The 123,236-nt window shown below is 43.3% G+C and overlaps 3 protein-coding genes across 5 annotated transcripts; 1 reads left to right on the forward strand and 2 right to left on the reverse strand.

The window, feature by feature from the left end:
- The first annotated feature begins 28,104 nt into the window (after nt 1–28,104).
- On the forward strand, nt 28,105–50,063 carry tbc1d22b (TBC1 domain family, member 22B). Of its 2 annotated transcripts, XM_061735101.1 has the most exons (13): nt 28,105–28,342; nt 32,138–32,194; nt 32,715–33,031; nt 33,102–33,254; nt 36,001–36,071; nt 36,153–36,281; nt 36,838–36,903; nt 39,212–39,326; nt 39,735–39,841; nt 40,029–40,104; nt 40,189–40,316; nt 43,469–43,564; nt 49,916–50,063. In XM_061735101.1, the coding sequence occupies exons 1-13, from the start codon at nt 28,287–28,289 to the stop codon at nt 50,042–50,044; spliced, it is 1,500 nt and encodes a 499-aa protein (XP_061591085.1). In that variant the 5' UTR covers nt 28,105–28,286; the 3' UTR covers nt 50,045–50,063. The 2 variants fall into 2 exon arrangements, with proteins under 2 accessions (XP_061591085.1, XP_061591086.1); XM_061735102.1 differs by lacking the exon at nt 32,138–32,194.
- A 21,462-nt stretch (nt 50,064–71,525) lies between these two features.
- dedd (death effector domain containing) lies at nt 71,526–81,070 on the reverse strand. Its single transcript, XM_061735103.1, has 5 exons — nt 80,788–81,070; nt 73,665–74,229; nt 72,740–72,844; nt 72,401–72,547; nt 71,526–72,040 (listed from the first exon to the last, which is right to left on the reverse strand). Exons 2-5 carry the CDS (start codon nt 73,903–73,905, stop codon nt 71,640–71,642), a joined length of 894 nt encoding a protein of 297 aa, XP_061591087.1. The 5' UTR covers nt 73,906–74,229; nt 80,788–81,070; the 3' UTR covers nt 71,526–71,639.
- Nucleotides 81,071–82,323: 1,253 nt separating this feature from the next.
- LOC133456609 (voltage-gated potassium channel subunit beta-2-like) lies at nt 82,324–109,874 on the reverse strand. Of its 2 annotated transcripts, XM_061735106.1 has the most exons (15): nt 109,773–109,874; nt 97,965–98,302; nt 94,450–94,493; nt 92,680–92,717; nt 92,434–92,513; nt 90,862–90,906; nt 90,567–90,611; nt 90,258–90,301; nt 90,102–90,188; nt 89,252–89,337; nt 86,078–86,198; nt 85,848–85,942; nt 85,311–85,431; nt 85,082–85,170; nt 82,324–82,662 (listed from the first exon to the last, which is right to left on the reverse strand). In XM_061735106.1, exons 1-15 carry the CDS (start codon nt 109,821–109,823, stop codon nt 82,573–82,575), a joined length of 1,374 nt encoding a protein of 457 aa, XP_061591090.1. In that variant the 5' UTR covers nt 109,824–109,874; the 3' UTR covers nt 82,324–82,572. The 2 variants fall into 2 exon arrangements, with proteins under 2 accessions (XP_061591090.1, XP_061591089.1); XM_061735105.1 differs by having other exon boundaries at nt 90,102–90,301.
- Nucleotides 109,875–123,236: the final 13,362 nt, after the last annotated feature.

Raw genomic sequence — 123,236 nt, forward strand, 5'->3', positions numbered from 1 at the left:
AAATAAAGTATTCCTTCCCAACAAAGTTCATGATCAATCAGAGCTTCATCCCTCAGCTGTTGGAAACCATGAAGAAGCTGCCACGAGTGAAAGATGTCCAGGATAAAAGACGCCAACTGCCATGTGTGATGAGTCTCAAGGACGAGCTCCTGAACGATATAGTAGAAGGGGTTTCCCGTGCGTTTGTGGAGACTTGTTCAGGACTCCTGGTCTCCCTCACGGCCAAAGCCTGCACTAGACAGATCATCGATGGGGCTGGAACGGCTGTCAGCAACGTTCTGGGCCGGGCCGACACCCAGGGCTTCTTTGACAACCAGGTCTACAAACACCAGATGAGGGAGAGCGTCCAACATCAGCATGTGTTACTGTCAGAGGCCGACGACAGGAACCTGGAGTCTTACAGATAGATAGATAGATAGATAGATAGATAGATAGATAGATAGATAGATAGATAGATAGATAGATAGATAGATAGATAGATAGATAGATAGATAGATAGATAGATAGATAGATAGATAGATAGATAGATAGATAGATAGATAGATAGATAGATAGATAGATTTATTAAAGTACCCTTGGGTACTTTAATAAGATAAGATAAGAATCAAAATAAGTTAAAACATCAGTCGATAAAAACACTAAAGTATTAAAACCAAGCAAAAGGATAAAAAAATGTGCCTTTTCATAAAAACAAGATAAAGGAAACAATACAAAACATAAATACAAAGTTATGTTGCACTTCCCTCACTTATTTATGACACTGATGGCTGCTGGTACAAAGCTATTTTTGTAACGTTTAGTTTTACAAGCAGGTACCCTGAACCTCCGACCTGATGGGAGCAGCTGAAACTCACATTTAAGAGGGTGGGAGTTGTCTTTTAAAATAGAGCCAGCTATCCTCTGTAACTGTAAAACAGGGATTCTGGCTGAAGCTGAGACTCACCAATCAGCTTGCTTGACCATACATCAATGAAATCTACGATGAGAAGCACCCGGCGATGGAGTTGGACCTCCACGTCGTCACACATAGCGATGCTCTCGACGGCCGAGGCATCAGGGTGGTCACGGTGGACCAACAAGGGAAGACCTTCGCCGAGGACTACTATCCAGGCCAGGACGGCTCCACCGGGGACATCGTCCTCCGGCTGAAGAAAGAGCCGGAAGAGTCACAACAGTAAGTAACTCTACAAACTGCACACAAAGATGGTTCCAACATTTACATGAACAACTCATTTCATTTAAAATGTACACTTTAGGAGGAACTATGAGCTTTGTCCACAGCAGGACCACTGATCAGGGGCCTCATCTATAAAGCTTGCTAGCGCAGAAAAAGCGCCTGAAAGTTGCGGAAGTCGCCATCTACGCAAAGCCTCGGATCTAAAAAGAAAAAACTAACTGAAAAATCTGCGGATCCCTACGGCAACCCTGACCCTCCCGTAAGAATCTACTTAAGACACGGGGAACATACTCCCAGTGACTGCGTCCACATGCACTCAACAACCACTTTAAAACGCGAAGATTGGCAATAACACGAATGTGGACTGCATGTAAACATAGTCAATGTCATCACATATCAGACTTACAGATCCATTTACACCCAAGCCGGCACCATCATAGTTCCATGTGTTCCACGAGTAAGCCATTACGCAGGCATTTGCAGGACGTACATATATCATACTCCCATCCTCAAATGAGTGGCTAATAGCAGCGGTCTAATCATCTAATGATCAATCAGTCTAATTGCTGTGTAAGAATATAAAATGCACGGTGACAGCCGAAAGAAAGTATTCTGATTAAAATAAGGTTGGACTATATAACAATTGCGTTCATAAGGATAAAGTTTTAAACAAAATAAAAATTAAAGAAATAGTCTCTTCTCCCTGTGTGTATCTGCCTGTCATGCCGGGTGCGCGCATGTTGTGTTTACTTTTACGCCTGAAATATGGTTCTGGGTTACACCAACGCAGAGCCTACACCGTAGGGTACGGCGTATGGTGCGCGTCGCCGCATACCCTACGCCGTAGGCTCTGCGTTGGTGTGACGCGGAACCATAAATAAGCCCTGAGCAGCTCTGAGGGGAGGGGGGGAGCGGGGCTCCGCTCCCGTCTTCGCATCGCTTTCGCACAGACAATCTTGAGGATTTGCAATCACAGGCTGAGCCTACCGTTAGTTTTTAAACTGTAAAGTGGGGGGGACAAATACATGATTTTGAAAAGTGGGGGGGGGGGGGGGGGGGGGCATGTCCCCCCTGTCCCCAGTGGTAATTGCGTCGTACTAACGGGCAGCAACGGCGTGCTGCCACTCACTCGCTTTACTTTATTGTATACTATTTATATACTTATTCTAACTTTTACTGTGACCACCAAATAATGTGGTTTTCCTGTCCTCCACATCATCTACAACATCTAGATCTAAGTCTCCGTGAAAGTCAGTGTCACGGTGGCTGGATACTTCTCATTCATCCTGACGCCAAACAGGCTGCAGGAAGCCACTGCGCATGCTCAGTAGGCTCATCCATATACATTTATGGTAAAAAGTGGGCGTGTAGAGGGCGGGATATGAGGCGGATTCGGCTGAGCAACCTTCCAGCTGGACTGTGATTTATAAAGCGAACATTGCGTGCAGATGTGCGTGCACATGGTTTTATTGATCCAGATTTTTTTTTGCGCCCGGCATTTTCGGCTTTTGGGTGTACATGCACTTTTAGTATGAATCCTACGCAGTCCATTTTAAATGAGGCCCCAGTTCTTTTAATTCAACTACTGCTGGAGTTTTAAGGGTCTATCCGCCTTCAGCAACACATCCATTCATGTTACGATCTAATTAAATATTTGAAGTTTTTCTAATCGTGGTGCAGCTGACGGAGGGGTTTCTGGTGATGACTGAGGGGGTTCTGGGGATGACGGAGGGGGTTCTGGGTATGATGGAGGGGGTTCTGCAGCATCTGCTGCAAGTCTGAAATAAGAGAAACACACAACGGGCACACAAGCCTTTGGAATCTGCAAGAGAGAAAACAAACAAACAGAAACTGGAACAAGAAGAGACACAAACAGCAACCAGTCCAGGGTCCTCATGTTCGAAATGTGGATTTCAACGTGAATCCGTGCGTGGAATTTTTGCGTATGCAAAAAAAAATTCAGATGTACAAAACTGTGCGTACGCCCAAATCCACGCAGGTACCATTGAACATCACAACCAGCGTGGATTTGAGCGCACATGCAGGAGCACAACACTCCTCCCTGTCTCCTCCCTCAAATACATATGTTTGAATATGATAATGAAGATAATTATCCATTAAAAACTGCTCATCCTAACAAGGAACTTGTAAAAACAAGTAAAACGAATTAAAAAGAACATCGGCTGTGAGCTGGAGACAGTCTTCTCAAAAGTTGAAAAATAATTTAATTGGTCGCATTTCTCCCGATTTCAGCTGCATTGCATCATGGGGAATGTTGTTCTTTGCTTTGTGTTGCGTTCCGTGAAGAGTTGTGGTTTGTGTGTGTGTGTGTGTGTTTGTGTGCGTGCGTGCGTGTGTGTGTGTGTGTGTGTGTGTGTATGTGTATGTGTGTGTGTGTGTGTGTGTGTGTGTGTGTGTGTGTGTGTGTTTGTGTGCGTGCGTGCGTGCGTGTGTGTGTGTGTATGTGTATGTGTGTGTGTGTGTGTGTGTGTGTGTGTGTGTGTGTGTGTGCACGCGCGCGTGTGTGTGTGTGCATGTCTTTGTGGCTATACGTGTGTGTGTATGTATAAGTTTGTGTGGCTGTGTATGTGTGTGTATGTGTATGTATACGTATGTCACTGAGTGGCTATATGTGTGTGTGTGTGTGTGTGTGTGTGTGTGTGTGTGTGTGTGTGTGAGTGTGTGTGTGTGTGTGTATGAGCATGTATATGTATGTGTGGCTAAATGTAACCGTGTGTGTGTATGCATAAGTGTGGCTATGTGTGTGTATGTGTGTGCATGAATGTATGAATATGTATATGTGTAGGTTAGTGTGTATTATGTCTATGTGGCTATGTGTATGTGTGTGTGTGTGTATGTGTGTGTGTATGTGTGTGTGTTGGTGTGTGTGTGTGTGTGTGTGTGTGTGTATGTGTGTGTGTGTGTGTGTGTGTGTGTGTGTGTGTGTGTGTGTGTGTGTGTGTGTGTATGTGTGTGTGTGTGTGTGTGTGTGTGTGTGTGTGTGTGTGTGTGTGTGTGTGTGTGTGTGTGTGTGTGTGTGTGTGTGTGTAATAATCCTATCAAAGCTCCACCTGAAGTGTATCTATAGTGGGGGAGGGGGGGGAGCAACCCCGCCAACCGCGAGACCAGAGGCCGACAGGGGAGAGCCCGGAACCCAGGCCACCAGCAACACCACAGAGGGGAGAAGAGGGCGGGAGGAAACACACCACCCGCGCCCCCCCCCCCCCTAATTTATGTGTCCACTAGAGGGGAAATAAATGCATTTAAATGCAGTAATTAATGTGTCCACTAGAGGGCAAATAAATGCATTTAAATGCAGTAATTTATGTGTCCACTAAAGGACAAATAAGTAATTTTAATGCAGTAACTTTTATGTCCACTAGAGGGCAAAAAAGCAATTTTAATACAGTCATTTATATTTAAACTAGAAGGCAAATAAATGCATTTAAATGCAGTAATTTGTGTGTCCGCTAGAGGGAAAATATATGCATTTAAATGCAGTAATTTATGTGTCCAATAGAGGACAAGTAAATGCATTTTAAAGCAGTAACTTATATGTCCACTAGAGGGCAAACAAATTCATTTAAATGCAGTAATTTATGTGTCTAATAAAGGGCAAATAAGTAGTTTTAATGCAATAACTTTTATATCGACTAGAGGGCAAATAAATGCATTTAAATGCAGTAATTCATGTGTCCACTACAGGGCAAATAAATGCATTTAAATGCAGTAATTTATGTGTCCACTAGAGGGCAAATAAATGCAATTAAATGCAGTAATTTATGTGTCCACTAGAGGACAAGTAAATGCATTTAAATGCAGTAATTTATGTGTCCACTAAAGGACAAATAAATGCATTTAAATGCAGTAATTTATGTGTCCACTAAAGGACAAATAAGTAATTTTAATGCAGTAACTTTTATGTCCACTAGAGGGCAAAAAAGCAATTTTAATGCAGTCATTTATATTTAAACTAGAAGGCAAATAAACACATTTAAATGCAGTAATTTGTGTGCCCGCTAGAGGGCAAATGAATGCAATTAAATGCAGTAATTTATGTGTCCACTAGAGGGCAAATAAATGCAATTAAATGCAGTAATTTATGTGTCCAATAGAGGACAAGTAAATGCATTTTAATGCAGTAACTTATATGTCCACTAAAGGGCAAATAAATGCATTTAAATGCAGTAATTTATGTGTCCACTAGAGGGCAAATAAGTATTTTTAACGCAGTAACTTTTAATGTCCACTAGAGGGCAAATAAAGGCACTTAAATGCAGTAATTTATGTGTCCACTAGAGGGCATGTAAATGCATTTTAATGCAGTAACTTATATGTCCACTAGAGGACAAATAAATGCATTTAAATGCAGTAATTTATGTGTCCACTAGAGGGCAAATAAATGCAATTAAATGCAGTAATTTATGTGTCCAATAGAGGACAAGTAAATGCATTTAAATGCAGTAATTTATGTGTCCACTAAAGGACAAATAAGTAATTTTAACGCAGTAACTTTTATGTCCACTAGAGGGCAAAAAAGCAATTTTAATACAGTCATTTATATTTAAACTAGAAGGCAAATAAACGCATTTAAATGCAGTAATTTGTGTGTCCGCTAGAGGGCAAATATATGCATTTAAATGCAGTAATTTATGTGTCCAATAGAGGACAAGTAAATGCATTTTAAAGCAGTAACTTATATGTCCACTAGAGGGCAAAACAAATTCATTTAAATGCAGTAATTTATGTGTCTAATAAAGGGCAAATAAGTAGTTTTAATGCAATAACTTTTATATCGACTAGAGGGCAAATAAATGCATTTAAATGCAGTAATTCATGTGTCCACTAAAGGGCAAATAAATGCATTTAAATGCAGTAATTTATGTGTCCACTAGAGGGCAAATAAAGGCACTTAAATGCAGTAATTTATGTGTCCACTAGAGGGCATGTAAATGCATTTTAATGCAGTAACTTATATGTCCACTAGAGGACAAATAAATGCATTTAAATGCAGTAATTTATGTGTCCACTAAAGGACAAATAAGTAATTTTAATGCAGTAACTTTTATGTCCACTAGAGGGCAAAAAAGCAATTTTAATGCAGTCATTTATGTTTAAACTAGAAGGCAAATAAACGCATTTAAATGCAGTAATTTGTGTGCCCGCTAGAGGGCAAATGAATGCAATTATATGCAGTAATTTATGTGTCCGCTAGAGGGCAAATAAATGCAATTAAATGCAGTAATTTATGTGTCCACTAGAGGACAAGTAAATGCATTTAAATGCAGTAATTTATGTGTCCACTAAAGGACAAATAAATGCATTTAAATGCAGTAATTTATGTGTCCACTAAAGGACAAATAAGTAATTTTAATGCAGTAACTTTTATGTCCACTAGAGGGCAAAAAAGCAATTTTAATGCAGTCATTTATATTTAAACTAGAAGGCAAATAAACGCATTTAAATGCAGTAATTTGTGTGCCCGCTAGAGGGCAAATGAATGCAATTAAATGCAGTAATTTATGTGTCCACTAGAGGGCAAATAAATGCAATTAAATGCAGTAATTTATGTGTCCAATAGAGGACAAGTAAATGCATTTTAATGCAGTAACTTATATGTCCACTAAAGGGCAAATAAATGCATTTAAATGCAGTAATTTATGTGTCCACTAAAGGGCAAATAAGTAATTTTAATGCAGTAAGTTTTATGTTGAGTAGAGGGCAAATAAATGCATTTAAATGCAGTAATTCATGTGTCCACTAGAGGGCAAATAAATGCATTTAAATGCAGTAATTTATGTGTCCACTAGAGGGCAAATAAGTATTTTTAAAGGTATTGTGACATCATTTTTAACATGCTTTTAACACTATCAACATCCCTCAAATGTGTCTAAAAGAGTGTAACAAGAAAAACTTCACTCTAGTACTCTATTCCTGGCTTTTTATTACAGTGTTTTTTGCCCCGTGAAAAATGCTTCCTTTCCCCCGTTTCCTGTCAATCATTGCGCCGCTCCTCCTCCAAACCTCCTCCTCCTCCAGCCATACGCTCACAGCGGCGTCGGAGAGTTAAGCCGGGAGCGACAGGCGAAGCATGCACGGAAAAGCAGGAGGGAGAACCACAGCAAACAATCATAAAAATAAAGGCATGCAAGCAGCACTGTCCCCTTGTCTTAAGTCCAGTCAGTGGCCGCGGGTCTTCTTAGCAGTTTTCCTCCGGTGATTAGAACAAAAGAGGCTCTAAACAGCCGAGCGCGTCGCCGCGTAACCCTACGCCGTAGGCTCTGCGTCGGTGTAACGCGGAACCATAAATCAGCCTTTATGGTGCACTGGAGAGGAGAGGAGGCAGGGAGCTGGGTGGAGGGGGCGGTGATTTAGCGGGACCTGACGTCACGGCCCGCCACCAAACCAGGTGCGCCGTTTTTGCACAGTTATGCGGAAAATCCCAGAAAGCACACAATACACTGAATGTTAAAAGTTTGTTGTTTTTTGGGTGTAATTGATGTCAAGACACCCAACAAAACACAAAAAATCAAGAAAAATTTGTTTTTCATGTCACAATACCTTTAACGCAGTAACTTTTAATGTCAACTACAGGGCAAATAAAGGCACTTAAATGCAGTAATTTATGTGTCCACTAAAGGACAAATAAGTAATTTTAATGCAGTAACTTTTATGTCCACTAGAGGGCAAAAAAAAATCAATTTTAATGCAGTCATTTATACTTAAACTAGAAGGCAAATAAACGCTTTTAAATGCAGTAATTTGTGTGTCCGCTAGAGGGCAAATAAATGCATTTAAATGCAGTAATTTATGTGTCCAATAGAGGAGAAGTAAATGCATTTTAATGCAGTAACTTATATGTCCACTAGAGGGCAAATAAATGCAATTAAATGCAGTAATTTATGTGTCCGCTAAAGGGCAAATAAGTAATTTTAATGCAGTAAGTTTTATGTTGAGTAGAGGGCAAATAAATGCATTTAAATGCAGTAATTTATGTGTCCAATAGAGGAGAAGTAAATGCATTTTAATGCAGTAACTTATATGTCCACTAGAGGGCAAATAAATGCATTTAAATGCCGTAATTTATGTGTCCACTAAAGGGCAAATAAGTAATTTTAATGCAGTACGTTTTATGTTGAGTAGAGGGCAAATAAATGCATTTAAATGCAGTAATTCATGTGTCCACTAGAGGGCAAATAAATGCATTTTAATGCAGTAATTTATGTGTCCACTAGAGGGCAAATAAGTATTTTTAACGCAGTAACTTTTAATGTCCACTAGAGGAGATGTAAATGCATTTAAATGGAGCCCCCCCCCCCGGGAAAACCAGACACGTCCTAGCCCCCCCCTCCCCCCGTCATGAGGTAACCCCCCCCATAGACCCCCAAGGCCCCCACCGGCTAGGGACAGGGCCCCAGGCCCCACCCACCGCCCCCCAGGGGCCACCAGAGACCCGCACCCCCGACCCCCCTGGCCGACCCCCATCCCCAAGGTAACCCCCAACTCCAAGTGCTACGAGATCAAACTGGACTTTTGTTTCCAATTCACTAGAATGGTTTTTTTTGTGATCCATAAGGCGGTGAGAACCTGGTGTGTCCAGTTAGAATCCATTTGAATGTCTCCCAAGTGACCTAATATACATATCGTGGGGCACACTGGGATTCTGTAGTTGATCCATGTGGATAAATCCTCACAAATCGCCGTCCAGAACCACCATGTGTGCAAAACCATAGAGCATGCATATAATTATCAGGAGTGTTCTCTGTGCACTGTGAACAGATATTAGAGGTGACAAAGCCCATCTGGAACATCCTTTGTCCTGTATAGTGTATTCTATGAATATCTTTGTACTGTATAAGTTGTAAGTTTGGGTTCTTAGTCATAGTAAAAGTATTTAAGCATATTTGTGACGAAGAAAACTGGTCGGTGTTAAGGGAGAGATCCGCCTCCCACTTGGAGATCGGGAGAGAGACTGAATTAGCCAATTTAGACACTAACCTGTAGAGTTTTGATAACAACTTTAAAGTGCTTAGATTCAATAAATCAATTATCCTGGCGGGAAGTTGTAAGTCTAATTGGCTAATTTTATATGTTTTATTTATTATGGCCTTAAGTTGTTGGTAAAAATGTATTACTGCTAACTCCATATTGCGCAATAAGGGCCCGATTTACTAAGATCCTAAATAAAGAGTAATAAATTGCGTGTGCACTGAAAAAGTTTGCGCGTGCTGTTGTTGTGTGTTTTGCGGGTGATCAACTAAGATTGCGTGCGCAATTGATAACAGGTGCAAACTGCAGTATTTAAATGAGGTGTTGCGCGTCTTACGGTTTGCGAGCGCAAACTTTGCGCCATGGAGAGTGGATGGAAAGCACAGTCACAAGTCACAAGCGCAAAATAAAATTTGACAAGTTGGAGTTAGAGATATTAGGGGAAGAGGCAAATAAACACATTCATGAACTACAGCAAAGAAATTTAAACATTACCAAAAGAAACGCAATATCGGAGAAAATCTGATAGAATAAATAGAATAAATGCAGTAATAACACAAAAAGAACGGCAGATGAGGTTAAAACAGAGTCGGCGGCAGAACAGATCTAATTGGGGGGCACATAATAACCATGCAGCGATGTAAATGCTTAATATGAGTTTGCCATCAACGATCACAGCAAACCAGTTTCAATTACACAACATACTGCAAAATGTCTTTTTAATACACACACACACAAGTGTATTGTGCACCCAAACTGCAAAAAAACAAAAAACAACGACGTACAGACCACGTCTCTCCCTCCCTCCCTCGCCCTCTCCATCTCTCTCTCATACAACGCATACACATAAAAATGTGAACGGTGAATCTCCAAATTTAATTTGACGAAATTAGACAGACCCAAACATTCCACATTTGCGTAATAATAAACGCCAAGGCTGGCGCCATGAAGTCAATTAAATACATGTGTCACCTTTAGAAGAGTTGCACATCTTAATTTTCCTATTTCACCATAGATCACACTTTGGGAAGCCTTCTTTATATTTTAGCGTTATTTCCGCGTAGATAAGAGTGAGTTTGATGCTCCTTAACAAGTTTTATCCACGGATCAATATCAACCCAGCTCCCCCAACCCCGTGCTGCCTGATTGGCTGATTTATGATTCCGCGTCACACCAACGCAGAACCGACGGCGTAGGCTACGCGGCAACGCACACCGCACCGCGACCCTACGCGTCGGCTATGCCGTCGATTTAACGCGGAACCATAATTCAGGCGAAGCTGCAGTCTGTCTGCGCTGATACTGACACAGCGGGTCGGAGCAGATTTGGTCATGATGTTTAACCTGTGTTTTGTGATTAATAAGCACGGGTTTTAATTAAATGTAATTTACGAAGGATGATTTCACGTTCAATAAGATAAGTAATCAATAAAATACAAAGTTTGGCACAAAGGCTTGGCCTGCTTGTGGGCGAGTGGAGGGGGGCACATTAAAAGCAGGTGGCAAGATATAAGGCGAAGAACTAAAGAAAAAGTGGCCTTTAATAAAACTTGTGCAACCATTTTTAAAATAGCATGCAGCAGAATAAAGACTCTCTCTCTGCGTATTCTTTGATTTTGGATGTCGCCTCCTTGCCACAATAACAGCAGCAGCAGATTAGCACCTTCCTTTCGAACGTATTAAATACAGACGCAATCACAATATGCGAAATTACTTTCAGGCTTGGTAAATCTCATTGCGCGTGGTAAATGGACCAATTTGCATCTTCCCCTCCCAGTATTTAGGATTTCTGCCGGGTACGCCCCATATTGATTATTCATCAGGGCAAAAGTACTAACTGAATTGCGTGTGCTATTTTGCGCATTTGAGAGGCGCAGTCCTCTTTGCACGCTGTTAGTAGATCAGCTTGCACTTTGGTTTGCGGGTGCTGTCAAGTTTGCACACGTTTTTACACACGCAAACCTTTAGTAAATCAGGCCCTAAGTGTATTGAAAGGTATAAACTGTTCTCCTACAATTACGTGCTGTAAATACCGTATTCCTTGATCCCGCCATTGAGCAAAGTTTACCATCTTTTTATCATTTTTCAGGATGTCTGGGTTGTTCCATATGGGTGTACGGTCACATGGAAAAAGTTAAATCTTTGCTACTTTAAGAAATTCCCACCAGGCTGTCTGGGTTGTGCTAATATTAATGCTTTTGAAACATTGATGATGTTTGATGCTTGACTAATAAATGGTAACTCTGAGATTTCTAGCTCATAGCAAAACACACAATATGTCCCATTCTTTCTTAAAAAAATTAATAAAGTCAGGGTTTTTATGCAAAGATGTGTTAAATCTCCAGTTTTTAAAGGATGGTACGCTCTCCCTCTTCTCCAGAGTGAAAGTAACTGGTGCGTGATCGTTAATATTGATTGGGTGGATTTAGGAATCTGAGATATCTCTCATCAGAGAGCTACTGACTAAAAAATAATCTAACCTAGAATATGAGTGATGAACAGCTGAGAAAAAAGTGTAGTCCCTTAGAGTTGGGTGGAGAGAACGCCATGTATCGCAAAGACCCAGATCATTCATATATTGCTTAGCAATACTTGCTGATTGACAACTCCTGTGTCCGCCTGTATTACTGAGCCTGTCCACTCCAGGGTCCAGAACCATGTTGAGGTCTCCTCCGATGACGACTGTGTTGTCTAGGTGAGCAGAAAGTGAGGTGAAAAAAGAGTGAAAAAACAAGGAGTCATCAACATTAGGACCATATACATTAGAAATGCATAAATTCAGGCTTTGAATTTGCAAGACTAATATTAAATATCTACCCTCTGAGTCAATGTGTGTCCTTTACAGTGAAATTTACTCTCTTATTAATGAGAATTGCTACTCCTCTTTGTCTGGAGTTGTAACAGGCTGAGAAAACATGCGGAAATTGTGACGTGGCCAATGTATCTACTGAAGCTTTAACTAAGTGCGTTTCTTGTAGTAGGACAATGTCTGCCTGCAGGGTTTTTATCTGATTAAGATGTTTCAGTCTCTTCGCCCTGTTCCCGGCCTCATTTACATTCCAAGTCAGAATCTTTAATTTATCCATAATCCAATCATTGAAAGTAACATTATATGTAAATGGTAATGTTGCATGAGAAACTGTTGTACATGTGTTTACCATGTTATTCTAAATGTGTGATATGTGTATTTGTACCAGTTTACCAAACAGAAACAGAAAGTGCAGCAGGGTGGGACATAGAGGGGAAAAATAATGGGGAAAGGGAGTGAGATGGGGGGAGGGAAATAATTCTAATCATAAAAAATAGAGAAAAGAAAAAAAAAGAAAGAAAGGAACAATCACCAGTGTGAGCCTATGACTTACCGAGACTATACGAGAAAGAATTATTGATACATTAATATGTACCGAAAATGTTTTATGTAGCTATATCTAATCTAATCACCAAGTGTTTATGTAGCTATATCTAATCTAATCACCATTTAGTGAGAAAGAAAGAGAGAAGAAGAAAGTAAATTTGTATTCATCCTTTTTAGCAGAGCCAGGGGGTGATGCCCGGGTCGCGGTACAGTTGTCCTTTCACGTAGAGCTTGTCGACGGTGATGACAGCACGAGCTAACTCCGTCATGAGCTTCCTCCGGATCGGGAAGAGGACTCGGCGATGGTCCAGGATCTCCCGGGGGAACTGGTTGTTAACGGAGAACGGCAATCCGCGTAGCTGTGGTCCTCCGCTCCTCACCTGCTCCTTCTGTTTGTAGTGTTCAAATTTAGCAACAATGGGTCTAGGTCTCTGGGCTTCCGATCTTCTTCCTCCTAGGCGATGGACGCGGTGAAACATGATGGAGTTCGCCATGTCTTCCGGAAGTTTTAGGTGGTCCCGGATGAAATCCTTGACGGTTTGTTCAGGATCTTCATCAGGTTTTTCCGGGATCCCTGAGAACACTAGGTTGTCCCTCATGGACCGAGCTTGAAGATCTAAAACGGCCTCCTTTAAAGATTTATTCTCATTCTGGAGCAGGCTGAATCCCTCCGACATGGATTTCAACGACTCCTTCAGACTGGTGTTTTCAGCCATCATTTTCTCCACCTGCTGGTGACTATATTCCACAGCTTCTCTTAATGACTGGAATTCTCTGTGCAGGACTTCCACCAGGGATAAACGGGCGTCATGGGAGGCCAAACGGCTGTCGATAGACCTCAGAATGTCCTCGGTGGTATTACCTGGGGGCGAGATTTCTCCAGGACACTCTTCCGACACTCCACACTCCTCAGCCCGAGATCGCTTAGGAGTGGAGGCTCCGTGTGATTTCCTCCCCATGACCACTCGTTTATAAATGGGATTCGCTTCTCTCCAGGTTGCTTTCTAAACTGTATAAACTAATTATAAACGACACTTTCGTTATATTAATCTGAGTTTCTATTCGTTTTTTGAAGCTTATTACTGAAAGAAAAACAAACTACCTTGTCATGTTGGATTCTGCTGTCTCGTAGCTCTCGCGATACTTCCACATCTCATGGTGCGTTCACTTACCCCCCGGTGCGTTCACTCCAAAAATTACATATTTTATGGGCGATGGGCATGGGTCGACAAGAATGGGCTCGATAGCGCAACCTATTTCATGATTTTCAACAAGCCCCATAATATGCTTATACCTACAGCAATGACCTTTATGTGTCTATTGGATCAGACAAAGCCCTACACAAAAGTCTCTTGGACCCATGCTCTAAGTTACACAGGAAGTCCGGCATTTTGAACAGAAAATGTCCTTTTTTATTTCCAGGGCTCATATTGGAACGAACTCTTCCTAGAAATTTTATCGGATTGGCTCGCAACTTGGTTTGTACAATCTAGAGACATGGCCGACGCTAAATTGTGAAGCTTTTAAGTTTGTACCAGAGGGCTTGACTGTAAGGATCTGGCAAAGTTTGAGGTCATTTTTAAGGCTCGCCATGAAACACCAATTGGCTGTAACTCAGCAATACATTCTTTGATCTGGTCGACAACTGATATGGATGATTGCAGACTGAGCCTGAAGACATCTATGCTGGAATGTTCAGGATTGGTTGTAGCGCCACCTGTTGTAATGTGGGGGGACTTGACGGGGGCAGAGGCGGTGCTTGCAGCTTTAATGAATTGATTATTTTGTCAGTTTATTAGCGTTCATGCAGTTTGCACATTATCTCCTGGTGGAGATTTATTAACACACATAAGTCATCGTCATTACAGCATCCACTCGTTATCAACAATAAACTTGCTCTTTGATCCATCTCTTCAGGTCCTTCCCCCAATGAGCTCAACCACAACCTTCTCTACGGACCGCTGACTTATGTTCTCTCTTAGGTCCAAGATCACGGATGTTTTTCTCAGTGGGGATCCCGTTAAACTGATAAAGATGTCAGAGATTGCCTCCAATCCAGTGATGTCAGAAGAGCTCAGAAAAGATGCAGGTTGGTTTTATTAAACAAGTATTTTCAAGTTGTAGACGCTCTTTTAAGCCCAAACCAGGAGTTGAGTGTCCTGCAGGGTTCAGTTCTAGGGTTCTCATCTGTGAAAAGTGATTGTGCACTTTATGTGTCTGTTCTTTGCCGTCTATTCTCTATTTTGTATTTTTTATTACTGCTTTATTGATCATTCTAGTATGTTAGTGATTTTATTGTTTCTACACTTTGTACTGTGTTTCTTTTGGTATTGTTTTATTTTGTTGTATGCTGTACAGCACTTTGGTCGACCTCGGCCGTTTTTAAATGTGCTATATAAATAAAATTGACATTGACATTGACATTGACATATGGTGTCCTGCAGGGTTCAGTTCTAGGACCAATCTTGTTCGGTTTCTACATGTAGCCGTTGGGAAGTTTAATCCAGAATCAGCATCAGTGTTCATTGCTATGCTGATGATACGCAGCTGTATTTGTCTATGAAGATGAAACAGAACCATTAGCTAAACTTCAGGCATGTCTTAGGGACATCAAGGACTGGAGGTTCACTAACCTTTTACTTCTAAATCCTGATAAAACAGAGGTTATTATCACCTCAGGAAGGGACTAGATGGTGCTGTGACAGCATCCAGTACAACTGGGAGAAACCTTGGAGGTATTTTGATCAGGATTTGTGGTTTAAACAGCAGATTAATCAGGTTTGAAAAACAGCATTTTTCCATCTCCGTAATATCAGAGATCAGGAACATCGTCTCCCAGAAGTGATGCTGAAACACTAATTCAGGTGTTTGTATCTTCTAGACTAGATTACAGTAAATTTAGATTACTGTACTGTAATCTAAAGACGAACTTCTGTTGTAATAGACACTATATAAATACAATTGAATTGGCTGTTTAACTTTTGTGGCAAAGGCAGATCAACTTGCTGAAGTTTAAAGACCAGTTCTTAGTGTCTGAGTCAAGATTCAAGGTCATCCTGTGAGCTCATCGACCTTTCTCTGTTAGTTGTTTTTTCTGAGATACGTTTGTTTTTTATTTGTTTTTTACTAATTTTTTTTCCGTCATATTTATATTTGTCTTCCTTCTTTTTTTCCATGTGTGTTTACTTTGCTGTTTTTTTTTTTGTAGTACTATGAAGTAAACAAAGTTGAAAAGGGTAGGCACAATAAGCTTAGGCTTCAGCTACACCTTTTGGTCGGTTTATTCCTTACTTTCTTTTTTATTATTTCCTTCTTACAAAAGGAAATGAAATGCTAAGTATTTATCAATGGAAACTGATCGACCAAATAAACTACTTCATCATCATCATCATCATCATCATTCACAGAAAGTCAAAAACGATATGGCGTTTCAAAACTTATGTGGGATGATTGTTTATCTCTCTGTCCTTGGACCTGACATTAATGTTTTGCTTTCTGTGTCTTTTTCGATAAAGCTTGGTGATGTAAAAGGACAATTTGAAGAACTTCTGTCAATGTATGAAATCACAGAGAATGAAAACTCAACAAGCAAGCTGGAAGACCGGATGAAGACTCTCCAGAATGAGCTGACATTGACATACCTAGGAGATCACAAAGACCCTGTTGGGTCACTGTGGGCTTTGGATCAAGCGACGGGATATGTGGATCTGTCCCTGACTGAGAGGTTCAGTGTTCTGGAGGCAGTGGTGAAGCTCAATGTGGAGCGTGACGCTGATCTTGAGGATCCCACAACTGGACAAGACAAGAAGATTGAATTCCTCTTCAATTTGCAAGATCAGCTTCATCTGAGCAGCCCGACACTGGCCAGACGGGTTTTAGTTAAAGCCTTTGAAATGACTTCACAGCTGGCTGGAGACTGTAGGGAGATGTTGAGTCTAATACTCTTCAACAACATCTGGACGCCAACAGAAATCAGGCATTTCATTGGGAGGATCTCAAGCAGAAGCGTTGTCCAGATCTCCAAATCTAAATATCACCGCAGACCTGATTAATAGTGGAAAGAGAAAAGAGCCTCTGTGGAGTCCCTTGTAGCTGCGGGCTATGAGACCTCCTGGTGTGGACGGCTCCCCGATACCGTTTCCTCACCTGGATCCTCAGTGCTCAGCCATTTCTATGTAGCCCTGTGGATATTTTATTGTTAAAAGGCAATTAATTAGAGTATTTTCAAAATAAATAACCTTTGAGATTGGAAAGAAAGAAAAAAAGGTTAATGGTTATGTTATGTCAAATGTTTATTTGTGTTTTAAAAAAGTGCATTTATTATGTTTTTTATTTCATGATTGTGAATGTTATTGGGGCATTTGGCTGATGTTGAAGGTACAGGAGTAAATGCATGTATGTATTTTATTTTGAAAAGCCGGGTACGGATGTTGGTCGGGGCGAGACAAGAGACAGGGGAAGAGAAGACGCAGGAGAGACGCGAATGGGAGGAGACGACAAGAGAGCGGAGGAATGACGGTTGGCAGGAAAGCATACAAAACGTGGACAACTTTGGCTAAAAGTCTGTCGAGTTTTCTGTCTGTTTCACCAGAGTCGAGCAGGAGTTCGACCAGGACTCTGAAAAGACGTGTGGTAATGGTCGTGTGCGGTCCAGTGGCAAACTGAACCCGAGAACGACCATGCAGCAAAGCTAGAGGCTAGTCCAGCCGCACATGGTTTCCCGGGACTTTGTCGAGTGAGCAGCCAGCTACCTGGACGGCAAGGACCGGGAGAAAAGCGGGCGTGGAGCCGAGCAACGCGGGATTGGCAGTGCCAGTTCCTCAGGATGGGTCCTCTTCGCAGAACCTCATCTCTCCTCCGGCCATCAGTCTGTGTGTGTGTGTGTGTGGATACGACACTCGGGGGGTAAGGTACCTTTTTTCTTTTGTCGCCATTTCATGGTGAAGCAGCCATTTCGTTTTAGGCTTCAACGCACACAAGCTTCATTCAGGCCTGCAACGTTGGGACTGTTAATTGAGAGTGCTCAATTTAAGTGGCACGTGCTTTAATTTTGTGTTAATGGAGACCCTTTAAAGTGGGCTATATTGTATTTTTTCATTTTGTGGAGGTCTGTGAAAGAACTGTTTTTGAATACAAGTTTTGAGTAAACAAGTTATTTTTATTTAAACTGGTTTGGTTATTGGATTTAACCTTCAGAGTATTAAGTTTCCACAAGCCTTTTTGGTGGGGTTTTTTTAAGTTTATTACAAAAACCCAATCTTTTTGTTTTGAGGGAAAAAGAAAGAAGAGAGGCGCTACATCTATACCGTGTGTCTGCGTGTGTGTCTGAGTGTGCAACTTGGGTGAATTGTGGTATGGTTGTGTTTGTCTGTGTGTGTGCGGGGAGGGTTTAGGGGGCAGGGCATTAATACGTTTTATGTTTGTATTTGTTTTATGTAAAGCACTTTGTGCTGCATTCTATGTATGAAAGGTGCTTGAAAAATAAAGTTTGATTTGATTTGATTTGATTTGACATATGATGTCCCTTGATTTGTCCCAGCCCAGTGCACACAGCTCTCTGAAGGAGATCCTGCTTGTGTTGTCACTAGCTGTTAAGAAATGCACCACATTCGTTACCACGAGTGGTGAAGAGGTCCAAGGTTACTTCCCCAGACTGACTCAGCTCGCATCCTTACTTTTACTGCTGCTGCCTCAAGTTCAGGACGAACGAGGATGTCTCCTGGAAATTGGAACTGGAGAAGGAAAGACCTGCATTTTAGCCATGTTTGCTACGATCCAGGTAGTACGGAGTTCGGCGGTGGACATCGTGACCAGCTCTCCTTTGCTCGCCATTCGTGATCAAGAAGTGTGGCAAACTTAATAACTTCACTTAATTACACTCCATCAAAAGAAATCCAGGATACATATCAACTTAATTGGGACCTAAAGAAAATAAAATATCTGGGGGTCAGCATCCCTAAAGGATTGTCAAAATTATATGAGGAAAATTATGACAAAATAGGCCAGGAGATACAAAAAGATATTGGAAGATGGGCCACTTTACCAGTGGATTTTAACTCGAGGATTGAAATAATCAGAATGAACGTGCGGCCTAGACTCCTCTATTTATTCCATTCTCTACCTATAGAGGTCCCTCAAACTCAGTTTGTGACCTGGAGCAGAACAATATCAAGGTTTATTTGGGTAGGTAAAAAACCTAGAATTAGGTTTGAAACTCTCCAGCTGCCAAAAGAAAGAGGGGGAATGGGTCTACCAAGGCTGAAGGAATACTACTTTGCAGCCCAGCTAAGATATTTACTATGTTGGTGTAAACCAGAATACACAGCAAAGTGGAAAGAAATGGAAAAAGAATTCGGAGGATACCCAATTCAGAATGTGATAGGAGATAAGGAAACATATCATAAAATAAAAAATAAAATTGACTCAATTACACTTTTCACTCTGGAATTATGGTACAGAATAATTAAACGCTATGGCATAAACAAGGATATTCATCTGTTAAAGTGGGTTGTATCTGACAGTAATTTCAAGCCTGCCAGGTATGACAAGGGATTCAAACAGTGGGAAATTAAGGGAATTACAGCTTGGTGCACTCTAGAGAAAGATGGGGAGCTGGAGAGTTTCCAGAACATGAGAAACAAATATGATCTAGATGTACACGAATTCTACAGATACTTACAGCTAAAACATTATTACAGGAAGGAAATCAAGATGGATCCCTCTATGGAAGAGAATGCTGTGATACAAGCAGTGATTAATATTTACAAGGACATCAAATTTAGAATAATATGAACACTGTAGGCCTACCAAAAACTGACAATGAACAAGAATATGACGGACTATGTAAAAGAAAAGTGGGAGTCAGAGCTTAATATAAAAATTTCCGACCAAGATTGGTTAAATATGTGGAAAATACATCAAACATCCACCAATTCGCGGATATGGTAAGCATCATGACCTTCTCAATGACCTGCTGGTTCCACTCCCTCAGTGTCCAGAACAGGAACAGACTGCAGAGCATCACTGTGCTCCAAAATCATCGGCCTGCCGGTCAGAACTCTGTCTGTGGTTTTCAACCAGCAGGCCCTCAGTCAGGCAGCTAAAATCATGAAGGACCCCTCCCACATACTCCATCCCGCATTCCAGTGGCTCCCCTCCAGGAGGCGCCTGCACTGTGTCGCTGTATATTTTATTTATACCACAGTCACTCTAATGTCATTTTTTTTTCTGACATTCTTATATTTATATATTTTTGGTACATTTTTTTTGCACATTTCTTGTACATATGAGACACGAACCACTTATCTGTTTATTTTATTTGATTTTATTATCCTATTTTATACTTCAACGTCTTGCTGCTCAGTTGCTTTGAAATTGCCCCTCGGGGATAAATAAAGTTGAAAAAAGTTGAAAAGTTGAAAAATCTGAATCTGAATCTGAAATGGAGGGAGTTTTCTTGGAAAAGCTTGATCAGATTCTTCATAACACCCAAGGTCAAGGGTAAATATTTGAATGTGAATCTTCCCTGCTGGAGAGAATGTGGAGCAGTAAGCTCAGATCTTGCTCATGTAGTTTGGAAATGTGATAAGGTACAACTGTTTTGGAAGATGGTACATAAAACTCTGCAAGAGGTGTTAAGGTATGAGATCCCTATGTGCAGTAAGGAACTCTATTTGTGTCATTTTACAGACGAAAGTGTGCATGCAGGGGATAGATACCTAGTAAAAATATTGTTAATAGCGGGTAAAAAAGCTATCACAAGAAAATGGGGTAGAGTGGACTCGCCGAATCTGGAACAATGGATGGAGATAATAGAGGAAATCTATATAATGGAAAAACTAACACATCATTTAAGACTGCAAGAAATGTAGCTGGAAGACAAATGGCCGAAGTGGACATCTTTCAAGACCTGGTACAGCGACAAAGACTGTTGACGGATCATTAGATACAGAGGACGAAACAGGGAACTAACAAATGACCAAGTAGGAATGCAACTCCCAACAGGACTTTATTTTGTGCATGTTTTTTTTTTTTGTTTTCTTGTGTGGCTGTCTGGTTTTTGTATTGTGAAGTGATGTTTGCAAAATGTGAAAAATCAATAAAAAACTAAGTTAAAAAAAGAAGTCTGGCAAAATTTATACTCCATGTTTGGTGTGACATCATCCACCGGGCCTCCGCCACATCAGAAAAGCAGCTCTTCTGTGAATCGTGACAAGGAGCTTGAAGATGCGTACAGGAAGCAAGTTGTTTACGGCACTGTTAGCACCTTTGCTGCAGACATACGGAGTACGGAGAAGCAAGCTCCTAGCCTCTCAGGCTCGCTCATTCACCTCATCTTGCTTGATTCCTCAAATTAAATCTCCCACAGGCACTATGTTAATCAACCATAAAGACATAAATGACTGTTTTTATACATTCTACACAACCTTATACTCTTTAGAATTTCTGAATAATTCATCCCTAGTTGAATACTTTTTCGACGGCATACACTTACCATCTGTTGATGAAGAACTAAATTCTAAGCTTGATAATCCCCTGACATTACCGGAAATTACCGGAGCTATCATGGCTATGCAAAGCAGTAAATCCCCAGGCCTGGACGGATTCTGTGTCGAATTTTTTTTAACGTTTTCGACGTTACTATCTCCATTACTTCTTGCTATGTTCACTGAGTCTTTTGACTTTGGCCATCTTCCAACAACTTTAACCCAGGCTTCTATTTCCTTACTGGCCAAAGAAGATAAGGATCCAACTCTCTGTGAATCTTATAGGGCCATTTTTCTCCTTAACGTAGATTTCAAGATCCTTGCCAAAGCTCTTGCTTGCCAGTTGGAGACGTTGCTGCCCTCCGTAATTTCCACCGATCTATCCGGCTTCATTCAGAAGTGCAACTCCTCTCATAATGTGCAACGACTTTTCAAAGTTATGCATACACCTCCCCGGTCTGGCGCTCAAGAAACAATTGTTTCCTTAGATGCTGACAAAGCTTTCGACCGGGTCGAGTGAGCGTATCTCTTCACTTCAATGCAGAAATTCGGTTTTTCCTCTAACTTGTGTCCTGGGTGAGGCTGCTGTACTCATCTCCGACAGTGTTTTGGGAGACAATCACCTGAGGCTCGAGAGTGGTAGGCTGCGCAAAAATGAATCACACACACACACTCGCTTTTGCTGAAATCATATATGAATACATTTATTAGCAAGCAGTGCACACAAAAAGACTCACACACAATTGCTCTTTTCTAGGATAACTCTGTGTCAAGTTATCCCCCGCAAATGGCAAAGCAACAGACAATTACAGAGGGGCTAGGCCTTGACTCTTACCTCGACACAGAAGGACTGGAGAGCCGGACAGTCCTGGCAGAGTAGCCAAAAACCTGCTGGGCGTCGTGCACTAGACCCGCAGCTGACTCTGACCCGAACCTCCGGCTGTCTCGTCTTTATACCTTTTACGCAACAGATTTGACAAGGTGGTCCGCTTTCCCCCTGTCCCTGGTAGGCAGGATTAATTTAATTAAGATGATTATCCTCCCTCGTTTTCTTTATTTATTCCTGAACGTTCCAATATTTATTAAGAAATCCTTTTTCATTAATCTGGACAAAATAATTCTAGGCTTTGTATGGTGCAATAAGGGTCATCGTATTAGGAAAGCTTTTTTACAGAGACCAAATAAACTAGGAGGATTGGCCCTCCCAAACTTCCTCTTCTATTACTAGGCTAGCAACATACAGAAGATACTCTTCTGGACTGACCGTTCTGAAGCTGATGGAGCTCCTGTTTGGGTGCAGGGAGAGGAATCTTGTAGCAAGTTCTCTCTCAGCTCTATCGTTTGCTCATCCCTCCCCATCTGTGTGAAGGTCATGACCTCCAATCCCATTGTCTCTCATACAATGAAAATCTGGTCCCAATTTAGGAAGCATTTCGGTCTACAGGAAGCATCCATCTTATGTCTTATAGCCTCTAATGTTGCCTTCATTCCTTCCAATACTGACACAGCATTTCAACTATGGAATAGAAGTGGAATCAGATGCTTAAAAAACTTATTTTCTAATAACATAATAATACATACCTCCTCCCCCTGTGCTAGACACGGGCTTATTCAGTTTAAAGTCCTGCACCGACTCCACATTACCAATTCCAGGTTGGCCAGGATTTTCCTAAATGTTGATCCAGCTTGTAATAGATGCAAATGTAGTGGGTCTGGAATAGCCACTAGTTATAGTTATCACATTAACAGACACCCCCTCTTTTTCATTTTAACTTGTATTTTTTTATTTATTAACTTTTATTTGAATCCGAATGAACAAAAAACATTACCATTTCGCGCCAGTAGGTGGTGCTTTAACACCAGTGGATCCAGGAAAGTAGTTTCTGCTCTGTACTGCGCATGTGCAGAGAATAAACCTGCTGAGCAGCAGTAGTATGAGCTAATAAAGGTCGTGTTTGTGTTTGGATCCACAGTTGCCGTTGTTAGCCACCCTGTAGCCCAGCCGCTCAGTGCCCGCCGCCTGAGTAGCTCATACTGCCGGACCAGAGACCCCTAGCTCTGGCGCCGGTAATACAAACACTATTGACCCAAACCCACTCATGGCTACAGTATATTCGGAGACCAGAGGGGGCCGCTTTTAGTAATAGTATGCATGATTTTATTGCATTTACGACTTTACTTGCGAGGCGGCTAATTCTTCTTAAATGGAAGCACCAGCCCCCCCCCCCCCCCCCCCCCACACATAGCAGATGGATTAAGGATGTTCTCTTATACATAAAATTAGAAAATATCAAATTCACACTTAAGGCTGAATTAAGGTTCTGCGTCACACCAACGCAGACCACACGCCGCAGCCGTGACGCCGTATTGAACCCTTCGGACTTCTCCGTCTCTCCATTTCGTTGCGGTGCAGTTCCCCCCGCGACCGCTAGTTAGTGATCTTTTCCTGAATGGTTTATCCGACTTTTTCCAGTCACAGTGAATCAAAGAGATAAGGAAAACTATTGTGCAAAAAAAACAAAATAAAGAAAAATCACACACACATGAAGAAAAGAGCCCTGAAAGTTTGCGACTGCTTCAAACCGGAAACCGAGAAAATGCGTTGCTACCAAGTGAACCAATCACAGCCCTCTCCGTCTGCGTGTGGTCTGCGTCGCTCGACGCGTAGTTACAATTTTCGGGAGGTGACGTCAGTGACGGCGCAGGTGGTCTGTGTGGACCCAAACCACACGCCGTAGGCACAGCGCTGTTTTGACGCAGAACCATATTTCCACCTTTAGAGGGTCCAAGGTGAAGTTTAGCAAAATATGGCTCCCCTTCTTAGCTTATTATGAATGGCTAAAGTATTGAATTGGGATGAGCAATAATCTGAATTGGGTTTAGGACCCCCCCCCCCCTCCTTTACTCTCTTTCCCCCTTCCCACTCTGTCTCTTTATGTTCCCCTTTTAATTTGCAATTATTGTCACAATTTTTTATTTTTTATTTTTTTGTAGTGCTATTGTTGTTTTGTTTGAGTTTATTTGGCCTGGATATTTGCCGTTGCCTTGATCCGGATGGACAGGACTGTGATGGAAACTGAAAGCTGATCTGAAACCTTATCAGTGTTCTGGGATTTCTGCACATCCAGCGCCCGCCTATCTCGGCTCTATGGGGCCTCGCTCCCCCATCTCAGCATCTCTTGGACTGAATCTGTTTTACTGTATTACTGTACTGTGGGGTTTTTTTTTTTTTTTTCTGCACATATTATTTTGTACAGCCATGCAATTGTGGGTGGGTTGGGGTTTAAAAGATGGCATATTGGATAGGGTTGATTAGATTTTGGTTTTGTACCATTTTTTTTATTGCCAAAAAATACCAATAAAAAGATTTATATAAAAAAAAGAGTAAGGTTGTGATTGTAATTTGATGAAAGTGCAAAAATGCAGCCTGAAAAGGTGTGAGTTGAAGGTCTGAGTTTCTGATGGTGGACGGTGTTTCTGAGTGATGTTATTGGGGGCTTTGTATGTGATGAGGATACACAGATCACAACTGGTGTATTATATTTCTCATTGCTTGCTTAGGCCTATGATCACAACTTGTTAAACAAGGACAGCAGCCACTGCTGGATATTTGGCAAACATTTACAATAGGCAAGGCAAGTTTATTTATATAGCACGATTCAACACACTTTATAAATGTAATGAAGGATTTGGATACAGGAAGAAGAAGCGGAAATGACGGTAATTGCGTCATCACGTTCTCCGTGCGTCACTGGTTTGATCCAGATATCCCAAATGATTAATCACCATGTAAACGGAATATTCCGAATGTTTCAGTAACCAAAATATTAGCAATAACCCGAGTTTTGACTGCATGTAAACTCGTAGAGAAGGAGGTTAGAAACGGTAAAGATAAAGACATGGGCCAGAGGCGGAATTTTTTATTTATGTAGAAAAAACTGTTTAAAATATACATTAAATGCCATAATAGGTCACCTTTAAATTAAATACTTTTTGACAACCGCACAAAGTTATGGATAAGCCCTGAATGCAGGCATTGTGACGTAGAATTGTCAAATTGGTTTGATTCACCGCACAAATCGGCACAGATTACTTTTGTAATCCTGTATTTGACCTGGTCTTTGTACGTTTTGACCGTGTAGAAATGTAATTCTTGCCATTTTAAGAATGAGACGAACCTGCTGGATCTACTGCCCTTACTGACTAACAACTTGTGCTTTCTATTATTTTACCTCTTTTCTTATCATTGTATTTCATTTTATTTGTTATTTATGTTTTAAATGTGTCTTGCTGCTTTTAATGTTGATGCAAAGCACTTTGAATTACCTTGTGTTTAATTGTGCTATACAGATAAACTTGCCTTGCATCAGAAGCATGGACGGGACATCGCCCTCTGGTGGCCGCAGGCTGGAACTGCAGCTCGAGGAAAAGCAGAAGCATGGATGTGGCGTAACGCAGAGGAAGGACTGAGATGCAGATGCTTGTGGTCTGAACAGATTTTGAAGAAGTTAATCAAGGTGTTTCCTTATCGACACAATAAACACTAGTTTCCACGTCCTTTAGCTCTGACTCCTGCATCATGTTGATCAATAAGATCCACTCATTAACCTTGACTTCAGACTCTAAAACTTGGTCTGGATACTTTCCAGACAAGACATTCAAGAACATTACATTCAAGAAAACATAAATAATCCCTCTTTAAGGTATAAGGTATATGTATATATGTTGTATATGTACAGTATATGTGTATGCGTAGGTGTATGTATGCATGTGTATATGTGTGCATATTATCTACATGTGTATGTATGTGCGTACTTTGGTATATACATATATATATATATATATATATATATATATATATATATATATATATATATATATATATATGTGTGTGTGTGTGTGTGTGTGTGTATCTGATGTTATTGTGTATACAACACATATATGCACAGAAGGATGAGTGATATTACAATGATAATGTAGAATATGTTTATTTACATAATAATTAATACTGGAAGTACAGAAATAGTATAATATTTACATTAAAGCTAAAATACAATTTTTTCTATTTTCGTTAAAGTTATTCCACATTGGGATAAGATTTTGTAAAAGTCAAGTGCTGACGATGATAATCTAAATAAGGTTATTATTACATAAATCTACGACTTCCTCCTAATCCTGTTGAACATGTTTTGGTTCCTGTGAGGCTGTTGATTTGTTTTTTATTCATAAATATTGCACTGTTTTCATTTGTTTTTACTTGTCTACATATATATATATATATATATATATATATATATATATATATATATATATATATATATATATATATATATATATATATATATTAACCATGTTCAAATAAAGGATTCATTCATTCATCAGAATCAGAATCAGAAAAAGCTTTATTGCAAAGTTTGTTAAGAAAACACACACAAGGAATTTCCTGTGGTGATTGGTGCAATACAATACAAGAGCAAATATATAATGAAAAGAGTGAAAATGTACAACATGAGGTTTTTTTAAAGTGCCGGGTATGAGTCTGTGCAAAAGTGACCTAGGATGCAGTGGCGGCTGGTGATAAAAACTGTTTGGGGGTGTGCACTGGCGAGTGGGGATGACAACACAACTATAAACTCTACTTGAACATACATTTTGTTCTCCTCTCCTTCAGGCCAGCACATTTTTCAATAACTTTCTGATTGAAATGTGTCATTTCACAAACAAGTCTCTTTTCCACGGAGAGCACCCTATTGACAAGCCGGCACGGCTAGGATGTGCGTTAATGTAACGCATAAGGTCAGGATTGGAATCTTTATGTTAATGTAACGTAGAGTGGGATGAGGGGGGGGGCAGTCCGTGGTAGACGGGGGAGAGGGGGGTCCATTCATACGCTCTGGTCCTGGTCCTGGTCCTGGTTTAGGGGGGTCCATTCATATGCTCTGGTCCTGGTCCCTGTCTGGGTACTCTCTGGTCTTGGTCTTGATACTCTCTAGTCCTGGTCCTGGTCTTGGTCTTGGTCCTCTCTGGTCAAGGTCCTGGTCCTGGTTTAGGGGGTCCTCCTGACTCCTAGTCTTGGTCCTGGTCCTACTCCTGGTCCTCTCTGGTCCTGGTCTTGGTCCTGGTCTTGGTCTTAATACTCTCTGGTCCTGGTCCTAATCCTGGTCCTGGTCCTGGTCCTGGTCCTGGTTTAGGGGGTCCTCCTGACTCCTAGTCTTCAATTCAATTCAATTCAATTTTATTTATATAGCGTCTAAAACAACAAAAGTTGTCTCTAGACGCTTTCCAGAGACAAGAACATGAACATAAACATAAACCCCCGAGCAATTATTACATAAACAATGGCAGGTAAAAACTCCCCTAGTGGGAGAAAAACCTTAAGCCAAACAGTGGCAAGAAAAACTCCCCTTTAGGAGGAAGAAACCTGGACCAGGACCTGGATCATAAGGGGGGACCCTCCTGCCGAGGGCCAGACAGGGGGGTCAGGGACGGCAACAGCACAGCAGGCAGGTGGAAGCAGCAGCGGAATGACCGGGGGTGGGGACTGCAGGCCAGCAGCAGCTCCTGAAGCTCCGGCCCAATCAGCAAGTCCCAGGTTGGGGTGCAGGGTCAGGGAAAGGTTGAGAAGGTGCAGGGCCACGGAGAGGAGTCTTGAGGGACGAACCTTCTCTCCGCCCAAAAGGGGCCGTTACCCTGCCCCCCTTCACTCCCACACTGCAGGTTCCGGTGTCCGGCAAAGGATGCTGCAACATGGACAAAAGAGAGAAGTCTTGATACTCTCTAGTCTTGGTCTTTGTCTTCTCTGGTCCTGGTCCTGGTCCTGGTCCTGGTCCTGGTTTAGGGGGTCCTCCTGACTCCTAGTCTTGGTCTTGGTATCTGGTCTTGGTCTTAATACTCTCTGGTCCTGGTCCTGACTCCTAGTCCTGGTCCTGGTCCAGGTCCAGGTCCAGGTCCTGGTTTAGGGGGTCCTCCTGCCTACTAGTCTTCCACCCATCAAACCAACTCAACAGCCGTTAACCGTCCTTCCACCGGTGGTCGGTGACGTCACCGCCCCCTCCCGCGGGTCACGTGACTGCACCTGCTCTTCCGGGTTTTTCCAACATGGCGTCTCTCTGCTCCTCTCCGCCGTCACGCTGCTGCCGCCGCCTGACCCAGACCTCCTAGACCCGCCCAGACCCGCCCACCCCCGCCGAACCGGGCCTCTACCCGGGCCGGGCCGGGCCATGGTCCCGGTTCTGCCGGACCCGGAGCCGAACTGAAGCGGAACCGAACTAAACACCGCGATGGCCACGGACAACAGGAGCAGTTTCTGGAGGAGAAGCCCGAAGGTTCCGGGCAGGTGGGTCTCCTCCCTCTCTCTCTATAACTGATAAACCCTCCAGAGATAAGAGGTTCTGATCAGGGATCCCGGTCTGATCCGGTCCGGTTCTGGTTCGGTTCTCCAGCCTGAAGCTGGTTTCGGGTTGGTCACATTGTTCAGGACCAGCGATGTTTTTAGGCTTTTAAAGTCCTCGAACCAAGTGACCCAGTGGGTCGAACCCCGCGCCGAATTGTTCTCCAGTGTGAGGAAACCCAGTTTCACATGTTCACACGGGTATTTGAGGCTTCTTTTATGTTTTATTAATAGTTTTATGAAAATTGCACGAATCCTAAACGGAGTCTGGTGCAGCAGGATCCCGTGACGTCACACCCAACACACAAAACAAACACTAAACTTTTAACTGCATTTGATCTGTTTTGACATCTTAAGAATTGTTGTGTCATGCTTTAAATTCTGACTCAGATTTTTATTTATTTAGGTCTTCTAGAGACTTTTGCTCTTATCAGATTTCCTACGGGTGAAATCCTGGAAAGTGCTTGAATTTCAATGTTGTGTTTTCAAGGCCTGAAAAGTGCTTGAATTTTAGTTTAAGTGCTTGAAAGTGCTACAAATTATAACTCTGTGTCTTTCACCAAACTGGGATCAGACTGTATAGTTTAGTTATTACAAGGAGAAATAAAATCAGTAAGATGAAACATAACTAGATGTTTACAGCACGATACAATGTACATAATTGTGATAAAAAAGCGGAAAAAATAATTGAGTTTATATATTCCTATAGATATTTTACCCCGGCAATAAGGTGCTTGAAGATTTTGAAAATGACCCTTGAAAGTGCTTGAATTTGACCTGGAAAAATGTGTGAACCCTGCAACACAAAACAAACACTAAACTTTTAACTGCATTTGATCTGTTTCAATGGAAAGTTTCACACCTTAAGAATTTTTATGTCATGGTTTCAATTCTGACTCTTTATTTATTTACGTAGGTCTCCTAGAGAGTTTAGCTCTTAACCTTTTATACGTTACAGTCAATGAAATAGTTTACATTTTAAAATGTCAACTTTAGAGGACCGTTGGAGAATATTAAAGGAGTTTTTTTTATTTTGTAATAATCATGTAGGTCTACTGGTGTTGCCAAATAATGCTCAGTTTGCATGTAAAGGGAATTATTGTATGAAGAACTGCACCAAACTCCATTTAAAAATGAGAGATTTCAAAATTGAAGTTTTAAAATAGACGAAAAGAAGCTCTGATATCCAGTAACAGCCAGCGTGTATTATTTGTCTCTTGTGATGGAACAATTCGGGTGTAATTTTCAGTCTCAGGGTCACGGTGTTTGAGTTTTATTGACAACAATGCTGCGGGAGCGTCGATGCTGAAACAAACTTCAGCTCAGGCCGACCCTGTAGCAGCAGATAAACGGATAAACGTCTGTACGACTGTAATCAGACCTCCTGCTGGCAGAAAGAGCTGCAGCCCCGTTTCTGGGTCAGACCGGGTCATCGCCAGCACGGACCTGCACAGAGCTTTATCTGATGTTTATCTGATGTTTATCTGGTGTTTATCTGGTGTTTATCTGGTGTTTATCTGATGTTTCTGGTAGAAGTACAGTTACTTCTATTAACAGCTGTCAGTCAAGGTGATGCAGGAATGTGTGGTTGAATATAGTTTAACTTTATGAACTTTATTAATAATGGTCCTGAATGTTTTCCACGTGTGAAGAATCCTGAACTACCATCAGTCTGGAAGTGTTTGTTTGTGTAAACTTGAACTGGAGTACAACAGCTGCTGCTGCTTCTCTAAAACCAGTGCTGATGTCTTCCCCTCCTGGTGGGACGTTGTTTTACTTCCTGCTGCTGCTGAACCTGTTTAACCAGTTCCAGCGTCTAACGGTGGGAAAGGAGAGACTCTGGCTGAAGCTCGGCGTGTCCCGACCTGCAGGTCTCAGGTCTCAGGTCTCAGGTCCCAGTAGGACCTGCAGACTGACACCTGCAGGTCTCAGTCTGCAGGTCCTACTGGGTTGTCTTGGTGCTGGGAACCAACCACCGTTGTGTGTTTGAACAGCAGCTGGTCGTCCTTGAGCTGATAAGACGGTGACGCTGGTCTGGTACCAGCAGGTCCAGTTCTCACCTCAGGACCCCGTCAGCTTCTGCTCCAGGTGCTGGATTATTAATAAAAGACGTTGAGACTCTGGAACCAAGAGAGTCTGGGACCAAGAGAGTCTGGGACCAAGAGAGTCTGGGACCAAGAGACTCTGGAACCAAGAGACTCTGGGACCAAGAGACTCTGGGACCAAGAGACTCTGGGACCAAGAGACTCTGGGACCAAGAGACTCTGGGACCAAGAGAGTCTGGAACCAAGAGAGTCTGGGACCAAGAGATATTAGAACCAAGAGACTCTGGAACCAAGAGAGTCTGGAACCAAGAGAGTCTGGAACCAAGAGACATTAGAACCAAGAGACTCTGGAACCAAGAGAGTCTGGAACCAAGAGACATTAGAACCAAGAGACATTGGAACCAAGAGAGTCTGGAACCAAGAGACTCTGGGACCAAGAGACTCTGGAACCAAGAGACTCTGGAACCAAGAGAGTCTGGGACCAAGAGATATTAGAACCAAGAGACTCTGGAACCAAGAGACTCTGGAACCAGGAGACTCTGGAACCAAGAGACATTAGAACCAAGAGACTCTGGAACCAAGAGACTGGAACCAAGAGAGTCTGGAACCAAGGGAGTCTGGAACCAAGAGATATTAGAACCAAGAGACTCTGGAACCAAGAGAGTCTGGGACCAAGAGACTCTGGAACCAAGAGAGTCTGGGACCAAGAGACTCTGGGACCAAGAGACTCTGGGACCAAGAGATATTAGAACCAAGAGACTCTGGAACCAAGAGATATTAGAACCAAGAGACTCTGGAACCAAGAGACTGGAACCAAGAGAGTCTGGAACCAAGAGAGTCTGGAACCAAGAGAGTCTGGGACCAAGAGATATTAGAACCAAGAGACTCTGGAACCAAGAGACTCTGGAACCAAGAGACTCTGGAACCAGGAGACTCTGGAACCAAGAGATATTAGAACCAAGAGACTCTGGAACCAAGAGACTCTGGAACCAAGAGACTCTGGAACCAGGAGACTCTGGAACCAAGAGATATTAGAACCAAGAGACTCTGGAACCAAGAGACTCTGGAACCAAGAGACTCTGGAACCAAGAGACTCTGGAACCGAGAGACTCTGGAACCAAGAGACATTACAACCAAGAGACTCTGGAACCAAGATGTATTAGAACCAAGAGACTCTGGAACAAAGAGAGTCTGGAACCAAGAGACATTACAACCAAGAGACTCTGGAACCAAGAGATACCACAAGCGTTAGACCCTGGAACCACGACACACTGGAACGGTGAGAAACTGGAAACTGGAGACGCCGGAATCACAAGGCTCTGGAACCGCGACACACCGGAACCATCCCTGGTCTCCGTCACTAGTAAACACTCACCTGACCTGTAAAACCAGGAGGACAGTCAATAAAACCAGCACTGCAAGAAAAACAACACATCCAACCTTGTATTTGCACAGCTGCGCTGCCTCCTCCTAGCTAAACCACTGAAACGTAGCGGCACCGCCTCTTCCTAGCTAAACCACTGAAACGTAGCGGCACCGCCTCTTCCTAGCTAAACCACTGAAACCTAGCGGCGCCGCCTCTTCCTAGCTAAACCACTGAAACGTAGCGGCACCGCCTCTTCCTAGCTAAACCACTGAAACGTAGCTACGCTAGATAGCTGCCTTGCTCATGACTGATGTTGCGCTGTTTCCACAGCGTCAGGCCCGTTTATGGAGCGCAGCATCCGCCGCTCGACCCGCGGCTACGGCGCACGTGAGTTCCAGATGTTTGGTCCCAGCTGTGCTGCATGGAACTAAGATCAGAGTCTGATCCAGATGTTTGGTCTCAGCTGTGTTGCATGTACGAGTCTCTGATCCAGATGTTTGGTCCAAGCTGTGCTGCATGTACGAGTCTCTGATCCAGATGTTTGGTCCCAGCTGTGTTGCATGTACGAGTCTCTGATCCAGATGTTTGGTCCCAGCTGTGCTGCATGGATGCAGAATCAGAGTCTGTTCCAGATGTTTATTCCCAGCTGTGCTGCATGGATGCAGGATCAGAGTCTCTGATCCAGATGTTTGGTCCCAGCTGTGCTGCATGTACGAGTCTCTGATCCAGATGTTTGGTCCCAGCTGTGCTGCATGTACGAGTCTCTGTTCCAGATGTTTGGTCCCAGTTGTGCTGCATGGATGCAAGATCAGAGTATGATCCAGATGTTGACCCCCCCCCCCCCCCCCCCCTGTCTGATCAGAGTCAGTTCCAGATGTTGACCCCCCTCCCCCCCCTCTGTCTGCAGACACTCCAAGGAGACCCGGTCCAGGTTCCAGACCCGGACCTCCAGGGCGTCCCGGGCCTCCAGCTTCCATGAATTCGCCCGCAGCACCAACGACGCCTGGGACCTGGAGGACGAGGAGGACCCGGTACCGGGTCAGAACCGGTACCGGGACCCCCAGGAGGACCCGGTACCGGGTCAGAACCTCCGGGAGGACCGGACCCAGCAGGACCAGACCCGGGAGGACCGGATCCCCCAGGAGGACCGGATCCAGGAGCCTCAGGTCAATGGAAAGGTGACCAAGTCCAGCAGTGAGGAGCTGCACCTGAACACATCCTCGGGTACGTACCTGGTCCTGGTCCTGGTTCTGGTCCTGGTTCTGGGTTCTAACCTGGTCCCATCTCTCCCCAGCGGTCCGGTCCTCCCTGCCGGTCCGGCCCCTCATCCCCCTGGTGGCCCGGATCTCGGACCAGAATGCCTCCGGAGCTCCGCCCTCCACGGTCCGGGACAAGAGCCGGCTGGACAAGTTCAGGCAGCTGCTGGGGGGAACCAGCCCCGACCTGGGTGAGGGGGGTGTTTTGGGAGAAATCTAAATTAGGTTCTAGATGGGTCGGCCGTGCAAAAATGAATCAGACACACACTCGCTTTCGCTATAATGAATACATTTATTAGCAAGCAGTGCACACAAAAGACTCACACACAACTGCCCTTTGCTAGGATAACTCTGTGTTTTCCCCTGCAAATGACAGAGCAACATACAATTACACAAGGGGCTAGGCCTGAACTCTTACCTTAACACAGAAGGACTGGAAGAGCCGGACAGTCCAGGGCAGAGCAGCCTAAACCCGCTGGGCGTCCGTGCACTAGACCCACAGCAGACTCTCCCTGGACTTCCGGCTGCCCCCCGTCCTTATACCTTTCTCGCGGAGGGGGTTGCCCCTTCAATCCCCGCCTGCCAGTTCTCATGCTATGGCTTGGTTCACACGGGAGAACCCGTGTGAACAAGCACTTCTCTCACAGTTTACAATAATACTAAACAGCAGCTGATATGACTGTTTTGAGAATGAAGGACATCTCAGGACACAAAACTTATTTTGTCTTCGTTCGGGGGGGGCAATACGGACCTGGGGGGGTCCAGCCCCGACCTGGGTAGGGGGGGGGCCGACCTGGGGGGGGGGGGGTCACCGACCTGGGGGGGAGGGGGCACCGACCTGGGTAGTTGAACCATACGCGCGCTAGCGCTCATGTTGAAAAAATGGCAGGGAAAAATTGCAAGTCATCCTAACAGGCCGTGGTATACGCTCATTATATCACAGCTGAGCGGCTGTGATATAATGAGCGTATACCACGGCCTGAAGTGATGTATTACTTTTATAAAACGGTTACCAATAATGTAAATATTAAAGAGGAATACACAATATATTTTATGTAGTTTTTAATTAATCAGAAATACATATTATCCAGTAAAAATATCCCCACTGTGGATAAAAGAGTCCCATCTCTCCTGACGTTAGTTCTGCATGTCGTCTTTTCCTCGTCTTTTATTTCGGAGACAAGAACTCCTCAATCCATCCATCCATCATTAGCTCCTCCCCGGAGATCAAAGTTTACCGTCAACATGCCTAATTAATTGTTAACCAAAAGGAAAAAAACAACAACTTTAACATCAGCTACTTTTTAGTTTTTCGCGCTCGTGTTGAAAAAATCAAAAAAATGCAATACATCATGTCAGGCCGTGGTAGACACTCATTCTATCACAGCTGAGGATCATTATATCACAGCTGAGCGGCGTCTCCGGCCCCACGCGGAGTGATGTATTGCAGTAACACAGTAACCAATTGTGGCTCTGACTGGTTAGACACCCCTGGCTTAGGCGAAGGTAGTGTAACACCTCAGCACTAGACCAGAAACCTGTCCACTCCAAACCTCACCCGTCCACGTGACACCTCACCCGTTCACACCTAACCTCATCCGTTCACACCTAACCTCACCTGTTCACACCTAACCTCACCCGTCCACTCCAAACCTCACCCGTCCACTCCAAACCTCACCCGTCCACTCCAAACCTCACCCGTCCACTCCTAACCTCACCCATTCACACCTAACCTCACCCATTCACACCTAACCTCACCCGTCCACACCTAACCTCACCCGTTCACCTGTCCACAACCTCACCCGTCCACACCTAACCTCACCCGTCCACACCTAACCTCACCCGTTCACACCTAACCTCACCCGTCCACTCCAAACCTCACCCGTCCACTCCTAACCTCACCCGTCCACACCTAACCTCACCCGTCCACACCTAACCTCACCCGTCCACACCTAACCTCACCCGTCCACTCCAAACCTCACCCGTCCACTCCTAACCTCACCCGTCCACACCTAACCTCACCCGTCCACACCTAACCTCACCCGTCCACTCCTAACCTCACCCGTCCACACCTAACCTCACCCGTCCACACCTAACCTCACCCGTCCACTCCAAACCTCACCCGTCCACACCTAACCTCACCCGTCCACACCTAACCTCACCCGTCCACTCCAAACCTCACCCGTCCACACCTAACCTCACCCATTCACACCTAACCTCACCCGTTCACACCTAACCTCACCCGTCCACTCCAAACCTCACCCGTCCACTCCAAACCTCACCCGTTCACCCATCCACAACCTCACCCGTCCACTCCAAACCTCACCCGTCCACTCCAAACCTCACCTGTTCACACCTAACCTCACCCGTCCACTCCACAACCTCACCCGTCCACTCGAAACCTCACCCGTCCACTCCAAACCTCACCCGTACACTCCAAACCTCACCCGTCCACTCCAAACCTCACCCATCCACTCCAAACCTCACCCGTCCAATCCAAACCTCACCCGTCCACATGACACCTCACCCGTCCACTCCAAACCTCACCCGTCCACTCCAAACCTCACCCGTCCACATGACACCTCACCCGTCCACACCTAACCTCACCCGTTCACCCATCCACAACCTCACCCGTCCACTCCAAACCTCACCCGTCCACATGACACCTCACCCGTCCACACCTAACCTCACCCGTTCACACCTAACCTCACCCGTCCACTCCAAACCTCACCCGTCCACTCCAAACCTCGACCCGTCCACTCCAAACCTCGACCCGTCCACTCCAAACCTCGACCCGTCCACTCCAAACCTCACCCGTCCACTCCAAACCTCACCCGTCCACTCCAAACCTCACCCGTCCACTCCAAACCTCACCCGTCCACATGACACCTCACCCGTCCACCCTGTCCCTGGTGTAACTGTGTCTCCCCCTCCCAGAGGAACTGCGGCAGCTCAGCTGGTCTGGGATTCCCAGGGAGGTTCGGCCCGTCACCTGGAGACTCCTCTCTGTAAGTCCATGTTCTAGGTCCATGTTCCAGAACCGCCGGCCCGTCTCTGACCCATGTCCCCCCACCCCCCTCTGGTTCCAGGGCTACCTGCCGGCCAACAGCGAGCGGCGGCAGCTGGTCCTGCAGAGGAAGAGGGAGGAATACTTCAGATTCATCGAGCAGTACTACCAGTCCAGGACCGAGGAGGGACACCGGGACACCTACAGACAGGTAGGACCCCCCCATGCTGAGCTCCTACCGCTAGCTCCTACCGCTAGCTCCTACCGCTAGCTCCTACCGCTAGCTCCTACCGCTAACTCCTACCGCTAGCTTCTACCGCTAGCTTCTCCTTTCATCAAGGAAGAGCATCAGGCCAGAATAGATGAATGTCACCAGCAGTGACTAAGTTTGTGGTGTTGAACATGTTACTGGACATTCTTGTGTAATTGCCACAGAATAATTTGTTGTATTTAGTTAATTTCTACAGAAGAATATTTATTTTATATTAAATAAATATTTTATATAACAAATAATTTCCCGGGGCCCTCCGGCACCATGGAGGAGCCCAAGACTGGGGGCGTCTTTACACCTCACTGGTATTTTTTTGTTCAAAGATATAAAACCAAGTTGATGCTAATGGACCTGTTTGTTCTCCTTTTTTCCAAATGAGAATCGATAAGAGAATTGATAAAGAATCGAAAATGGAATCAGAATTGGAAAGATCTTATCAGTTCCCGTCCCTCCTGAGACCCGTCCTTGCTGAGACTCTGCTTGTGTGTCCCGTCAGATCCACATCGACATTCCCAGAACCAACCCGTTGATCCCGCTGTTCCAGCAGCCGGCGGTGCAGGAGGTAAGAGAGCATCACCTCCTGTAAGAGAGCATCACTTCCTGTAAGAGAGCATCACCTCCTGTAAGAGAGCATCACTTCCTGTAAGAGAGCATCACTTCCTGTAAGAGAGCATCACTTCCTGTAAGAGAGCATCACTTCCTGTAAGAGAGCATCACTTCCTGTAAGAGAGCATCACTTCCTGCTCAGCTACAGCTGTGCAGGAACTAGGGCTGGGCGATATGGACCAAAACTCATATCTCGATATTTTCTAGCTGAATGTTGATACTCTATACATATCGATAATTTTTCTGTGACATAATTGGGGTTTCCCCCAAAGCATTATAGCATAGCATCTCTGTTAGCATCTCTGTTAGCATCTCTGTTAGCTTCATTTTTTCTGATCAAACCCTTAAAAAAACAGTCAGTTTTAATACAAAGCCTCGTGCCAAATGTCACACAGGTTCCTTTATTAACAGAGGTCTGCACAATATCAACATGTATAAAACAAATGAAATAAAAATAAACTGCCTGCATATATAGAATAAAAATGCTTCTTGAATAAATTAAAAAAATATCCCTTTCCTGCATAACAATTAAATTAAAATACACTGTAATTAATACAATGTAGACAGTAACAGTCAGACTTTTCCACTGAGGTTGACAGTTGTGCAAATAACAAAACTTTTGTGCAAATCTCAAATAAAACATTCAAGTCAATTTGTCACAAAATAAGCTATATCAAAATCATTATTATTTTATTTTTTTTTAAATCGATATAAACGATATTGTCTCGTACCATATCGCGTTTGAAAATATATCGATATATATTAAAATCTCGATATATCGCCCAGCCCTAGCAGGAGGTAAGAGAGCATCACTTCCTGCTCCGGTGCAGCTGTGCTCTCCACCGCTACACTCCCACACCAGGGAACATTCTCCAGTTGTGCAAGTTCCTACTTCTCATGAACTAGTTCAAAGTTCGCATAGTTTAAAAATGAACAGTTCACATTCATAGTTCACCATTTTCACTTTGAACTAGCTCGGCCGTCGTTGCCATGGAGATGGTACCCTGTGTTATGATAGTGTGCACTGCATTGTGGGTAATGTAGTGTGAAGTCGTCGTCTCGTCCAGTATTTTAAATGTGGTGAAATGTATTCCGTAATAATTTGACCTAAACAGTGAACTGAAACTCATAATCTGAACATTTCAGATTCCAGTTCCTGATCTGCAGAATGAACAAGTTCACGTTCTTTATTTGCAAATATTTTCCGTTTAGTTCAACGTTCTCACAGAAATGAATGCGTTCATTTGAACTTGTTCAACACTGCATTTCTTTAGTTAAGGTCAGAATAATCAGGGAGAACTTTTCTAAACTTCAAAATAAAAGCTCAGAGTCCCCCCCCTCAGATGTTGTGACTTTTAGACTTTTATTCCAGATGTTTCAAATGTATTTTTTAGGTGATGCAGTCTTACGTCCTCCCATGTTGGACCGATTACGCCTGTATCGTTCTAAATGTCGTTCACCCGCCTGACGAACCTTTTATGTTTAAACTCTATAAATAAAAAAAACAGAAGTTGTGAATGAAGTAGTGATAACATAATAAAAGAGGTTTTATCTCACTAATGGGAGAGAAAATGCTGCATCATGGGTCGTTGAGGAACTGAATCTTCCCCTAACGAGGAACTGAATCCTCGGCTAAGGAGGAACTGAATCCTCGGCTAAGGAGGAAGCAAAAAGCAGAAGTGTCTGAGGTTTGTTCCTCAAAATGATTCTGATTTTACTTTGTGAGAAATTTTCGTTCAAACGGGTTTCTGAGGCGGAGCAGAGCCGGGACTATTTTTTCCCACAGTGGGGCTATTTTTACTGGATAATATGTATTTCTGACTAATTAAAAACTACATAAAATAGATTGTGTATTCCTCTTTCATATTTAAATTATTGGTAACCGTTTTATAAAAGTATAAATACATCCCTTGGCGTGGGGCCGGAGACGCCGCTCAGCTGTGATATAATGATCCTCAGCTGTGATATAATGATCCTCAGCTGTGATATAATGAGTCTCAGCTGTGATATAATGAGTCTCAGCTGTGATATAATGAGTCTCAGCTGTGATATAAAGAGTCTCAGCTGTGATATAATGATCCTCAGCTGTGATATAATGAGCGTATACCACGGCCCGTCGGGAGGACTGCCATTTAGAGAGTGGATTTTTTCAACACGAGTTCGCCCGTATGGTTCAACGGGTTGAGCAGGCGACTTATGTAAACCTTCCCCTGAACAGCGACGCAGGTTTGATTCCCCCAGAATCACGTTCTTCTGCTCCGCAGGTCTTTGAGCGGATCCTCTTCATCTGGGCGATCCGCCACCCGGCCAGCGGCTACGTCCAGGGAATCAACGACCTGGTCACGCCCTTCTTCGTCGTCTTCCTGTCTGAGTTCGTCAGTAAGTGGACCAGAACCGCCGTGTGGACCAGAACCAGACTTCCCTGCTGGACTTCCCGCTGGACTTCCTGTAGGACTTCCTGCAGGAACTTCCTACTAAAAATCCACCGGGAAGTCCTGCAGGAACTTCCTGCAAGAAGTTCCTGAAAGAACTTCCTGCAGGAACTTCCTACTAAAAATCCACCGGGAAGTCCTACAGGAACTTCCTGCAAGAAGTTCCTGAAAGAACTTCCTGCAGGAACTTCCTACTAAAAATCCACCGGGAAGTCCTGCAGGAACTTCCTGCAAGAAGTTCCTGAAAGAACTTCTTGCAGGAACTTCCTACTAAAAATCCAGCAGGAAGTCCTGCAGGAAGTCCTGCAGGACATCCAGCGGGACGTCCAGCCTCACCAGGCGTCTTGTCTTCCAGCGGAGGACGTGGAGAACTTTGACGTGGCGGCGCTGCCTCTGGACACGCAGAGGAACATCGAGGCCGACAGTTTCTGGTGCATGAGCAAGCTGCTGGACGGAATCCAGGTAAACTAAACCCAACACCAGGCAGCCAGGAAAACCTGCGCGGTTGCTAACGCAAAACCTCTCTCCATCTGCTAGCTGCATCAATGTCTCTGTTGTTGATCCGTCTGGTTGCTGCATCCGCTGCTGTTAGCCTTTAGCTGTAGCTGTTAGCTCCCAGAGCCGTCCACTAACTTCTCTTTTCTCCCAGGACAACTACACGTTTGCTCAGCCCGGCATCCAGAACAAGGTGAAGGCGCTGGAGGAGCTGGTGAGCAGGATAGACGGTAAGTGCTAGCTAGCTACCCGCCGGCGGCAGCAACGGGGGGATCTGAAGCTAATGCTAACGCTAGCTCCGTTTCCGTCTCCAGAGGACGTCCACCAGCACTTCCGCAGGTACGAGGTGGAGTACCTGCAGTTCGCCTTCCGCTGGATGAACAACCTGCTGATGAGGGAGCTGCCGCTGCGCTGCACCATCCGCCTCTGGGACACCTACCAGGTAGGACACGCCCCTACCAGGTAGGCCCCGCCCACCTACCAAACAAGCCACGCCCACCTACCAGGTAGGCCCCGCCCACCTGTCAAACAAGCCACGCCCACCTACCAGGTAGGCCCCGCCCTCTGCCCGCTAGGCCCCGCCCCCTACTGTTAGGCCCCGGTAGACCCCGGTTGAACATGTAAAAAAAAAAACAAGAAAACAAATCCAGGTGGGCATTCCACCACATAAAGAAAAAAACAACATCAAAACACATATTTCGAGTTACATGTTCGAAAAGGAGTGGGAGCAAGTATAAACTTATGTAATCCCACCTAGGGCTGCAGCTATCGAATATTTTAGTAATCGAGTATTCTACTGAAAATTCCATCGATTAATCGGATAAAACATATTTTTGTTTAGTTAAAGTTATAAATATACATGATGTTAGATGTTAATAGACATTACTAAGACTAAATTATATAATACAGTAGGTTCATGGCTGTTCATTTAAAAACCCTGAACTTACACCAGTCGACCAAATTCACTGATTCACTCAAAAAACTAAGGATCTTACCAAGAAATATTCTTATTTCTAACCTAAAAATGCCATTACACCTGATAACACACATCACTTAAAAGGTTAGGTGTTTTTCCCACGTGTTAAAATTTAACTTTCATTTGTGTCAGGCACATTTTAAGTTCTAGTTAAGTTTCAAGTTAAAGTATAAGATTTTGAGTTTTGGCAGTGTTCAAAATAAACTTCTGATCCTGCTGTATTGGAGCAGATTAGGCTCCAGTGCTGCTTGTTTTATCCATGAACGACTACAGAGATAAAACTGAAAACTACCCAGTTAGCTTTATTACGTTTTTATTTTTTTCTGCCTTTTCTTTTAGTTAAAACTGTAGTGGGAACAGATGTTTAGAGGAACCTATGTGTGTACCGGGTTAGAGGGGGAACATATAGGAGAACGGACCAGAAGAATATAGCGTGGATTAAAAATAAAAGTTAAGCACTGAGCTGCATGTGTCTCCCGTCTGGGCCGTTGCAGACTGCCTGAGCACACATATATATATATATATATATATATATATATATATATATATATATATATATATATATATATATATATATATATATATATATATATGCCTTGAGCATGGCATGTTACACAAACCAAACACTTCCTCCTCTTTCTCCTTCCTTTACGTGCGCGGCGTCAGCGCGTTGTGCCGCATTAATTGTAGTCCGGGTAAACACCTGCTTTGATCTGCAAAATTAAATGATTCCTCGAGGCAGAGAAAATTCCTCCATCATTTTTTGTAATCGAATTACTCGAATTATTCGAGGAATCGTTTCAGCCCTAATCCCACCCCCTTTCCACAACTAAACATAAATTATATGTCTGTATTTATTAGCGCCACGGGGCACTCCTCCTCCATAGCTATGCCATAGCAATGAAGAGGAGTGCCTTGGGGCGAAGCATCATATATCAAAACGTGCGGCTCGATCAGGAATAGTGTGCTATGACTTTTGGTGTTAAAATTCCCATTTTTCCCAAAGTTATTCCCAAAAAAACGGCCAAAAAACCCCATTCAAAACGGATGGGAGGACGTAAAAAAAAAACGGAAAATTCACCTTTTTTCTGAGTCACCTAGCTTTCTCATACCTGCACGTAGAAATGTCATTCAAACTTCAAAACGGAGGAAAACTTCTTTTCTCTCCAAAACACCAAACACAAACAGAGTGTGAGAAACAGTAAAAAAATAACCCAAATTTTTATTTTTAACTCGAGCTCACGGCCAAACCGTAAAAAGGAAACAAATAATATGTTGTCAGAATGTAGACATAAGTGTTGTGATTCATAAAATGTGACTTTGACAGGCGGGGTATGCACAAAAACGTTTTTTTCAAAAGAATCTCACTCTGTCTTCGCACTGAGCTTACTCAATCATTTTAAGGAATATCTGAATAAAATTAAGATTGTCAGAATCTTCCGGCTTCCGTGTCTCTCACAATGTTTTCGCTTTTCTGCTACGAGCTACGGTTTTATCACAAATCCAGAGTTATTTCAGAGCTTGTCAGAAGCCAAAATCTGTGTTTTTCTCACAGCCAAACCGGAAGGTTCTGAACAGAGGTTCTTGTTGCTGGGGCAACCAGCAGTCAGCTGCTGACTCATTCCTTCAGCCAGAACTGGTCACATGACTCAGTCACTAAAGTCTTCATATACTTTAACCAAAGATCTTCTATACACAAGATAGCGCATTGCCGTTACTGGCAATGGTTTGAAATGGTATACACTGTCCCCTAAGTGGGTGTGGCCGCCCCTCTCCCTACATCGTTTTGGAACATACAACACTAGATACAGTACAACTTTCTTCCAAAAAAGGCTTAAATAATGAAAATAACAGTATTATTAACCAAAGAAGCAAGTTTTATATTAGTTTTAAACTTCATTTTATCCGATGGAAAAACTATGAGAGCCAAATCTGGCGAGAGTGTGTTTCTCAGACAGAGACAGGTCTCAAACAAAGTTCATTTTCTCCTAATCTGTCAGTCTGAAAATGTCCATTTTGGTGTCAGATTGTTCAGAAGGTTTGTGGCTTTTGAAAAATGGGTCCCATATTTACTTAGGTTACTATGGGGCGAAGGAATTGGTAATAATCTGTGCTCACGTTCACTTTTCCCATAGGACTCAATAGACTCAGGACCTACTTCCTGTCTCCTAAAGGGGCGTGGCAGTCACGTGACACAGATACAGGAAACACAACCGTAGTGGGCTGTCTCGGTTTATAGAACGTCTCTGCTTTAACCTGTAAAATGGAGACGCCTCAAAGAATTCTGGGAAATCTGACCCCTGGCCTTTGACCTTAGCCGACCCCCAGTCCTGCAGCCTCACGGCCGGGAAGCTGGAACACACACACACACACACACACACACACACACACACACACACACACACACACACACACACACACACACACACAGTAAATTACCCCCAGTAAAGTGGCACTCTCGAAATTTCTGCGAGGAAATCTTTCTAGTTTTTTGTACTACACACTAATTTGTATAAATATATGTAATTTTTACTAAAATAACCTGTTTAATACAAGATGTAAGCTCTATCATAAATATAACTATGATATAAATATAATACAGCAGCGTTTCTCCACAGGCCGAGGCCGACGGCTTCTCCCACTTCCACCTCTACGTCTGCGCTGCTTTCCTCCTGGAGTGGCGCAAGGAGATCCTGTCCATGGTCGACTTCCAGGTACCGGCGCCTTTCTCCCCCCAGAGTCACCTGGAAACAATAACGGAGGTTCCTCCAGGACCAGAGAGGACCTCTGGTCCTGGAGGAACCACTAACGGTGGTTCCACTAACGGTGGTTCCTCCAGGACCAGAGAGGACCTCTGGTCCTGGAGGAACCTCTAACGGTGGTTCCTCCAGGACCAGAGAGGTCCTGTCTGGTCCTGGAGGAACCAGTAACGGTGGTTCCACTAACGGTGGTTCCTCTGGTCCTGTCTGGTTCTGGAGGAACCACTAACGGTGGTTCCACTAACGGTGGTTCCTCTGGTCCTGGAGGAACCACTAACGGTGGTTCCACTAACGGTGGTTCCTCTGGTCCTGGAGGAACCACTAACGGTGGTTCCTCCAGAACCAGAGGTCCTTTGGTCCTGGAGGAACCACTAACGGTGGTAGAACCGACGGAGGTCCCACCAAACTGAATAGTTTCTCTCATGTATGATTTGACTTTTTTTTTCCAGAAATTTAACAACTAAAATTAAATACAAGTAAATAAATAAACTATGAAAAGTCCCAAACTCCGAATGCAACATGACTGTTATTGATCTTCTGTCAGAGCTCAGAGCTTCACCTGCTCCAGCCTGACAGATGGACATGTCCTTCAGGAATATTAGCATATCCACATTTTCTGGCAGCAGTTGGATCTTTGGGCAGTAACTTTGTCCCCTGCTGTTGAAAACACACTCACTTGGAACTGAGGTAACAGAGAGAGGTTTGTACTGAGGTAACAGGATGGAGAGTGTAGAGCCTGTACCAATAGGCTATACTCAGGGCAACAGGGTTGGTTTTGTTTGGACGCGTGCTTCAATTAATTCAAACGCTCAGACTCTGCGCCGTCACCTCTCCCGACAGCTGCCACGGCTTTGCTGTGAGCTGCTTTCTTCAGCTCCTCGTTCTTCTGCCACATCTTTTCTTGCCACTTCTCAAATGAAGATTTTACTTCAGGCTTGTCTGTGGTTGGTGCTTTTCCTCCAAAAATGTCCATGTCATCATCATCCTCTTCACCATCATGATCACCGGCTTCATCATCAGTTTCTTCTTCCTGGCTCACATCCGTGCCATGATCTTCTCCATCTGACTGCTCATCTGCTTTAACTGGTCCGCTGTCCACTGGATCAAAGAAGTCATGGTATGCGAGATCTTTAGAGCTCTTTACCGTGTTTTTCTTTGTGGAAGACATTTGATCAAAGTCAAGATCATCATCATCATCAGTGTAACGACCCCCTATGTAGTCTTTATTCTTCTTCTTTCCCACTTCTTCTTCAGAGCGTAAATCCACATAGACGTAATCTGTTCTATTCCCACTTTCATTTTTGCCAATCCTGACTGCTACAGGCTTCAGCGGGGTCATGAATTCTCTGATTTGTTGCTCTTTAACACTGAACGGGACTCCTCTGAGCTTCACTGTTAAACCTGTTGTCGGCTCCGTCTCCTGTTTTGCAGTTTTCTTCACTTTGCTCTGCTTCTTATCAGCGGCAGGTTTAGTCTTTGAGATGGTTTCTCTGTCACTGCTCTCATAGGCACTATCCGGTTGCTGAACAGGATCGCCATCCTCTTCTTCATCATCACCGTCATTCATCTCATCTGCCTCCTCTTTGGTGTCCTCTGATGACTTATTATTAAAGTCATGGTTGTACTGATTCTGTAGCAACTCCTTCAGGTGTGTTATGGAGGTCCTGTTGACACTAACACTTTCATGTTGCTCACTGTAGCTGGAAAGGGGACCATTAACGACCCACCCCAATAGGGTCTTAATGGCGTATGGCCCACTGCCACGACTGTTCACAACTTCCCACGGTTCAAGTAGTTTAGAGGCATTGGTACCAATCAATAGCTCAACGTCAGCTTGAATGCATGGGAGAACAACCCCATTCAAATATGGCCACTTAGCCAGCTCCCCTTCATTAATTATGTTTCTGATTGTCACAGGCATTTTATTTTGGGTGTAAACCTTGGGCAGGCCGTAGAACTGTTCTCCAGTGAGGCTTGAGATTTCCAAGTCCGTCAGGATGTAGCTGGAGACAGATGCCTTTGGGCCCATGGTGAGAAGGCTGATTTTTGCTTTCCTCCCACTCAAATTCAATTTTTTCATTAGCGTTTCAGAACAAAATGTGTCTGTGCTGCCGGGATCAAGGAATGCATAAGTTTTAATTATTTTGTCCCCCTTGCTGGATTTCACTTGTACAGGTAGGATGGACAGAATGCCATTGCTGTCACCGGCCCCTGTTTGTCCACAAGAGACTTGTGTGTTGCTCACTGATGGTTTCTTTGGCTGGTTTGTGTTGCTTGCTCTCTCTTTAAAGTCGATATGAAGAAGACTGGGATGTGTTTTATTGCACACTTTGCTAGTCAAACGTTTGTCACAATGTTTGCTCATGTGTCCACCACAAAGGCAGCCAAAACAGATTCCTTTTTGCTTTATAAAGGACACTTTGTCCCTGTGGGATTTCTTCTCCATCTGTGGACATTTATCCAGAGTGTGATTTTTTGAGCAGCATACACAAGCGGTGGTGGTGTGAGCAGATGTATTACTTTGCTTGGGACTTTGTGGAGATCCAGTTTGGTCTTTAACTTCAGGTTGAGGGGTTTCAATGGTAATGGCAAAACTGTCTCCCTTGTACTTGGGCTTGCCTTGTGACTTCATTCCTTTGAACGGCCTTACTGTGCTTTGTGAGGTATTTTGGATGTCACCAAAGACTGGATCCGACTGGATTTTGGCCTGGCGCTCAATGAAACTCACAATATCTGTGAATTGGGGTCGGCGGTGGAATCTTTCCATTATGCCACATGCAGACACTCTCCAGATATCTCTGAGCTTATATGGAAGCTTTGAAATGACCGTTTTCATGTTGGCGGGCATGTCAAGTTCTCTCATATATTGTATTGTTTCCATGGCATTACAACACTGACGAAGGAAAAGTGAGTAAGCTTGAAGGGATTTGGGATCTTCAGATTTCAACACTGGCCACTGGAGCACCTTCTCCAGGTATGCTGCTGTGATCTTATAAGCATCTCCAAAGTGTTGCTCAAGGAGAAGTCTGGCCATGTCATAGCCTCTGTCTGGTGGCATGAGTTGACAGCTGCGTACAAGCTCATTGGGCTGGCCCTTGGTGTACCTTTCCAAGTAGTACAGACAATCACCTTTGTTGGTTGTGTTTCTTTCCACGCAGTGTATGAAGGCCCTGACAAAGGTTTTGAACTGTAATGGATCCCCATCAAAACATGGAATCTCCCTTGGTGGCAGTAAATGAGAGGTTTGCTGTTCCATTAGCATGGCTGTGATTTCATTTTGCTTTTGCAAAAGGTCACATACAGTTGAGGTTTCATTGGGTTGGGAAGAAATTTGAGGCTTTGTCACATCATGGTTCAGGTAAGTAGCGGGTTTATTGGCCGCTGCTGCAGTCCATGGTAAGTATTGTTGGTCAGATGGATTATTGGATGGTGGTGGTTGTTCTTGTCGAGGTGGTTGTTGCGTTTGTATGCATGCTTGCTGCTGCAGTGGTTCTATTTGAGTTGGAGTAGGTGTTTGGATAGATGGTTGTACGGATGGCACATACTCTCTGGCTAGGGGGTTGAATGAGACTGAAGGTTCTTTTGGTCTGGCTCCTTTCCTATAATATGAGTCCATTCCATCAGAGTGTGTCCGTGAAGGGGTTGGACTAGGAGATTGTAGAACTGCTATTTTGGCATTTGCAGCTGCCAGTTGTGCATCCATCTCCATTTTCTCCTTTTTCTTTCTTAACATCTCTCTTTCCCTGTGCAGCCTTTCCTCCTCTTCTTCAATGGCATGCTTTTCTTGTAGTGCTGCAGCACGTACGGCTAGGGCAGCTCTCTCTGCCTCCGCCTGCCTGCGAGCTCTTGAGGTGCTGGACCTGCTGGACCTGCTTGTTGCAGACCTGGTGTGACTTTGATGAGTGGATTTTGTGCTTTCAACATTTGAAATGCTGTCATTGGGACAGATTTCATCCTCATCACTTGCTGCAGAGTTTCGCTGCTTTTGGTCCATTCATTCACCTCCTCAATGAATTCATTGACGTTGATCATTTTGGCTTGGAACCATATATCATGTTTGCTCTGTTCCTCAGGAGGGATTAGTGGCAACAGAGCATTCTGTGCATCTCTTGCATCCTTGCACAGGTTGAGATATTTTCTGAATTCCTCTTGAACTTCTTGTTTGCATCCTCTTCCTCTTTGCATTAACTCTCCAATTGTTTTCTGCAAGTGGGATGCTTTTGTGAACTTAGATTTTCTCTCCTTTTGAAGTGAGTCAATTTTCTCCATTAAGGTCTTGGGTGTTAATTTTATCTTGCGTTTTGTGATAACCTGTGATCCAATCTGTGATTCATGTTCACTGTGAGCACTGCGACCTGCTGTGGTCACATCGGACTGTTTTTCAGCCTCTGAAGGTTCAACCATTATTTGCATTGCATCATCATTAGAGCGCGTAACGTGCGCGTCAGCCACGGAGGGCTCTCCATACACGTTTGGCTCAGTTTGAACCAGAACACCATTATCTGACTCATTTGGACCCAGAACACCATTATCTGAGTACATCTTTGCAATACCAAAAAACCAACCAACAGTGTAAAATGTAAAACAGTACCTTTGCTCTTCAAAACCCACAGTTGTTCATCACAGTTAAAACCAGCTTATTAAATCCAAGTCCTTGAAACCATAAAACCACCAATGCATTGGATTTTTACCAGAGCGCTCGTTTTGGAACCTTTTTTTTTTCTCTCAAAAGTACCCTTTGTGTGCACACAGTGTTTTACTATATGGCCATATAACCAGCTGGTAGCGCGCTACATACCTTGATGTGTATGCATTTCTTCAGACCGGTCCACTTTGAGCTGGTAGAGGCTGCCAATGCCACGATCAAGCACCAGGATGCTGAGGTGATCCTCCAACTCCTCCGAACAGCGTGTAATCCCCCCGCTTGCCGCCACGTAGAGGAGGTGATCCAGCCAGGCTCTGCTCCAGGCTCTGCTCCAGGCTCTGCTCCAGGCTCTGCTCCAGGCTCTGCTCCGAGCAGCGCGTAATCCAACCGCGATGCTGCCGGTAGAGGCGGTGATCCAAGCTCCGCTCCGAGCAGCGCGTAATCCAACCGCGATGGCGCTGGTAGAGGCGGTATCCAGGCCAGGCTCTGCTCCAGGCTCTGCTCCGCGCAGCGTGTAGACCCTCCGCGGTGCCGCCGGCAGCCCGGGTGGTGCGCTGCGCTGCGCTGTGGTCCTCCGAACGCTGCGTCTCAGCAGCGGCTGTGGCGTTGTCCTGCACACTTAGAACCCCTTCCAATGCAGGTTTTGCTTTCAACTATAGTCCGTTCAAAACGAAGACTAAAGTTTCTTTGACAATAGTCCGTTCCAAACGAAGAATATAGTTTTTGACAATATTCCGTTCCCAACGAAGATTAAAAGTTTTTGACAATAGTCCGTTCCAAACGAAGATTAAAAGTTTTTGACAATAGTCCGTTCCAAACGAAGATTAAAAGTTTTTGACAATGTAGAGCCTGTACCAATAGGCTATACTCAGGGCAACAGGGTTGGTTTTGTTTGGACGCGTGCTTCAATTAATTCAAACGCTCAGACTTAGAATCCAGGTCGGATATGCCAATCCATTTATTTCTTCATCAGCAGTAGTCAAAGCAAAAGTAATTCCAATATTTAAAATAAACATAAACTTATGACAGAACGCCACTCTCTGTCTTGCACGGTTGCACGGTTGCACGGTCAAAAACTGTTTGTCTTCCCCCTGTCGCACCTGCGTGCAATCACCACCCAGGTGGCTTATAATGGTTACCAGGACAACCACCCACCTGGCTGAATGACAGGCTAATCATGACGTAACAAAAAGGGGGTATGACAACTCATATTCAGCTAAATAAATAAAATAATAAATCAAAGTATTTTGGCTCCAACAGAGAGGTTTGCTTTAGCGCCCTCTTGTGTTAAAACAAAATCACTACATTGAAAAAGAAATCAGCGTCTGCTCGTATTGCCTGGATGAATTTGACCCAATATCAGCTACAGTTTGTCACCTCCACCACACGTATCTCAACGTTTTTGTATCGCAAAATTACGTGGCACGATATATTGTTATACCTTTAATATGTACACCTATGTCAGGATGGACATCTGACCTGAAAACTAAAACCAAATCACTGTAGAACATGAAGTTCTGCTGTGCCTTCGCCTGAAGTGAAATAAATACAAACATTAACAATGATAATAAGTGTTAATGAAATAGATAACACATTTTAATTATTATTTGTGACCTGAAACGCTCTTTCAGACTTGACTCTCGTCTCTCTCGTGTCTCCAGGGACTCCTCATGCTCCTGCAGAACCTTCCCACAATCCACTGGGGCAACGAGGAGGTTGGTCTGCTGCTGGCGGAAGCTTACAGACTCAAGTACATGTTCGCCGACGCCCCCAGTCACTACCGGAGGTAGTGGATCTGGTCTGGAACTAGTCTGAGACGGAGTTTCTGCTGCTCCACCGGACGGTTCTGGATCTGGTTCTCGTTCTGGTTCTGGATCTGGATAGACTCTGGATCTGGATCAGGATCTGGTTCTGGTTCTGGATCTGGATCTGGTTCTCGTTCTGGTTCTGGTTCTGGATCGGTCTTTTCCCCCCGGAACAAACCGCCGTTGTTCAAAAGGACGACCAGTGTTTGGAAGGTCGTCCTTCCAACGAGAGACGACGTCTGCAGATTTCATCATTCCTTTATTTTTGCAATGAAAAACACTTCTTTTAAAGTTTATTTATCAAGACACTGAATTGTTTCCTCTATTGGATTAATGTAATTAAATCAGCTGTGTGCAATCAGCTTCTAAAACCATCCAGTTTAACTGTTTTTCTGAACTGGTTTTAAGGTTTTTATCAGACACGGGAGCTCAGAGACAAATATGGAGATTCTGTGTTACATTTAGATCAGATTACCTTAGATACAACTAATCTAATTTATTGTAATTTATTCCAATTTAACTAAAATAATTTGAGTGCCAATATATAAATACAATTATACCATTTAAATAACCACGAGCTGCCACTGAGATCTGGCCTGGATGGAAACGAGCGATGGAACAGCCAAACATACACAGAAGCAGCTTCTTAAAGACCTCAAGGATATTTGGAACAAAGTTACAAAGAAAACCGTTCCTAAAGGCTGAGTTATGGTTCTGCGTCAAAACCACGCCGTGCCTACGCCGTAGGGTCCGCGTCGACGCAGACCACACCCCGTCAGTGACCTGCACCTCCCAAAAATTGTAACTACGCGTGGAGGCGACGCAGACCACACGCAGACGAGAGGGCTGTGATTGGTTCGCTTGGTAGCAACGCAATTCCGGTTTGAAGCAGTCGTGAACTTTCAGCACTCTTTTCTTCGTGTATGTGTGATTTTTTTTTTTTGTTTTGTTTTTTTGCACAGTAGTTGTCCTTATTTCTTTGATTCACTGTGACCGGAAAAAGTCGGATAAACCATTCAGAAAAAGATCGCAACCTAGCGGTCACGGGGGGAACTGCACCGCGGAGAAATGGAGTGACGGAAAAGTCCGAAGGTTCACGACGCCGTCGATTTGACGCAGAACCATAACTCAGGCTTTAGCCATTGATAATATTAGCATTTTTGGTAGCACCAGTGGAACACCATTAAATCACAGGTTAACAATTGTTGAACCGATGGTAAAACACTGTTAGATCATTGGTAAACCACTAAAAACAAATCATTGGTTAACCACTGGCAATCACGGGTAAATAATTGGATCAACAGCAGTAAACGACAGGTACATCGTTGGTAAACCACCGGTAGAAATCACATCTAAATCATTGGTAAACCATTGGTACATCATTGGTAAATCATTAGTAAACTCCTGGTAAATCATTAGTAAACAACTTGTAAAACACATGTAGGTAAGTTATTAGTATATATTGTAAATCAGCGGTAAGTTATTAGTATATTACTGGTACGTCCTTGATAAATTACTGGTGAAGTCCTTGTAAACCACCGGTTCATCATTGGTAAACCACTTGTAAATGACTAATAAATCATTGATTTAAACCATGAATAAATCATTGGTAAATCAATGATAAATTGTGGATAAAATGCTGGTGAATCACTTGTAAGTCATTGGTCAACCACTGGTAAACAACTTGGTAAACACCTGTAGATCATTGGTGAATCAGTGGTGAGTTATTAGTAAACCGCTAGTACGCCTTTGGTAAATCCTTAATATACTGTTGGATAACCAATGGGTCATCATGGGTAAATAAATGGTACATCACTCGTAAATTATTGGTAAACCACTGGTGAACAATTTGTGAACCTCTGGTAAATCAGTAATATGACGTTGGCTCACCATGGGTTCATCATTTGAAAACCAGTTGTGAGTCATTGCTAAAACACCAGTAAATAATTGTTAAACCATAGGGCGACCTCTGCTAAATAAGTAATATACTGTTGTTTCACTGTGGGTTCCTCATTGGAAAACCACTGGTCCGTTATTAGTTTACCAGTTGTGAATCATTGACACAATACCTGTAAATTACCAATGGTAAATCACTGGTAAATCATTTGTAAATCATTGGCAAACCACTGGGGGTCACTGGGAAATCATTTGTGAGTTTTTTGTAAATCACTTGTAAATAATAGGTAAACCACTGGGGAATCATTGGTAAATTACTGGTTAGTCCTTTGTAAATCATTAGTAAATCATTAGTATACCAGCGGGAACTCATTGGTAAACCACTAGTGAATAATTATATCCCATTGGAAACCTACTTGTACATCATTGGTAAATCTTTTGTAGATTATTGGTAAACTCCTAGTTAACCACAGGTAAATCAATGGTAAAAAGCTTAATATGCCATTTTCTAACCATGGGTTAACCATTGGAAACCCACTGGTATGTCATTGGCAAATCAATGGTAAATGATTGTTCAACCACTGGTAAAGATTTAGTAAATAACTGGCAAACAACTGGTACACCCATGGTAAAAAACTAATGGACTGTCTTTAGAGAACCACTAGTTCATAACTGGAAAACCATTGGTAATCGTTGGTAAATCACTGGTGAATCATTGGAAAACCACAAGTAAAACATTGGTAAGCCTCTGGTAAACCCACGGTAAATCATTGATATCTGTTGACTAAACGCTGATTAAATAATGAATAGACCATTGGTAAATCACTGCTAAATCACTTGTAGTAATTGGTAAACCATTGGTAGATCATTAATGTACAGTTGTCTAACCACTGGCCTATCATTGGAAAACCACTGGTACATCTTGATAAATCAGTAGTTCATCATTGGTAAACCACTGATAAATCATTGGTTTACCACTGGTAAATCACTGTTACACCAATGATAAATAACTAATAGAGCATAATCAGTAAACAACTGGTAAATCACTTGTTAATCATTGGTTAAACCCTGGTAAATCAATAATATACTGGTGGTTAACCGCGTGTTCATCATTGTAAATCCACTGGTACATCTTTGACCAGGTAAAGCTACTTTATTTGTACATCACATTTCAGCAACAAGGAAATTCAAGGTGCTTTACGTAATAAAAACATGAAAAGTATTATTATTGGTCAATCACTGGTAAATTTGCTCCCTAGTGCAGATTTATTTAACAATCGTCGTTACGTTTCAAACGCATTTTGCTCTTCAGACTGATCTGGATACAATAGACGCCCCATTTTAAACCTCCCCAGGGGTCACATGGTATAGAAGAAAAATAATTCAAAACACCTGGTGTAGAATAAAATACAAAATCTAAGGCCCCGTCCCAATTCTCCCCCTCGCCCTCGTTTTCTTCACTATCCCTAAATTTAGCGCATTCCCGTGAGGGTAGTGGTGTCCCAATTCCTCTTTTCCCTAGGGAGAGGGGGCATAACGAGGGCGAGGGGCTGAGAATAGCCCCTTGACATCAACGGATTTCACATGCTGACTTCACGAGCGAGGGGGTATAAAAATTTCCCAGAATGCTTTTCGTCGTCATTTGCGGACTGAATCCAAAAAAAAAACATGGCAGACATTTTCTTATTTTTTTGTGAATAAAATCAATATTTTGAGTTAGTTTCTACATAAAAATGCGTTTTGATTACATTTCTAGCGAGAAATATATATTTTACTTTCATAATATTCACTCAGTGAATGTACATAATCCCTTTTTTGTCCGTTCGTGAAGAATCGCGCCGGAGTAAAGGCTGTTAGGTTACGCCGTAGACTACGTAACCACGCCGTAGGCTCTGCATCGATTTGCCTCGCCGACCGAGGGCAAACATCATTTGCAGACCCGTCTCAGACTGTGACCGAGGGAGAAAGCATTTTTTTGTGAGAAATAGAGAGAAATAATCCTGTAACTCGTCAGATTTGTTTTGGATGTTTCTGATATAATAGTTTTCAGAAACCACAAAGCTGTTATCTGGGTAATTTACACACTTTCAGATAAAGCTGAAGTGAAGATAGCGGAGCTGTTTTATGGTTCCGCGTAAATCGACGCAGAGCCTACGGCGTAGGTTACGCGGCGATGCGCGCCGTACGCCGTACCCTACGCCGTACCCTACGCCGTAGGCTCTCTGTCGATTTAACGCGGACCCATAAGCTCCGGAGCCGGCAGGCAGAAATCTCAAAATTTTCGGAGCAAATTTCTTAACAGGCGTAGCTACAACTGTTAGATTTCATCTATTAAACCAACATCTTCCTAAATGATTTATTTCAGCCAGGGTAATTCTCAACAGAGCTGCAGGTTTCTCTCCCGGGAAGACGGCGCAGGTTGACCTGGCGATCACGTCTATTCTCACCTTTAATGAAACCTGTTTGATCCGGATGTAGGGGAGACTCTTTTCAGACGTTTGGTGAGAGCCTTGCTGATTATTTTAAGGTCCACATTTATCAATGATATTGGGCGGTAGCTTGATGGGAGCAAGGGATCCTTATCCGGTTTTAATAGAAGATTAATATTAGCAGAGTTCATATTTAAGGGTAAGCTTTTATTCTCCCTAACATTTAAGATCATTTTATACAATATTGGTGCTAATACGCTCCAGAATTCCTTATAGAATCCGGCTGGAAAGCCATCCGGGCCCGGAGCTTTATTATTGGGCATATGTTGAAGAGCTTCATGGAGTTCTCCTATTGAGAGCGGTGAGTCTAAATTCGTAACCTGTTCCTGACGTAACTTCGGCAGATTAATTTCTCCAAGAAACTGATCGATGGATTGGTCGGATGGTTCAATTTGTGATGAATATAGTTTGCAGTAAAAGTCTCTAAAAACTGAATTTATTAAACAGGGATCATGTGTAATTTCCCCTGACTGGTCCTTAATGGATGTTATGGTTGTTTTTTCTTTGTTTACTTTTAATTGATTGGCTAAATATTTTCCCGATCTGTTAGCGTGTGCAAAGTTTTCCAGTCAAGCCTTTGTACTAGAAATTGCGTTTTTGCGTCAATTATTTTATTTCATTCTATTTTAATTTTCCTTATTCTATTAAGGATACATTCTGCAGAGGTCTGGAAGGCCTCCTCTAGTGTTTTAATTTCGCATTCTAATTCCTTTGTTTTTAAATTATCTTTCCTTTTCTTATTTGAGGAAAAGGAAATTATTTTGCCTCGCATTACTGCTTTTCCTGCTTCTCATAGGACACTCGCTGAAATTTCCGGCAGATCGTTATTTTGCAAAAATATGTCCCATTCTTTCTTAAAATAAAGTCGGGGTCTTTGAGCAATGATGTATTAAATCTCCAATTTCTAGAGGATGATACGCTCCCCCTCTTCCCCAGAGTGAAAGAAACAGGTGAGTGATCGCTAATAATGATTGGGTGAATTTTGGATTCTGAGATATCTCTCATCAAAGAGCTACCGACTAAAAAATAATCTAACCTAGAGTATGAGTGATGAACAGCTGAGAAAAAAGTGTCGTTCCTAAGGGTTGGGTGTAAAGAGCGCCATGTATTGCAAAGACCCAGATCATTCGTGTATTGCTTAACAATACTTGCTGACTGCCAACTCCTGTGTCCGCCTGCATTACTGAGCCTGTCCAGTCCAGGGTCCAGAACCATGTTGAGGTCTCCTCTGATGACGACTGTGTTGTCTAGGTGAGCAGAAAGTGAGTTGAAAAAAAAGTGAAAAAACGAGGAGTCATCAACATTTGGACCATATACATTAGAAATACATAAATTCATGCTTTGAATTTGCAAGACTAATATTAAATATCTACCCTCTGAGTCAATGTGTGTGTGTCCTTTACAGTAAAATTTACTCTCTTATTAATGAGAATCGCTACCCTTCTTTGTCTGGAGTTGTAACAGGCTGAGAACACATGCGGAAACTGTGCCGTGGCCAATGTATCTGCTGAAGTTTTAACTAAATGAGTCTCCTGTAATAAGACAATGTCTTCCTGCAGGGGTTTTATCTGATTAAAGAGTTTTAGTCTCTTCTCTCTATTTCCAGCTCCGTGTACATTCCAGGTTAGAAACTTTAATTTGTCAATAATCCAATCGTTGGAAGTAATATTATATGTAGATGGTTATGTTGTATGAGTTCGTGTAAATTACTACTGATATATTGTTGCATATGTGCGTGCCATGTTATTCTATATGTGTGGCATGTGTATTCATACCAATGTTTAAGACAGAGTAGACGTCTGACGGCGTCGACGTCTGTCAGAGTTGTCGACGTCTGACGGGGTCGACGTATGACAGTGGAGGGTGGAGAGGCTGCTCTTCCACCCTGCCACAATATATAATAATACATTTTAGTTTTATAGAGCGCTTTTAAAAGATCTCAAAGACGCTTCACAGACACAAAGATATAACATCGATCAAGAAAATTAAAATTAAAAACCACAGGATAAAAAAGATGACATAAAAGATAAGATAAAGGCGATTTGAAGGTGGGTAAGTCTGTGCAGGTCGAGTCATCAGTATACATTCCTATGTTTGTGTTTTTCAGAACAAGTGGTAAGTCATTAGTAAAAATAGTGTACAGTAATGGTCCCAGACACGTCCCCTGTGGTACTCCACAAGACACAGCACTCATCAGAAAAACAACCAAACCGAACGCCTCATCGTCCAAAAGATCCCGAGAGGAAAATTCACCTGGAGCCATCTTCCCTCCAGGTAACACCACCCCGGACATCCTGCTGTCCATCGACAGACGTTTGTCTAGCTTCGAGTCCTGTCTGTCCCTCCTTGATGTTCTCCACAAGGAAATACAGGCGCTGCAGAGATCCCTGGAATTCAGCCAACAACAGGTGGAATCGCTCGCGGCTGAAAACCGGGGATTAAAGGAGTCTGTGAATTCCCTCACAGAGGGAATGAACCAGCTACAAAGAGAAAATAAATCTATGAAAGAAGCCTTCTTAGACCTACAGGTGGGATAATCTAGTGTTCTCAGGGATCCTGGAGCGGACGGATGAAGACCCGGAAGTGATTATCCAGGATTTCATCCGAACCCACCTGAAGCTTCCAGAGGATGTGGCGGACTCCATCATGTTTCATCGCATCCATCGTCTGGGAGGGAGAAAACCAGAGGGCCAAAGACCTAGACCAGCCTTTCTCAACCTTTTTTCAGTCATGACACCTTTCAAAAGTGAATAAAATCTCATGACACCCCAGAGTAAAATATAATTAAAAACCACACTTTAAAACTTTAAACTTTATTTATTTGAGGAGAACACTGGAACTGAGAACTAAGAAACAATAAACAAGATATGAACAGAACTAAAAGGAGTGTAAAACATACTAAAACACACTGCATCGCTCTGACTGTAAATGCATGTTATTTTTTATCAATAACTTGAACACGATAACTGCACCAGAGTAGGCCTAAGCAGGAAAGCTTCTTTTTATCCGTGATGCGCTTGCTTCCATCCAGTGCCTCTGTAGCCTGCATACGCCCACGCACGCACACACACACACAAACAATAATCCGCAATTGAGACAAGGGAGAGAGAGATAGAGAGAGAGAGTGTTGTGAATGTTACAATGTCACACAACACTTTACTGTAAAATATATTTAAATGTATGTACTATTTTGTTTTGTTACACTTGCTTTGGCAATGTAAACATATGTTTCCCATGCATCTTTTGAATTAAATTGAATTGAATTGAGTGAGAAAAGGGGGTGTGACTCACCATCAATGGGAGACCTGAGCGTGGTGCAACGCACACAACCGCTTTATCCTGGCTGGGATGGATGAGAGGCAGACACGGAGCTCCTGGTCCACAGTCCTCAGTCGCTCTCTGTACTTATTCTTGGTGTATGTAAGGTTGGAAAAGCTCAGTTCGCACAAATAAGTTGTAGAGAAGGGTAGTAAAATAGAAAGGGCGCAATTTGAAGCCAATGGGTACTCTTTTCCCACTGATATCCAGAACATGTCTAATTCCATGTCACCAAATCTCATTTTCAAAGTGCGATCCTCCCTGATCTCCATCAGTTGCTCCTGTGTTGGCAATGACATGTCCTTTGCGCTCTCCAGTGCGCTTGAACTCCAAGGATCACGTACCCAGTCAAACTGTGCATAAGACTCCGATGGAAAATAATGATCAAAGCGCTCGTCGAGAGTTTTCAGATGCTGGGCTATGAGGTCAGAAAGTGTGCTGCTGTTGGTATGCACATTGCACAGCGGAAACATATCCAGCCTGCCCTGCTCCACAAATGAACGCCAGAGTGTGAGCTTAGATCTGAAGCCACGTAGTTTGTCAGATGAGGAGAGGAGGTTTTCTTCTTTACCTTGCATTTTAATATTCAGCTCATTTAGGTGCTTAAACATATCGGCCAAATACGCAAGCTTTGCGCACCATTGCTCATCTGCGAGCAGCTCTGCATATGCAGATTTCTCTGCCAACAAGAAGGCCCTGAGTTCTTCTCTTAGCTCGTACAGGCGGCTCAAAACCTTCCCCCGTGAAAGCCAGCGGACGGCTGTGTGTAGCAACAAGCTTTGATGCTCTGCCCCCATTTCCTCGCACAGAATCGAAAACATGCGGCTCTTTAACGGGCGCGCCTTTATAAAATTAACAATGTCCACTGCTCCGTCAAGTATGTCCGAAAGTTCTTTTGGTAGCGTCTTTGCAACAAGTGCCTCTCTGTGAAGGAAGCAGTGGGTTGTTCGCATGCCTGGGTTTTGCGCTTTGGCCCTGCTAAGGAAACCTTTGGCACAGCCCATCATCGCAGCCGCACCATCAGTACAGATACTGACACAGTTCTTCCAACTCAATCCTCCCTTTTCAAGATACTCAGTTGTCACACGATACATTTCCTCTCCTGTCGTTTTGTTTGGCAGCACTTTGCAAAATAAAAAATTCTCTCTGATACGGTCCCCATCCACAAACCGAACATTTGCCAAGAGCTGAGCGTGCCCACTCACGTCTGTTGACTCATCAAGTTGTAATGAAAAATGTCCACTTTCCTTTATCTTATCCAAAACGACATCTTCAATATCAGCAGACATGTCATTTATTCGCCTCCCAATTGTACAATCCGACAGCGGGACCTTTGCTATTTCTTTTGCAGCTTGTGGGCCAAGCATTTTGTTCACAATTGCTGTACATGCTGGCATTATTACAGTCTCAGCAATTGTGTGGGGCTTCTTTGCTTTAGCTACGATTTCAGCTACGAGGTAGCTGGCTTCGAGTGCCTTCTCTGAGACTTTGGCAGACTTCATCATCACTTGTTCTTGACGGCTATGTTGACTTTTCATCCGAACAAAATATTCAGAAGGCTTGTTGGCAAGTGATGGATGATTTTTTTTTAGATGTCTTTCAAGTTTGTTCGGAACCATTGATTCATTTGCCAATTTCATATTACATACCAGACACAAAGGGAGAGGGCATGTTGCATCGCCAGTACTGATGAATCCATAATTAAGGTAGTCCTCCTTGTATTGTCTCTTTTTAGCCTTACTGCTAGCATCTACCTTCGCTACCTTTGGTGCAGACTCAGAGCTGCTGGATGAAGGCTCACATGAAGAAGTAGGCTTCTCCGGTTCAATTATGTTCGGTTCCTGTGGGGCTTTTCTTTTTAGAAAACGATCCATGATGCTGCTAAATAGTTCTCTTTGCTATCTGTGAAATCAAAATCAAATGACCTTATGCTGACCCGTACTGACGTTACTGACTTTTTTTTTTTTTTCAATGCGCCGCCCGCCCAATGACGTAATGCGCTCATAATCAAGCTGTAATTATGGCCCCTATGGCTTGCCATAAGTAGGTTACGGGGCGACGCGCACCGTACGGTGTGCGTCGCCCCGTAACCTACAGCGTAGGCTCTGCGTTGGTGTAACGCGGTACCATAAATAAGCTGCGACTGGCGTGGGAGTGATGGATGACTGAGGGGGAACGCAGTTTCACCAAGAGTGAAAGGCAGCGCCGGGCAAGTTTTATGCCACAGTTTGCAGATGGATTGTAGATCGTGGGCTAACGTGTCTGCTGGGACTGTTGTTCGAGCTTTCGCAAAAGCCGGCATTTAGTCCGAGGCGCCGCACGGCACGGAAAGTGACTGACAGCGAGGAAATTGGGACTGGCACAGCTGATTCAGCGGAGCGCTTTAATGCAGAAACAGAGGATGAGGACTTTGATGGGTTTGATTAATGTAAAAACTGAAATAAAGCACAATCAAACTAAGTTTTGCTCCCGCTCTGTTATACGCACACTTGTATGCTTGTGTGTGTGTGTGTTCCGCGGTGCGCGCGCGCGCGCGCGCGCGCGTGTGTGTGTGTGTGTGTGTGTGTGTGTGTGGCGGCGGCGGCGCTCCGTGTGTCTAGAGAGTCTCTAGACACACGGAGCGCCGAATGGTCGCGAAAATATTAGATTTATAGTTTTTATATATGAAATATCAGAATAGGTAATTTTTTGACGACACCCCTGAAGCAATCAGACGACACCCCAGGGTGCCGCGACACCCCGGTTGAGAAAGGCTGACCTAGACCCATTGTTGCAAAATTTGAACATTTTAAGCAGAAGGAACAGGTGAGGAGCCGGGGACCCCAGCTACGCGGACTACCGTTCTCCGTCAACGATCAATTCCCCCGGGTGATCCTGGACCGCCACTGGGTCCTGTTCCCGATCCGGAAGAAGCTCATGGTGGAGGGAGCACAGGCCATCATCACCGTAAAACTGTACATGAACGGACAACTGTACCGCGACCCGGACATCACTCCCCGGCTCTTCTAAACGTCGACCCCGTCGGACAGGGCATGTATTTTCCCACCAAAACATGTATGTTCACTGCAGCTAGCTGGTTTTTCCTCAGTTGCTAGCTGTCTCAATAACCTACTAAAATACCTTAATTCAATCCACTACTGTTTAAAAACATGATCATAACAGAGAGACGGTGTTGACGTGTTCCAGCTGTGACCAGAGGAATATCAACATTGTCTAAAATATCAAAAAATGTAAAAGCTACCAGAGAATGAGTCATAGCGTTGCATTCAGAACAGGCAGGGAGAGGAAAGGCTCCTCAGGGAAATAGCTGACCATTCTATTTCCTGATTTAGTGAGGATTGTAAAAGAATCTGACGGAGTTGACAGAAACTGAGGACAGAACTTTGATAGGCAGGATTTTAGGGAAAATATTGTTTGAAGTTCACTTCATGTATTGTTTTATTTATTTAAGACCACTCTTTGTTATTTAATATATATATATTTGCACACTCATAGAGTTTTTTAAAGGTTTTTTAGGGTGGGTCAATACTGTGACCTCTTGCTGAGGACAGGTATAAGAACATGGACCTCTTAACTACAGACCATACATTTAAACAAATTCACATAGAAAAAGTGTAACATGCGTAATAAAAAGAACATAGGTATACACAGTACATTTAACTTTGTAAGTATGTAAACCATGATGAATTTCTTGATTTTCAATATAAATACCAAAATATCCAAATAAATCCAAATAAAACTATAAACTAAACTATGAACACACTCAGGGACAGAATAACCACACACTCTTCAAGGCGGATGTTTGGGGCTAAAAGTGTTTATCTTTCTTCCTGAAACCACTACTCTCTGCACCACATTGTGCAGAGATGACGACCACTAGTGTTTTCCTTTGTTATAGAATAAATGAAAGTGTATTTGATGAATAGGCGGGGAGGGGACTAGTCCTCCCTGACCAACATCAGCCTCCTTTCCTCTGGCTCACCTGTTTCCAGGAAATCAGACGGTTTCAGATAAACCTGCTTTAATTCCTAGGAAGTCATGTGACCAGCAGGGGGAGGTCTGCTGCTGCCGTCCCTTTAAAAGAGAACCGTCTCCGTCTCCTGGACCTGAGCTCCTCCGAGGATCGCAGACGATTCCAGAACCAACACCGAGGTGAGGTTCCTCTCTTTACCTGTAACTGTTAAATTATTTATATTTCTTATATTCATTATTGTTTGCACTATTGTTTCTTATTTGTCTTGCACAGGAGAGGTGATGCTGCTTTCAATCTCACTGTACCCAGGTACATTGACAATAAAGTATTCTATTCTATTCTATTCTAACTGAGTTAGAGCCGAGTGCAGGAGTCTGGTAGAAACAGAAATCTGTGCAGGAGTCTGGTAGGAAACAGGAAACAGAATCCTCCTGAAGTGTGCAGGAGGATGCAGAGGTCAGTCTCGGGTCAGCTGTGGAACACATTCTGGAGTGTTGTATTAGCAGTACGACCACAAGTTTGAACAATTGGGCCCCCAAACGCTCACAGTTAACCACGTGTTCACCACCACCGGTGGAGATGCATGGATTACAGTCAATATGCCCACCAAAGCAAGAACCCTATGGTGTTTCTGGTCAAACAACACACCACACATCTCCCTCTCCAAAAAACCAGGGAGACGCTGGAAAGACCTAGGCCAAATAGCATTCACATTTAAGAACATGCCAGAAAAGACACAAACTGGACCAAAAACTGCTGAATATGAGTCCAGAGAATATGGCCTAGTAAAGAGAACAGCCCTCAGCTGGACCACTGTGGCAAAGACGAAGACTCATTTGACAGAATGACATCAGAACCTCATCTGCCACACTGCAGAAGATTTCCCTGGTGTCCCAGCCACCTTGCTGTCAGCATCAAAGACCGATGTAGGACTGATGACTACAGCCAAGGAAGTAGTCATCACACCTAATACCTCTCATAGACCTAGACTAAAACAATATCCATTAAAACCAGATGCAATTGAAGGAATAAGACCAGTAATTGAAGACATGCTGAAAGCGGGTGTGCTAGTTGAAGATCCCACATGTGAGTGCAATACCCCCATCTTACCGGTCAAGAAGGCTGAAACTGGAACATGGAGACTAGTCCATGACCTCAGACATGTCAACACTGCTGTCCAGTCAAGGGCCCCCTGTGTACCAGACCCATACACGTTGCTGAAGGAGCTTAAACCCCAACAAGAGTATTTTACCGTGGTAGACCTCAGCAACGCCTTTTTCTCCATCCCGCTGAACCGACAGGCCCGCTACTGGTTCGGCTTCACGTTTGAAGGCCACAAGTACACATATACCCGTCTTCCCCTAGGTTTTTGTGATAGCCCAACAATCTTTTCTCAGGAGATAATGGCATGTCTGAGTACACATCAACACTCACCAATGACCCAGATTCTGGTGTATGTAGATGACATTCTAATAGCCAGTCGAACAGAAGAAGAATGCAAAGAAGAAACAATTGCTCTGCTCAAGCACTTAGAGGAAACTGGAAACAAAGCCTCATTAAAGAAGCTCCAATTCTGCCAGAAGGAAGTGGTTTTCCTTGGACACAATGTCTCTCAAGCAGGAAAGAGCCTGACCGAGAACAGGAGGGAAGCCATCAGAAATTGTCCAAAACCCACTAACAGAGAATTAACCAATTATTGCAGAAGTTGGATCCCAAACTTTGCAGAGCACACACAACCACTGTTAGATCTAATCTACACCATGGAAATGTCAATGAAAGACCCCATTCCATGGACCCTAGAAGGCACCCAAGCATTTGAGGAGGTGAAAACTGTGATCCTGAACTCTGGAGTCCTGGCCCTACCAAACTACAACAAGGCATTCATCCAGACGGTAGACTGTAAAGGTACATTCATGCCCTCAGTGCTACTACAGACATTTGGGGACAAACTAAGGCCAGTAGCGTTCTACTCCATAAGGTTGGACCCAGTAGCCGCTGCACTACCTTCTTGTGTTAGAGCAGTGTGCTCAGCTGCATTGGCCATCCAGGCCTCAGCTGAACTGGTGTTGTTTCACCCCCTCACCCTAAAAGTGCCACATGCTGTTGATATGCTAATCACCAGCACTAAAATGTCGTTCATGTCGCCTGCCAGACACCTGTCAATTACTGCAACACTGCTATCCCAACCACACCTGACGTTGCAGAGATGCAACACTCTGAATCCAGCCACACTTCTCCCCACAGAAGAAGACGGCGACCCTCACCACTGTGTGGAAAGAACACCCAGCTGTTGCAAACCAAGACCTGACCTACTAGACACGCCCATCCCAGACAGCACATATGTAGATGGATCAGCCTCAAAATCACCTGAAGGAAAGAACCAAGTCGGTTATGCAGTAGTCTCGGATGACGAAGTTCTGCATGCTGAAACACTTCCGTCCAGCAGCAACAACATCAGCTCAATCTGCAGAAATCTAAGCCTTGACAAAAGCCTGTCAACTGTTTGAAGGAGAAATAGTCACAATATTCACAGACAGCCAATATGCACACTCGGTTCTCCATGTATTCTCCGCCCAATGGAACCGGCGAGGAATGAAGACATCCACAGGGAAACCAGTGGAACATGCAGCCTTATTGAAAGAACTCCTCAAATCAGTACTGCTCCCCAAAGAAATAGCAGTATGCAAATGCAGGGCTCACACCAAAGGAATCGACAGAATCACCAAAGGAAACGCCAAAGCAGATGAAGCGGCCAAAGCAGCAGCTCAAAAAACCACAACTGACATCATGACCAGCACACAAATGGACACCATCCCAACTCAAATTTTAATCGACATGCAAAACAATGCTCCGCAAAGAGAGAAAGACATTTGGCTAAATGAGGGTGCTCCTGTAACTCTAGAAGGCCTCTATGTAGTGCAAAACAAACCAGTACTCCCAAAAAATCTGTTTCCCCTGGTGGCTAAATTGAGCCATGGGAAGTCCCATGTCTCAACAGGAGGGATGCAGAGTATGGTACATGAAATATTCCATACATCACCAGGTCTAAATACCTACTTTAACATGTTGCAGGCACAACACGCAAGGCAATATGAGACCTAAAAGAGGTCAGTGTCCCCAAGGGACATATCCATTTGAAGTTATCCATATGGATTTTATTGAGCTGTCCAGAAGTGGGAAATACAAGTATTCCCTAGTGTTAATTGACTCCCTATCCAAATGGGGTGAAATAGTCCCGGCCAAAACAGCTGACGCACTCACAGTAGTTAAAGCCATTTGCAAACACATAATTCCAGAACATGGCATTCCAAGATTCATTTGGAGCGATAATGGTGCACACTTTGTGAACACTGTAGTCCAAAACATGGCTAAACACCTAGGTATCAATCTAAAGAACCACTGTGCCTATCACCCACAAAGTGCAGGCCTAGTGGAACAAACTAATGGCACTGTTAAGCTAAGGCTCAGAAAAACCATGGAAGAAACTGGAAAACCATGGCCTGAATGTCTGCCATTAGTCAAAATGTACATGAGAATCGTCCCAAACCCATCAGGCCTCACACCCTTTGAGGTAGTGCATGGTCGCCTGTTTCAACTCCCTCTATGGGAGGGAGAACCGTGACAAGAGAAAACTGAAGAGGCAGATCCATCTCGATGTGGATGAATAAATTGTTTGCTGAGAAAGATGTTCAAAGTTCCTGTAAGCTGCCGCTTTCTCCTCTCCCTTCTACGCAGGAATTGCTGAAACCAGGTGACCAGATCCTGGTTCGAGTGGTGAAACGAAAGACGTGGTCATCACCCCGATGGGACGGCCCTTTTGTCATCCAGATTGCGACCCCGACAGCAGTAAAGATTGCTGAACGATCTACGTGGGTTCACCAGTCACGGTGCAAACTAGTAAAAAACTTTCCAGACCCTGAGTAGGCCGGAAGTCAGACGGTATCAAAACCTTTGTCCGCCGAAGAACTCATCTGACGCCTACTCACCAGCCACGGGTCAGTGCCCCCTTGCACTGCCATCATGAGAGTTCCACTCATCATCATGGCCATTGTGGTCCTCTTGACCACAATCTGGCTCCTGGTGGAACAGAATGAAGAGGAGCCCCGAGAGAAGAAATCAGTAGCGGCCATACCAATCCGCAAGTGGTATGAAGTCAAACAACCCAAGACTCGGTTTGAAATGAACATGTGGTACAATTTTGCTGGGTTTATAGCCAAGGAACAAAACATGTCTAATTGCTATGTGTGTAGCCGAATTCCTTTGTCAGCAGGTAGCCCACCAGTACACCCCATTCCCATAGACCCACGCAATGGTTCGTACTACCCTGATATATTGAAATCCAGGTACAGCTCAGGCTATTTGCCAAATTACGTTAAAGGATTCAACAGCACGGCCCCAGCTAATAAAGGCCGTGGGTTTAGCCATCTCCTATCATACGATTGGTCGTCCCCAATCATGATACAGGAAATACCGTTCCCACAACACCTTAAAGCAGTTTGTTACAGCAACAAAATAGATTTTGGGAAACCCACATTCGTAGGAGAAATCCCAATCTCTAAGTGCTCCATTAATCTAGCCGCTTGCGGCCGGAACACAGCTGACCCTACCAAATTTAACAAAACATTTTTGCCCACGAATGCCACTTGTACTGAGTACTATGCAGCTCCTGATGCAGTTGGGACTGACCCACAAGATGATATCTCTTGGATGTGTGGCAACTCAATCTATCTACTCCTCCCACCGGGATGGATAGGTAGATGCAAGATGGTAAGATTGGTCCAAGACGCATTTGTGTTTCGTGGACATCATACCCCCGCACGTACTAAACGTACCACAGGTATCCTCCCCCATGACTCAGTCTGGGGTACAGATGTCCCCGATGACCATAAACTCTGGTCAACAAGCCAAAAGATAGTTCTGTCAGCCCTTCCCCAGTTGGGAGTCGCAAAGACCATGTTAAGGATTGAGACTATAAATTATCGCATGGGTCTGTTCATTAACTCCACTCTTAAACCCTTAGGAGGAGTGGCAACTGAAATGGCTGTCATTAGAGAAATGGAGCTCCAAGATAGAACTGTGTTAGATTTGATAACTGCTAAGGATGGTGGAGTCTGTGCAATGATTGGAGAACACTGCTGTACATTTATCCCTGATGAAACCGGTACTGAAGATAATATTACCACAGCTATAGCCGAATTACGTCAGTTGGCCAAAGTCGTGTCAGAAGACAGACGCTCAGCAGGTACCACCTTTTGGTCCTGGCTGATCTCAGGCCACTGGACTGACATAATGACTAAAATTATGATTCCATTCATTACTGTTCTGGTACTGTTCTGTGTTTTCACTTCCTGTATCATTCCATGTCTTCGTGCAATGGTCCAAAGGTCCATCCAAACTTCATTAGTCCAGTATTCTGAAATCCATTACCAGCAACTCCAACAAACCTAAACTGAAGAATGTGGCTACCCGAATAGAATTAATGACGAGAATGTCCATGATGGCACCGGAATGTAGACTGTTTCATTTTGTTTGCCAATAGTTGCATTAACAAATTTGCATTAAGTTATAAGCTTTCCCCTTGATATTTATCATATGTTGAACTTATAGTATGATGCTATATGATATAGTATGAAACTTCAACTAATATCCTAAGCCTGATGGACGGATATTAGTTGAAGTTTCATAAGAACAACAGGAGGGAATTGTGAGATTGATCGAATTTCTGAATTCGTTTCTGTCCTTATGAACCATCACATGCTATACTTAGGGAGTGAAACTGAAGGTTGGCCTGCTGACTTCTCGGTTTGTCAATGAACCATTGTCAGTTAGACACATCTGTCCAAGACTTCCTGTTTTCAGGAGGGGGCCCCAATTGACCTTTGCCCTGAAAACGATCACATGCTCTGAATAGATGGCAAGTTAGCCACTTCCTGAGAGATACTCAGGGGGGGGTGACTGTCCTGGGAAAAGCTGACCCATTGTGTTTTTGGACGCATCTGTTCAGAGTTTCTGTTTTAGCCCCAGAAGGCATTCGACCCCAGTGACCTATGGTATATAAAGCTTAAGCCTCTGCATCCTCTTTAAGTGAGATGTCACATATGTGTCTTTTAAAACCTCGAGGTTTGGAAACTCCGTATTTGTTTTCTTCTAATTGGTCATTGTCTACCAAATATGGTAATTTTTCCTGTTTGAAATCTCAATAAAAGGGCAAATGCACAGAGGAAATTCCGAAGCACTAATCAGCAGCATTCACAAGAGAGCCTCCGTTGCTCTGAAAGCTCTGACTTTGCTTCCCCTCTTGCAAGAGCGCATTTGAAAACTCATTTCCAAGTCTTTGGTGTTTTCTTTGTTAAAAGCTGGGTTTGATGTTGATTAAACCTAACATTCCAGTGACAGGCTATCATTCTTTTAGCGGCTGTAAAACCAGCCAACAATAGACGCTTGTCGTTTATAGTTATTTTTAGAGATGAGGTGTCATTAAGTAGAAGCAAGGCTTGTGAGTGAGGAATGGCCTTTCCGGTTATATTAGACATGATACATGAGACATTATTCCAAATACTATTTACCTCCGGACACTGCCAAACCATATGATAGAAAGTAGCAATGGTATTGTCTGGACAAAAATCACAGTATGGATTATCTCTGAGTTTCATTTGTTGTACTCTCCGAGGAGTTAAGTAAGACCTATGAATAAATTTATAGTGTATCATTTGATGATCAGGATTTCTGGAAGACAAGGATACATTGGACCATATAGTCTGCCAATTTAGATCTGAGGGAGTACTAATATCCGTCTTCCAGAGTCTATTAAGAAATTGAAGTTTGTATGACGCTTTGGTTATGAATTTATATAAATCAGAGACAATACCATTGTTTTTGCCTTTAGTGTCAAAAATAGCATGAAGAGGATGGTTTTCCAACTCAGTGCCCCACGGAACAACTTGAGCGCGCATTGCTGCACGTAACGAAGCCCACTTCTCCCTATGATGTCTTTAAAAACCCAGACTCCTTGATCCCTCCATTTTGGAAAAACAATTGTTTTTTTTCTTGATTAGAAAAGAATAATTAAGAAAAATAGGGGATTGAGCAAAGACTTTATTGTGAATTTTGGCAAATCGCTGGACTTTATGCCATACTATAAACAGATATGAAATTATTGGCCCAAAATTGCGTTTAACTGTCCTCTGGGGTATATTGGAGTATATCAGATTAGACAGTTTGTGTGGATAGATTAGATGCTCTTCGATAGGGCGCCATGACACTAGAGTCTCTGAGTTCAGCCAAGTAGTAAGTGGACGCAAAATAAAACACCATGAATATCATTCAAAATTGGGCAAATTAACACCTCCTGAGGATCTATACCTTTGCAAAGTAGAAGCTTTGATTCTGGGTTTCTTTTTGTTCCATAAGAATGCACTAATAATGGAATGGAGCTTCTTCCAGTAACCACCTGGTGGAGCTAGAGGGATCATGGAACTGATAAAATTAATGCGAGGCAGTATATTCATCTAGATGACTGAACGTCTGGATTGAAAAGAGGTTGGGAGCGTACACCATCTTTTCAAGTCACCATCAATATCACTTAGGAATTATAGTTAGCAGAGGTTAGTGAGTCAAGGGAGGCAGGGGCGTCAATTGGGTAAACGGTCCGGCAGCCGCCACACCTCGGCTTCAAGGGAAAATGTAAATGTTTGTTTTTTTAAATACATTTATGGAATTACTCTGTGTCTATTTGTATTGATTATTCTATTACTTAATACATATAGAATAACTACAAATGCAAATCAGAACAACATGATCGATTTCACTAGTTATTATACACTGCAAAAACAACAATATTTATCTTATTTCTAGTTAAAATGTCTAATTTTTAGTCAAAACAAATCTCATTACATTTAAGACAAGACTCAAAAACAAACATTTTCACCTGTTTTTGCAGTGAGCGAGACTGCATTTGAAAAAGTTCCAATTTTCTTGACCATACAGATCAGCTCCATAGCAGATTCAGTGATGAGTATTTGCTGGACGTGTTGATTGATACTCTAGTTAAGTTCTGTGACTCGTAACCTTGCCATACCTTAGCTTCCACTGAATTGACGCCACTGAAGGGAGGGATGGATGGACACTCCTAAATATTTAAATTCACAAACAACTGCAATATTAAAGAGGGGAGTCTGATCACCCGGTCTTCCCAATAGCATTGAGGCTGATTTTGTCCAATTTATTTTTTAGCCTGACATACTGCTGAAGAGATGTGGGAGGGATTAAGATGGATTTTTTGTAAAAATCAAAATATCATCCGCGTACAGAGAGATATAATGTGGTTTATTGTGAATAATAATTGGTTCAAAAACCTCTGACTGTCGTATCGCCTGAGCAACATGTTCCAGAGATAGAGAAAATAGAAGTGGAGATAAAGGGCAGCCTTGACGAGAGGATCTGGAGACTGGAACCCTAGATGAGCAAGTGTTGCCTGTTATAACAACTGCAGAAGGGTTGACATACAATAATTTAATCGTAGAAATAAAGCTATCACTGAAGCCCATGTGTTGGAGTACAGACCATAAATAACACCATTCCACACGGTCAAAAGCCTTCTCGGCATCTAGTGAGAGAATGGCACTTTGTTCTTTTGAATCTGAGGCTGAATCTATAATATGGAGTAAGCGATGGACATTATCATTATAATGATCATATGTAAACGGGTAGCTAAAACCTTAGCATAAAGCTACAACAGTGATGAGGGGGAGTGGGCGGAGCTACAACAGGAACATAAACAGGCGGGTTGTAAAGCATTAATGCAAAATTAATGGCAGAACTGAAAATCCGCAGCACACAAGGGCGTATTGAACCGTGGAGGGAGAACCCAACGGTTGGGTTTTATACCGAGAACCCAACGGTTGGGTTTTATACCGAGAAACCAACGGTCGGGTTTTATACCGAGAACCCAACGGTCGGGTTTTATACCGAGAACCCAACGGGAGGGTTTTATACCGAGAACCCAACGGGAGGGTTTTATACCGAGAACCCAACGGGAGGGTTTTATACCGAGAACCGTTGCATCCCTCGTGAAGACGCCCCCCTTCCCGACCAGAACCGAGTTTTCAGACGACACCAGTGCGTTTCTCCGTTTATTTATTTGTTCGTCAGTTAAAAAAGGAGTTCAGTGTGATGAGTCCCGGGTTCCAGACGGGACCGGGTCCAGGCCGGACCGGGTCCACAGCAGCACCCCGGAGGACCGGTCCACCTCCTGGCCTCCCGGTCGGACAGATGAAGGGGCTGATGGGAAATCCCCAGCGTTCAATGAAACTCCACCAAAGTGAACGAGTGAAGAGGATTATTCAAGTTAAGAAAAGTCTGGATGAGCTACATACAACAACAGGAAACTAGTTAAATTCAACGCACACATGATCAGCGTCCGCTAGTCCTCCAGTCCATGATCAGTCCAGGATGACGACGGTCCGCATCGCGGCCCAGGAAGCTCCCAGAAGCTCCGGGGCCCCGAGCACGCGCCCAGGGGAATCCTAGAAGCTCCAGGGCCCCGAGCACGCGCCCAGGGGGACTCCAGGAAGCTCCAGGGCCCCGAGCACTCGCCCAGGGGGACTCCTAGAAGCTCCAGGAAGCTCCAGGGCCCCGAGCACGCGCCCAGGAAGCTCCAGGGCCCCGAGCACGCGCCCAGGGGAATCCTAGAAGCTCCAGGGCCCCGAGCACGCGCCCAGGGGGACTCCTAGAAGCTCCAGGAAGCTCCAGGGCCCCGAGCACGCGCCCAGGGGGTTCCTAGGAAGCTCCAGGGCCCCGAGCACGCGCCCAGGGGGACTCCAGGAAGCTCCAGGGCCCCGAGCACGCGCCCAGGGGGGTTCCTAGGGAAGTTCCCGGGTCCTCTCAGCGCCGCGGCGCCGGTCGCCTAGGAGACGCCGTCCCTGCTGCCCAGCGCGGAGCCGGCCGTCACCAGGTTCCGCAGCAGCTTGCGGCGGCCGGCCTGGTAGTCCTCCTCGTCCACGTTGACCAACAGTTTGATGGCCTCGTGGCCGACGGCCTGCTTGAGGGAATCCGTGATGAACACGCCCTTCAGGGCCTCCAGCAGCGAGCCGTTGATGTAGTCCCGCCAGAAGGCGTCCAGGTAGGTGAGCTCGGAGAACTTGATGTCGCAGATGATGGAGCCGAGGTCCCGCGACTTCAGGATGGTGTTGGCCTGGTTGAAGCGCTCGAACTGCCGCTCCACCGCCTCCTGCTTGTTGGAGAACACGTTCCCCTGCAGCGCCGACTCGTGCTGGCAGTACTCGGCCCGGACGCGCAGCCGGATGTCTGGAGGAGACGGGGGACGGGGGTTAGCACAGTTATACCTTCATGACTGGAACAATCAGTGCGTTTACAAGGGAGGTTTAATTCCTTTTTAATTCAGAATTAAAATTAAATCCGAAACGTGCGTAAATCCAGCGTACACGAGCATCGTCTCTACCTGCCCCTAGTTCACCTGGACGGAGCTGGAACCTAAACCAGCGTGCTGCCCTTAACCAAGGAGCTTGGGCCCGCCTGGGGGCCCCGGACCCAGAGAGACTGCAGTCCGGTCCCCGAGACACCAGCGAGCAGGCAGAGGTGACGGAGGCGTCCTGATTCCTCTCCCATTATATTTATATTCTATTCTATATAGTGATCCGTCTTTACCACAGGTCTGTTTCTCCCTGCAGTCGGCTGAAGAGTGGCTCCTCTTCCGTTTACGGTGCGATGCAGGGGCCGGCTTGGTTCTGGGGGGCCCGACATGTGGTCCAACATGAGGTCCTGAAGGGGGGCAGCAGATGACCGGCTGGGGACCTGGGGAGGGAAACATGTTAGAAACAGTTTGTACCCCCCGGTTATTACATGGTTTTAAGTCTAGAGGACGTGGAGACTCGTCCAGAACCAGATCCAGTCTGGAGGACCGGGGACCAGAACCAGATCCAGTCTGGAGGACCGGGGACCAGAACCAGCCCCGGGTCAGGGTGGTGGACTGGAACCTGAACCCACCTGGTCTCCGGTGGGGCGTGGAGTCGGTGCAGGGCTCTGCTCCTCTGGGGGACAGGTAGCGCACCGACGTCTCCTCCAGGTACTTGTCCACCGGATCAGGACACACTGGGGACGGATGGGGATCAGTAACATCAGTAACATCAGTAACAGAATCAGTAACCCGGGACGTAACGCCCAGACTCATGTAACAACGCAATCAAACAATCAATCAACATGAACCGGGATCAGGTGGATGCTTCAGGTACAGCCCCTGTAACACCAGTAACCCCAGTAACGTCTGTAACATTCGTAACCCCAGTAACGTCTGTAACGTCTGTAACCCCAGTAACGTCTGTAACCCCAGTAACGTCTGTAACGTCTGTAACGTCTGTAACCCCAGTAACGTCTGTAACGTCTGTAACCCCAGTAACGTCTGTAACCCCTGCAACGTCTGTTACACGTGTAACCCCTGCAACGTCTGCAACGTCTGTAACCCCTACCAACGTCTGCAACGCGTGTAACCCCTGCAACGTCTGTAACGGGTGTAACCCCTGTAACGTCTGCAACCCCTGCAACGTCTGTAACACGTGTAACCCCTGCAACGTCTGTAATGTCTGTAACACCAGTAACCCCAGTATCACGTGTAATTCCTGTAACACCTGAACATCTGCTCGGCCTGTAACGTCTGTAACCCCAGTAACACCTGCAGCCCTTGTAATATCTGTAATGTCTGTAACACCTGAACATCTGCTCGGCCTGTAACGCCTGTAACCCCAGAAACACCTGTAACGCCTGTAACACCTGCAGCCCTTGTAATATCTGTAATGTCTGTAACGCCAGTAACCCCAGTATCACCTTTAATTCCTGTCACACCTGCAGCCCTTGTAATATCTGTAATGTCTGTAACACCTGAACATCTGCTCGGTCTGTAACACCTGTAACTCACCGGCCTGCCGTTTCCTGAGCGTGACGTAAGGCAGGAGGTCGTGGCGCGTGATGATCCTCAGCAGCTGCAGGACGTGTCTGAAGTTGGTCTCGTCGCAGCGGCCCTGGCGCTCCAGGGCCAGCAGGAAGTCCCGCCCGCTCCGGATGCCGCCGCGCTCGTACTCGTCGATGACGTCCACGAACAGGAAGGACAGAACCCGGACGTCCCGGTGGGTCAGCTGGGCCCCCACGATGTCGAACATGCGGTGCAGCGAGTACAGGCCGTGGGAGTCGTCCACCGCCTCCTCGGGCCACGGGTCCGAGCCCTGGGGGCGGGACCCGGGGGAGGGGGCGGAGCCGGGGGGGTTCCGGACCTCCCTGGAGGAGCCCGGCCTGGAGGTCAGAGCTCGGACCGGCCCGGCGCCGCTCAGACCCGAGTCCACGTGGTTGTGGTGTAGGTGAGGCGGCTGGGAGGAGTGGTGGAGGTGGGGGGGGGGTGCGAGCGCTGGGGGGGTGGGGGTGCTGGGAGGTCATGTCCACGGAGACCCGGTCGCAATCCCAGCAGCCTCAGCGGCCGTCCTCCACGCCTGCAAGGAGGGGAGGAGTCAGAGGATCAGTCGCTGCTGCAACAACCAATCACAGGGCGGCGCGTCCACCAGTAGCGGAACCAAAGATACTCTATACTAGGGCTGGGCGATATATCGAGATTTTAATATATATCGATATATTTTCAAACGCGATATGGTACGAGACAATATCGTTTATATCGATTTAAAAAAATATATATATATATATATATTTTTTTTTATGATTTTGATATAGCTTATTCTGTGACAAATTGACTTGAATGTTTTATTTGAGATTTGCACAAATGTTTTGTTATTTGCACAACTGTCAACCTCAGTGGAAAAGTCTGCCTGTTACTGTCTACATTGTATTAATTACAGTGTATTTTAATTTAATTGTTATGCAGGAAAGGGATATTTGTTTTATTTTATTCAAGAAGCATTTTTATTCTATATATGCAGGCAGTTTATTTTTATTTCATTTGTTTTATACATGTTGATATTGTGCAGACCTCTGTTAATAAAGGAACCTGTGTGACATTTGGCACGAGGTTTTGTATTAAAACTGACTGTTTTTTTAAGGGTTTGCCTCAGAAAAAAATGAAGCTAACAGAGATGCTAACAGAGATGCTCACAGAGATGCTAACAAAGATGCTACCAGAGATGCTAACAGAGATGCTAACACAGATGCTATGCTATAATGCTTTGGGGGAAACCCCAATTATGGCACAGAAAAAATATCGATATATATCAAGTATCGCCATTTAGCTAGAAAATATTGGATATGACTTTTGGTCCATATCGCCCAGCCCTACTCTATACAGAAGATAGCGCATTACCGTTACTGCCAATGCTATGAAATGGTACACACTCTCCTAAGTGGGCGTGGTCGCCCCTCTGACCTCACTTCCTGTCTCCTAAGTGGGCGCGGTCACCCCTCTGACCTCACTTCCTGTCTCCTAAGTGGGCGTGGTCGCCCCTCTCCCCACATCGTTCTGGAACATACAACACTAGATACAGTACAACTTTAATATTTGCGCCTTATTTTGCTGCTCGTCTTTTTTTATCTGCTACTTTAATGTCTGATATCAACCTGATATCAATCATCGGATCAGTCTAATATTCTTTTTTCCCTTCCAAAAAGACTTCAATAATAACAATAACAGTATTATTAAGTAAAGAAGCAAGTTTTATTTTAGTTTTAAATTTCAGTTTATCCGATGGGAAAACCACTTTGGCAGTTCTGCAGTGACTGACGACTCTGAGCAAAGCTATGTATTATTATTATTATATTATATTATATTATTAGCTATGAGAGCCAAATCTGGCGAGAGTGTGTTGCTCAGACAGAGACAGGTCTCAAACAAAGTTCATTTTCTCCTAATCTGTCGGTCTGAAAATGTCCATTTTGGTGTCAGAATGTTCAGAAGGTTTGTGGCTTTTGAAAAATGGGTCCCATATTTACTTAGGTTACTATGGGGCGAAGGAATTGGTAATAATCTGTGCTCACGTTCACTTTTCCCATAGGACTCAATAGACTCAGGACCTACTTCCTGTCTCCTAAAGGGGCGGGGCTAGGGGAGGGGGCGGGACAGTGGGGAAACCCACGTGACACAAATACAGGAAACACAACCGGAGTGGGATGTCTCGTTTATAGAACGTCTCTGGCGGAACATATCAGAGCCGGGTCGGGAGGCGGGGCTTATGACCGGGCCCTTTGTAGCCGTCTCATTAACAGCCTACACATGCCCAACAACGGGGCTTACAAGCATTGCCAGATGCTCTACTGCCCCCTCTGGCCAACCGGGGAACAGATGGGGTGGGGAGGATCCGGCCGGAATAACATGATCCTTCCACGCGCTACGTCCGGCCGGAGAAGCCCCACCCTGTCTGGTGAAAAGAAGCGGCCTGCTCACTCCTCAGGTTAAGGAGGAGACCTGAGCTCAGTGCAGGAACTCCCGGGGTTGGTAGAGGATGGAAATGCCCAGGACTGTTAGGTAGGAGCACTGGGTGATGAAAATGGGGAAAAAATTGGGGATAAAAATATTTAAAAAAAAATAAAAATCGGCTTCTACAAACTAAATTAACTAAAACTAAACTAAAAGCTACCTGACAGCAGCTAAATAATACAATAAAATCTCAGAAGTTTGGGAGCATTTTAGCCTGGATACGGCAAACAAAAAGACGACTTGCAAGGTTTGCAGAGCAGACCTTTCTTATCGCGGGAGCACGTTGGTAATGCACGAACATTTGAAGAGAAAGCACGTCGGAGTTTTGAACAAAACGGACTCGCCTTGGTAAGATACTAAGCCTATTTTGGCTTTAAAAGAGAGCTTTAATGTTATGCCTGACAAAAGTATTTTAAATTAAATGCATGCAGTCCAAAGAAGTTGAATAAAATATCTATGTTTCATTGAAGTTCCATCTGTCTTGTGTTTATCATCATTTGCCACATAATTAAAGCAACCTCATACTAGGGATGGGCGGTATGGACTAAAAAAATGTATCACAATAATTTCTGGCATTTATCCCGATAACGATAAAAATGACGATAAAAAAAATACCAATTCAACTCCACCTTTGTAACTATAAATCTATCACCACATTCAGTCTTTGGAGCCAAATCACTGCTCTAAAAGATACTAAACACTAAACTACACCAATTAAATTGAATTGATAAAAACCAATTAAATGAGTTACACCTGTACTGCAAAACTGGAATGACTTTACACAAAATCGTCATCAACAGGAATTTATCAGTTTTTACCGTAAGATGACAAATTCTTACCGTGGGGAATTTTTTTGACGGTTTATCGTGAACGGTAAAATATCGCCCATTCCTACCTCATACTAAATTTAAGAAAAAAATACTAATTATCCGATTAGTCGACTAATCGTTTCAATAGTCGGTGACTCGTCGACTATTAAAATAGTCGTTAGTTGCAGCCCTAATTCAATTATATAACATATAATTGAATGTCCGCCCCTACGACTCAGGTGTGTGAAGCTGTTGTCTCTCGCTGCAGGAACACTTTTAAAACATTTTCAAAGAAGAGAAAAGGTGAAATATTTAAGATATCATTTCTACAAAGTGTAATTTGAATTTTGAAACCTGTTTTGTTGACCTTCTTTTAATAAATTATATTTTTTGCACTTTATACATCTATCTCAGCAAGTTATTCATAGCACACGAGCCACACTATTTGACACACAATCCAAAGCGTTTGCTTGTAGTTATCAGCACCACAGAGAGCGGAAACCCACTTCAGATAATGATATAACGTGACATAAAGGCCAACAAACCACAAGAACAACAAAAACAGCCTAATAAAACGAATACATTCCAGACACTAATTCAAGGCATTTGTAGGAGTTCAGCAGCACGGAGCCTCCACATCACTCTGAAATCACTCTGAAATCACCGTCTGACATCCAATTCAACTACGGATAAGCCGGGTATAGAAACAGGATGATTCTTCTGATTGGTTGGTCAGGGACCAATCAGAAGGCTGATTAAGGGTCAGTTGGCATAGCGACCTCCACGTCTCCTCCACACTTTGACCCTACGATCCAACAGATCCCGTTCCTGCCAGAGATGCACCGATCAGGATTTTGAGGGCCGATCACCGATCACCAATCTAAAAAACCAGTATCGGCCGATCCCGATCAGGGGCCGATCAATCGGTGCATCTCTAGTTCCTGCACATGTTCAGGTTCCAACAGCAACAACCAGACAGGTTGTTATTGGTGGAGAGGGTTTGGAGTCCCGCCCACATCTAAGCTAAGTCGTATCTCAGGTCCGTCCTAGTTACTGGAGAATCAACACTGTGTCCGTTGCATAAGGAGCTTATGGGACAGTAGTGATTGTTCCAGGTATTAGTCAGACCGTATGGGACGGTAGTGATTGTTCCAGGTATTAGTCAGACCCTCAGGTGGTAAAAACTACCAGGTTGCAGGTACGTAACGAAAGGGAGCAGAATCTGGACTAGGGCTGAACGATTAATTGCATTTGCGATAATATCGCGATGTGATAAAACGAGATTTTCTAACCGCAAAGGCTGCGATTTGACCAGTCACGTGATCTGGTCACGTTGCCGGCAGGGGAAAAAAGTCAACAGTGCTGCGTGTAACCTACTGTATCTACCGTGGCCTCAGCATTAGGGCTCGGCCAAGCGGGGATTTATAAATATATGGGCTTTATAAATTTATTAAATATACGAGCGCAGAGTCGGTGTGGCGAGCTTTGTTGGTTTGTTTGTTTGCTGGTGTTTTTTTTCTGGTGTTTTTTTTCCTTTCTGTGATTTTTGAGTTATTTGTGAAGAAGTTCTGAGTTTCCTGTGAGGAAGGTTTTTTGTTCCCTGTGGGAGTTTTTCTGTGTTTTTCTATTAAACTACGCCTCGTTTTGCCTAAAGTTTAACCTGGTTTGGTGTCGTGTGATTGGGTTCAGAGAGAACGACCCATAACACTCGTGTGTACAGACGTGTGTAGACGTGTTAAAGAGGTAAAGACACAGATTAGTTTTCTTTATTGTTGTAATTTGTGCTTTAAATAAATCTGACATTGTTTATTATAAAACAGACTGATTTGTTGCTTGTGTAGTTGAAAAATACATGAGAACAGGACCTTGTAAAAATAATCACATATTAAATCGCAATCGCAATATTGAGGAAAAAAATCGCAATTAGATTATTTTCAAAAATCGTTCAGCCCTAATTTTATTGTCTCGTAGATTCACATCAGACTGGACGGCTCATCCGGGCGGCTGTACAGACACTGCAGAATTTGGTTGTTTCCTCCTTCTCTGAGTTGGCAGGCTGAGGGGAGACCACTTTATATATTATATAGTATTTTCTGGATATAAGTCGCATCCGCTCTATTAAAAAAAAAAAAAAAATATTTAGCCGCAGATATATACGTTGTTAGACTAGATATTTCCTACATGTACAGAAGGATTCTGAACTGTAAATGATGTACATGTTTGTACCTAAATAGATCTTTCCTAACAGTGTCTTTTAACACGGCAGCAACTTTGCTGATTAAAACGGGACAGAACCAAGAGAAAATAACCAGTATTTATTTATCTATTTATCTGTTTGAAATCTGCTTCTACTTCTATCTGCTAAAGAAGAAGTAGCATATTCTTCTTTGCATTTATGTTGTCTTAGTTTTGATTCTAATTCCGGTTAGAGCGCCCCGAGCACTGGAAGAAAAATCCACAGAATAACCTTTGTATAAGCCTCATGGTTGAAAACCTATGGAAAAAGTAGCGGCTTATAGTCCAGAAAATATGGTATGTTAAAGAAGAAAAAACCTGTTTTTCATAATAGGTCTCCTTTAACTAACTCAACTATTATGATAAAATACCTCAAATACCTCAAGTATTTTTGAAAATATTTGTAAATTTTTTGTAAATATTATCAATTTTTTTGGTGTTTACTATTTTTTTTTCTCTCTTGTACATACTCTTTTTATATTGCTCTTTTTATTATTTAACTATTTATTGGTTATTTCTATTTTACATTTTTTGTATAAAGTGTGTGTGTGTGTTTTGGCTGCTGCACGACTGAATTTCTCCTCTGGGAGATCAATAAAGTCTTCTATTCTATTCTATAACAGGCCAGGTTTATATAACTAAGGACTGTGATGATAAACCAGAATAATTTAATGGGATACTCAGGGTTAAAACGTTTTCCACAATGCCTGTGTAATGTATACTGTAGTTTTTAGACTCAATGACAGACTCTGTCATCTCATCCCCATTTCTGTTCCCACTCATGAACATATGAACCTAACCCTAACACTCATGAACACACCACAAGGGGAAAACAACTTTTAAAGGAAAAGAAAAGGAAACTAAAATGTACAAGTTTCAGTGTAACCTGTAAAGGTCCAAAAATTTGGAATGAGCTTGGTAGTGCTATAAAAGAGTCTGGATCTCTCTCAATTTTTAAAAAAAGTTTAAAACAAAAATTATTATTAAATTATGTTTCTTGTTAATTTTTGTATGTACCAATACCTGATGTATTATTTTTATAAGAATATATTTGTATCTAGGAGATCTCTTTTTTCTTCTTATTTAGGTTATAAGGATATAAGGTTATATATTGTATGTATATGTATTATATGTGTAATTTATAGCTGTTCTGCTGTGTGACTGGGCCCCTATTCATAAGCTACAGTAGCTTCTGGGGATTCCCATTTTACAAACCTCAATTATTATCTGTATTTGTGTTTTTTAATTATTTGTAAATAAACTCAATTCAATTCAACGTGGGGGTTAAAATACCCTGAAGTGGGTGGAAACGTCCTGAACTGTGTTAAGACGTGCTAAAGTGGGCTAAAACGTCCTGAAGTGAGCTGATACCTGCTGAAGTGGGTTAAACAGGGTTAAAACGTGTTAAAGTGTGTTAAAGTGGGTTAAACTCGCCCGTAAACACTGCTGACGTCACGCACGGCTGTCAATCATCTCCTCACGTTCAGATTAGATTAGATTCTTTAACGGTTTCCTGCTCCGGTAATTAACCCCCCAGAGACCAAACACCGACACATATGGTTTATGTAAATGTGACAGGACCTTACCTTCTCCGCTCCGGGGGGTTTAGTCTCGTTAAAACCAGAGAAACGTGTCTGTAAAAGCTCCAGTTAGCCGCTCATGCTGCAGCGACGCGCTGCCTTCTGGGAGAAAAACACCTTTGTTTCCGCTCAAATGTGCCGTTTAAAGGACCGACAGCGGCTAGAATCACGGCTCAGAACCTTCCCGCCCTAAAGCGAAGCTGCCTATGAGGCAGAAACCAGAAACACCGCCATTATTTTATCATGTAGTCGAACATCGAGCAGGAAAATAAGCAAACACTGGTCGACCTGAAGCTAAAATGAAAGAAATTCCGGGTCACGGGACCGTCACTTCCGGTGTCCGGAAATACACGAAATAACACAAAACAAATAACACGAAATACATTTTAATCATTTCAACATATATTATATTATATTATATTATATTATATTATATTATATTATATTATATTATATTATATTATATTATATTATATTATATTATATTATATTATATTATATTATATTATATTATATATTATATTATATTATATTACACGGTGTTATATTATATTACATTACAATATTATATATATATATATATATATATATATATATATATATATATATATATATATATATATATATTATATTATATTATATTATATTATATTTCATGATATCATATTATATTATATTATATTATATTATATCATATCATATTATATCAAATCATATTCTATTCTATTCTATTCTATTCTATTCTATTACATGATATCATATTATATCATACTATTTTATTATATCATATTATATTATATTTCATTATATTATATTCTATTATATTCTATTATGTTATATATCATATTACATTTTATTATATTATATTATATTATATTATATTATATTATATTATATTATATTATATTATATTACATTATATTATATTATGTTATATTATATTATATTATATTATATTACATTATACAGTGTTATGTTATATATCATTATATTATATTATATTTATGATATTATATTATATTATATTTATTGTGGGATATTATATTACATTATATTATATGTATTATGGGATATTATATTATATTATATTATATCATATTATATTATATTATATTATATTATATTATATTATATTATATTATATTATATTATATTATATCATATTATATTATATTATATTATATTATATTATATTATATTATATTATATTATATTATACATCCATCCATTTTCTATACCCTCTCTATCCTTTGCAGGGTCGCGGGGGTCTGCCGGTGGGGGGCCCTGGACAGGTCAGTCCATCCCACAATATTATTTATTATATTATATTGTAGTATATATACTCTGCTCTTTGGTTGCTGCCATTATCCAAAAGTACAGAAAAAATGCTGACTCATCTGTCGTGAAATATTGTTATATAATTATAAAAGTCTTTAATCACAATGGAAGTGTATTTTTTGGGTTTTGTAACCGATAAATGTGTCTGTGTTGTTCAAAGTTGAAAAACGTGTTCCACCTGCAACATTTGCCCAACCATTTTATTATAAATGAAATCAAACAGACGTGTAGATCACAGATTGTCAGACATGCTGCAGAAACACAGTGACGGCCGCCGTCCAGCAGGTGGGTCTTCTCTTCCTCTCGGGCTCCACAGATGAAGACGATACGTTTACATGCATTTAAGAAGAGTTGAACTTTCTGAAGTGGCAGTGAGTGCTGGTGGTGCTGAACACAGATCTAAAGTGTTGTCTCTGATCACGAGGACGGTTCCTCCGTTCATCACAGGTGTGTTTAAGATCTGAAGTCCTTTTTGCTGCAGGGTTTGTTCCTCAAGATGGAGTCGATCTCTGAAACCAGAGACGGAGACAACCTGGGGAGAACCTGGAAACACAGGAGACATGTGTCAAACTACAGGGTTCCTGCTGAAAGGCTCCACTAGGTGGCAGCAGAGAGGAAACAAGGAAATATATTTACTTTAAGGTCATAAAATTAGGTTAAAAAAACAACCTCTGAGATGAACAACCAGTGACTTACTAGGGTTCAGTGTGGGTAAAAAAAAAGTTTTATATCAATTTATGTTGGTAAGAAGTTTGCGACTATTTTTAAGGAGATAATGTCGCCATCTGCTGGTGAATTTAATTCACAACATTCAGCCTTAGAGGAGGCGTTACACAAAAAACTGATGGAATTGAGTTATTAAATTAAATTGAATGAGTGTGTAGCTGATGCATTTGTTGGGAACATAATAATAATAAAGATGGGTGTGCTGGGTGAGAGATGGGTGTGCTGGGGAGAGATGGGTGTGCTGGGTGAGAGATGGGTGTGCTGGGTGAGAGATGGGTGTGCTGGGGGAGAGACGGGTGTGCTGGGGGAGAGATGGGTGTGCTGGGGGAGAGACGGGTGTGCTGGGGGAGAGATGGGTGTACTGGGGGAGAGACGGGTGTACTGGGGGAGAGATGGGTGTGCTGGGTGAGAGATGGGTGTGCTGGGGGAGAGACGGGTGTGCTGGGGGAGAGATGGGTGTGCTGGGTGAGAGATGGGTGTGCTGGGGGAGAGACGGGTGTGCTGGGGGAGAGGTGGGTGTGCTGGTTGAGAGATGGGTGTGCTGGGGGAGAGATGGGTGTGCTGGGGGAGAGATGGGTGTGCTGGGTGAGAGATGGGTGTGCTGGGTGAGAGATGGGTGTGCTGGTTGAGAGATGGGTGTGCTGGGGGAGAGATGGGTGTGCTGGGGGAGAGATGGGTGTGCTGGGGGAGAGATGGGTGTGCTGGGTGAGAGATGGGTGTGCTGGGTGAGAGGTGGGTGTGCTGGGTGAGAGGTGGGTGTGCTGGGTGAGAGATGGGTGTGCTGGGTGAGAGGTGGGTGTGCTGGGGGAGAGATGGGTGTGCTGGGGGAGAGATGGGTGTGCTGGGTGAGAGGTGGGTGTGCTGGGTGAGAGGTGGGGGAGAGGTGGGTGTGCTGGGTGAGAGATGGGTGTGCTGGGTGAGAGATGGGTGTGCTGGGGGAGAGATGGGGGAGAGGTGGGTGTGCTGGGTGAGAGGTGGGTGTGCTGGGTGAGAGATGGGTGTGCTGGGGGAGAGATGGGTGTGCTGGGGGAGAGATGGGGGAGAGGTGGGTGTGCTGGGGGAGAGATGGGTGTGCTGGGTGAGAGGTGGGTGTGCTGGGGGAGAGATGGGTGTGCTGGGTGAGAGGTGGGTGTGCTGGGGGAGAGATGGGTGTGCTGGGGGAGAGATGGGTGTGCTGGGTGAGAGATGGGTGTGCTGGTTGAGAGATGGGTGTGCTGGGGGAGAGACGGGTGTGCTGGGGGAGAGATGGGTGTGCTGGTTGAGAGATGGGTGTGCTGGGGGAGAGACAGGCGGATTCTGGAGATGTTCCGTAGGTGCATGAAGGCAGTACGGGTGATGTAACTGATCTGGGGGGAAAAATAGAGAACACTGTCCAGTACGACGCCAAGGCTTTTGACTTGGGAGGAGATGTGGACCAGGTGACCATCAATGGAGATATTGAAGGGGTGAGTTTTGGAGAGTGTGGACCTTGTGCCAATGAGAAGGACTTCACTTTTAACTTGGTAAAGTTGTGTGTCATCGACATAGCATTGAAACTGAATTCCAAAGTGGTGGAGGATGTTTCCAAGGGGGAGGATGTATATAATGAAGAGAAGCGGTCCGAGCACTGATCCCTGTGGAACACCATGTGTGATGGGTGATGGTTGCGAGTGTACATTTTTCCATTGAACAAACTGTTTCCTGTCAGAGAGATATGAGGTGAACCATTTTATTGCAGTAGCAGAGACCCCAGTGCCAGCCAGGCGTTCCAGGAGTACAGAGTGGGAGATGGAATCACTGAGGTCGAGGAGGATGAGGATGGTGAGAAGGCTAGAATCTCCTGCCAGGAGGAGGTCATTGGTGATCTTGATTAAGGCAGTTTCTGGGCTGTGTTTTGGGCGGAAACCGGACTGGAATGGTTCAAAGAGGCTATTATTGTGCAGGTGGTTCTGGTTCTGGAGGTCGGTTGCTACGGTCTTTTCCAGAATCTTAGAGATGAATGGGAAGTTGGAAATGGGCTGATAGTTATTGTGGTCGATTGGATCTAAACCAGGTTTTTTAAGAATGGGAGTGATGGAATCAGTCTTCAGTGATGATGGAACACTGACATTCTAGTCTATAATAGTAGATAGTAGTAGTAATAGCAGTAGTTTTTATCATGATTATTATTATTGTCCAGTTCCTACCTGCATGGCCCGGATGTTCTAGACCCCGGTCCGGTTCTAGACCCCGGTCCGGTTCTAGATCCGGTTCCTACCTGCATGGCCCGGATGTTTTCCACTAGCTGGTCCAGACGGGACGCTCCCAGCAGGACGGCGTTGACGCCGTCGTTCCTCAGACACCAGGCTGCAGCAGAGACACCAGGAGACACCAGGAGACAGCAGTTACTGAGGTCTAAAAGCGTCAAACTGGGTCCTGTTAAGGACACTAGTGCAGGAGACATGCAGGGGACATGGAAAGGACATGCAGGGGACAGATGTCCCTACCGATGGCCAGCTGCGGCAGTGTGCAGCTGATCTTCTGGGCGATGACCTGCAGCTCCTTCAGCTTCAGCTGCTGCCGATGTCCCTCCTCACTCTGGATCCGGTCCTGGATCCACTGGTGGCCCTGAGGACACAAACCGGGACAGAATCAGGGACAGAATCCACTTCAGAGGACACAATCCAGGATACAATCCACTTCAGAGGACACAATCCAGGACACAATCCAGGACACAATCCAGGAAAGAATCAAGGAAAGAATCAAGGACAGAATCCACTTCAGAGGGACGGTAAAGGTGATCCCCACTCTGTCCAGGCTAGAGACCAGTCCACACTAGAGTCCAGTCCCCACTAAAATCTAAACCACATTTTTGCCCTAAATCACAATCTAGTGAAACCTTGTGGTATCTTTTGGGGAATTTTTTTTGGGGAATCTTTTGGGGAATCCTGGGAGCAGGTTTCTTTCTCGGGGGTTTCCTAACGAAAAAGCAGCATGTGACACAATAAAAACCTCAATCTAAAATGGCCAGATCTAAATATTACCTTGAGTGAAGCCCGTGAGTCGGGAGGGATCCCACTTTTATATTTCCCAGAGATGATGCCACCTGCCAGTGGAGACCAGGTCATGGCTCCAACTCCTGCTCCGAGACAAGCCGTCACACAACAAGCCGTCACACAACAAGCCGTCACACAACAAGCCGTCACACAACAAGCCGTCACACAACGGACCGATGATTAGTTCACTTCCTTCACACGCTGCAGCAGCTTCTCACCGATCTTGTGGAAGAGTTCCGGCAGTTGAACCTCCACCTTCTCCCTCTGGAACATGTGATACTCGGCCTGCTCACAGATGGGAGGGATCTGGTTGAACTGCCGCGCTACAGAGTACGCCTCCTGCAGAAACCAGGGATGACGGTTCATCACTTCAACCAGCTGTGTCTAAAACCACAGACTTCTAGACACTAATTACTCACAAACACAAACAAGCTAGCTGTGTCTGACACGTAAGCTCCACCCCCAAATGTCCTGTTTGGTGCTTATTTGTGAATGTCGCTATAAACCGTTATTGTATTCAATTCTGTTTTATTTATATAGCGTCTATTACAACCAGTACTCGAGTTGTAAAAAAAAAACCAGGGGGGATGGTGGATTTGATCATATGGGGACAGATAATTTGTGCTGATTACAAATAATATAATATATTACAAATAATAGCAGTGACCAAAACAGCTGCAGAAATACTGCAGGAATGACATAGCAGCAGTTAAATGCAGCCTTCTGTAAGCTTTAAATATCCACTGGGCTTACATCAAATACATCAAAACACAACAATAAAAAACACTTTTCTGAACTTATCAATATGACTCTGTCCTTCACAGGATAAGTAACATGGATCACTGCAAAAACTCACAATCTTAACAAGAATATTTGTCTTATTTCTAGTTAAAATGTCTCATTTTAGTAAAAAAATCTCATTACACTTAAAACAAGACTCATCACTGGAAAAAACAACAATTCTCACCTGTTTCAAGTAGATTTTCACTTGAAATAAGTAGAAAAAAGATTTTTTTGCTTGTAATGAGAAGATAAATCTTGTCCCACTGGCAGATTTTTCTACTTATTTCAAGTGAAAATTGACTTGAAACAGGTGAAAATTGTCAAATAAGTTATTTTTCTGGTGTTATTTTTCTGGTGATGACTCTAAATGTTGAAATAGCAGTAAAACCACATTCATTGATGAAATGACATAAGGGATGGAAAGGAGGGATGGCAGTTTTACAGGGAGGATGATTTGGACCGTTTTTATTTCAGGGGGGATGATTTGGACTGTTTTTATTTCAGGGGGGGATGATTTGGACCGTTTTTATTTCAGGGGGGGATGATTTGGACCGTTTTTATTTCAGGGGGGTGCCACCCCCCTCATCCCCCCTCAACTCCAGTACTGATTACAACTGAAGTTGTCTCTAGGATCTTTCCAGAGACCCAGAATCCAGACCAACGAGCAACGGTGGTTCTGCAGGTTAGCATGCAGCTCCTGAAGCTCTGGCCTGCGGACGTGTGCAGAAGACAAAAGGAGGGAAAACGTTCATGCTACTCATTATACGTACATTTGTGACATTTGTAAAATAAAATTCCCCCGTCCAGTCGTCACTGATCTGATGTCTAACAATCAGGACCAAAACTGGTTTTGAAGCAGACTGTAAAAATGTTTCTTTCTGCTGTAAAGTTTAACATTTTAACCTGGAGGTTAATGGACCCTAGTGGTCTGTAGAGGACCTGCAGGTCTGGATCTGGACCCTAGTGGTCTGTAGAGGACCTGCAGGTCTGGATCTGGACTCTAGTGGTCTGTAGAGGACCTGCAGGTCTGGATCTGGACCCTAGTGGTCTGTAGAGGACCTGCAGGTCTGGATCTGGACCCTAGTGGTCTGTAGAGGACCTGCAGGTCTGGATCTGGACCCTAGTGGTCTGTAGAGGACCTGCAGGTCTGGATCTGGACCCTAGTGGTCTGTAGAGGACCTGCAGGTCTGGATCTGGACCCTAGTGGTCTGTAGAGGAAGCTTAACTTTTCTCTCTGGCAGACATCATGCAACTCAGTTTTAGTTTGTTTTCTAAGTGCAGAAACTAAACTAGGTACGAAACCGAAAAGAGTCGTGGTCATAAAGTACAACTAGTAACTACAACTACAACTAGTTCCTGTGGTCAGTGTGTGAAAGCTGTTAGTTAGCTGACTGCACAATGACAATAAAGACAGTCTTATCTCTTACATTAAGGCATGAAAACAAAGGTCTTTTCTGTATTTGTTTCCAGATGAAAGTGCTGACAGTTGTCTACGTTGTTGTTTTCTCATATTTGGTTTAGATATTGATTCAAAACTGGCCCTGGGACCGATGCTCTGTTTCGTCTGTATCAGTAAATCCCTCGTCCCTCGTCTGGAACTCGACAACCAATCAGGTGCCTCGCTGAATCTTGGCTACCAAATGAGTCTAAATCAGGGGTGGGCAAACGTTTTGACTCACGGGCAACGACGGGTTCTAAAATTTGACAGAGGAACCAGGAGCATTTGGATGGAGTGTTTGGGCTGGATATACTAAAGCATTGCATGTAGTGTGTGCAAACCTCATAGCACAGTAAGAACACGTACATAAATGGACTACCCGATTTATTAACAGATTTTCACTGAGGACTTCCTTTCAAATATGCAAAATAGCCCTTATTAGTTAATGCGTTTGTCTCAAGGAATATGCAAGATATGGCGTTTACGCACTATTTTGCACAATACTGGAAGGAAGAAAATGTAAATAGATTACAATAGCATAGTGTACGCATTTGGATTTATCCAACCTGGAGATTATTTCTGCTTTTAATACATTACATTAATACATTAACAACATTAATACAATCAATCGAAGGTACAAAGTTAATGAAATCAACATTTATTAAAAAATTAATGGAATCACTTTTAACTTTCAAAACATATTAGTTGTTTCTGTGTGTTATGCTGTCGTGTGGAGCTGCTAAACAGATTTTCACAGCGATGTTGGAAACAGTTTACAGTGACAATAAAGGATTCTATTCTATTCTATTACTCAACGAAATACTCAACATCAATGGTGTAATTGTGTTAAACCCCGCTAAATCATGGATGGATTATCCTGACCGCGGGCTCTCTGAGTTTGCGCGATTTTTTACAGAAGGGCTCGAATGGCGACATGAAACTAAATGAAATACGCGCCACTCCAACAACGGTCAATGTGTTTGAGTGCGCATGCGCCATCTATTGGGGAAACTTGGGCATTGCAGGGAAAGGTGGAAAATGAACGAGGTTTTTATTATAATTTGGACGAGTCCGGCGGGCCGGATTAAAAAGCCTAACGGGCCGAATGTGGCCCGGGGGCCGTAGTTTTCCCATGTCTGGTCTAAATGATTGACAGTGGAGGTGACCTCACCATGATCTCCATGGGCGTCCACCGGGACGTCCCCCAGTACATGGCCATCCCCTGGTTGATCACGTAGGTCATGGCCCTCACCGTCTCTGGTGAACAAGGAGCTCAGTTAGTAGCGTCAAATACTTTCAAGTGAGCAAAAGACAAAAAAAAAGCTATAAAGTACATAAGACGCGGAGTGAACAACATAAAAAGATGATTAGGTGTTTTATTTGAGAAGATCCGGATCCTCCCGAACACTTGGAGTAAAACCTCTGATCATGTGGACGTGTGAAAGCCACGAATGACTGAGTGTGAGAGGTCGTCTGTGCTCGGCGAGCCGCCCGTGAGCTTCAGAGGCAAAGACAATACACTACTTCATCGTCTGGAGAAATCAAGTTCAACGAGAAGGAATGAAAGACACGGAAGAGGAACCGCGGAGGGTCAGAGCTCGAGGAAACAGCAGCTCTGAAGGCAGTTAGGAGTCTGAAGACAGCAGGTAACCATGATGGTAACCACGACAGTAACCACGATGGTTACCATGACGGTGACCAAGACGGTAACCCTGATGGTGACAAAGACGGTGACCATTATGGTAACCACAACGGTAACCACGATGGTAACCACAACGGTAACCACGATGGTAACCACGACGGTAACCCTGACGGTGACAAAGACGGTGACCATTATGGTAACCACAACGGTAACCACGATGGTAACCACGATGGTAACCACAACGGTAACCACGACGGTAACCACGACGGTAACCACAACGATAACCATGACAGTGACCATGACGGTAACCACGACGGTAACCACAGCCGTAACCACGGCGGTGGCCTGGTGAGGAGACGGCGTGTGACGTCACACCTACCCTCGATGGGCGTGGTGGGATCCGGTCGGTTGGCGAAGACCACGTCTACGTACTCCAACTGGAGGCGGCGCAGCGACGCCCTCAGACCTGGTTCAGGAAGACAGGAACTTAGAAACACTCCGGACTGAAGCTGAGACACACGGACAGCTGCCATACCTTCAATGATGTGTTTTCTAGAGAGGCCTCTTTCCATTTCTGCTCTGAAACACAAAGATCTCCTTTAGAACACAGACGGTGACTCACACGAGGGAATATTGATGAGGTGGGAAGAAGGAAGAAAGAAAATATGCAGATGTATTTCACTGAACAGCTGATATCTTCATATAAGAGATGCATCAACATATCAGGAGGAGGAGGGATAACCACGTGTGACCTCACAACAAGGTGGCACCTCCCCACAATGCACTGCAGTGATGCTCGCTACTAAGTTCTTTAACAGAAGGAAAGAAAGAGAGATATACGTACTTGTTCCCCCAGAAGATCTTGGTGGTGACGACTAAACTGGAACGTCTGCAAGTGGAAACAGGAATGAGACTCGTGTCCTTCACAAGTCCTAAAACTCGAGGTCAACAAAGCCCAGCGTCCCAAACCAAACGTCCAACCAGGGACTGGTTTGTTGGACGTCCCAAATCCGATTTTTTGAAGAATGAGACAAACTCGACCTTGTAGACGACGACACACAAACTGATTGGTTCTAAAAGTGGCCCTCCGTCTCAGAACTAGTGGGTTGCGGGTCTGAAGACGTGTCAGGAAGCGGTACCTCCATCCCTTCTTCTTGAGGACGTTCCCCAGCACCGTCTCCGCCCTGGAAGACCAAATCACAACTTCAGCTGCGTTGGGGTTAGGGTTAGGGCTAGAGGTTAGGGTTAGGGATAAGGTTGGGGTTAAAGGTTATAGGTTAGGGTTAGGGGTTAGGGATAGGGTTAGGGGTTAGGGATAGGGTTAGGGGTTAAGGTTAGGGTTAGGGATAAGGTTGGGGTTAAAGGTTATAGGTTAGGGTTAGGGGTTAGGGATAGGGTTAGGGGTTAGGGATAGGGTTAGGGGTTAAGGTTAGGGTTAGGGATAAGGTTGGGGTTAAAGGTTATAGGTTAGGGTTAGGGGTTAGGGATAGGGTTAGGGGTTAGGGTTAGGGGTTAGGGATAAGGTTAGGGGTTAGGTTAGGGGTTAGGGGTTAGGGTTAGGGGTTAGAGGTTCGGGTTAGGGGTTAGGGATAGGGTTAGGGGTTAGGGATAGGGTTAGGGGTTAAGGTTAGGGTTAGGGATAAGGTTGGGGTTAAAGGTTATAGGTTAGGGTTAGGGGTTAGGGATAGGGTTAGGGTGTAGGGATAGGGTTAGGGGTTAAGGTTAGGGTTAGGGATAAGGTTGGGGTTAAAGGTTATAGGTTAGGGTTAGGGGTTAGGGATAGGGTTAGGGGTTAGGGTTAGGGGTTAGGGATAAGGTTAGGGGTTAGGGGTTAGGTTAGGGGTTAGGGTTAGGGGTTAGAGGTTCGGGTTAGGGTTAGGGGTTAGGGTTAGGGGTTAGAGGTTCGGGTTAGGGGTTAGGGTTAGGGGTTAGAGTTAGGGTTAGGGGTTGAGCTTTGGGTTTAATGGTTAGGGTTAGGGTTAAAGATAGGGTTAGGGGTTAGGGGTTAGGGTTAGGGGTTAGGGTTAGGCTTTAGGTTTAAGGGTTAGGGTTAGGGGTTAGGGGTTAGAGGTTAGGGTTAGAGTTAGGGTTAGGGGTTAGGCTTTAGGTTTAATGGTTAGGGTTAGAGATAGGGTTAGGGGTTAGGGTTAGAGGTTAGGGTTAGGGGTTAGAGGTTAGGGTTAGGGTTAGGGGTTAGAGGTTAGGGTTAGGGGTTAGGGGTTAGGGGTTAGGGGTTAGAGGTTAGGGGTTAGGGGTTAGAGGTTAGGGTTAGAGGTTAGGGGTTAGGGTTAGGGGTTAGAGGTTAGGGTTAGGGGTTAGAGGTTAGGGTTAGAGGTTAGGGGTTAGGGTTAGGGGTTAGAGGTTAGGGTTAGGGGTTAGAGGTTAGGGTTAGAGGTTAGGGGTTAGGGTTAGGGGTTAGAGGTTAGGGTTAGGGGTTAGGGTTAGGGGTTAGAGGTTAGGGTTAGTGGTTAGAGGTTAGGGTTAGGGGTTAGGGGTTAGAGGTTAGGGTTAGGGGTTAGGGTTAGAGGTTAGGGTTAGGGGTTAGAGGTTAGGGTTAGGGGTTAGAGGTTAGGGTTAGGGGTTAGAGGTTAGGGTTAGGGGTTAGGGTTAGGGGTAAGAGGTTAGGGTTAGGGGTTAGAGGTTAGGGTTAGGAGTTAGGGTTAGAGGTTAGGGGTTAGGGTTAGGGTTAGGGCTTCTCCTCCGTCACTCACCGGCCGCCGCTGTAGACCTCCGCCGTGTCGAACAGGTTGATGCCGTTGTCATACGCAAACGTCATCAGCTCCTCTGCCACCTGCACAGGTGACGGAGATGAAGCACACACACTTACACACACACCTACACACACACACCTACCCACACACACACCTACACACACACCTACACACACACCTACCCACACACACACCTATACACCTACACACCTACACACACACATACCTACACACACATGGTCTCACCTCTTCTGCGATCTGTCCTCCAAACGTGACCCACGTACCTGATCAAGAACAACGATAGTTCAGTGGGCTTAAATCATAAAGACTGATCATAAATCATAAATACTGATCGTAAATCTTAAATCCTGATCATAAATCATAAATACTGATCGTAAATCTTAAATACTGATCATAAATCATAAATACTGATCGTAAATCATAAATACTGATGGTAAATCGTAAATACTGATGGTAAATCGTAAATACTGATCATAAATCGTAAATACTAATCATAAATCGTAAATATTGATCGTAAATCGCAAATACTGATCGTAAATCGTAAATACTGATCGTAAATGCTGATCATAAATCGTAAATACTGATCATAAATCGTAAATACTGATCGTAAATGCTGATCATAAATCGTAAATACTGATCATAAATCATAAATACTGATCGTAAATACTGATCGTAAATCGTAAATACTGATCATAAATCATAAATACTGATCGTAAATTATAAATACTGATCGTAAATCGTAAATACTGATCGTAAATCATAAATACTGATCGTAAATCGTAAATACTGATCGTAAATACTGATCATAAATCATAAATACTGATCGTAAATATTAAATACTGATCGTAAATCGTAAATACTGATCATAAATCATAAATACTGATCGTAAATACTGATCATAAATCATAAATACTGATCGTAAATTGTAAATACTGATCGTAAATACTGATCATAAATCATAAATACTGATCGTAAATATTAAATACTGATCGTAAATCGTAAATACTGATCGTAAATACTGATCGTAAATCGTAAATACTGATCATAAATCGTAAATACTGATCGTAAATCGTAAATACTGATCGTAAATAATAAATACTGATCGTAAATCGTAAATACTGATCATGAATCATAAATACTGATCATAATTCATAAATACTGATCGTAAATTGTAAATACTGATCGTAAATACTGATCGTAAATACTGATCATAAATCTTAAATACTGATCATAAATACTGATTGTAAATCGTAAATACTGATCATAAATCATAAATACTGATCGTAAATATTAAATACTGATCGTAAATCGTAAATACTGATCATAATTCGTAAATACTGATCATAAATCGTAAATAATGATCGTAAATCGTAAATACTGATTGTAAATCGTAAATACTGATTGTAAATACTCTGATGGACTCAATAAATACAAGACCAGTGAACCAAAGAATATCATCAGAATTATTACGATAACTAAGAAAACTAGGAAGGGAGGCAGATGGTTCTCGTTGGTGGTCCAGTCTGGTTCCAACTTGTTTTTTTTTAATTACGTTTATTGGATAGTGTTTTTTCTTTTTTAATTGCGTAATTTGTTTTTGTTTTTGTTATTATTACATATAACTTTTGAATGGTTTGACATAAAGAGTCGTGGGTGGTGTCATCGGACTCGGTATTGAGTCCTTGACCATAATTGGTGAAAATTAGCCCCGCCCCTTCTTCTGATTGGTTGTCCCTATTTTCTGCTATAACTTTTGAATGGTTTGACATAGGAAGTCGTGGGTGGTGTCTTTTCTGATATGCTTATGGGGGGCGGTGGCCGTGATTGCGAAATTTGATTTCTTAGGAAAAAGGGACAGATAAAATAAGCTTAGTCTTCTTTCTGTTCCCTTTATTTAAGGAAAGAGATTTGTTGTAATTATATTGAACTGTTTTGTTTTTCTTTTAATGAATGAAATAAAGAATAAAATAAATATATAAAAATAAACTTACTTACCCAATCCAAGGCAAGACACCCTCAGTCCTGATTTCCCCACGTTTCTGTTGACATGAGAATCACAGAACAGCCAGATTATTAATGGTGACATCGTTATTCTACTCTTTGTTTTCGTTATTCTACTCTTTATTTTTGTTATCCTAATCTTTATGTTTGTTATTCTACTCTTTACTCAGTTGAATTGCTTCATTTCTCTTCACTCCAGACTCCTCCATCCTGCCTCCACCACCAGGTGGTGCCAGAGATCCACCCTCAGCCTCACCGTGCAGAGAAGACCCATCAGGCTTCATGTGGGGCCTAAACGCTTAAAAGGTTCGCCTTGTTGGGGTTTTATTTTTATTCTTATTGTTATACCTGTTGTTATTCTCATTCCTATTGTTCTTTTTCTTCGTCTTCTTATTCTTCTGTATATTTTTATTTGTTCATATTTACACCAAATAAGATAATATCGCAAGAAATGAAAAATAAATATCACACATTGATTTTTATGTGGATCTGCATATATATATATATATATATATATATATATATATATATATATATATATATATATATATATATTAAGGCTGGGACTTTAGCGCGTTAATTTCGATTAATTAATTACAGAAAAAATAGCGCGCTAGAAAAAATAGCGCATTTTAATCGCATTAGTTTTTTCCCCTCGGAACGTTTCTTAAAGGACGACTTTCACACGGACGGCGCACCAACCAACGCATACTTCCACCCTAATGATATTTACTGATATTTACTCAAAAGTGTGCCGAACTTAAGTATACTTTTTAGTGTATACTTTTTAGTTTGGCATTCTGGACGCACCGAGGGAGTTATGACACTTACGTGGACTCTCATTGTGAGCTCCGCGGCGAGATCAAAGCGTTTTACAACTCTCTCTCTCAAGGTTCTGCAACCAACGTGCATTAGACTTTACAGTAATCTAAAAAGACTAGATTACTGTAATGTGTTGTTAGCAGGATGTCCAAGTAATTTGCTGAATAGGCTCCAGCTGATCCAGAATGCAGCAGCACGAGTACTGACAGGAATCAGCAGGAGAGACCACGTCTCTCCAGTGTTAGCGTCGCTCCATTGGTTACCCGTAAAATTCAGAATCCAATTTAAAATTTTATTACTTGCGTATAAAGCCCAAAACGGCTTAGCTCCGCATTATTTGCAAGACCTGATAGTGCCTTATGTTCCTGTCAGAGCTCTCCGTTCTCAGAGTGCAGGTTTACTCGTAGTTCCTAGAGTATCTAAATGTAGATTTGGAGGGCGGGCGTTCTGCTATCAGACACCATTACTATGGAACCAACTTCCAATCTGGGTTAAGGAGGCTGACACCACCTCCACCTTTAAAACTAAACTTAAAACCTTTCTGTTTAGTAAAGCCTATAGTTAGTGTTTAGTAAACCTCTAGCTGGTGTTGGTAAATCTCTAGGTAGTGTAAACTTTAGTGTGTCAGAGTCGCTCCTGTAGTTTCTTGTGCTGGCCCCCCCTTCTCCTCCCTTTTCTCTCTTTTGTCCATGTTGCAGCATCCTTTGCCGGACACCGGAACCTGCAGGTGGTCGTGGGTGGCTTGTAGCTTGCATTACGGAGCACAAGTCTTTCCCTGACCCTGCACCCCAACCTGGGACTTGCTGATTGGGCCGGAGCTTCGGGAGCTGCGTGCTGGCCTGCGGTCCCCACCCCTGGTCATCCCGTTGCTGGCCCCCCTTCTCCTCCCTTTTCTCTCTCTGCCGGTGGTCGTGGGCGGTTTGTAGCTTGCATTACGGAGCACAAGTCTTTCCCTGACCCTGCACCCCAACCTGGGACTTGCTGATTGGGCCGGAGTTTCGGGAGCTGCGTGCTGGCCTGCGGTCCCCACCCCTGGTCATCCCGTTGCTGCTTCCACCTGCCTGCTGTGCTGTTGCCGTCCTTGACCCCCCAGTCTGGCCCTCGGCAGGAGGGTCCCCCCTTATGAGCCTGGTCCTGCTCAAGGTTTCTTCCCTCCTAAAGGGGAGTTTTTCCTTGCCACTGTTTGGCTAAAGGTTTTTCTCCCACTAGGGGAGTTTTTACCTGCCATTGTTTATGTAATAACTGCTCGGGGGTCCTGTTCTGGGTATGGGTCTCTGGAAAGCGTCTAGAGACAACTCTGTTGTATTAGACGCTATATAAATAAAATTGAATTGAATTAGTGTTACAGTGAAGTGCAGCCGTCGTCATAACAACCAACGTGCATTAGTGTTACAGTGAAGTGCGGCCGTCGTCATAACAACCAACATGCATTAGTGTTACAGCGAAGAGCGGCTGTCGTCATAACAACCAACGTGCATTAGTGTTACAGCGAAGTGCGGCCGTCGTCATAACAACCAACGTGCATTCGTCATGACACAAGCTAAGTTGTTTCCACACACGTTCAAGATGAATAAAGTCGCAGACGAAAAGGGTCTTGTTGGTCCCGTGGATGGAAATGTTGTTTTAAAAAACGGATGGATGGAAGCGTGCTCTGTTTTCTAATGTGTTTCCATGTTCTGGAATGAACTTGAAACAGTTGAAAGTATTTTATTATGTTTAAGTGTTTACAGAAGGTCCTTGACCACTTCTTGATGAAGCACCACCTTGATAAAAATAAACTGTTTCATAAATTGAACATATGTTTCAATCATTCACTCGTATACAAAAATCCATTTGAAACAAACAAAAAAAAGGAAATCTCATTGTTCTCAGGTCTAAAATTGATATGTGATCAAATTGTGATTAATTGCGATTAATTAATTACAAAGCCTGTAATTAATTCCCAGCCCTAATATATATATATATATATATATATATATATATATATATATATATATATATATATATATATATATATATATACGTCAAGCGTCTCACCTGTACATCATGCCCGGCGCCTCAAGCCTGAATTCTGGTTCTGTGTTCAACCCCTCCGTAGGTTAGCTAGCCGTAGCCTGCTAGCCCCCCCCTGAAATTGTAACTAGGCGTGGAGGCGACGCAGACCCAACGCAGACCGAGAGGCTGTGATTGGTTCGCTTGGCAGCAACGCATTTCCGGTTGGTGAAGCAGTCGTGAATTTCAGCGCTCTTTTCTTCGTGTGTGTGATTTTTGTTGTTTTGTTTTTTTGCACAATAGTTGTCCTTATCTCTTTGATTCACTGTCACCAGAAAAACCGGAAGCTAAACAAAGTATCAACTAGTGCTCTGTGGGGTTTAGCACCGCGGAGAAATGGAGTGACGGAGAAGTCCGGCGTCACGACAACGACAACTGCGTTGGTGTAACGCAGTTACACCAACGCAGAGACATCGAGAAAGTTCACTGCTGACTGCTTCACGAACCTGAACCAGTAATGCGTTGCTACCAAGCGAACCAATCACAGCCTCTCGGTCTGCGTCGCCTCCACGCGTAGTTACAATTTTTGGGAGGTGCGTCAGGCTACGGAGAGACTCCCGTGTAGCCGCTAACCTACGCCGTTGGTTTAACGCAGACCCATCATTCAGGCTTCACCTGTACGTCAAGCGTCTCACCTGTACGTCATGCCGGTGGTGTAGGACACGGAGTCCCGCAGGGACACGTGGTTCATCCTGAGGAAGTCCTCCAGGTTCTTGAGCTGCGCGGCGGCCCGGACCTCCTTGAGCCGCTGGATCTCGGCTATCTGGCGGCTGCGCTGGCGCTTCTCCTCCTGCTCCAGCGTCTGCTCGGGCAGGAAGCAGCTGAGTCCGGCCTGGACGCTCTCGCTCATGGACAGCAGGGACAGGATCCTGCTGCCGGAGCCGTCGCTGCTGCTGACGCTGCCGCTGCGGTGGAGGCCGTCGGCCCGGGGGGGGACGCTGCCGCTGCTGCTGCCGCCGCCGGGCTTGGGGATCTGGGGGGCACGGGGGGCGGACACAACCGTTACAATCTCAATTCATAAGGTACATTTAAAAAAATAACAATAACATTACAATTAAGAAATCAAGAAAAACATCATACAAATCATATATAATTTGATGTATTGATCACTCAATCAGTTACGTACGGAAGAGAATCAGGGCCAGGCAGGAGAAAAATAAAAATAATATTTTAGAGGAGATCAGATATATGATGTTAAGGTGATGACAATAAATATGTTCTTAGTCTTTGTTTCAAATCAGCCTCTTCTGATGTCAGGAAACACCTGGAAGGGTGTAGGGTACGCGGCGACGCGCACTGTATGGTATGCGTCGCCGCGTACCCTACACCGTAGGCTCTGCGTCGATTTGACGCGGAACCATAAATCAGCCTTAATTCAGACAAGTGTTGCGCAACGCGTGAAGACGCATGAAAGGCAAGTTTGTTTTTCTTTTCTGTTCTCCCGTTCTACATGTAGCTGAAAAGCTTAAAGTAACTAAAGTAACGTACATTTTTTTGTCTTAGAGTAACTATAACGGGATTACCCAAATTACAACTGTAACGCGTTACATTACTGCGTTACTGGAGAATGTAATCTCATTACAGTAACGCGTTACTTTGTACCGCGTTACACCCAACACTGCAGATAATTGGTTAAAAGAAATGGACAATAAAAAAATGGTTGGATCTGTGATGCTCGATTTCAGCTCAGCTTTCGATGTCATAAATCATGACCTGCTAATAACCAAACTGTGGGGATATGGTTTCTCACTGACTGCTCTCTCTTTGATGGACAGATATCTGTCTGGGAGAAAGCAAAGCGTGTATTTTAATGGAAGCTTCTCCGAAAGCAAAGATGTACTATGCGGAGTCCCACAAGGCAGTTGCCTAGGCCCACTCTTATTTTCCATTTTTACAAACGATCTGCCCTATGTTTTAGATCAGGCAAAAACAGTAATGTACGCAGATAATTCTACAATGTTTTGTGCTGCATCAACTAGTAAAGAACTAAATGAATTATTCTGTAATTAATTAAAATCTGTTTCTGATTGGGTAAAGGAAAATAAACTGATCCTGAATGTGTCAAAGACAAAGTGCATTGTCTTTGGCACTAGAGCGATGTTTGCTGGGGACACACGTCTAGATTTATCTATAGGGGGAACCCCAGTACAGCAAGTTAGAAAAATTAAATTACTTGGCGTTATAAATGATGATCGCTTAACTTGGTCCGATCATATTGATGCAGTTGTTGTAAAAATGGGGCGGGGGATTGCTATGACACGTAAATGCTCTCAATATGTAACACCGTCAATTAGAAACCAGGTAACACCGGCACTTGTTCTCTCACAACAGGGTACTGTATGGTTGTGTTTGTCCTCTGCAGCAAATAAAGACATTAAAAAACTGTAGCTCGCACAAAATAGAGCCGCAAGATTAGCTCTTAACTGCTCTTTTAAAACTAATGTCACCAAGATGCACTGCAGTCTGGCATGGCTGACTGTCGAGGTAAAATAACATCTAGTCTTCTCATGTTGATCCGAAATGCAGTTGTAGATGGAAAACCAAACTTTCTCACAGATCAGCTGGTACGGAGGTTCAACCCACCGGTACCAAACTAGACAGGTCAGCATGGGTCATCTGGAACTTCCCAAGCCTGAATCAAATCAACTCAAAAACTCAGTCGTCTACAGGTGGAATTTATTATCTAAACAAATAGGAAGCAAATACCTATTTAGGCTGCGTCCCAATTGACCCCCTCACCCTCGTTTTCTTCACTTCCTCTAAATTTTGCGCGTTCCCGTGAGGGTAGTGGTGTCCCAATTCCTCTTTTCACCAAGGGGGAGTGGGCATATCGAGGGCTAGGGGCTGAGGATAACCCCTACAGATCGAGTGATTTCACATGCTGACTTCGCGAGCGAGGGGCTATGAAAATTTCCCAGAATGCTTTTCGTCGTCATTTGTGGAATGAATTAAAAAAAAAAACATGGCGGACATTTCTTAGTGAATAAATCAATATTTTGAGTTAGTTTCTGCATAAAAATGCGTTTTGATTATATTTCAATCCCTTTTTTGTCCGTTGTTCGCGAAGATTCGCGCCGGAGTAAATTCTGTTAGGTTATGCCGTAGGCTACGTAAGCTACGCCGTAGGTTACGTTACCTATGCCGTAGGCTACGTTACCTACGCCGTAGGCTACGTTACCTACGGCGTAGGTTATGTAGCCTACGGCGTAGGCTACGTAACCTACGCCGTAGGCTCTGCGTCGATTTGACTCGCCGACCGAGGGCAAACATCATTTGCAGACTCGTCTCAGATTGTGACCAAGGGAGCAAGCATTTTCTTGTGAGAAATAGAGAGAAATAATCCTGTGACTCGTCAGATTTGTATTGGATGTTTCTGATATAATAGTTTTCAGAAACCAGGCACCTGGGCCAAGTGCCCTAGATTTCAAGTGCCCTAAAATCTCCCCCTTCTTTTTTAGGGGGGTAGGGAAGAAAAGAAGGGCGAGTGGAGAAAAGAAGGGCGAGTGAAGGAGAATTGGGATTGGGCCTTAAAAAAACACTCAAACAGAAACTAATGAGAGAGACCACACAACAGGAATAATGCCACTTGCGTGTTTATTTAGGACTAAAATCATTCCTCTGTCTGAGCCTGTACATTCATCGTTTAAGCTACCGGTATGTGAAACAATCATCACAATTTTTTATGTAAATTTGTTTGGCTGACAAGATGTTTGTATGTTTTATGTATGCTTGTATTGTTTTAGTCCTGTATGATTTTATGTGGACCCCAGGAAGATTAGCAACCGCTGCAGCGGAAGCTAATAGGGATCCCAATAAAGATTTTAAAGATTTCTCTCCTCAACCCTCAGCCAGGAGAGACGTTCATGCTTTTCTGCAACTCTTGTTCTTAGAGAACAACCAAGAACAAGTGTTTCAGCCTTGTTTTGATCCACTTGTAGTCTTTTAGAAGACTGTTGGATGCAGCAGACCAGACAACTGAACAATAATCTAAATGACACAAAACCAATGAACTAACAACTTGACGAAACAACTGTGTTGAGAAATGTTGCACATTTAGGCGTCACCACGGCAACAGCTCTGTTGACGTGATCTGGAGGTGGCTGAACTGGTGTCAACCATCCAAACACGTACACACAGCTAAGAAAACACTATTCTGATTTTAAATCTGAATAGAATAATTCCAGATCATGTATAAACTCATTCCTCTTTAAATTAATTCTGGTCTTTCTTTCTGCTCGTTCCCTCCCCCGTCTGTCTCCATGATCTTATATTCCACTGGGCTGGTTTTCCTAACAAAGTTTCAAGATGCAACAGCAGTAAACGCTGGTCAAGAGCAGAGAACATTTTGTTAGTGGCCAGCTGAGCTGGTTTGGTATACATCATGCATGTTCCTGGGTTCACCACCTACCCTGGAGGTTATAAATGCTAATTGCCACACACCTGTGATGGCCACATTCATTTGGAGAGCAGGTCAGCTTGAGCAGGGAGGAAAGGGGAGCAGAGAAGCAAGTAAGTTTTAATTTGTCTACCATGCTGTTTTGGTTTGTTTATTTCTAGCATGATTCATGTGAAGTGTTTTTTTGTTGTTTTCTTTCAAGTGCAGTTTGGTTTGGGTACCTGTTGCCAGTCACTGCTTAGATATGGAAAGTTTGCACCCTTGGTAGGCGAAGCGAGGTATGTGTGTGGGTTTTAAAGAAAATGTAAACGTAAATGTATTAAAGTGTTAAATGTGTAAACTTAAGTGTTTTAACATGTGCAAATGTTGATAATTTGTTATTTGTTTTTTAGTTTCACGGTACTCGATGGAGAAATAAAAGAATTGTACCAGTTGAACTCAACGCAGTCTTATTGATGCCAAGGGCTGTAACAGTGAAACTCGACGCTGTATTGGAGCCATCTTCTATCGAGTGTCATCCTCCATCTGCGGCTTCAGCATGCTACAACTACAGTGAAGGACTTTTGTAGCTGAGGGTAAAGTCACTCACAGAGACACTGAACTGTTTGAGTAAAGGTTGAACATTTCATGCTATCTGCTCGTCTCTATTGTATGAGACAATGGACAGTTAAAGATTTTATATGACATTACCTTTTATAAATGCTCGGAAGGTGTGGTGTTTCCCTGCATTTCTTTAAACAGAAATTGCTGGTTTTAAAAAATGAAATATTAAGGTGCACTGAAGGTCAACATAATAATCATCTTCAATCTTGAAATCAATGGTACTTCAAAGAGGGAATTTATTTATTTATTATTTTTGACTGTGAATTTCATGCAAGTTTTATTCTATTGTGGCACTGTTAACTTTGATGTGTCTAAAAGGTGTAAATGTCTGATCAGAGTTGGGTTTAAAGCATTTAAAAATAGTTTAAAACCACTACCTATCAAATTAAGTTCAGATAAACCCTTCAAAGCTGCTTTGCTATAAACAGTTGGTCAAAATTATTAGCCGCTCCTGAAGAAATAAAGAATCCCCCCGAAACTCAACAGTTAAGGTCCAGCTCCCGTGAGCGAAAATTAACAGAAAAAGGCCAAGAGTTGCAAATCCAGGAACAAAAGAAAAAGGAAAAAGCGTTCAACAAGGCATATGAGGCTTGGAGACTTGCAGCTAAGGAAATAAGAGCCAAACTAAAGACCTTCTGCTCACCATTGGATCTTGAGGAAATCCAAAGAGACATTAAAGCTAAACATGACAAAGTGTGCCAGCATTATGAGTCAGTCAGACGCAATCTTACAAGTACTCCAGATGTTGTCAAGAAAATGGATGCATGCAGCATTTTATCATCTGAGATTTGTGACCTTGTAAATAAACGAATGGAAAGTGTTGAAGTGACTTTCAATGATTGCCTTGAGAAGGAGAGAGTAAGGATGCAGCTAAATAAAAGGGAATATGGATCTGTTTTTGGGAGAACCAACACGGAAACAGTGGTTTCACAGTCTCTTAAAGGATCTGATGATCAAGTAAGCTCCATCTCCAGGTCCTCCAGCAAACGAGCTGACGCTGAGGCTGAACTTGCAGCCAAAGTGGAACAACCAAAGGCTATTCAAATGCTGCATGCTCAACAAGCAAAGCTGGACAAACTGGAGATTGAATGGAAATTAAAGCAAACAGAGATGCTAACAGAAATCAAACAAAAGGAGGCTGAAATGAAATTAAAGTTGGAGGAGGAAAAATCAAAGTTGCAGCAGCTGCAAGCTGACAGTGAAGTCAAGGTTGCAGAGGCACGTGTGAGAGCATATGACAACTTTGATGCATCTGGAGGAGGTGATGAAGCGAGTGACAAGGTTTCTCTTGACAGCCATAACACTGATTACAAACCTTTCCTAAATCCGGTAGCTACGCCCTTTGTGCCTCGAGATGCATCACCCCTAAAACCAACTCAGGAAGATGCCAGTGTTGCTCAGGAAGCCATTTTGACTCAAGCAATGACAAATGCCTTTGCTTTAAGCCGTTTACCGGTCCTAGAGCCATCAATTTTTACAGGTGACCCCTTAAAGTTCATAGATTGGAAAGTATCCTTTAAGGCCCTGATTGATGAGAAGCCCCTCCCAGCAAGTGAGAAAATGCTCTACTTGAAGAGTTATCTAGCAGGAGAGGCACGCAAGGCTGTGGAAGGTTTCTTTTACCGCAACTCAGAAGATGCATACCGTGGTGCCTGGACAGGTATGGCAGTTCATTTATTGTCCTTTAGGGAGAGACTCATGAACTGGCCAAAGATAGCTAACGACCCAAGAGCACTACGAGAGTTTGCAGATTTTCTTCAAGGCTGTGCTGAAGCTATACCACATGTTAAAGGCCTGTCCATCCTTGATGACTGTGAAGAAAATCACAAACTTCTTAAGAAATTACCTGAGTGGTTGGTGTACAGATGGAGTCGAAGTGTTGCTGAAGAGTTGGATCGATCCGGTGATTATCCAAGCTTCCTAGATTTCACAAAGTTCATGCAAAAGGAAGCCAGAATTGCTTGTAATCCCATCGCCTCCCCTTTCATGATAAATATGAAAACAAGTGATGAGGGGTTATCAAGAAGAGCTAAAACATTCAACACAAGCACTGAAATGAATGGCTCCATCTCGGCAACACCCGAAAGTTTAAAACCAAGGCCATCATGTTTATTCTGCAAAGGTGAAGCACATGCTATTGCTACATGCTCAGCCTTTGCATCAAAATTCATGGAGGAAAAAAGAGCCTTCATTCATGAATATCATTTATGCTTTGGATGCTTGAGAAAGGGGCACAGTGCCAAGGACTGCAAAAGGCGGCACACTTGTAGCACTTGCGGTAGACGTCATCCCACCTGTCTGCATCAAGAAAATGTGAGACCTGCAGAAATGACAAGTAATGACTCTGTTGCCACAGGGGACCACGTAAACAATGACGTCCACAAAGTTATGTCCCATGCCTTGACTCAACATGCTTTTGCCACATCCAGTATTGTTCCTGTCTTTGTGTCCTCAATAACAGAACCCCGGAGAGAAGTACTTACATATGCTCTTCTCGACACACAGAGCGACTCCACGTTTATTCTGGAAGATTTAGTTCTAGAACTGAATGTGAAAACTCAGCCGGTGCAGCTTAAATTAAGCACAATGACAGCTGTTGATACCATCATAGCCAGTAAAACCGCCGTTGGTTTTCAAGTTCGTGGACTTAACTCTGAAGCATACATTCAAATACAGCAGGCTTACACACGGGACTTCATACCAGTAGATAAATCCCACATCCCCATCAAAGCTACAGCACTTCAGTGGCCTCACCTCAGCCATCTGGCCAACAAGTTACCACCACTTCAAGATTGTGAGGTGGGACTCCTTATTGGCTATAACTGCCCATCAGCTTTAGCTCCCCTAGAGGTTATTATGGGTGACAGAAATTAGCCCTTCGCTCAACGAACTGCTCTCGGCTGGAGCTTCATAGGGTCAGCCAACCCTCACATGGATAGACGGGGGAGCCATAGTTTTGTGCATCGTGTTACAGTTAAAGAACAGCTTGTGCCCACTGTCACAGATGTGTTAAAGTCTCTGGACTCAGACTTCAATGAAAGGAGCCATGGGGACAAGTATGTGTCTCAAGATGATGTTCAGTTCATACATTTTCTGAGTGATAATATTAAGCAAGAAAAGGATGGTCACTATCAAATGCCCCTCCCATTTAAAAATAACAGCCCATCAACTCTGCCAAATAATAAAAGGCTAGGCCCAAGGAAGCCAAATAAAGTAAGAGTTGTGTTTGATTGCTCAGCAAAGTTTAATGGCATCTCACTGAATGACACCTTACTTACGGGCCCGGATTTGATAAATTCACTGGTGGGAGTTTTGTGCCGCTTCAGAAGGGAGGAGGTTGCTGTAGTCTGTGACATTGAAAAAATGTTCCATCAATTCCGTGTTTTCCCAGAAGCTCGCAACTACTTAAGGTTCCTTTGGTGGGAAAGTGGGAAGTTGGAAAGTGAACCACGAGAATATCGGATGACGGTTCATCTCTTTGGTGCCACCTCCTCACCTGGATGTGCCAACTTTGGTCTGAACTACCTGGCACAGCAATACAAGGCCCTCCATCCTGCAGACATCCCTTCAGCTGGCTGGTTATCCGGTCCCAAGTTTCTATGGGAACCAGAGGTACTTCAAACATCTAAGCCCTCTATTAAGCTTCTGGCTGGTGACCCTGAGGTCAAATCTGCTCATGTGTCTGCAACTCAAGTCAGTGAACAGGCAGATATCTTGGGTCGGCTGAAGAGGTTTTCTTCTTGGACCACATTCCTTAAAGTGGTCGCAAGAATACAGAGGCTTGGTTCAAAGCTAAAGCATGTTGCTAAAGCATGTTGACCTTGTGACTGTAGCAGAACGCAAGAGAGCTGCTGAGGAAGTTTTACATCTACTACAGCAACAAGCCTTCTCTTCTGAGCTAAAGCTTCTTCAAGGAAAGCCTCAGGGATCCAGTTTTCCAAAGTCAAGTCCACTCTTTAGGCTTAACACCATCCTGGAGGAAGGACTTCTTCGTGTTGGTGGAAGGCTTAAAGGTTCAATCCTCAGTGAAGAACAGAAGCACCCCATTATTCTTCCAAAAGACAGCCACATCACCGAGCTGATTTTGTCCCACTTTCACAGCCAAGTATGCCACCAAGGCCGAAATCAAACCTTGATGGAGCTACGAGCAAATGGATTTTGGGAGCAAAACAGTTTCGAAGTTGATATTCAAATGTGTGCTGTGCCGTAGGCAAAGGAGACCGGTGGAAGAACAAAAAATGTCCAGTCTCCCAAAGGAACGCTGTGAAATCTCAGCTCCATTTACATTCTGTGGGATGGATTGTTTTGGCCCTTTCACTGTAAAGAATGGTCGTAAGGAAATCAAGAGATATGGGCTTATCATCACGTGTTTGTCCTCTCGTGCAGTTCATATTGAAATGCTTGATGATATTGTCATTATCAAGGAGGACACTCTTCCAAGAAATGAGTGGCACTTGGGACGAGTGGTTGAAACTACAGAAGGGTCTGATGGATTGGTTCGTCGGTTCAAGTTGGTGAGCGCAAGTCAGCAATGAAAAAGGACCCTCAATTATTGAACGGCCTATTCAAAAACTAGTACTTTTGCTTGAAGGTGATTAATTTGTTCAGAAAGGTAACTCCTATCAGACATAATGTTGACTGGTTACATGGTGACCCGCATATAGAGTTTGTGGCCAGCTGTGAAATCATACATGAGTAACTTTTGTTGTTTGGTTCATTTTAATCATGTTATGATTTGGTGGGAGTGTTAGTGGCCAGCTGAGCTGGTTTGGTATACATCATGCATGTTCCTGGGTTCACCACCTACCCTGGAGGTTATAAATGCTAATTGCCACACACCTGTGATGGCCACATTCATTTGGAGAGCAGGTCAGCTTGAGCAGGGAGGAAAGGGGAGCAGAGAAGCAAGTAAGTTTTAATTTGTCTACCATGCTGTTTTGGTTTGTTTATTTCTAGCATGATTCATGTGAAGTGTTTTTTTGTTGTTTTTCTTTCAAGTGCAGTTTGGTTGGGGTACCTGTTGCCAGTCACTGCTTAGATATGGAAAGTTTGCACCCTTGGTAGCGAAGCGAGGTATGTGTGTGGGTTTTAAAGAAAATGTAAACGTAAATGTATTAAAGTGTTAAATGTGTAAACTTAAGTGTTTTAACATGTGCAAATGTTGATAATTTGTTATTTGTTTTTTAGTTTCACGGTACTCGATGGAGAAATAAAAGAATTGTACCAGTTGAACTCAACGCAGTCTTATTGATGCCAAGGGCTGTAACACATTTATTTAATAAATAGAAATCATTAAAAGAACAGATGGAAACAGGAAACATCAAAATGGTGATCTTTTCAAAGTTGTAGCGGCTAAGTTAGTTTTTCTTCCGGTAGTTTAACTTCCGGTCCCCCCCCTATCCAATCAGAACCTTCCCAACCCCCAGACCTGGAGAGGAATTGGAGAAAGACCAGCAAACGTGTTTCCATGGAAACCTCAATTCAGAATGACTATTTCCATGGAAACTCCAAGGAAAATAGTTTAATTCGGAATTAGTTAATTCGGAATAATTAATTCCGATTTAAAAAACATCATGTAACCGTCGCCCTTCTCTTTTCACCCTCCGCTGCCTCCCCAGAAATTGTACTTATTACTGGATGCATAAAAGGCGTTCGATCGTGCCGAATGGAAATAGTAATTCTTCATACTTAGGAAATTAGGATTTCAAATATTGGATTGTGTCCAATGGCTTTTATGATCCCCAATGGGATGGAACTGAACCCATCTTCATTGTATAGGGGAACTGGATAGGGTTGCCGGTGTCACCCCGACTACTACAACGATTACACGGCTGAGTGAGGACGACAGGTTTGAGGGAGTGATATCTCATAGCTATCATTTTTGTCCATCGTTCCTGTAGTTTCTTGTGCCGGCCCCCCTTTTCTCTTTTTTGTGCATGTTTGCAGGCCGGAGCCTCGGGAGCTGCGTTCTGGCCTGCGGTCCCGGGCCCCCCCCCATCCCCGCTCATCCCGTTGCTGCTTCCCCCTGCCTACGTGGATGTCTGCTGTGTGCTGCTGACGCACCCTCCCCCTCTGATCATCCTGTTGCTGCTTCCACCTGCCTGCTGTGTGCTGCTGACGTCCCCGACTCCCCCAGTCTGGCCTTCGGCAGGAGGGTCCCCCCTTATGAGCCTGGTCCTGGTCCAGGTTTCTTCCTCCTAAAGGGGAGTTTTTCTTGCCACTGTTTGGCTTAAGGCTTTTCTCCCACTATGGGAGTTTTTACCTGCCATTGTTTATATAATAATTGCTCGGGGGTTTATGTTTATGGTCATGTCCTGGGTCTCTGGAAAGTGTCTAGAGACAACATCTGTTGTATTAGACGCTATATAAATAAAATTTAATTGAATTGAATTAATACCTGAACCACAAAACATCACTCTTTGCTGATGATCTCCTTTTATACATCTCCAACTCTGTTGATGTCCTAACAATTTTGAATATGTCAGAGGAATCCAGTGATAAAAATGGATATAAAATCAATCGCAGCAAAAGTGATTATATTTCCATCAAGTTTGCTGCAACAATGGTCAAACTCTGGTAAAAGAACGGTGATGTACTACGTCTGCATGGAACCCAATTCCCAAACTCTTATAGTAAACTATTAACATAAAAGAATTCAAATTGTTAGTAAAGAAACATCTCTTGAATAGATACATATAAAACTTATTTCGTGAATAAAGTCAAAAACTTCGCCTTTTTTCCTCAACATTTCAACTTTTTTCTCGACATTTCGATTTTTTTCTCGACATTTCGACTTTTTTCACGAAATTTTGACTTTTTTTATCAACATTTCGACTTTTTTTTCGAAATTGTACTTCAACATTAATCTCGACATTTCGACTTTTTTCTCAACATTTCCTCCAGTAGACGGTGAGATGGAGAAATTGATTTCTATAGTTCTTAGGTTTTAGATATTTGAATTCACACAGATACGAGCTGTAAAAGTGGAACATTTCCTCGTATTTCTGCTGTTTATCTTGATTTACTCTGACATGATCACATTTATACTTCATGTTACACTTCTGCTGGAGTCTAATTTGAGTTTCCTTTATTTTAGAAACCAGATTTATTGGGAGACACCTTGTAGCTGCTGAGATCAGCTGATTTTAGGCCAGACATGTCATTTCAGAGCAGGAATCTCATTGAGAAAAGAGAGTTAAAATCTGACGTCTACGATTCCTTACAATGTAAATAATTTGACAGTTTCCGCTCCCCGTTTTCCTGAATGACTTCAACATTCCCTCAATAATTTAGAGCCTCCTTCCTGATGGTGGGACGACTCCCAAATAAACAGAGCAGTTGGGTCTGAACAAACGCTTAAAGAAGTGTAACAGTGCTGACCCGCCATCATTAACATCTTTGTTTCTGGTTATACTTTTAAAACGCTGTGCTGGTCTCTACTCACCCGGGACGCCGGCGTGCGGCCGATGTAAGGGTTCTGGACCACGCTGCTCATGGTGACGCTGGTGATGGACGACGTCTGTGTTTTAGTCTCAAACCTCCACCAGCGTCTCAGGGAGAACTGGTTGAGTTAACTCGGTTTCTACTCCTTCCTACCGGGTCACATGACTCCACGCAGCCCTATGAGCGACCCAGGCTGCACTGCAGAGAGCAGAAAATAATTTTACAGGTAAATTATTTATTGGAAACTAAAACAGGCATCTGCACTAAAGCTTGTCCCTGAAACAACCGAACACTGACTTCTTATTTTAGACATGTCGTGTATCTACGGAAAAGCAAAGTGTTACTACGGGAACAGTTCATAAAACCAGCCGTCTCAGAACGTCCCAGATAATCCACAAAATTCAGTGTAAAGAAATATTTACCAATGACTGCGTTTCCAGCATCAATAACCCTTCTCTAACCGGAATATGATCAATAACCCGGTTTTGCACGGCCATGTAAACACCAATAACCCCTTTGAATAACCGGAATTTGCTCATATTCTGGTCTTTAAAAACCCCAATATGACCCCAGGGTTCCTCCTTTTATAACCCGAATATTGGGTCATGTTTAGCCTAACGGGATTTCTACGGTAGAGAATCAGGGCCACGCATGAGAAAAATAAAAATAATATTTTAAAATAGGAAGATTTGTTTTTCATTATGCACTTCGAGAAAAAAGTTGAAATGTTGAGAAAAAAGTCGAAATGTCGACTTTATTCACGAAATTTCCACTTTATTCTTGAAATTGTATTTCAACATTAATCTCGACATTTTGACCTTTTTCTCGAAGTGCACAATAAAAAAAAATCTTCCCCTCTCAAATATTTTTCTCCTGCCTGGCCCTGATTCTCTTCCGTAGGATTTCCCCATCAAACGGAACAGGAATTAGTTTTCTGCACATGCTCTGTTCACAAGGAATCCTGGTCTTTTGAGTCCAGGAAGTTCTTCTAAACACGGAGAAACCAAGACCAGGAGGAGACTAATCACTTCATAAATGTAATGAAGGATATGAACATTTCTGCATTTGTAGACGGTAGAAAGTACCGGGATAGAAGATTTACAAGAAGGTGAGAGGAAATTTGAAGCAGCATTTGTAGGAAACCCAGACCAGATCAAGCTCCGCTGGAAGATGCTGGAAAAGGAGGACTACAGGACCGAGAAACTAAACAACTTCTACTGGGCTGTTGATTATCCACCCTGCTGCTGTTATTGTTGTTGTTTTGGATTTGGATACAGGAAGAAGAAGCAGAAATGACGGGAATTAAAAAATATATCATATATATTTTATATCAAAAATGCATATACATATATATGCATTAGGTTCTTACCAACATGGTATTAACCATTCATATATATGCAGACAAGGTAAAATAAAGAAAAATTTAAATTTAAAAAAGGAAATGAGGGGAATTGCGTCATGATGTTCTCCGTGCGTCGCTGGTTTGATCCAGATAAATGATTAATCACCATGTTTACAGGGATAACCCTGTTAGCTCACGCATGGAAACACATTATTCCCAATGTTTCAGTAACCAGAATATTGACCTTAACCCCAATTTTGACTGATGGAAACGTAGTCTGTGTGGTCTTAAAATCGAGCTTGGTCTCAAAGTTGAAATTGAAGCCACAGTCCCACAGTCCCATGTTTCCATGGGACTGTGGGACTGTGGCACCAACAGCACTCCGGGGCAGGAGTGAGATCTGCGGCTGCTGTTATCGGCACTGTTTCAGGAGAAGGGAATAGTTTCATTTTTCATTTTTTCATTTCATTTTATTCTTTATTTCATTCAAAAAACAAAACAATTCAATACAAACACAAATGTTCCTAACTTGTGAATGAAAAGGGAGCAGAAAGAAGAAGAATCTTATCTGATCTGCCCCTTTCACAAATAACATAAATTAAAAATAATAATAATAATAAAAAAAACAACAACTAGGTGAATAAAAACAACTAAAATAAAATAAAATTAAAATAACATTAAAATAAAATTACCACCGCCTATGGGTATGTCAATCAAACTCAACTAACATGTTTCATTATATTTCCTTAACATACAGGTTTTAATTGTTCTTTTGAATGTAATGTTTGATTTGGATTCTTTGTTTTCTTTATTCAGATTGTTCCATAAACTGATTCCTTTCACAGAAACACAACGTTCCATCAATTTAGTCCTGAATCTTGGTTTTATAAAAATCTCTGTTCCTTTTAAGTTACACTTGCTTTCTCTTTTTTCAAATCTTTTCTGAATGTTGATTGGTAAAGTTTTTTTTTATGAGCTTTAAACATAATTTGCAGAATACTATGGTCTACTAGTTCATGAAATTTCAACGATTTTAACTGAAGGAATAATGGATTTGTTGGATCTCTATATCGTTTTCTACTAATTATCCTTATGGCTCTTTTTTGCAGAATGAAAATGTATTGATTATAAATGTTTTACAGGCTTTTCCCCAAACTTCAACACAGTAGGTCAGATATGGAACAATCAGAGAGTTATATAAAATATACAATGCTTTGTTGTCCAATGAATCCTTTACTTTGTGTAACAGAGCAATTGTTTTTGATATTTTTATCTTTGTATAATGTATATGTGATTTCCAATTCAGATTCTCATCCAGCATGACACCCAAAAACTTGGTTTCCCTTACTCTATTAATTTCAATACCATCTATATTAATTGAAGTGTCCGTTTCCCCCCGAATAGTGCCATGAGGGAAAAGAGGCAGAAAGCCATGAAACAAGGGAAGGGAAAGGCCCAGAGGGACGAGAGCTCATCACCATCCCATCAGTTTCCAATGAAAGAAGTGACCGTAGACTCTGTAGTGTGAGGTAGAGGCTGCAGAAAGAGGTGACCATAGACTCTGTAGTGTGAGGTAGAGGCTGCAGAAAGAAGTGACCATAGACTCTGTAGTGTGAGGTAGAGGCTGCAGAAAGAAGTGACCATAGACTCTGTAGTGTGAGGTAGAGGCTGCAGAAAGAAGTGACCGTAGACTCTGTAGTGTGAGGTAGAGGCTGCAGAAAGAGGTGACCATAGACTCTGTAGTGTGAGGTAGAGGCTGCAGAAAGAAGTGACCGTAGACTCTGTAGTGTGAGGTAGAGGCTGCAGAAAGAAGTGACCATAGACTCTGTAGTGTGAGGTAGAGGCTGCAGAAAGAAGTGACCATAGACTCTGTAGTGTGAGGTAGAGGCTGCAGAAATCTGGCTGACCGGGCGGTTTGAACTTTGCTGCGAGCGGGTAAAAAAAACACTGCGGGATCGGGATGTAGCCTAGCGACCAGATGGAAATCAATGATGTGGAAAAGAATCTCAAACAAGGTCTTTACAAAACAAAGACAAAGCAAGGCTAGTCAGATATTTGGAGAAACTGTGTTTAGTGTCTGTGGAGCATCTTGAAGAGAAACGAGGGATTGGAACCAGCAGTCGGTCAGCAGCTTCTCTTCCTCCACAGCAATGTAATGCCCAAGCGATTCATTTGTTAAATTAATTTGTTTCATTTGTTAACTTTGTTTATTTTGTGTTATTTATTAGTGTTATTTGAGCCACTCACAGCTACTCTCGTTGCTAAAACCTCAATCATAATTGATGCGCGTGAAAGGTGAAAAAGCTTATGCAATGATGGATTTGCATCTAACTTTCAGTCAGGTGACCTATGAACTGTCAATCATCCATCAAGCTCCACAATGATCATGTTAACATTAAATCAGAGAGATTTGTCTGGACATTTCTCTTGCGGGACGGGAGAAGACACTAAATCAATGCATCTCTATTATTGTGCGGAATAAATTCATAAAGTTTTGCGGGAGTGGATATAAACACTGCGGGAGCGGGATGAAGAAAACAGTCCCACGCAGGGCTCTCCCTTTCCCCTACACCGGCCTGGAACAGACCAGGTTCCCTCCAACCTGCCCGGGTTTCAGAGCTCAAAGCAGGATCCTGGTGGAGGAGAAGATTCCTGTCCAACACACCGGCTTGTGCTCGACCTGACGGTGACTGAGGCCACGTTTCCACATAACCAGGTATTTACAAAAACGGATATTTCCCCCTCTACGTTTTGAAAAATCCCATCATTTCCAGGAACCTGCATAAATACTGTTAAGGTGCTATGAGCAGCCAACCCTACAGGGGGCAGTGTAACGAGAAGATAAAGTCATGCTAGCCAATCAGAATCCTGGAAAAAAACATCAACAAATGACACGAGTAACTTCCAGTTACTTCCAAGATGAAAGCGAGTCTTTGGTTTGGAGTCACAGAGAAGTGGAGTTACTTTTAAGTGTGACTTTAGAATATAAAACAGGTAAAATACAAGAAAATATTCACGGTTACAAACTAATTGTAAACACAGGTCGCACAAATGATGCTGGTGACGTTTGTGTCTCATAATGTGAAGTTCTGAAGACTAAATCTTGTTTAGTTTATACATGCAGCCATTGGGAAGTATAATCCAGAATCACGGCATACACTTTCATTGTTATGCTGATGATACGCAGCTCTACTTGTCTATGAAGCCGGATGAAACAAAACCGTTAGTTAAACTTCAGGCATGTCTTAGGGACATCAAGGACTGGATGTCCAGAAATTTCCTGCTTCTAAATTCAGATAAAACAGAGGTTATCATTCTTGGTCCAGAGCATCTTAGGAAGGGATTAGATGGTGTTGCGATGGCTTCCAGTGCAACTGTGAGAAACCTTGGTGTTGTTTTCGATCAGGATTTGTCGTTTAAACCATATGTCAATCAGGTTTGTAAAATAGCATTTTTCCATCTCCGTAATATTGCAAAGATTAGGAAAATCCTCTTGCAGAGTGATGCAGAAAAACTAGTTCATGCGTTTGTATCTTCTAGACTAGATTACTGTAATGTGTTGTTAGCAGGATGTCCAAGTAATTTGCTGAATAGGCTCCAGCTGATCCAAAATGCAGCAGCACGAGTACTGACAGGAATCAGCAGGAGAGACCACGTCTCTCCAGTGTTAGCGTCGCTCCATTGGCTACCCGTAAAATTCAGAATCCAATTTAAAATTTTATTACTTGCGTATAAAGCCCAAAACGGCGTAGCTCCGCAGTATTTACAAGATTTGATAGTGCCTTATGTTCCTGGCAGAGCTCTCCGCTCCCAGGGTGCAGGTTTACTCGTAGTTCCTAGAGTATCTAAATGTAGATTTGGAGGGCGGGCGTTCTGCTATCAGGCACCACTACTATGGAACCAACTTCCAATCTGGGTTAAGGAGGCTGACACCACCTCCACCTTTAAAACTAAACTTAAAACCTTTCTGTTTAGTAAAGCCTATAGTTGGTGTTTAGTAAACCTCTAGCTGGTGTTGGTAAATCTCTAGGTAGTGTAAACTCTAGTGTGTTAGAGTCAGTAGTCATAGTTGCAGCTATAGAACAAGACTATAATAGTTAGTCTCAAATATAGCTTGGTGGTAGATATGCTGCTATAGGCCTATGCTGCAGGGGGGACCGACATGATCCGCTGGGCGGTGAACATCACCCTTCTTCTCCTCTCCTTTTTCCTTCCTCTCTTCTCCATTTCCATTTTTATTTAGCTATTGTTTTGGTCCATCATTCCCTTTTTTCTCTTTTGTGCATGTTTGCAGGCCGGAGCCTCGGGAGCTGCGTTCTGGCCTGCGCCCCCCCCCCCTTCCCCTGGTCATCCCGTTGCTGCTTCCACCTGCCTGCTGTGTGCTGTTGCCGTCCCTGACCCACCAGTCTGGCCCTCAGCAGGAGGGTCCCCCCTTATGATCCAGGTCCTGGTCCAGGTTTCTTCCTCCTAAAGGGGAGTTTTTCTTGCCACTGTTTGTCTTAAGGTTTTTCTCCCACTAAGGGAGTTTTTACCTGCCATTGTTTATGTAATAACTGCTCGCGGGTTTATGTTCATGTTTATGTTTATGTTCTGAGTCTCTGGAAAGCGTCTAGAGACATCTGTTGTATTAGACGCTATATAAATAAAATTGAATTGAATTGAATTGAATTTAATTGAATTAAATCTCTGTTTCTCTCCGTTTACAAGCAAACGGCGTGGTGTGCTGCTGCCCGCACACCACGCCCAATCCTCCACCCTGCCACACATGCATGTTCCAAATAAAACCTTCAAATCAAAATTAAATCAAATCTTGGCAGCTGGTGAGGGAGGAAGCAGATGTTGATATTTTCTGGGCTCATGGGCTTCAAACCGACTGGGTGGGTGGCAGATTAACGCAAAGGCAAACTAGGCATGTGCCTAGGGCCCGATTGACAGGGAAGGGGCCCAGACAGAGGGACAAAAAAAAAAATATATATATATATATCTTTTTTTTTTGTCTGCACACATATTAATGGTTGATACCATGCCGGTAAAAACTTAAGGCATATATATATATATATATATATATATATATATATATATATATATATATATATATATATATGTGTGCATTATTACTATATTAAGTATGCATCCATATACATACGCATACACATACATACATATACACATACAGACATACAGTACTACAGCACACTTTCGTCTTACTGCAAATTGTATTGGTCTTTGTAGATTTGACTTCTTATTTAACTATTCAATTTAATCAACACATTTAATTAAGATTTTCTGCCAAATGCAATAGCTTAAAACATTTATCTTATTTTGCTCTGTTTACATAGCAATGCTGACACCTATTGGTGATTTACTGGTAGTAATACCTTAACACCTTAATGATACTCGCAATCGATACGATAAGGATAATTTAGTAGCATTTAATAGAGCGTTGTAATAACGTATAAATAATAAAAATCAAAAAATAGTCTGATAGACTGTTTAATATACACATGACTTATTTTGGAATACAAAGAACCAGCTTGACTATGACTATGCTATGTAAAATGTGAATTAACTTTTATTAGTAACTTTGGTAAGTTTAAGATTTCAATTCATAAATAACATCGATGGAGGGGGGCCCAAAAATCACAGTCTGCCTAGTGTAGTCCATTTATTTAATCCGGCTCTGGTGGGTGGAGAATCTGAGCAACCTGGTAGAAGAGGCAGGAATGGACCTCCGAGGGAAACTGGGATGGACGGAGGAGGGTGATCTGGGTTTAGACCGTATTAAGTTGGAACTGCAGAGGGCAGCGACTCTCACCAACCGATGGACCTCCGTCCCAACCGTCCGTCTGCCGGGGCTGGAGGCGGCAGCGTTTGTAAGTGTTGTGACCTGAAGTGATTTGACCTGAACAACCTACAAGTCACTGATTGACCTTAAACAGATGACGCGTCTCCTTGGGCAGCATGTCAGTTGTTTGAATGAATGTCCATAAACATCCTTTGTGATGCTCAAAAAAGAGTTTTTTATTGGTACACAAGCTCCTTTGTCACCAACGAACTACATGCACTTATATTACATAACTTGCATGAGATCAGTAAAACAAAAACTGCAATCATGCAAAGCCAAAGTGAAACGGTCAGAAAACTGTGTTTTCACCGGCAACCTGCCGTGATCAGCCTCACCTTTATAAACCTATTCCCTGGCTCCATACGCCACCTACAGGGCAGGAATGGCACTACGATTCACATACCCCTGGTGCACAACAATATAAATTGGTTCTAACAGTAATATTAATAATTCCTGGGTTACTCTGGGGAGCAGCATCAAGCAGCCAATGAGGCCCCTGTCAGGAATGCAGGAGACAGGACCCAGATGCAGGAGACCAGGAGGCAGGAGTTCCAAAAAACTGTTTTATTAACAATTTATTAACAACAAACCCAAAGCTCTGCTGAGCAGGACTGCAAAAAGTCTGAATTGCACAAAACCAGACGGGAAACCTGGAGGGAGGAAACATCCGGACCAGCAGGGAAAGACCAGAGCAGATAAACAGAAGGTTGACGAGACACAGGTGACGACAATCAGGACAGATGGAACCAGGAAGTCAAGACAGAACTGAAACACAAAGACACAGGTTTCAAAATAAAACCGAAACTATATAACCAAACCGAGGCGGCGCCAGGGCCAGTGGGGGAGATCCTGGATCTGGAGGGAAAAAGAGTAGAATAAAATAGAAAAGAAAGGAGTAGAGTAGAGTAGAATAAAATAGATTAGAAGGAGTAGAGTAGAATAAAATAGATTAGATGTGATCCTTCTATGAATCTGCTCACCGAGGCGGCGACTCCAGTTGGATCAGAACCTCACCGGTCTAGTCTAGCTGAACTATTCCTTCACATCTAGATCCGTTACCTGGACAGTTTTCCACCTGGTGGAGTTTAATGAGCGAGGAGTTGAACCCGAGCTGCTCCACGCCCGGCTGGTGTTGCTCATGGGTCCGTCTGCCCGACGGATCCTTCCTGTTCCAGTGTTGTTTCATTTTCATTGTGGAGACTAATCCTTTATTTCATTCATTAATTAAACTAAAAACATATTTAAAAAGGACAATTTTGCTTCTTGGTGTTTATGCATAAACAAGCAATTGACAAAATAGAGGGAACCTCGAACCACTAGGGTCTGGATCTGGACTCTAGTGGTCTGTAGAGGACCTGCAGGTCTGGATCTGGACCCTAGTGGTCTGTAGAGGACCTGCAGGTCTGGATCTGGACCCTAGTGGTCTGTAGAGGACCTGCAGGTCTGGATCTGGACCCTAGTGGTCTGTAGAGGACCTGCAGGTCTGGATCTGGACCCTAGTGGTCTGTAGAGGACCTGCAGGTCTGGATCTGGACCCTAGTGGTCTGTAGAGGACCTGCAGGTCTGGATCTGGACCCTAGTGGTCTGTAGAGGACCTGCAGGTCTGGATCTGGACCCTAGTGGTCTGTAGAAGTCTATATATATATATATATATATATATATATATATATATATATATATATATATATATATATATATATATATATATTTTTTGTTTTTTGTAGAAATTAAATTAATTTTGATTATAATGAAATAGAGTTTAGGGGGTAGGATTTCATATGTTTTTACTTCTTCCTACTCTTTTTCGAGCATGTTTATTATGATGGATGCATGTTTTTATTCATATTTTTGTCTTTTTGTTTTCTTGTTCACATTTATTTATTATTGATTATTATTGTTTTGTTTTCACTACTGTTTCATGTTCAAAATAAAATTCAAATTCAATTCAATTCAATCCAGCCTGTCCTAGAGAACTTCTTCCCGTCTCATGTATAAAATCCTGGAAACCTCTCAGCCGGACTTCAGTTTGTCACATCCCGTTCTTCTTCTTTCATTTCTCACAGTCTTCTGTAACTTAATAAATTACTAAACAGACCCAGAACGAGGTTCTGAACGGTCCCTCGTTTCCATGGTTACGTGGTTATTGTGACAGATGCAAAGACACAAACATTCAAGTTCTCACATGTTCCTGCTCCCTCATTAGTGGTGTAATTATACAATATCCATAACTCAGCTTTGTTCCCATCACAAATGTTCATTTAAAATAAATCTTTTTTATTCTTTTGTTGGAGGAAAGATTGGAAAAAGGCAGAATTCCAGACTAGTTTGGTTCTTGTTGAACTTGTTGAGGTTTTTAATGAAAAGATAATTACAGAAGTGTTTTACACAACAAGAGGCCGGAGGCATAAATGTTTAATACAGGTTTCTTTTTTATACCAATACAGAATAAATAATAATAATAATAATTATAATACCATCGTCACATACACACATGCAAAACTCCAGGTTCATCCCAATAAAGCAAGTGCAGAACAGAAAAGGAGGACGGTGTGTGTGTGTGTGAGTGTGTGTGTGTGTGTGTGTGTGTGTGTGTGTGTGTGTGTGTGTGTGTGCGCGTGTGTGTGTTTATTTGCTGTGAGTGATTAAATATGTACATAATGAGGACGTTAGAACAGAACCAGCACCTGAACAGGTACCGGGCTTCGTCTTTAAGGTAGATAAATCATAGAAGCCTACGTTACCATGACAACCGCGATATAAAACTTGCATACGTGGACACCAGCTTCCAACAGGAAGTGAACTGAGCCGGGACCCAGACCCTAATGGTCCTGAGACCCTGGTGGTCCTGGTGGTCCTGGGTTGTTGAGCCACATTTTGTAATAACGGTGCATTTTGTAATAAACGTCCAAAATGTAATAACTTTGTAATTTCATTTTGTAATAAACTGCCCCAACACATTTTGTAATAAATTTTGCCGCATTATGTAATAAGTTATTACATTTTCTAGAAGATTATTACAAAATGCACTTGCAACTTTTTTATTCTCTATAAAATGTAATAACATGGTGTATTGTGTAATAACAATTGTAAAGCATAGTTTATTTGTTTGTTATTGGCCGATATAATTCCAAACCTGAAATAGGAAACTAAAGTTATATTTGGAGTTTTAAACATAGATTTATTGGCTACATAGCTCTGAGGGAAATTGCATAAAAAACAACAAAATTCACTCTTGTATAAATTGTTAAACAAACAACAATAATAGGTATTATTACATAACGCACCATGTTATTACATTTCCTAGAAAATAAAAAAGTTCCAAGTGCATTTTATAATAATCTTCTCAAAATGCAATAACTTATTACATAATGTGGCAAAATTTATTACAAAATGCGGCAGTTTATTACAAAATGCGTCTTTATTACAAAATTAAATGACAAAGTTATTACATTTTGGGCATTTATTACAAAATGCTGCTCAACAAGGTTCCTGGGATCCTGGGTTCCTGGGAGAGGACCTGTTCTGGGATTCAGTTGATCAGGTGATCCTGGAGACGCTTTAAACAGTGACTACATTTCCAGCATCAATAACCCTTTTCTAACCGGAATATTGGCAATAACCCGGTTTTGCACGGCCATGTAAACACCAATAACCCCTTTGAATAACCCGAATTTGCTCATATTCCGGTTTTTAAAAACCCGAATATGAGCCCTGGGTTACTCCATTTCTAACTGAATATTTGGTCATGTTTAGACTAACGGGATTTCCCCGTCAGAAGGACTTCAGCGTCCCGGGTCCCCGTTAACCCTCTACAGGCTCTGCGGTTGTTAGGGTGCCCTCAGACCTGTGGCACGTTTGTTTTGTTCTGCTAAATCGATACAGTTGTTCCGTTTCTCGTTTGTGGGGTTTGTGTTCACAAGGCAACCGTCTGTACCGTTTCAAAGCTGTTAACAAATGCCATGCGCGAACCAGCTGCTCTCTGATTGGTCAAATGAACGAGGAAGGAGTTTCCTCTTCCACACCCCGGGATAAACGACACGCCCCTTTCAGCGCAGACCGCAGCTTTAGGCTGATTTATGGTTCCGCGTTACACCAACTTTAACACGGAACCATAAATCAGGCTTTACCGATTCATTTATGTGCTACCGGCGCAGAGCGGAGCTCAGCGGCAGGCCAGAGGCCGCCTGCCAAACCCTGCCCGGAATAAACATTGTTTAATTTTACCGTGCCGCGCTGGGACGACATCTCGGCACGTCCAATAGGAGAGAAGGTGGTGGAGGCTGCGCCGACTCTTCTACTTGAACCGCGGTCGCACATACACATGAATGGAGTTGTATCGGTTGCTGTGTGGATTATGTTCTCACTACAAATTAAAAAAATGAACCGTTTCAGGTCTGGAATGGAATCGAGCCGAGAACCGAACCCTGACCTCTCCTAGGAGATCTCGCTCGCTTGTTTTGTGCCGTTTCAGAGCGCGATTGCTGTGTTCACATGTACCAAACGATCCGATCTTTAGGGGGAAACGCTCCCTGTTCCGGAACAACTGCTCCAAACGGGACAGGTGTGAAAGCATCCTTACAGAGACGTTACGGTGGTACTGGAGGTCCGTTAACAACTGATTTTCCCCAGAGAGGACAATAAAGGTGTCCCATGACCCTCCAGAGTTGACATGTTGAAAGTATTTTGCGGACCGCCCTGTAAAGGGTTAAGGGGTGCTGGGAGCCCTGGTAACCGCCCGTTCCACCCCAGGTCACTGGCAAGAACAGAGAAACTTTAAAGGTCCCATATCATGAAGACTTTTGTAAACTCGGCTGTGTAAAATAGATCAGCATTAAACTATGGAACATTTACAACTGTCCTCTGAGCCAGAGGACGTCCCAGTTTGTGGAGTTCAGGTTCGTCGGCTGGTGGAGCGACGGCCAGGAGTCATCCTGGAGGAGGTTCTGGTAAACCTGGAAATCCACTTCTCCTCCCTGATGGAGAGCAGCTTCCTGTTTTCCTCTTCGATACCAAGAAAACTAGTCTGGATCCCCTTTGGACTGGACAAGAAGAAGAAACTGCCTCTAGAAGAACTGCCTCTAGAGGAAACTGCCTCTGGAGGAAACTGCCTCTAGAGGAAACTGCCTCTACAAGAAACTGCCTCTACAAGAAACTGCCTCTAGTGGAAACTGCCTCTGGAGGAAACTGCCTCTAGAGGAAACTGCCTCTACAAGAAACTGCCTCTCCAGGAAACTACCTCTAGAGGAAACTGCCTCTAGAGGAAACTGCCTTTAGAAGAAACTGCCTAGAGGAAACTGCCTTTAGAAGAAACTGCCTCTAGTGGAAACTGCCTTTAGAAGAAACTGCCTAGAGGAAACTGCCTTTAGAGGAAACTGCCTCTAGTGGAAACTGCCTTTAGAGGAAACTGCCTTTAGAGGAAACTGCGTCTAGTGGAAACTGCCTTTAGAAGAAACTGCCTTTAGAGGAAACTACCTCTAGACGAAACTGCCTTTAGAGGAAACTGCCTCTCCAAGAAACTACCTCTAGAGGAAACTGCCTCTAGAGGAAACTGCATCAAGAGGAAACTGCCTCTACAAGAAACTGCCTCTAGAGGAAACTGCCTTTAGAGGAAACTGCATCAAGAGGAAACTGCCTCTACAAGAAACTGCCTCTAGAGGAAACTGCCTTTAGAGGAAACTGCCTTTAGAGGAAACTGCGTCTAGAGGAAACTGCATCTAGAGGAAACTGCCTTTAGAAGAAACTGCGTCTAGAGGAAACTGCGTCTAGAGGAAACTGCATCTAGAGGAAACTGTCTATGGAGGAAACTGCATCAAGAGGAAACTGCCTCTACAAGAAACTGCCTCTAGAGGAAACTGCCTTTAGAGGAAACTGCATCAAGAGGAAACTGCCTCTACAAGAAACTGCCTCTAGAGGAAACTGCCTTTAGAGGAAACTGCCTTTAGAGGAAACTGCGTCTAGAGGAAACTGCATCTAGAGGAAACTGCCTTTAGAAGAAACTGCGTCTAGAGGAAACTGCGTCTAGAGGAAACTGCCTCTAGAGGAAACTGCCTCTACAAGAAACTGCATCTAGAGGAAACTGCCTCTACAAGAAACTGCATCTAGAAGAAACTGCCTCTAGAGGAAACTGCCCAGCCCTGATACGGACCGCAGAGCAACGCTACTCAGGGACGTCCCGCCGGGTCAGGGACTACGGTAGATCTACGAACAGACGTCTCCAGTTCCAGTGATGTCCTCAGATGTTCCTTGTGGATTCTACCTGACCTCACTGAGGATTCCTC

This window comes from Cololabis saira, chromosome 12, assembly GCF_033807715.1.
Source record: "Cololabis saira isolate AMF1-May2022 chromosome 12, fColSai1.1, whole genome shotgun sequence".
In the NCBI taxonomy this organism is placed as follows: Eukaryota; Metazoa; Chordata; class Actinopteri; order Beloniformes; family Belonidae; genus Cololabis; species Cololabis saira.

Excerpts from the sequence above, each read along its gene's own strand:
- LOC133456609 (XM_061735105.1), bottom strand. The coding sequence starts at position 109,823 with ATGAGCAGCGTGGTCCAGAACCCTTACATCGGCCGCACGCCGGCGTCC. Across the intron at positions 90,612-90,861 it reads CTCAAGAAGAAGGGATGGAG|ACGTTCCAGTTTAGTCGTCA; the intron begins GTACCGCTTCCT and ends TTCCACTTGCAG. Across the intron at positions 89,338-90,101 it reads TCCCACCACGCCCATCGAGG|AGACGGTGAGGGCCATGACC; the intron begins GTAGGTGTGACG and ends CTTGTTCACCAG.
- dedd (XM_061735103.1), bottom strand. The coding sequence starts at position 73,905 with ATGTTCGACATCGTGGGGGCCCAGCTGACCCACCGGGACGTCCGGGTT. Across the intron at positions 72,845-73,664 it reads GCTCAGGAAACGGCAGGCCG|TGTGTCCTGATCCGGTGGAC; the intron begins GTGAGTTACAGG and ends ATCCGTCCCCAG. Across the intron at positions 72,041-72,400 it reads CAGGGAGAAACAGACCTGTG|ACATCCGGCTGCGCGTCCGG; the intron begins GTAAAGACGGAT and ends CGTCTCCTCCAG.
- tbc1d22b (XM_061735101.1), top strand. The coding sequence starts at position 28,287 with ATGGCCACGGACAACAGGAGCAGTTTCTGGAGGAGAAGCCCGAAGGTT. Across the intron at positions 39,327-39,734 it reads CTTCCTGTCTGAGTTCGTCA|CGGAGGACGTGGAGAACTTT; the intron begins GTAAGTGGACCA and ends CTTGTCTTCCAG. Across the intron at positions 40,317-43,468 it reads GCCTCTGGGACACCTACCAG|GCCGAGGCCGACGGCTTCTC; the intron begins GTAGGACACGCC and ends GTTTCTCCACAG.